This window comes from Meles meles, chromosome 16 (assembly GCF_922984935.1).
Source record: "Meles meles chromosome 16, mMelMel3.1 paternal haplotype, whole genome shotgun sequence".
NCBI lineage: Eukaryota > Metazoa > Chordata > Mammalia > Carnivora > Mustelidae > Meles > Meles meles.
This window is the reverse complement of record NC_060081.1, coordinates 61,697,198-61,831,738: the sequence shown is the minus strand read 5'-3', so window position 1 is coordinate 61,831,738 and position 134,541 is coordinate 61,697,198. Positions and strand designations below refer to the sequence as shown.

The 134,541-nt window shown below is 45.4% G+C and overlaps 2 protein-coding genes across 2 annotated transcripts; one reads left to right on the top strand and one right to left on the bottom strand.

Annotated features, from left to right (window-relative positions):
• Positions 1-27,026: 27,026 nt before the first annotated feature.
• RPRD1B (regulation of nuclear pre-mRNA domain containing 1B) lies at positions 27,027-77,616 on the bottom strand. The gene is made up of 7 exons (XM_045981511.1): positions 77,055-77,616; positions 72,051-72,180; positions 64,153-64,286; positions 55,468-55,580; positions 53,532-53,658; positions 47,972-48,147; positions 27,027-28,718 (listed from the first exon to the last, which is right to left on the bottom strand). The coding sequence occupies exons 1-7, from the start codon at positions 77,203-77,205 to the stop codon at positions 28,569-28,571; spliced, it is 981 nt and encodes a 326-aa protein (XP_045837467.1). The 5' UTR covers positions 77,206-77,616; the 3' UTR covers positions 27,027-28,568.
• Positions 77,617-77,701: 85 nt separating this feature from the next.
• Positions 77,702-125,082, top strand: TTI1 (TELO2 interacting protein 1). The gene is made up of 8 exons (XM_045981631.1): positions 77,702-77,743; positions 94,309-96,639; positions 101,856-102,053; positions 105,611-105,759; positions 108,347-108,487; positions 110,432-110,636; positions 110,928-111,015; positions 123,564-125,082. Exons 2-8 carry the CDS (start codon positions 94,350-94,352, stop codon positions 123,745-123,747), a joined length of 3,255 nt encoding a protein of 1,084 aa, XP_045837587.1. The 5' UTR covers positions 77,702-77,743; positions 94,309-94,349; the 3' UTR covers positions 123,748-125,082.
• Positions 125,083-134,541: the final 9,459 nt, after the last annotated feature.

The window sequence follows — 134,541 nt, the reverse complement described above, 5'->3', positions numbered from 1 at the left end:
AGGCAGAGCCATAGAACTTAAGTTTTTCTCGTGGCCGTGTTAAAAAGAGTAAAAAGAAACAGGTAAATCATGTTCTCTGATGACGTATTTTATTTAACCTAGGATGTGTGAAACATTATGTCAACATGTAATCAAGATAAGAAATGAGATCTTTTACATTTTTTTCATACTACGTGTGTGAAACGTGGCCTTTGTTTTATACCGACAGCCTGTCTCGATTTGGACTAGCTGCGTTTCAGGTTCTCAACAGCCATAGGAGCCTTCTAGACTGGGATTGTAAAAGTAGGGGAACTTGGTCATTCACCTCATTCCCCACTGGCCAGCCATCAGCAAATATTTGTTGATTAAATAAGCGATGAAGGACAGCCTCTGCCCTCGGGGAGCTCTTGTTGAAACACTTGACATGCACTTAAGAAAATAAATCAAAATGAAAACACGACATCGCATTTTCTGGGTACTGAAACCTTCTCTCCCCTGAAAACTGCAGCTTGTCCTGGTCTATGTGGACTCAACGTTTTATCAATAGTGACCGGCTGGAAAACAGAAACGCTTGGGCCTCGGGCCGAGAAGACGAGGGACATGGATTCCAAATGCATCCAACGTTCAGGAAGAGTAGAAGGGAGACGGAAGGTGACAAGGCAGCTGCTGCCCGGAGTAGTTGGGAGCCCCCAGCCGAGCCGGTGCTCACCACCTACCCGCTGGACCCAGCAGGGCTGCTGGAGTGGCTGAGGTCTGCCCAAGTCGGCAGGCCCAGGCCATGGCGGGAGCTGGAGGCCAGTTGGCAGCTCTTCTCCTCCTGCCTTCTCCTCACTGGCAGAGCCTAACCAGAAATGGGCTGGCAAAGGGCTCTGGAAAATAATCATTTTCAGGCCTCTAGCCACCCCCAGGAAAACAGATTGCTAACCAAGGGAGGGGCGTGGGGATGGAGTTGAGTAGCGCTGCTTATCGCTGTTCCCTCTGCTAAGAACAGCTTCCCGTCCTCTCTACCTAAGCAACCCTTAATCAGCCTTTAAGACGGTGTTCCAAGGAGGCTGCTTCTGGGAAGCCTTCCTGGATTGCGGCCAATGGCTTCCACCTCTGGTTCTCCTGGGTCTATCATACGTAGCTGCTTTTGTGCCTGACCGGTGCTCCGGAGCACCCCAAGAGCAGAGTCAGGGCGCGTGCCCTACAAGGGGGCCCTCAGGTGGACTCAGGACTGCTGACTCGGCCTGCAGGCCTGACTGCCTGCCTCCCCGATGCTTAGCAGAATCCAGAGGCTTCTCCTGACCATCCCCCACGTCTGTCCCACCCCCAGAAGCCCCCTTGCCAGGAACCCAGGAAGGACAAAGGCCATGCTGCTCCCAGAGGCCCAGACAAAGAAAATGAGCCTGAGTTCCGGCTCCCCAAACCAGGGCAAGGCTGAATCCCGGTCCCTACCGGTCAGGGCAACTGTGCCCAGCTCCACGGAGGCTCAGAGGCCTGGAACCAAACAGACCCAGGATCAGAGCCTGCCAAAGATTCGCAGTGTGGCTGCAGGCAGGTTCTCAACCTCTCTGTACCTCTGCTTTCTCATCTGTTGAATGGGGATGATTTGGTGTCTCCTTCTATGACCAGTACGCAGGTTCAATGCAATGACACACATTGAGTCTTACACATTATACAACTACCTGAATTTTACACATTATAATCCTAAGAGCCAACTCCATTCCAGGGTCAGGAGCTTTTCCGTGCACTGAGCTCCTTCCTCCTTGGACAACCTTATCTGCTTGTTGCCTCCAGTTTATAGGTTCTACAGTCACAGAGCTGGGACTGGCCCCCAGACAGCCTGCCCTCCCCAGCACAGAGCCTAGCCCTGGCGAGGCCTGATTTCCACCCGGACCCTCTTCCCATCGTGCTCCAGGACACACGGCGCAGCGCCCTCCACACAGGCCCCAGCAGGCCTCAGTGGGGACCTATTGGGTCCATCTTCCCATCCCTAAAAGTCCCTCTCTTCTTCCGCTGCTCTTGCTTACCTAGGATGCCTGCCAGCTCACCCCTAAGCCCCAAGCCAAGCCTAGAATAACAGAACGTTGACAGAGTCCAAAAGGGAGGGGCCTCCGGAGGAGGGCCAACCAGCGGCCTCCTCGAAGCTTGTGCACCTTGGGGCCAGAACTGGGGCAGGACGCCGTCCTGGCTTCCCCGCTTCCCTCCTGCACAGGCCTGGACAGATGCACAGACACACACGCCCGGAAGAGTGTGAGACCCTGTATTCTGTTTCAAGAAGAAAAGCCCAATGAGACCCATTAAAAACAGAGGCAGTGAAAACCACGATGGTTTGCGTGGCCTTGAACACAGGGGAGCTGCGATGACACGACAACACAATGAACCTCACAGGCCTGACGTCAAGCAAAAGAGATAAACACAAAAGACTGTGAACTACGGAACTGCACTCGCGTGAAGTTCATAAACGGGCAGAACTCACCTGTGTTCGCCCTGGCAGGGAAGACAGGGCTGGAGTGCAAGGGGGCTCAGGGGGATGGCGATGGGTGTTGATTTTCTTCATCTGGGAGCTCAGTATAGGTACATTCCATCGTGCTCTTTTTGCCTGTAGGGCTTACTGTGATGAAAGTTCAAAAGAGAGAGTACTCCAAAGTTCTAAAGTTAAGTCCAAAGGGAGATAGAGAAAAGGGACTTGGCTTCCAGAGTTCTCTCTTCTTCTTCTCCTAGGAGATGGGATACGGTGAGGTGTTCCTCCCAGGGCTATCATGAGGCTTCAGTAAGATGCTTCCTGTGTAAATATGAGGGATTTTGTGTGTCTCCTCCGCTGGCACATCAGCCACCAATGAACGGACACAATCTGTGTTTTTATGATCTCAGCTCACCCTCAGCAGGGACCATAGGGATTGCCATCCCATTTCCCAGATGGAAAGACTGAGGTTCAGAGACATAACATAGCTCAGCCGGTTGATGGCAGAGAGCAGGGATTAGAATCCAGTTGGCTCTCCCACGCATCCTGCAGGAGACTCTGCAAAGTAGAAGGGAGGAGTGGGTCCCCAGACCCAGGGCACCAGGAGTGGCAAGCCTCCCTGCCGTCAGTGCCCTGGAGGTCTGAGAAAGGCAGAGCAAGGAGCCCGGGCTCACAAACTTAGGAGCAGTAATTCCACTCCTTCGTATATACCCAAGAGAGCTGAAAACATGCCCATGCAACAAACTCGACATGAGCATTTATGGCAACATTATTCACAACAACCAAAGAGGGGAACAACCCAAGTGTCCATCAGCTGATCCCTGGATGAATAAAGTGCAGTCCACCTGTACAATGGACTATCACTTGGCCATAAAAAGGAACAAAGGACTGATACAGGCTACACCACAGAGGAAACTTGAAGACACTATACCTCGTGCAAGAAGCCGGTCACAAAAGACCACATGTTGCATGTGAAATGTGCAGAATAGACCTTACATGGAGACAGAAAATAGATCGGTGATGGCCTAGGGCTGAGGGGATGGAGGGATCCTGGGGGAGCGGAAGGGGATTGACACCTGAAGGGTACGGGGTTTCTTTCTGGAGTGGAGAAATGTTCTCAAATTAACTGTGGTGATGGGTGAACAATGCTGTACTCAAAGCCATTGAATTATCTGCTTTAAAAAAGTGAATTGCAAGATATGGGAATTAGGGGCGCCTGGGTGGCTCAGCGGGTTAAAGCCTCTGCCTTCGGCTCAGGTCATGATCCCAGGGTCCTGGGATCAAGCCCCGCGTCGGGCTCTCTGCTTGGCTGGGAGCCTGCTTCCTCCTCTCTCTCTCTCTACCTGCCTCTCTGCCTGCTTGTGATCTCTATCTGTCAAATAAATAAATCTTTAAAAAAAAAAAAGATATGGGAATTATATCTTAATAAAGCTATTTAAAAAAAATAATTAATCATGAGCAGGAGGTAAAAAAAGAAAGCTGAGACCCAGAATCACAGACTTTATTCTGATCTGCCTGGATGTGCTTGGGGATGTTGGGTAAATGTCTTCCTTCTCTGGGCCTTAGTTGTCCCTGCTGTCACCTGGGAGAGGAGAGAGTTGGAGCAGAGGAGTTGTGAAGTGCCATTGATTTGGACATGTTATCACACTGTTCACAACCGCTCTGCAAGATCATGTCTGCTTGTTGTCCGCCCTCTGAGGTGGCAGTGGTGGGCTGGGGTTTGAAGGGTCTTCCAGGGGCTTCCACCCCTAACCGTTCACTGCTATCTTTGCAGGTCATCTGGCCTCGCCAGAGGCAGGCCACGTTTCAGCAATGTCCTTTAAAGATGGCAGAGGAGAGATTTCTCCAAACATGACACTCTGGGTCAAGACGGACACCAGAGGCTGGGAGGGAAATCCCAGCTTCTCTCCATGCCATTAGTCAGTCCTGATTCCACCCCAGCTCCTTCCAAAGTCATCCTGGACTGACAGACAGACAGACAAAAGGACCAAGGAGAAATACCACCCAGGCCAGTTGAGACAAATCTGCCTTCACTTGGTAAGTGAACCCCTCTTACAGAGGGGAAAACTGAGGCACAGGTGGGCCAAGGCCATGCCCACATTCCCAGAGCCAATGACTGAAGCCTAGCCTGTTTCCATTCTTTCTGAACAAGTGCCTACTATGTGCTCATCCTGTGGCTCTCACTGGAAGGATGAGAGGTGCCCTGGGACCAAGGGTAGGCAGCCCACCCGGGATTCCTGGGCTTGTGTCCTCTCTCTCCCCTTTCTCATGCCATGTGACTTTGAGGGAGCCACTCACCCTTTCCAGACCTCCATTGCACCCGGGCTCCCAATCAGTGCCCTGTCACTGACCCCAGAGATGTGGTTATGGAAGGGAAGAGGCCTTGTCAACTGTAAAGGCCTGGAGACACAGAAGCCAGCTCGGGCCCCAAGTCCGAGAAAGCTGAGATCAAGGTAGGCGGCCAAGGCTCGTGTATTCAGTCGTGCCTGCTGCAGGGGAGCAAGGGGGCTGCTGCCTGTGGGGAATAAGGGAGACAGACCAGGGTACGGCTGTGACTCAGGGATACCCGGATGGATGTGAGCTCCTTTGACGAGAGTCAGTCACTCAACGTCTTCTCTGCTCCTGCTGTATGCCAGGTGCCGGATTTGGCCTGGGGACACAGCAGGCCCCATGGCAGACAGCACTCAAGCTGATCATCCATGTGAGAGGAGTGTGCCCGAAGGAGAGAACCAAGGCTCATGGTAATGGCGTCCCTCGTGACAATCCCACAAACATGGGTGCCACGCGCCCCTTCAAGTGTGTTAACTAGCAGGGTCCTCACGACACCCTGCCACATGGGAGCTAGCATGGCCTACTTCACTCTACATGTGAGAAAACGGAAGCCCAGAGAGGCTGTGAGAGGTGTCCAAGGTCACACAGCTAGGAGATTGTGGAATCACGAGGTCAACCGGGCAAACTGGGTCTGCAGTGACTGCTCGGTCATCATCGGTCTCAGGACGTGGCCTTACAGAAGGAGGGCAGAAAAGGCCTTCTGAGAAGCTGACGTGGAAGCTGAGACCCAAAAGAGGAGTCGGGCCAGCAGAGCAGAGGAGATGGTCGGGGGCCAGAAGTCCTTTCCCGGGAAGCTGGTGACGCCTGAGCTCTGGGCCCTTCGCTCATGGGGGGCCTGTTCTCTCTCATGTAGCTGTTAAGCACTCCAGGCAGAGAGAGAAGCCAGGTCGCTATCAGGAAGCCCTTCAGTGTAAGCATTTCTGGGAAACAGCTTCAAAAAAAAAAAAAATCTCACAAGAAAGGAATCTGAAGCTTGAAATTCCCCAGAAATATGTTATGATTTCTTTTCACGTTTGTAGTAAATATTCACTTTTGTACCTCATGTTATATTCAAAATTCGATTTTATATTTTTTTCTCTTAAAGATAGTCCCCTAGGGGCGCCTGGATGGCTCAGTCAGTTAGGCATCTGCCTTCCGCTCAGGTCATGGTCCCAGGGTCCTGGGATCAAGCCCCAGGTCAGGCTTCCTGCTCAGCGGGGAGCCTGCTTCCCCCTCTCCCTCTGCTCTGCTCCTGCCCTCTCTCTCTCCCTCTTTCTCAAATAAATAAATAAAAATCTTTTCTTTTTTAAAGATTTTATTTATTTATTTGACAGAGAGAGAGATCACAAGTAGGCAGAGAGGCAGGCAGAGGGAGAGGGGGAAGCAGGCTCCCTGCTGAGCAGAGAGCCCGATGCGGGACTCGATCCCAGGACCCTGGGACCATGACCTGAGCCGAAGGCAGAGGCTTAACCCATTGAGCCACCCAGGTGCCCCAATAAATAAAAATCTTAAAGAAAAAGAAAAAGATAGTCCCGTCAAATCAAAATTAAGACCACAATGTGGTAATACCGTCTACTCACCAGAATGGCTAAAATGAAAGGAGTTACAGATACACAGTCCCTCCTTCTGTCTATATTACACACACACGCATGCACACATGCACACTCACACACACGCACGCACCAAGTGTCCATGAAGATCTGGAACAAGAACTCTGCTGTGTGGCCGGGAGAGGGGTGTAAATTGGTAGGACCACTTCGGAAAACGATTCACGGTGTCTCCTGAAGCCGAACAGTTCATTTGTCCCGATGAGGTGGCAATTCTTCTGACGGATGTTTACCCAACAGAAATAAGTCCACGTGTCCTCCAAAAGACATGTGCAAGAATGGCTTTTTCTCATCAGATCCCAAAGCTGAAAACAACATAAAGGCCCAGCCCCGGCGGAACAGACATCTAAACGGTGGCTCAGGGGCTCTGAGACCTCGCGGAGGGATGAGAAAAGACAACGTCTGGCCACAGGCAACAGCTCAGTTGACTCCCATAGACGTGCTAAGCCATAGATGCCAGACACAAGGTACGCGCTGAATGATTTCATTCATCTGAAGCTCAGTGCCAGGCAAAACTCCGCTATAATGTAAGAAGTGGTTGCCATTAGCAGGTGGGTGGTAAACCAGAAGGGGCCCGGGGTGGGGGGCAGGTGTCTGGGTGCCGGTAACGATCTGAGTCTTGAGTTTGGTGTCAGCTTACACGGATGTGTTCAGCTTGGGGGAATTCATCGAGTTGTACACCGATACGTGTAACTTTCCTATGTGTATGTTATATTTAATGACACAATGGCAAAAGCTTCAAGGCCCTTAAAACTTGGATCTGCCCTTGAGACCAGAAAAGGAATTTATCCTCTAGCAGCCACTGGCCTCGCAGGGTTGTGAGCAGTGGGTGACAATGACCTCCTCGATGTTTCAGGAAGCTCCCTCCAGCCACCCGGGCGGGAGCGGGAGCACCAGGGTAGAGACGTCATCGGGGATGTGGAGTGGCTCAGGGCAGGGAGAAGGGCGGAGGAGTCTTGCTCGGTGGGACTTTAAGGGCAAGGCAGGCATCGGGGAGGTGGAGGTGGGTGGAGGGATTGTTGGGGTGAAGAGGAAACTGGACTGGAACAGGGACAACCGTTGTGAGGGGCTGAGGGGTAGAAGGAGGTCTGGGCTCTGATGATTTCACAAAGAACGGGGTATCCTGGCACCGCCAGGCCAGGCTCCACCTGGAAGACAACTCCCCCTTCATTCCTTCCCAGGCCTGGCCAGCCCTGCTCATGCAAGCTCTAAGGGCCCAGAGCCAGCTTTTGGCAGCCACTCAGACCACCTGCACCCCCCAACCCCGCCCAGTCCTGACAGTTTGTCTCTCTTCAGTTATGACTCTGGGTTTTCCTTTTTTTTTTTTTTTCTTTTTTCCTGTTTTATTGATCCAAGCTTTCACGAAGGCCTTCTCAGGGCAGACCTCAAGCTTGACGATACTGTATCTCGTGTCATTGAGGCCTCTGCTGGCCCTGGTGAGGTGGGTGGAACTAACCCATTTTCTGTGAGGACAGTGAGGCTTAATGAGGCGAAGTGACTTGGGGCCAAGATCACCCACTCAAAAAGGAGCAGAGCTAGATTTTACAATGATGCCAACAGCAGCTGCCATCTCTTGGCGCTAAGAGGGGCCAGGCCTCTGCCAAACACCATGCCTGCATTTACTCCTCCAGTCCTCACAATGACACAGTGAAGGAAACTGCAATTATGATCAGCCCCTTAAAAAACCTGTTTATGGAAATCTTGCATATGGGTGCAGAAACGTACACAAATCCTAACAGCCCGATGGGTTTCCACAAAATGAACCACCCAGGGGACCAGCACCTAGGTGAACAAAATAGAACAAGAGATACAACACCAAAAACACAAATGCTAAAAGAGAAAGCCAATAAATTGGACCTTCAAAAACATGTAAGACTCTTGGGTTTCAAAGGACACCAGCAGGAAGGTGAAAAGACAACACGTAAGTTGGGGGAAATATTTGAAATCATATAATTCATGAGAGTCTCGTAGCCAGAATATATAAAGAACTCTTACAACTCAACAATAAAAAGTCAAAGAACCCAGTGTAAGAATAGGCAAAGAATTTAAATAGGCATTTCTCAGAAGAAGATCTACAAACGGCCAATAAGCTCATGGAGAGAGGCTCGAAACCATCAGCCACTGGGAATCGCAAATTGAAATCACAGAGAGGCCCATCTCACACCCACCAGAGGGCTGGGATCAGCAAGACGGGTGTGAAAGAGGATGCAGAGAAATTGGAGCTCTCGTAGGCGGCTGCTGGAAATGAGGTGGTGCAGCTACCTTGGAAAACAGTTTGACAGCTCCTCCAAAGGTTAAACATAGCTGCCCTTTGACTCATCCATTCCACTCCTAGTGGGATCAGAAAATAAAAACATACCTGCATGCAAAAGTTGCACACAGATACTCGTGGCGACACTAATCACAGTAGCTAAAAAGTAGAAATAGGGCGCCTGGGTGGCTCAGCGGGTTAAAGCCTCTGCCTTCAGCTCAGGTCATGATCCCAGGGTCCTGGGATCGGGCCCCGCATCAGGCTCTCTGCTTAGCGCAGAACCTGCTTCCTCCTCTCTCTCTCTCTGCCTGCCTCTCTGCCTACTTGTAATCTCTATCTGTCAAATAAATAAATCTTTAAAAACAAAACAAACAAAAAAAAAGTAGAAATAACCTAAATGTCCATCAGCTGACGAATGGATAATAAAATGTGGGGCATTCGTATAATGGAATATTATTCAGCAACCAAAGGGAAAATGGTGCTGATACATGCTATGACATGGATGAACCTGGAAAACTTTAGGCCTACATGAAAGAAGCCAGTCATAAGAGATTATATATTGGATAATCCCATTATACGAAATGTCCAGATTAGACAAATAAAACAGAAAGTAGATCAGCGGTTGTCTAGGGTCACGGGCTGGGCCAGGGAGGGGGTGGGGTCAAGAGGATAGAGAATGACTGGTAATGAGTACTTTGTTTTTGGAGATGATGAAAATGTTCTAAAATTAGGTGACGGGGATGGTTGCCCGACTCTTAGATATACTTTCAAACCACTGAATTGTACGCTTTAAGTGGATGAACTTTCTGGTATATAAATTATATCTCGATAAAGTTGTTCAAACATAAAAGGATATGCCATGCCTTTATTCATGCTGCTCCCATGCCTGAACTTTTCTTACCTTCTTCTGTTTCTCTGAACGTCCAAAAATAACTGGTTTCCAAGGTCCAATTCAAGTGCCATTCCAAAGATTGCCTGGATCCATTCCCATCAGACATAATTTCTCTCTCCTTGGAACTCTTGTGACAATTCACATCATTCACTCAGCGATGATTTACAAAGGCACGTATCTGGTGTCTGGCACTTATTACATTTCACGTGATTATTTAAGTACCCATGTCATCCCACTATTATACTGTAACCTTTCGGAGAGAAGAGACTGTGTCTGGTTCCCTTCTATGAACTCAGCACTCGGCCATGTGACTGGCACACATGGAAGTATGTGGAATTCATTCTAAATTTCCTTTTCTTCCCGTTACCTCTCCCACTAGGAAACATAAGGATATAAAATGGTGGAAAGTAAAAGGACGGAATAAAATACAGCTTGCAATTGTGCCGTGACTATAGTCATATAAAATAAAAGAAGCTTTGTCGTTGAAAGTCTTACGAGATACGAAGGGCACCGTATGACAAAAAATGTTCTAGTAAACTATTTTAATTTTATAAACACCTAATGACATAGTTCAAAATGGACGAAAGAGAAATGAACAGACCTACTAGAAATAGTCACATCCAAATCAGAATGGAAGATTCGATATCTCTCTCTCAGAATTTGGCCAGACACAGAGGCAAAACATCAGTATAGGGATAGTTTATGCAATGGTGACCAAAAAAAAAAAAAAAAAAAAAAAAAAATCCAAAGTCTTGGTGGCTTAATACAACAAAGTGCGGTGGTCAAGTAATTCTTAAGGCAGTTTTCTTCCATGAAGTGACGTGGGGATCTGAGCATCTCTCACCACATGCCTCTGTCATCTCAGTGTGCTTCTAAAGAAGAAAAAAGTGTGGAGACAGCACAATGGTTCTTAAGTGCCTTGGTCCATAGGTTAAACATATGACTTCCATTCACTTCTCTTTAGCTAGAACTAGTCACATGGCCTCTCTTGTCTCCAAGGGTATGGAAAAGTGTAGTATGCCTACATCCATCCCCAAAAGAGAAGAATTAGATAGGAATGAGCATGAATAATCTTTACTCAAATGACTTAAATAAATGACACATACAGATAACTGTATCCAACACCTTATTTTCAAACACATAAGACAATTTACAAAATTTGACTATGACCTAAGCTATACAGTCAGTCTCACCAAATTTCAGAGAACCAAAACCACACAGAGCATATTATCTAAACTGCTGTTTCTTACAATGAAGTTATAAATCAATGAGATAATTAGAAATTTTTCATAGACTAAGAAATTTAAAAATATACTTCTAGGGGCACCTGGGTGGCTCAGTGGGTTAAGGCCTCTGCCTTCAGCTCAGGTCATGGTCTCAGGGTCCTGGGATCAAGCCCCGCATCAGGCTCTCTGCTCAGCGGGGAGACTGCTTCCTCCTCTCTCTCTCTGCCTGCCTCTCCAACTACTTGAGACCTCTGTCAAATAAATTAAAAAAAAAAAAAATATATATATATATATACTTCTAAATGGGTTAAAAAAAGAACTGATCAAGGAAGCTAGAAAATGTTTTTTTTTTAGTTGTTTTTTTTTTTTTTAATTTTATTTATTTGACAGAGAGAAATCACAACTAGGCAGAGAGGCAGGCAGAGAGAGAGGAGGAAGCAGGCTCCCTGCTAAGCAGAGAGCCTGATGCGGGGCTCGATCCCAGAACCCTGGGATCATGACCTGAGCTGAAGGCAGAGGCTTTAACCCACTGAGCCACCCAGGCGCCCCTAGAAAATGTTTTAAATCAAGTGATAATGAAGAAAATTCACATCAAAATTTGTAGGTGTGGGTAAATCAGTATGTGGAGGGAAATGTCTTAAGTGCATATGTCAGAAAGGAAGCTGAAGACTGAGAAACACTCACGCCAAGATACTGGAAAAAGAATATTGAAAGAAATCTAATAAAAGAAGGAAAAAATAAATGTTAAAGGCAAGAACAGAAATGAATAAAATAAGAAAGCAAGGATTAGAACAGAGCTAATCCAACAAAGACAAAGTTGGTTCTTTGAAAAGACAGACAAATTGATGAACCCCTGAATGAAACTGGTCTAGAGAAAGACATAAATGGTGCCCCAAAACCCCAATATTAGGAATAAAAAGTGAGACATCACTACAGATACTGCCACCATTAAAGGAAAAAAGAGGATGTTTTGAGCAACTTTGAGTCAATATGTTTGAAAATGTAAATGAAATGGACAATATCCTGGAAAGGCAAAATATATCAATTTTGACTTGAGACAAAAAGAAAACCTACATAATCCTTTAACAATTAAGGATATTGAATCAGTTGTTCAAACCCTTTCCAAACAGAAAACTTCAGCTCTAGATGGCTTCACTGACAAGTTCTACCCAACATTCAAAGAAACTATTTCTGTCTTTGACAATCTCTTCCAGAGAGTAGATAAAGGGAGTGAGTAATCTCCAGTTCACTTTATGAGGCTAACATAACCTGCATACCAAAACAGGACAAAGATATGGCAAGAAAGGAAAATTACAGGCCAATTTTCTTGTAAATAGAAATGAAAAATCGGGGCACCTGAGTGGCGCAATGGGTTAAGCCTCTGCCTTTGGCTCAGGTCATGATCTCAGGGTCCTGGGATTGAGCCCTGCATCGGGCTCTCTGCTCAGCAGGGAGCCTGCATCCTCCCCCTCTCTCTGCCTGCCTCTCTGCCAACTTGCGATCTCTCTCTCTCTCTGTTAAATAAATAAATAAAATCTTAAAAAAAAATGAAAAATCATGGATAAAGTGTTAGCCACAAAAATCCATCAGTACACAAAAGGATATCACAATTGAAATGGACTAATCCCAGGAATACAAGGTTGGTTTAACATTAGAAAATCCGTTAACGTTGGGGCACTTGGGTGGCTCATTCTGTTAGGTGGTTGGCTCTTGATTTCAGCTCAGGTCATGATCTCAGGGTGGTGAGATTCTCTCTTCCTCTACCTCTGCCCTTCCCCTCCCCATTTGTGCTTGCTCTCTCTCTTAGAAAAGCAAAGAAAAGAAAAGAAAAAGAGAACAAGAAAACCTGTTAAATGAAATGGAATTCAGGTTAATTCAGCACATCAACTGATTCAAGAACAAAACCTGCATGCAGAAAACCATTTGATAAAAATTTGACACTTATTCATGACTTAAAATTAATAAAAAATAATCTAGGAAATTATGAACAGAACGGAATTTCCATAATTTGATAAAGATATGTCTGCAGCTAACCCGGTAAAATATTGCAAGTGCCCCCTTTAGAGATCAGAGACACGTCAAGGATGCCCACGGCACCCATTTACTCAACATTTACTGGTGGTCTTAGCCAATGGACTAAGGCAAGAAAAAGAAATGAAAGAAGTAAGATTTGGAGAAAAAACAAAACCATCATCTTTCCAAAGTAACATAAGTATGTGTAAAAGAAACCTCAAAATATGCAACTATGTCATTAAATTGATAAGAAAATTGAGCATTTTTATTGGAGTCAAAATAAATATATTAAAAGTATATTTTTATGTAACAACCCACTGAGTTACTGAATGAAGTTGTTGGGGGCAGGAAGCTCTTCTGAGCATTAAGAGCTGACCCTGTGGGAATAGGCTACTCCGTATGGGCATGAGCTCCCTGTTACTGGAAGGGTTCAAGTAGGAACAGAATGGGCTGGGTCCAGGGGGGCTGGGGAAAGAACCAGGGCTCAGGGTAAGAGATTTGTCCCATGCCAGGCTGAGCCTCAGCTGTCTAAACAGTCCTGGAAAGCAGCCTGTCTTCTTTCTTTTTGGTTCCTCCCTCTGTCAGCTTAATCCCTTTGGTAAACCCGGTAAAATGAGCCAGGATTTACGGCTCCGGGAAATATGTACGCGGCAGTTTCTAATCTTATCGCTGTCCACTCCCCGCTTCCTAGGCTCTGCTTTCAGAGAAAATTCACAACAGTTACATCTCGTCCTCTTCCCCCTGCCCCTGCCATACCAGACTTACCTTCCTACTTCAAGTTCTCTGTTCAGATCACACATTCTGAAACACCCCGCTACCTGGTTTGTGAAACGGAATTTTACATAGCCTCTTAATGGCACAACCTGGGAGAGGAGAGCTACTCTGGGGGGAGTCCGATGGGGCCCTGCTTCCTTGGCTTTCCTACCTTATTCCCTGAAGCAGCTCCCCCAGCCGCTGAGGCACCAAATCCCTCCTCATCACAGAGCTCCGCCCCGCCCCCTCACCCCGAGGAGACAGTGGGTAAGCACACACTTGGAATCAGACAGACTTGTGCTTTCCAGCTCTGTGACCTTGGACCTGGGTTCTCCCCCTTGCAAAGGGGCGGAGCTCATAGGCATTCCCACTTCAGCAGGGTTACTGCGGTGGCAAAGGGTGAAACAAGGCAATGAATACAAGGGCCCGTCACCCGGAGGGGGGCGGTGCTCCATGCACCTGTGTGGTTATTGGCAGTCTCTGGGGTCTGGGGGAGCCCCTCAGAACCTCTGTCTGGATTCATAAGGCCCCATTGGCTCTACCTACAGCTGGCGGGTCATGGACAGAGGCAGGAAAGCAAGGATGTTAATAAATCTGTCCCCGCCAGGGCCCCTGCTCTGACAGGCACCGCAGGAGGCCTGAGGCCCAGCTGTCTGCAGACCCAAATGTTGGCTGAGCCACTAGATAAGTCAGTAATGACCTGTCCCTGGAGCTGGAGGCATTAACCTTGCTGCTGGCCTGGGGGCCCGGGCTCTGCCATTAACCCTTCCCTTCCCAGCCCTAGGGAAGCCGAGGGCACAGCCCGGGTCAGGGAGAGCTGTATCGATTACCCACAGCCGCCTAACAAATGACCCCGTGATTCAGCAGCTGGAAATAACACCCGATTATTAACTCTCAGCTTCTGTGGGTCAGGAATCCGCAAGAGGCGGCACGACGTGAATCTGACTCAAGTTTCCCCGTGAGGCTGCCATCGAGGACTCAGCCTCGGTGGTGGTCATCTCAAGGCTTGACTGCGGGGGTGGTCAGATTCCAAACTCACTTGGGCAGCTGCTGGCAGGCCTCCAAAGACCCACGTTGCCTGGGCCTCTCCCCAGTGCCAGCCATGGAGAGACGGAGACAGCGCGCCAAACAGAGGTCACCGTACTTTTATAACCAAACCTCTTCTTCGCCTGTTACCTCTGACATAGTCTTTTAGCTGAAAGTCACTAAGTGTAATCCACAGTCAAGAGGGAAAAGTACAAAGTTGTGAAAACCCAGAAGCGGGGTGGGGGGGCAGTGGGAGCCGTCTCCGAGGCTGCCTACGTCAGGGGCTGCTGCTGGGACGTGCACGTAGGTCCAAGGCCTGCTCTCCTTCAGGTGCACCTGCTCAGACCCCCAAATCCTCCTTCCATCTTACACCAAGTCCTGCGGACTCAAAATCCTAAAGCACTCTCAAGCCTGACGTCTCCCTCTCTCTCGGCTTTCATGGTTCCAGGAAGACCCCCATCATGTCTCCCCAGGCTGTTGTCATTCATCACTACCTCCTCACTGGTCCCTTGAATCTCTTCCGCTCCCCTCAGTCCCCACTCATCCCTTCCACCCTCCCCGGTCTCTTCCCAACTGTACTCAGAGACGTCTGTTCAGAACGCAGATCGGACTCTGTGTTACCTTGCTGGAAATCCTCCAGAGGCTTCCCACATGCTCAGCACCAGGATCCAAGTCTTCTTGAAGGATGACAAGACCCTGTGGGCTCTGGCTCGCTCTGAGCCTCGAGAGCCTCTGCTCGAAGCAGTGCTGGCTCCTTTCAGGGCCTCTGGTCACAGGCCTTGCTCATGCTGTTCCCCTTCTGGCAATGCTTTTCCTGTCTCCTTCACCTTGTTCGCCCCTCAGCACCCTTTGGGTCTTGGCTCGAGTCACTTCCCCGAAGAAGCTGTCCCCATCCCACCCTGACTGGGTTCTGGTCTCCTGCTGAAAACCTGTGCCCTTCTCGAGGAGCCCTGCTGGGCACACTGTTCCCTTCCCCGACTGGTCGTTGTCTGGCAGGCTTTGCTGTCTCCCTCCCTTGTGCCTCTCACCAGTGGGTGCTTAAGAAAAAGCTGTTGAATTAAAAAAAAAAATTAAAGTCTTTATGTAGATGATAAAACTACAACTTCGGACATAATTCACTAGAATCATAGAACTCCGGCGCTCAGAGTGGGCTCAGAAACCGGCCAGCCAGCCACCTCATTTTGAAAGAGGAAACTGAGGCTCGGAGACAGGGACGTCTTCTCAGGCCAGAGTGGGTGAGAGCAGAGAACGGAAGCCGGGCCTCTGGTGTCACCCTCCACCTGCTGTTCTCCGTCTGTCATGGAAACCCCACTTGCCTTCTATCACCACCTAAATTCACGACTGGTGCCTCGTGAGTGCCAACCCATCATCTCCATCAGCTCTAAGCCCTTGGCGCAAAGATTCGGGAAGGCGCTGACAAAGCCTCTTTCCGGTAAACTCTTTTCTTAGCTTTGGAACTCCTCTCGTCCGAGATGCACATCCAGGCCCGAGGATAACCGTTTCACCCCAGATGAAACGCAAGCCCTACTTTTGAATATTTTCCTTCTGATTCCTCCCAGGAACCCGAGACCATTTGAACTATCAGGGACCTGAGATGTTCTGGGTCTATTCCAGAAGGGGAAACTGAGGCCAGAGAAGGCCCAAGACTTTCCCAAGGTCACACAGGACAGCAGCAGGGCTGGGACCAGAACCTGGGCCTCCTCACGCTCAGGCCCGCTCTCCCATCTCCAGAGCAGGATCACGGTGGCGGCGCCTGCGGGCTTGGATCTTACGCCTACAGATGCCTCTTAGAACAAGGATTCTTTCTTGGCCTGTGGTCGGCTCTGCAGACTCCTGTCACCGCTCGTTAGCAGAGAAGAACTCTCTACTTGCAAAAGTTGCAAACACACTGGCATTCTGAAACAAACATTCTAAAACAAATGATGTTGCAAACCCGTTTGGCAAAAGCGAAATACACTGGCGTTGGGAAAACAAAAACAAAAACAAAAAAAACCCCCTCCAACTGGTATTCCAATTAGTTGCCAACCTTTAAAAATGGAGAGGTTTTTTACAAACAAATCCAGGTTTCCTCCTTCTCTTAGAAAAATCAGACAATCTGGCCATTGTGGTGCTGCCCCCCAGCCTGCTGACAATCGGCTCAGGAGCCTAGGGCTTATCACGCATGCACCTGGCCATGGCTGGCCACATTTCTTCCCTTCCTCGGCCCTCCCCGGCCTTCAGGGCATTCAAGTTTACTGCCTTTCTGCTGCTGGGTTGGAGAACCCCTTCTGTGAGCATGGCCCAAGTAAGTGGTCACGTAGGCACTGTTGGATGCCTCCAGGGACGGAGGGGTCACTACCAGCCTGTTGCATGGCTGGTCCAAGAGCCCTAGTGGCAGCGAGAACCATGGCTTATTTGAATTCATATTTAACAGGTCACGCTATGATTTAATACCAAAGCATAATAAACTTTGGAGCACTTGCTAACCAGGCTTTTCCATGCTTGTTTTGGCCAAAGCACATACAAAAGCCGCTCTTCTGAATGACTTCACAGACTTCCAGGCCACTGAAATGAAGTCCAGATGCCACAGGATTATGGGCAAATGCAGGGCCAGGTCTGGATGTCCCTTTGGAAGTTTCAAGGGCAGCCACCGGCAATATCAAAAGAGGGTTTGAAGGTCCATCTTTGGGTTCTTGAGCAACGACAGCTCTCAGACAAAGTGCCTCTCCATGACCTTGCCAGGGGCTGAGACCACCACCCCCATGTTTCATAATCCGCAGAGGCGGAGGGGGGCTTCCTACAGCAATATCAGGCCCCTGAGCACTTCCTCAGGAGACAGCCCAGCAAATCTGGGCAGACTCTCTTTGGAGAGTTCTTGGCAAGCTTCAAATGTTGGACCTTTAGAATAGCACCACTTATCAGTCGTCAAATCTCAAAGCCAACAGAAATACTAGAGTCCGGGACTACTAGCTCGGGGAGGGGCCGTGTATGGATCATCTCTAACCACTCTCTAACCTTCACCGAGAGGCGCCCGACAGGACCCCAGACAAGAAGGGTCAGCCAGACTTGGCGGGGCCACCAGTCTTCCTGATGATGGGTCAGAAGTTCTCTCCACTGAAACATCCACCTCTTGTCGCCGGTTTTATCCCGAGTAAGAACCATTTTTATGCCTGTATTCATCCACAGCCCCTCAAGGACCACCACGCTTGCCCTCCCCCATCTACAAGCTGAATTGTCCCAGGTCACCCACTCCTCCCTGGGAGCTGGGGGTCTGCCCACCCTCCTGCAGTTACCAGGGCCACCTCCCAATCCTGCCCGCCAACCCTTAGCATCTTTTCGCAACAGCTGTGGCTTTAAGAGGGCGCAGTTCTCGCCCCAGGACCTCTGGAGAGAAGAAAGGCCACGTCCAGCTGTGCCATATCCCAGGCTCCCCCGCCCAGAGTTTGTCCAGATGGTTTCATATCAGCACACAGCTTTTGTTTATTTAATACATACTCATGTCGGTCAGCTGACTTTAGCAATATTGATTCATTAAACCGCCCTAATCATCTGAGATGGAGTCTGTTATCGTCCAAAGGATACAGAAGATGAAATCAAGAGATCAAGATGTAGGAAAGTGAAGTCCCTTGGTCAGGGTGCCATTGAGGTGGGGAGACTAGAGCCTGGGCCTTGAACTCAGGTCGCCGGAGCCTGGAGCTGGTGCTCATGGCCACCCCGGGCTGCGTTCCTTCCTTGTGGCTGTCATGTTGAGCATGGGGATGAAGGCCTCCGGGGAGAACCAGAGTACTGTCTTCCTGATCAGTCAGACTCATCCCGAGATGTGAAGTGACTTGTCTCAGGTCACTCCGCTCTGCAGTGATGGAGTTGGGGTTTTAACCGGGTTCGGAATTTGGGGCTCTTGGCTCCAGCCGAGAGCATGCTGGATGGAGTCATCAGGTTTAACTGAAGTAGAATCCACCAGGGTCGGGCGCCTGGGTAACTCAGTGGGTTAAGCCTCTGCCTTCGGCTCAGGTCATGATCTCAGGTCCTGGGATCGAGCCCCGCATCGGGCTCTCTATTCAACAGGGAGCCTGCCTCCCCCTCTCTCTCTGCCTGCCTCTCTGCCTACTTGTGATATCTGTCTGTCAAATAAATAAATAAATTTTTTTTAAAAAATTAAAAATTTATAAAAAAGAAAAAAGAATCCGCCAGGGTAACAACAGTACAAAGAACCTGTCAAGGGAAGTGAAATGCGTTCTAACCTGGCTTTGAGTCCACATAGATCTCCCAGCGAGCCCCTGGGACAGGGACAGGAGTACCTAACGCAGGCAGCTGATATTCTGAATGAGTACATTTCAGGAACTAGATGGAGACCTCATGAATTCATAACCCAGTAACCCGGAAGTCATCACGCTCTATCGCGTGCACATTACACCAGTCCCGACATGGCATGAAGAGCCCTCATAGCCAGTGCTGGGCAGCGCACTGGATGGGAAGGATCTTTCCCATCCAGCAGACTTGATGCATACTTGTTGGTTCTGCTGAAGCATGTGCACCGTAGGACAGGCACCTGGCTGCTCTCTGCTCCCGGTGGGAGGGAGCAGGGTCCCCTGCCTGCTGCATAAGAGGGTCCTCTGCCTGCCCTACAGACTGTCCCTGTGTTGGCTCTGGGGTGAGAACCGCAGGCTGGGGGGGAACTGATGGTCACTATTGTCAGACATTGTTGCTTTGTTGTACGTTATGAACCCCAAATACATTCTTATCTTTGTTTCAAAAATTCTCTTTTGGAGATATTTAAACAAAAAGAAAACATGATCTACTTCCCCAGGTGGTTTTCAGTGTTCTTCCCTCCTTTCTGGAGATCTGGATTTCCATTGGTTATCATTTGTCTTCTGTCTGACGTTGCCCAGGTCTAGCAGTGATTAATTCTTTCACATTTTGTTGCACTGAAAATGTTTTTCATCTAGCTTTTATTTTTGTTTATTTATTTATTGTTTATTATTTTGAAAGACGTTTTTGCTAGGCCGACAGCAGTCCCCCCGCCCCCAACACCTGTGGGATGGCATGGGCGTTCTCTTCTGGCTTGAGGGCTGTCTGAGGAGAAGTCACTGTCACTCTGATTTTTGTTACCCTGTGTGTCTTTCTTTCTTCTTCTTTTTTTAATCACTGGCCCGGCACCTTGACTATGATGTGTGTTAGCCTGTGCAGCTCGTTCAGGGTTGTTTTTCTCGAGGTGCTGAGCTCCTTAGAACAATGGCTTTATAATTTTCATCATAGTTGGGGAATGGCCATTAGTTCTTTCCTCTTTCCCTCTTTCCTTTCTTTCTGGTACATATCTTGGGCAGTCAGTGTTGTCTCGCAGGCGGCTCTGTTTCTTTCTTTTTCTGGTATTTTCTCTCTGTGCTTCATTCTGAATAATTTCCATTTCTGTGCCTTTAATTTCACTTTTTAAATTTCTTTTTAAAAAATCTTATTTATTTATTTGACACAGAGAGAGATCACAAGCAGGCAGAGAGGCAGGCAGAGAGAGAGGGGGAAACAGCTTCCCTGCTGAGCAGAGAGCCTGATGCGGGACTCCAACCCAGGACCCTGAGATCATGACCTGAGCTAAAGGCAGTGACTTAACCCACTGAGCCATCCAGGCGCCCCACTTTTTAAATTTCTTAATTAATTTCTTAATTTCTTTAATTTCACTCTTCAATTCCACATTTTTCTTCTGCGGTGTCCCATCTGAGGTTATTGCCACTCTGGTCAGTTGAATTTCAGATACTGTATTTTTCATCCCTGGAAATTTGATTTGGATTTTAAAAATATATGTCCGGGGGCGCCTGGGTGGCTCAGTGGATTAAGCCGCTGCCTTCGGCTCAGGTCATGATCTCAGGGTCCTGAGATCGAGCCCCGCATCGGGCTCTCTGCTCCGCAGGGAGCCTGCTTCCTCCTCTCTCTCTGCCTGCCTCTCTGCCTACTTGTGATCTCTCTCTCTGTCAAATAAATAAATAAATAAAATCTTAAAAAAAAAAATTTTTTTAAATATATGTCGGGTGCCTGGGTGGCTCAGTTGGTTAAGCCATTGCCTTCGGCTCAGATCAGGATCCTGGAGTCCAGGGATCGAGTCCCACATCGGGCTCCCAGCTTGGCAGGGGAGTCCGCTTCTCCCTCCGACCTCTCCCCTCTCATTCTCTCTCTCTCTCCCTCTCTCTCTCAAAAAAGTAAATACAATCTTTAAAATAAAAAAAAAGAAAGAAAAATATATGTCCTCTGTCTTTCCTCATTATGTTCATATTCTTTTATGTCCTTGAGCATTTATCATGTTAACAACAGATGTTTCAGCTCTTTGTCAACCAGTTCCATCGTCTGCGCCATTCTGGATCTGTTGGTTTATTTTTCTTCGGACTCCAGTCTTATTTCTTCCGCTTCTTTGCATGTGTGCTGATTTTTTTTCTTTTTTTTTGGATGCCAAAGAGCGAATTTTACACTGTGGCGTGCTAGGTTTTGTTGTATTTCTTTGAACAGAGCTGGACTTCGTTTTTGCCAAGCCGTTCAGTTACAGACCAGCTTGAAGCTCACTACACCAAGCTTTATTTATGGCTGGCTGAAAGCAGCTTTTACTCTAGTACTAATTTAGTCCAACTACAAAGTCATGACCTTTCTGCAGATTCTGGCCAGTGCTCTGTGTTATGATGAGGCCTCTCTGCTCTGGCTAGCAGAAACTTCAACTATTCCCAGACCCCTGTGAGTGGCAGGAACTAGCTGGGCCATTGCTTTCTGTTTGTTCTTCCCTTGGTCACACCAACTTTCATCCCACACATCCTGCTCAGAACTCCCCAAGGGGTCCAGGAAACCCTCTGTGGATTTTCGGAGCACAGTGTCTATACAGCTAACTCCTGTTAGTCCTCCCCCCAGATTCTAGCCACCGCAACCTTCCTGAACTCTGATGTTTGCCTCCTCATCTCAGTGATACAGGGGGTCTCTGGCTCCCAGCAGAGTGGAAACACCCTCCGTAAGATGGGGCAATCACCTCTCCTTATCTGTTTCCCTTGTCTCCGGAACTCATTCTGTGCTTCCTGATAGCCAATGTCTGAAAACATTTGTTTTACCTATTTCAGTGCTTTTCCAGTAGTTACCATGAGGGCAATTCCCATAGCACTTACTCCTTCATAGGTGGAACTGAAAATCTCTACCCTAGTTGTTTTCATTTGGGGTTGAACTCCAAAATATCATTTAACGAATAGATGGTGACTTCATTAAAGGTTGCTAGACACCTTTAACAACATCGTGTTTGGAATCAATTCCTGAGTATTCTTGAGTTTTACAACTCTACCAGGAAGCCAGTCTCTGTCAGGAATTTATGAAAGGTTGAGCTGGGGGGGCATCTGGGTGGCTCGGTTGGTTAGGCGTCTGCCTTTGGCTCAGGTCATGATCCCAGGGTCCTGGGATCAAATCCCACATCAGGGTTAGGGTTAGGGTTAGGCTCAGCTGGGAGACTGCTTCTCCCTCTCCCTCTGCCTGCCACTCTGTCTGCTTGTGCTCTCTGTCAAATAAATAAGTAAAATCTTAAAAAAAAAAATGGGCAAAGGACTTGAATAGACACTTCTCCAAAGAAGACAACAAGCACAGGAAAAGACGCTCGCTGCCATTAGCCAATGAAAAATGCAAATCACTTCATACCCACCAGGATGGCTACTATTATGGGTTGAATTGTGTCCCTGCCTTAAAAAGACAGGTTAAAAGCCTAAGTCCCAGTATCTGTGACTGTGACCTCATTTAAAAATAAAGGCTTGCAGGTTTAATCAAGTTGAGGTCATCAGGGTGGGCCCTAAAAAGAGGTAAATTTGGACAAAGACATAGGGGGAATATGGCCATGTGAAGACAGAGGCAGAGATAAGAGTTACGTTGCCACAAGCCAAGGAATGCCTGGAGCTACCAGAAGCTGGAAGAGGCAAGGAAGGAGCCTCTCCTAGAGGATTTGGAAGGAGCACGGGCCTGCAAACATCTCACAACTGTCAGACAATAAATTTGTTGTTTTAAGCAAACTGGTTTCTGCTACTTTCTTGTGGAGCCCCAGGACAGATATATAGGTATAATTTTTTATATGGAAAATAAAGTGTCGGCAAGGGTGATGGTTAATTTTAGGTATCAACTGGGCAAGGCCACAAAGCCCAGGTCTTTGGTCAAGCATTATTCTGGATATTTCCGTGAAGGTGCTTTTAGGATGAGATTAACATTTAAATGGAAGGATCAGAGGATCCGTTACATGGGTGGGTCTCATCCCATCCCTTTAACGACTTAATAAATAAAACAGATTGACATTCTGCTTGAACAAGAAATGCCTCCAGCAGACTGCCTTTGGACTCATATGCCGATCTTTCTTGGGTCTCCAGCTGCTGGCCTACCCTACAGATTTGGGACTTACCAAGCCCCCACAATTGCATGTACCCATTCCTTAACATTTCTTTCTCTCTACAGGCACACCCCCAGCTCTCAGCTTTCTCCTCCTCAGCATCACACCTGAGCAAGTTCTGTCGCTCTTGGTTAGGATCTGAGATGACCCCATGCCAGTTCTCTTGCATACATAGCCCACATCTGGTCCTTGAGAGACAGACATGCTTTCCCTGCCTGACAAATTCTGGAAGAGCCTGCACACAACCCAGCCACCTTTCCCTTGCTCCATCATCAAAGCACCTTCCTACTGGCATCCTGCTGTCCTTTAGTTTTTTTCCAGGCAGGGGTCTGTCCTGTGCACTGGATTGTCACCCTAAAGGAGACACATATTAAGGTCCACTGAAGCCCTCTTCCCTAGCCTGAAGGTAAGTAAGGGGCAGCTGGCAGTCCTCTCCCTTGGGGGACTCAAAACACCAATGGCTCTCTTTCAAGAAATCCAAACCCCAAGTCCCCCACCTTTTTTTTTTAAAGATTTTATTTGACAGATAGAGATCACAAGTAGGCAGAGAGGCAGGCAGAGAGAGAGGAGGAAGCAGGCCCCCTGCTGAGCAGAGGGCCAGATGCGGGGCTCGATCCCAGCACTCCCAGTCCCCCAGTCCCCCACCTTCTAACTCCTGACTCTTTAATACCCTCCACGTGAGTGAGAAAGTTTCGTGGGCTACAGGTGTTTTACCATCTCCATTGTAAACACAGCATATGGTACAGGCATGTGGGATTTCTCACTGCCTTCCAAAAACCATCTATTTTAACATCTTGTTGTATGAGCGTTTAAATACCTGCATTATTATTGAACATAGTACAGCTACTATCGAACCCCTAATTTATCCCAGACGTGGCACTAGGCTCTTTTTAAAAAAACTCCTCATTTGAAGTTACGAATAGGTACGTTCGTAACCACTTCACAATTCTATAAGAATTCACCCAGAGGGGCACCTGGGTGGCTCAGTGGGTTAAGCCTCTACCTTCAGCTCAGGTCATGGTCCCAGGGTCCTGGGATCAAGCCCCACATCGGGCTCTCTGCTCAGCGGGAAGCCTGCTTCCTCCTCTCTCTCTCTCTCTGCCTGCCTCTCCAACTACTTGAGATCTCTGTCTGTCAAATAAATAAAATTTTTTAAAAAAAATTAAAAAAAAAAAAAAAAAGAATTCACCCAGATAACTAGCGTTCCCAAAATTTAGGGAGCACATTGTGTGCGCTTTAGTAAGGCTCTCGGGAGGAGGTAATGCTCTGAAAACCTGGGTGTAACGAACTTGGGATCTGGAAAGGACTTCAGAGGTTACTCAAGTCAACTCCCCCCACGCCCATTCGTTCCCTTTAAGCAGCAGCTAAGGTCTCCAAAGGCTGAGGGACTCAGCCAAGGTCATCACAGTGAGAGATCAGATGGAGGCCATCACTTGCCACAGCTGCCTCCGATTTGTTTAAAAAAAAAAAAAATTAGATAAATTCTGATTCATACTGCTAATTTTAATGTTTATCCAACTAGTGGTAGAAATGACATTTTAATGCAAAATAACTATTTCAAGAGTCTAAAAAATTGAACCAAGTGGGCTTTCAACACTACGTGAAGCTACGCGAATCCCAATCTACTATACAGGAGAATAATGGATTCTTAATTGAATCTGTGCCTTAGAGTGGAAGAATGATTTTTAAATGAAAAACCCCACGGAGGTGGTGATGAGAAATGAGTTTAGCCAGATGAATGATTCTGGCAGAAAATAAGACAGCAAACCGGGCTGGAAAATAGCTTTTTCTTAAAGATCTCGACTACACCAAATGCAGATTAATTTGTGCCCAGTCAACAGTGTTTATTCCCATCTTCCTAGTCCCGGTCCTGTGTCTTGTGTTCTGATCCTTGTAGACGACAGTCTCCAGGGTTCCGCATATGCACCCCTCTTTTTTTAAAGCAACCGTATATAGCACAGCGGTGGTATCATTAACCTATCTAATGAATGCTCCTGGGAACCTAGGATTTGCCGTTCAGTATTCTCAAGACTTCGGTCCTGCGCTTTTCTCCTGCAACACAACCGCCCCAAGATTTTAGGGCTGGCAGAGAACCCAGAAATAATTGAGTGCAATACCGTGTTTCAGAGGTAAGAAAACGGAGACCCAGGGAGGGATGTCCGTGGCCCGGGAAGGTCACACGGAGAGTTATTGACTCTAATCACAAAAGTTAAGCATTTTGACAGAATCATGAACTCTTAGGCAGTTCCATCTTCAGCTGAGAATCTTTCAGTCATATTTTGTAGCCTGAAGTGCTAATTAAATTGGACTTACTATTTATAGGTAGGAGTGGAGGCATTAAGTAGGCCCTGAAACCTGCGGACACAGGAGATTCTGTCTCCTTAGACTCACGTGTCACAGTCAACCTTTACATTTTAAGGCAGGACTTCAGCAATGCACGGTTTCAACTCCCCCGATTCTAGACTTGGCTTTGGGCTGCACTTTAGTCTTGAAGGACCACAGCTACTGCAGCCTTCTTGCATTCCCAGATGGGGAACCCCACTTTTTCTGGCCAATATTGCCATCACCCAGTGGAGAGGTTAAAATCAGCCTTTTAAACTGATCAGTTACTTCGAAACAGCTGTATTTCCAAACTGCTTTTCATTATTTCAAGTTCTCGCCAACGATGCTCAGCCAATGTGCTTTCACTGAGAGTGAAAGGAAAAGAGAAAGGAACCAGCAAAAAACGTTTTTGAAAGACATACCACCTGGATTGATGATCACCTCACATTTTTTCTTTTTAACTGTTCAGAGTGGCTTTCATTGGATTGCCAAAATCAAATCTCTCTCTGGAGGCCCAGCAGTGTGAACAAAAGTGCTGAGATCAAAGAACTTCCAAGTCTGAATCTGTCAGAGGCTGTGGTACTGGGAAAAAGTCATTTAACCTCTCTCCGTGGGTTCCCACTTGTGTACAATGAGGATAAAACTATGCAGGTAGCTCTCCGGGGCACTGTGTGGATTGGCTAATTAAAGCGAATTAAGCCCCTGGAAAGAACTAGGAAATACTATGTAAGTGCCGAGTATTTATGGGCCACTAACAGTCACAAAACTCCTAAGGGACAAGATTCTGTACAGAGAGCTCGATCCCTATTGGTGGGTCCTAATTACCACTGCTTACAAAGAAAGCAGCGGGTGTTCTGTAACAAGGCAGGGAAAAGAAACATCACACGATGTCGTTCAACAACACCATCTTTATTCAAAAATATATATCTATGAGACATTTCAGAATATACTGCTGCCGCCAATGACAGCCTATACTTCTAAATAAAGTCCTAAATTAATATACAAATTTAAGCTTTAAAAATATTCTTTAAGAAAGAAACAAAACAAAACAAAGAAGAATGAAGACTTTCTGAGGAATATGACCTAAAGGAAAGGTCCTTGAGGCCTATGGATGCCCTAAAGAAAGAAAAAACACAAAACAAAACCACCCACCCCACCCCACCAGATCACCTCATACATACAAGGAGAAGAAAGGTTCATTTAAATTAAACAAAAGAAGTAATAAGCACACTTGGGGAGGATACGGGGAGAATTAAGATTTAAAAAACAAAAGGATTTCATTAAAAAACAAAACAAAGCCCCAAACTAACTTCCTCATAGGAAGTCCACTAGTAACAGGTGTTAGGAGGCCAACACATTCATTTACATAATCGCTACAGTTTCATTTTTTGCTCTTGCTGTAATAATTATGCACCAATTGCTGGTCAAACTCAATCAGATAAAACATAGCAGTGGGTGAAATCCATCACGTTATGACACTTTCATCTAGCTGATCAGAGCAAACATCTACTATACCCTTTTGATTCATGGCTAGTAAAATTTCGCTTCCTCGGCAAAAGCACAGAGAATGTCCGAGATGGGTCCGTTCCAAAGCACGCTCACACGCAGGACTAGAGCAGCACACCAGATGGGGAGCAGGGCGCATGTGCACAAACAGCAAAGACTAGACTTGATCTTGCAATTTTAGTACGGTCATCTACTGCCCTATGGCCTCTGGAAGAAAAACTTTATAGTTAGAGACTCATTAATTTAATAATGACAGGACAACAGGCAGTGTCAATAAGCAAACAACACACAGTCCATATTCATATCCGAAAAACAGCTTAAATGCTACTATGTTCTACACAGAGTTAAACTGAACACCTGCTATGACTTTCCGTCGTTCTCACTTCACGGCAGGCGGGAGAGCTTCTTAAAGGAAAGCCTGCCACACGTTTGAAACACAGGCTATGTTTCAACATGTTTAACATGTAAAACTACATGTAATTGGCTTTTTGGTAATCCTGAAAATAGCAACTCAAAATAATGGAGATTCTGCGGCCCCCACCACTGAATTCCTTCTTACAGCTTCTGGATTTCAGCCTCTGGGCTCTACTCCTATTATACTACTGGGGCAAATTGTTTTCTGCCCTTTCCAATGTCAAAAATAAGCCTGCTAAATCAGAATGATTTACAGTTAGCAGGCCTAACCTTCACTAAAAGCAAGGTAAAAATCCTGACTACGATATATAGTCATAATGTCAGCTGGCATGATAATGGAATTAAAACCCCAAATTAAAAATCCCTGACTTGCCCCCTTCCTCTGCCCAAGATGAGCTATCCCGTGACAGCCCACCAGAGGACCCCTCCCTCTTCCAGGCACAGGGGCGAGCGGTGGCCAGTGGCACGCGCACACACACAAACAGGCGCAGTACCGTATTCGCAAGGGACACACTCAGGTTTACTCACCATACTGCAGACACGCGCCCAGCGAAGTAAATGTTAGTGTGAGCCCTGCTCCCTGAAAGACATGGGTTGAAAAAGCAACACCACGTGTGCAGAGCCCAGACTCTTGGTGAGTCTTGAGCCTGTGGGGTCCACCAGTGCCATTTCTAACAACTGCCTTCACAGCCAATCGGGGCCAAAAGACCAGGTTTTTAGGAACGTTTTCTCTGACAGTGGGTGGCTGGGAAGGTTGTTTGTAGGAACCTGGAGCAAATAACTTATTTTTAACTCATGCTTGTGATCCCTGTTACTCTTGTTTCTGAACTGTGACTGTGTTCCAGATCAGCTTTTTATCTTACCGCTAGATGCCCTAGTCTGCTTACAAAACAAACCGCACCTCACCTCTGACTACGCATCACTAGAAGTAAGGGAAAGGAAGGATGAGATTTGGCAAACTCTTTATGGCAAAGCTGCTTGACAGTTGTGCCTCCAACCTTTGGGGTGGATGGTAGCCAAGAAAAGTCCACGACTCCAGAGCAAGTCCTTCAGCGGAGGCCCGTAGTGAACTTGAACAAGCCCAGCTCAGAAAAGAGAAGTTGCTTTCATGACACAATGCTGTCACAAGTGACAAGATTCTTCTGAACGCTTCCAGAAGTACACATGATTTTCATTACTTCTTGGGTGTAAAGAGAGAGCTAAGAATGGAAACCCAACAGGGGCATGAAAACATGAAGTGGGAGAGTTTGTATTCCTTCCACATACGAATCTAAACTGGACTCCACTCGCCACTGTTCTGAATTGTGCTCAAGAGAGGACGGAGAGGAGAATCAGAGTCTGTGGTTCTTGATGCTGCGGGACCGGGATGGAGGGAAAGAACCAGGGGCCACAAGGTTATTTCCAGCCATGACTTGCCCTCTTCTTTCTGCTGGTAGAGATGGGATCTGGGGCATGACACCTGTCCTAGTCGGTTGAAAACAGGTCACCAGCAGAGGGCAGTGGGGCCAAGCCTCCCGTGACGTTGGGCAGCAATGAGAGGTCTGGCAAACTCTGAATATGGGACTTCAGTTCCTTGCGGACCTGGGTTACCCGAGCAAGCTTCTGTTTATATTCCTAAGGAGACAAAGAAAAGACAGTGCTTCGGTTAAGTCCATGTGTGCTGACGGTCAGGCTTAGGGAGCCAATACAGATACTCCAGCTTCTGCTCTACATTCCTCCCAGCAGACCACCCCTCCCCACTTCCGCTAAAATACAGTGTTTGGGTTCTCAAAAGGAGACATAAAAAAGGAAAGCAGAGTTCAATACCGGTAACAGTGAATTAAATGGTATTTGGCTTCACACTTGAGATTTGGAAGGAAAATCAGTGACACTTTGTATTTGCATTCTTTTAATTGGTTCTTATCTATTTCAAAACACCTTATAAAATAAAATACAGATTCTCAGGCTTTCCAATTATCTTGAGGGCTCCACCTAGACATCCCTAGAAAACTCCCTATAAAGCAATACTTAGTGTTAAACTTAGAGAGTAATCTAGTATCACCAATGAGCACCACAGAAGCTCGAATCCCCATTGCCACTGCCTGCATCCAGGACTTCGTCATTCCACGCCTGAGCAACTGCAGCGAGGCCCAGAGGAGGCCTTCTGGGAGGCTCCCCCAAACACGCCAGGCTTATCTTCCGGAAGACCAGCTTTCATCAAGCTACTTCCTTAAGAAAGTGAAGGGGGCACCATACTCTGCGACTGCTCAGAGCTCCAGATCTGCTAAGACTAGCTCCTGCCCACATGTATTTCCTGCAGCTTCCCAATCCCCTGTGCACAGGCCACTGCCTGCGTGTGCCATTGGTTTGGGGTTCCCCTCAAGCCTGGAGGGGGATCTTTCTTCTCCTGGTCTCAGGGAAGTTCTGCCTCCCCATCTCCCCAGGAAAAGCTTTCCTCCTCATCCAGAAGACTGGTCCCCACCTACACCAGTCCTGGAACCCTCCTGTGCGCGGCGGTGCGTCTGAGCCCCGAACAGGCTGCTCTGAGGTGCTCTCTTTAGCTCCTCTAAAACAGGACTTCCCTGATGACAGGAACTTGGTGCACTATTTTCTTTCCTCCCAGCAAAAGGCACCCTCGGTAAATCTGGATGCAGTAACAACCCTGAGCCTTGTGAGGTGTTTATGGCCCCTCTTGGGGCTGGTTTTTCCCTTAAGAACAGCTGTGTCACCCTCCTCAGTCTCAGACAGAAAGTTCCTGAGGATGGATCCCTGCGGACTAAAGCCTCTCCTGCAGGAATGTAACAGAAAGCCCACAGAACGGGCTATGAGTCAAAGACCTGGGTTAGCTTTGGCTCTGGCTCTAACTTGCTCTGTGACTGTAGGTGTGGCCTCTCACTTCCTTTGTCCTCACCTTCCTTATCTGAAAGTGAAGGAACTGGCCCACTCCTAAGATTGTTTCAAGTTCTAGATGCCTTTGTACCAGATGCGTTCTACACACTTACAGAGGCAGAGAGTTTGAGGGCATATGCTTAAGCACTCCTGGGAAGAGCGGTACGACAGGAAACAGGTTAAATGAAGAGGTCAAGCTGTAAAGACAAAGTCCAGGCAAGGAGGGGGAGAAGAGATATGGAAGAACGGGCAGGGAGGCTCTGTGCCCACATTAGCGCCAGCAGTCAAGGCTTCCACCTAAAATGAGAGCTGCTCACACAGCCATGGGATGAAGAGACAGGGGCAAAGTAAGCTCTCCTGGCATCCCATTTCTTTCCTTTGTAGACTTAACGCAACTAAAATAATGGCTTACGTAAATTATAATGACACCCCCATCAAATTTGTGAGCTTCAGGAGGTTAAGACCAAAACCATCTGCTTTACCCATCATCCACCATGACCAGCAGTACCCTGGAAACAGCAGGTGTCCAACAGTTGCCCAATAAATTAACAATACATGAAACATAACATTACAAGCACATCACATTAAGTAATCAGCTTTCATTCTTGAAGCTGGTAACTAATTTCAGATCTGAGGATCTAAAATGTCAAGGTTTCCCGCCCTTCCCTCTGCAAACATTTTTCTTCTTTGGTTTTTTATGCTTCAAGGGAAATTAACAGAGAAGACTAATTCTCTATTACTGAACATGGATTCATTTAATAAACTTCTCCTGATTCTATGTATAAAAAAGGAAAAACAGTTAGTAAATAGTTATCCCTTGCTCTCTACCCAAATCCTCTGACCAAAGGTGATAGACAAAAACCACCATGACTTGGAGCCATCACTCCTGGCAGCTACAGAGGACTTCAAGTGAAGGTATTCCTTAAGAACAGTCTGAAGATCATGAGCAGACCTGGGGTCAGAATCCAAGGCTCTGTACTCTGGAGTGACGCTCACACTAACTTAGCAAGTCTATCAGAGTTTAAAAGGGAAGGCAGGTGATCTCATTAGACACCACCTTAAGTTCAAATAATCCTCTCCTAGGCAATCTTTTAAAAACAAACAAACAAACAAACACCATTTGTTCCTGTCTGGAGGTAGGGAGGTTGGGAGGAGGTAGGCTGCTATTATATCCTAAGTATCATCAAAGAAACTTCATTTTAATTTTAAAGGAAACATGTTCCCCATTAAAGTCCTCTCTCTGGGCCAGTCGAAAGCTGATAGATCCCGTACACACCTCCTCATGCCACTGGGTTACTCTTTCCACAGGGATTTCTACTTTCAGAGCAGGTGCATAAGCCTAGGAGGAGGACATCACTCCAGAAAGGACAAAAGTAGGACTGTCAATGAAAAAGATTAAAAAGCAGGGAGTTTACATTAGCAGACAAGACAATGAAATACTAATCAGGTGTAAATCTAACAAAATATGTACAAGACCCATGTGAGGATAACTACAAGACTCCGATACAAGTAAGAACTAAATAAATGGGAGATATTCCATGTTCATGAATAGGAAGACTCAATATTATAAAGACGTCAGTTCTTCCCAACGTGATCTACAGATTCAGTGTAGTCCCAATCAAAAGCACAGCAAGCTATTTTGTGAATACAGACAAAGTGCTTCTAAAATTTACATGGAGAGGCAAAAGACTCCAAACTGTCAACACAGTACTGAAAGAGAAGAACAAAGTCTGACACCATTCAACTCCAAGATTTACTACGAAGCTACAGTAATCAAGACAATGTGATACTGCCCAGAGAACAGACAAATAGATCAATGTAACAGAACAGAGTCCAGAAATGCACCCACATACAATATGTGCATAAAATGCACTCAATACAGTCAACTGATCTCTGACAAAGGAGCAAAGGCAATACACTGGAGTATTTTCAACAAAAAAGTTGGAACAACTGGACAATCACACGCAAAACACCAAATCTAGACACAAATCTTATACCTTTACAAAAATTAACTCAAAATGAATCACCGGCCTAAATGGAAAACACAAAACTATAAAACTCCTAGAGGACAGGAGAAGTCAATCTAGATGGTCTTTGGTCTGGTGATGACATTTAGGATACAACACCAAAGGCCTGACCCATGAAGGAACACACTTAAGCTAGATGGTACTAAAATTTTCTGCTTTGCAAAAGACACTGTCAACAGAATGAAAATGACAAGACACAGACAAGGAGAGAATGTTTTTATAAAAGACAACATGTGTTATCAGAGAAATGCAAATTAAAACCAGATACCACCACACATCTATTAGGATGACCGAAACCTGAACACTGACACCACCAAATGCCAACAAGGAAGTGGTGCAAGAGGGACTCTCATACATTCTGGTGGGGATACAAAATGGTACAACTGTTCTGGAAGACAGTCTGGTGGTTTCTTACAAAACTAAACATACTCTTACCATACGATCCAGCAATCATGCTCACTGGTGTTTAACTCCAAAGGAGTTAAAAACTCACGCCACACAAAAACCTACACTTAAATGTTTGTAGCAACATTTTTCATAATTGCCAAAACCTAGAAGCACCCAAGAAGCTTCTTTTAGTAGGTGAATGGATTAATAAACTCTAGTACATCCAAACAACAATTTTGCAGCATTAAAAAGGAGGGCTTTATCAAGTCATGAAAAGACATGGATAAATGTTAAATGCATATTACTAAGTGAAAGAAGCTAATCTGAGAAGGCCACATACTGTATGAGCCCAACTATATGACATCCTGGAGAAGGCAAAACTATGGAGATAGTGGTTGTGGGGATGAACAGGCCAAGCACACAGAATTTTTAGGGTAGTGAAAATGCTATAATGATGGACACATACCGTCATACATTTGTCCAAACCCACAGAACATACGACACCAAGTGAGCCCTACGGTATGGACACTGGGTGATTAAGACGTGTAAGTAGAGGTTCATCAATGGCAGCAAATGCACCACACTGGCAGGGGGTGGGGGGTGGGAGGGAGTATATGGAAAACCTCTGTACCTTCCTCTTATTTTGCTGTGAACCTAAAACTGCCCTAAAAAATAAGCCAAGAGGTCTAAATGCATCAGCAAAAGGGTGATTCTGAACATCCAAATACAGGTGAAGATCGCCTTGAAAACTGTTAAAACATGCAGATGGCTTAGCTGAGATAGCTGAATGACCTAGTTTAATGCTTTGAGGAGAAACGAGTAGGTAAGAATTCATGGCAAACTCTGATTAGGTCAAACTGAATAATGATAGTAATTTTATAGGCCCCTAAATAGATCAGGTAGTAACGGACTCTGATCTTCAACCCTTCTTCTTCTTCTTTTTTTAAATATAGATTCAGTCTTTTCCCAAAGTCATCTATAAATGTCACCATGGACAAACAAGAAAATCAAGATTGAATCCAAACAAAACTATCCCCCAAAACAATTCCAGCTCTCACTTGTCTTCCACTTCTCCTGCTCCCAGACCCTCACTGTTAAGGCAGTGGCACTTCCCCACTAGCTGCCTTTCCAGTTTTTCTTTTTGGTTCAGGACAAGCAGGGGAGAGAGATCACAAGAACCCAAGAATCTTTCTTCTCAACCTACCAGTCTGTCTTCTAACAAAAGTTTGGGCCACAAGCTCTGCTGGTACAAGGTTACAAACTGTGCCCTCAGCAGAAATCCAGCTTCTTTTCATGGTATCACTAAAATCAACGTGATGAGACCCGTTCAATAGTCTTCTGACTCATTTAAGTACCCTATATCCCACAACCTCTTTAGTACATCGAGTACCACTCAGCTAGAGAAATGATGTGGCAAGGTGGTCACATGCTCCTTGTTTAAAATACCTGACACTTGTGTGGAACAGAGGACTAAGCCTTTACCCTAACACTCAATGCTACCCTGCCTGGGAGAGGAATGCGCAAGATCAGGACGTGCACGATTTCTATCAGTAGGATGATGGGGCTGCCCGGCCTTCTCCCTCTCTCCTTCTTCCTCTCCATCACAATTCACCGTGGCTCCTCTTTGTACTCTTGTCTTCAGATACTTGCCGTTCCCCCACTATCTATCTTCAGCAAGAGGAGAAAAGGCAAATCTAAGTGGTCCTGTGGCTAGTCCTTTCCTGCTCGTGCATAATCTATACCAGGCTGGTGGCAGAGGCGAGGGGCCGGGTTACCATTCGGCTGCATGCACCTACCGCAGCAAACCCTACCTCTCCCACGAGAGCCTGCAGGGAGCCGTGAAACAGGCGAGAGTTCTATCACACTTGCTGTTGCTACCTTCTGTGTCAGGATCCTTGAGAAGAGGAGAGGGAAGTGGGCACCTGTGATAAACTGCCTGGGTTTATGTGACTGCCAAGAAATGTTTAAAACGCAGAGGGTGAAGCCCAGTGTGCAGTTCTGAGATAATGCCTAGGATTTATGGTCCTGGCAAAGCTCTGGAATCCTGCCCCACAGACTCTCTGAACTTGCAGCAGAAAACGCGTCCAACACCCCCTGCTTCCTGTGGATCCAGCTGACACTGTGCGAACACAGACCATCATGGAGCACTAAGACAACCGGCTGAAGGGAGCAAGCCCTCCACATTCTTTGCCTTTTTTGGTTAAGAGCAGCAGGCCAGACCTGACATGCTGCAGATGAGCTCTGAGATAAGAGGGTTAGAAATGACAGGGACTGACACTGCGGTGACCTTTCTACAGGAATTTCATTTTCAAAACAAACAAAATTATAAGCTTCTCCTCTAACCAACTCCTATAAGAAATACTGATCAAAATGTAAACATCGTCAGATCTATTTTTTCTGGCCAGGAAGTATTTATGTGAGAAAAATTATGTTAGAAAGAACATCACAGGCAAGGGCTTGATTTGATGAGACAAGATTTCCAGTATCAAGACCAATGTTTTCCTTTATGTGGCCCTGTTGTGCTATAGGACATATGGTATATAAAAACCACCCACTGTTCGGCTACTCCCAATTAAGAGTCATAAAGAGTTATTATGCACGAAGAAGTTTATGAAGGGCCCTGTTTTAAAGGTGACCTGCCATACTGAATTTAAGTCAAAGAACTGCTTCATCGCATGTAAGACTGAGAGCCATGCAGAAAGGGGAAGCTGCCCCTCACCCTAAAATGATTTCACACCCTGAAGTCAGACCTCTTCATCCTGCCAGGAGGCTTATTACTTCTCGCCAATAAAGCTCAGAGGAGCTACACTTAGAAATCACAGCCTCTACTTAAACTACAACACTGCTCTTTCTTTCTTTTGTTTTTTTAGGGAAAACATATACATCTTCAGACTGAAAATAAGAATGCCGCTCTTAACTTCTCTTCAAGAATCTATGCAGGAAGAAAAAGCCGTAAGTGACCTGCACCTCTCCCCCAGCCAGCTCCCCGCTCCCACTTGACTCAGTGGCAGCTGCAACATTTCAAAATGATACATTCTGGGGTGTCACAGCAGGGCTGGAGCTGCTGAGTAAGATGCTGGGGAAGACAGAAGAAAAGGAGGAAGTTGTGGCTCCAGCTCCAGAGCTCAGGCCTCTCATCTCCATTACTAAACCCATAAAAAAGGTAAACACAAAGTACTTCCCAGAAGGGAAAAATGACAAAACGGCTACAATTAGAGGAATGTTCTCAGAGCGATCCAACCCACCCACTGGAGAAGTCAAATGGGAAGGGGCTTTGCAAACTTGGAACTGTACCACAAAGTGTCTTCAGGCTGTTTCTTTCTCCCCAGCAGATCCTCTACACAAAAGGTTCAAGGGAGCTTCTACTGCTATGGCAAAATCTCCCCCCCCCCTTTTTTTTTAAAGATTTTATTTATTTATTTGAGAGAGAGAGAGAGAGAGAGAGCATGAGAAGGGGGAGGGTCAGAGGGAGAAGCAGACTCCTGCCCAGCAAGGGGCCTGATGCGGGACTCCCATCCTGGGACTCCAGGATCATGACCTGAGCCAAAGGCAGTCACTTAACCAACTGAGCCACCCAGGCGCACCAGAAACTCCCTTTTGACAGGGATTTGCTTTTTTTTTTTTTTTTTTAAAGATTTATTTATTTGACAGATAGAGATCACAAGTAGACAGAGAGGCAGGCAGAGAGAGAGAGAGGGAAGCAGGCTCGCTGCTGAGCAGAGAGCCTGATGCGGGACTCGATCCCAGGACCCTGAGATCATGACCTGAGCCGAAGGCAGCGGCTTAACCCACTGAGCCACCCAGGCGCCCCTAGTGTCCGACTCTTGATCTCGGCTCAGGTCTTGATCTCAGTCATGAGTTCGAGCCCCGCAAGAGAAAGATTTAAGAATGCACCTGGGTCCTCCAAAAAGAGAGAGAGAGAGAGAGATTTATTTAAAAAATGTACCTGGGTCCTCCAAAAATGCTTACATGTATGCCATGGGTCCCTCATTACATAAAACCAGGTAAAACCATGATACTAGTACAAGAAGAACTATTTACTATTTGTAGTTAAGTATTTTTCTTAAGGGTGCCTGGGTGGCTCGGCTAGTTAAGCGTCCAGCTCTTGATTTCAACTCAGGTCATGATCTCAGTGTTGTGTGACTGAGCCCCACATCTGGCTCCAAGTGGAGAGTGGAGCCTGCTTAGGATTCTTTCTCTCCCTTTCCCTTTGCCCCTCCCCTCCACTCGTGCTCTCTTTCAAAAAAATAAATGAGTTTTGAGGGTTTTTAAGTCAAATGTCAAAAAAAATCTAAGTTTTATGCAAACAACAAAGCCCCCACAAGCTGGCCTCCTTAACAACTATTTTTATGGAAAGCCAGGTTACTGATTTTGTGCAAACATCAGAGATGCAGGCCTTCTAATGGTTTCTCCTTCTGAGCCAAATGCTGACAGAGTCAAGTCTTCCTGGAGGAGAGTTAAGAAGCAAAGGGTAGAAAGGCAAAGGGCAGTTTCCACATGGAATAATTTTAGGCAACATTTATTTTAATTTTAAGCGCTAGCAGGTCTGCCTGGGGCAAGGCAGCGTGTAGCTTACTGAACTGCAACTGGATACAGTTTTCTCTACAAGGAATAAAAAGAGCAATTTCTTCCCATAAGCAAAAAAAAAAAAAAAAAAAGAAAAGAAAAAGAAAAAAAAAAGGAGGGAAATAACATTTCTGGGCTCCTTCAAAAGACTAAGGGTATATCACAACTCTCCCACCAGGAGGCTGCTGTGATGGAAAGTATGGAGTCAGAAAATCCAAGTTCAAATCCTGTTCTACCACTTGCCTGTGGTGCACCACAGAACACCTTGCTGAGCGAGGCATCCTTACATTTAGGGTGGGAATGGAAACCCTGCCTGCACCATGGGGTGATGCCAGATCTGAACGAGACCAGGTACATGCTAAACTGTTCAGTGTGAATCAGCACATCTCAGGGGGAAAAGAACCACCACCACCCCCACGTTTTTGTGTTATAAGCAGTCCTTAGTCTTCCTGACCTACATATTCAGAAAAGGCATGCAGAAAGGAAGAAAAAGAGAAGTGTCAATGGGATACAAAGATCATCCTCTTACAAGCCATCTGAGTATGTCCTGAAAATTTGGCACCTTTACTAGAAGTTGGGTTGAGCAAATGAAAGAGCCTCTGGGGGCACCTGGGTAGCTCAGTCTGTTAAGCATCTGGACTTCGGCTCAGGCCATCATCTTGGGGAGCCCCACACTGGGCTGCTCTGTGCTCAGCAGGAAGAGTCTGCTTCTCCCTCTCCTCCTCCCCATGCTCTAATAAATAAAATCTTTAAAAAAAAAAAAAAAAAAAAGGAAGAGCCTTCAACCTCCAAGACCATGGGTAAAAAAGTAACATACTTTTATGTCTAGATAATACCAAAGTCCAGTCCCATCATTCTAAAGGCCGAGGGAGAGGAAGAAATGTGTCTAAGCAGTAAAGTCTAGATCTCACGGGAGCATCATCAATGTGAAAGGAATCCCCCTATCAAAGATACAGCATCTGACCTAGCCTAGAGATGAACTCAGTTGCAAGCGCACCTACCACCTGAGATGAAGACCTGTGTCGAGTGTAAGGAGAGGGACGGGGATGACACGGTGACAATCCAGACAGGATTTTATGGTCTGGTCAGGGAAATAACGAAATCACCCATAAACAGAGTAACAAACCATGCGGTGCTCTGAAGGAAGAAGACAGGGAGAAAGAACAGTATTTATGGGAAGAGGAAGGGAGAAACCTGGTTTTACAGGGTAGGGTCTCAGGGAAATATCCTTTGACATGGAATATAAATGATGAAACAGGAATCAACAAGGTAAACAGCACGAAGGAAAGCGGGCAGAGTGTTCTAAAAAGGGGGAGCAGCACATAAAGTCAGAGACCGGAAAGGCCAGCACAGACAAAGTGCAGTGGAACATGTTGAGAGATAGGGCTGATGAGGTCAGCAGGGGCAAGCCATGAGGTGGGGCATGGAGCATGCGACGGGAACGGGCAAGGATTTGGGATTAAATTCCCTGAGCCAGGGGCAGCCATTTCAATGTTTACACAGGGGAATGACCTGCTCAGAGCTCCATTTTGGAAAAGAATCACAGGGTGGCCATGTGAAGAATGAGCTGCAGGACACAGAACAAGTGCAGGTGAGTCTGCAAAGAGGCTACTACAGGTGAGCAGGGGAGGAGTGGTGGCAGTGGGGGCTAAGGTGGTGGGCGTGGAGACACACAGGAAGAGAAGGGGACAGAGTCAAGAAAAACGGAAATGAAAATCAACGAGGCTGTCACGCAGAGGTGCAGCACAGGGGCTGAGGGAAAGACTGGGACAAGAGGAGGCTGGACTGACGGATCTCGGAGGCCGGACGAACAGGGAGTGACACTGGATGAGCTCCGGTGTCGCTCTGACACATGGCAATGCCATTCTCCAAGAGAGGGGAAAAAGAAAGAGATGAAAGGTTGGAAGAAGAGGACAGTCTGTTTAGGCCACATGATATCTGAGGTGTCTGTGGAAATAAGATACATGGGTCTGAAGCACAGGCAGGGTCTGGGCTAAAGATCTAGATTTAAGCCATCAGCACGCAGGTGGGAGCTGAAGCCACTTTGTGTGTCACGCAAGGACGGAATGAGAAAAAGGCTAAAGCAATACCAACATTTACAGGGTGGGGTTGGAGAAAAGCTTACTAACACACCAAAAAATAAGACTAGAACAGAACCCAGAGAAGGAAAACACATAAAGGGTAAAGAACAGTTCCAGAGCTCCAGAGAGGCCCCAAAAGAGCAAAGGAAACAAAAGACAGTGGGGGTGGGGATAGGTATCTTGGCATCTGAGTCTGGACCCAGTGGTGGTGGACTCTGAAGATGGCCACTTGAGCAGAATGTAGATATGCCTGCCAAGCTGCAGTGGGTTCAGAAGTAAAGGCAGCAAGGGAAAATAAGGTAGGTGAAAAGGGACAGTGAGAGTGTGCTCATGTGAATGTTGCTGTTCTGTTTAATATTAGAGAAGCAAAGCATGCTACCTGCGGAGAAGGGCACCTGTAGCCAGTCTACTGGAGACTTCTTTGCCAGAAATGAAAATAAAGTGCCCCTGAAGGCTCCGTGTGATAAGGAAAGGCAGACTCCAACAGCTTCAGGGTAGACAAGTGTTAGTAGAGCCCATCTGCCGCAGGTGAGGGTAACGTCACTGTTTTATAAATGACAAACCACACCAAAGATAAAAGGCGGCAAGGACCACTGGCATCAACATAGAACGCCAGAGAAAGCCTGGAATGGCGACTACAGATCCTCATCACTGCATTGTAACTGGGGTAAAGGATACCCACGGGAATAACTCCCAGCAAGTCTATGCAAGTCTATGCCTCATAGAACAGAAACATGATGAGCAAAATAAAAGGACCCAGAAAAGCACCAAATACATCATCCCAGACATTTTGAAGAAAAAGTAGACTGAGTCCATTAATCACTATCCAAACCCCAAGAATGCTCAGAAGGCTGTTGGTAAATTTTTGTTGAGTTTAAAATTGCAAAGTTACCCTGCTTAAAGTTCTCCAAGTACTTAATGAATGGATTAAGCAAGAGAGTTGTCCACACTTTTTCCTAAAGATATTTAAGGAATCTGAATAAGGGCAAAAACAAGTAAGGAGGCTTGCAAAGTCATAACGACAGCTGGTATCTTCCCCTTTTCACAGGAAGCACGTCACACCTTTGGGAGCTCATGGGTTTCATTTGCAAAGGTTTCAGTCTGACTCCCAACCACAAACACTTTTAGCTATAATCATAGGAAAAGACTTTCTAATCTTAATTCAAGCCCTGTATCTTACAGAGATAAAAACAAAAGTCAGAAATGGAACTTCCAAGATTGCAAAGTGTGACACAATCCAATTTTATTTTCTACAAAAATTGTGACTTGAAGTGGGTGAAGGCCTACCTTAACAGTAGTAGGAACATTCCTAAAGACTAAAATAGATCTCTGCTCAAAATGACACGTATCCTTTGGGTCAAACATTTAGACACTAGGGCTCAAATTTCTGTAATCTGAACCTGCTCTCAAAATGATGCTCCCTCAAGTCAGTGTCATAATAAGAAGTAGCTGCTATTTCTCACGGCTGTTTCATATGTAAACATAACTGAAAACCCAGAAGAGAGCCCCATTTGTCTAACTAAACTATTCAATGTTCATTTCCTCACAGAACAATGATTAATGCTTAACTTGGGGATGGATACCTGTACGTCCTATCTATCTATCTCTAAAGCTCTATGAAGTGCCAGGCTGCCAAAGATGCTTTGGAAGAGCAAGAACTCCTAAGGTAGGAAAGCATATTAGTGGCAAAGACCTTGAAATATATAAACTTAAGCATACTTAAAACACAAGCAGGCATCTACACATACACACATAATCCATTTTTTGAAACTTATAGGAAGCAAATACTCCCATCCTGGAAGTTAGCCCAAAGTAAAACAAACAAACAAACAAACCAACAAACCAAAAAACATACTCAATAAAAATAATCACTGATTATCCAACTATAGTGTTCAAGCAACCATTTAAAAATGTTTACACAGGTTTCTGTTAATAAGGGAAAATAGTCATATAAAGTTCAAAAAAAAAAGCATGACAGAAAATTGTCCATGTATTATGATCACTTTAATTTTAAAATTGTAGAAAAAGGGTCCCAGGAGGGCTCAGTTGGTTGAGCGTCTGGCTCTTGGTCTTGGCTTGGGGGCCACTGGGTCATGGTCTCAGGGTTGTGGGATCAGGCCCCGTGTCAGGCTCCACGCTTAGCTCGGAATCTGCTTGGCCCTCTCCCTCTGCTCCTCTCCTGGCTCACTCTCGTTTTCTCTCAAATAAATAAATACAATCTTTTAAAAATATATATGTATATATTTGTATATATATATAATTATATATATAAAATTGAAGAAAAAAATAAAGGAAACATACCAAAATCAAAAGTTCTCTGGGTAGTGAGATTATAATTTTTTTATACTTATTTTCTAAGCTTCCCTGTGATGTGCTTGTAATCAGAAAAACAGAAATAAAGAACCAATAGTTGAGTAAGAATGAATGTTCTAGCAGGCAAGCAGTGACTAGGGGCCCAGATGCTGTTTTGACTTAACAAGTATATATACTTTGTAAATATGAAAAAGTAGTGCTACACACACCAGCTGAAACTCAGTGGAGCTATTTTGGAAAACAGGAGGAATCGCCAAAAGTTGGGCTATAAGTATGGAAATGATGCTATGACTAAACGTATGGAATTCTAGCTGGGAGAGCTTTGAAATCACGTAACTTTAACACTTAAAGCCTCAAGTGTTGGTGAACCATGCCCTTAGGTCACCAAGTACAGTGAAGTACATTAGAACGGTTATAATGAGGCATGTCCGCCCCCCTTCAAAAGATAACATTAAAAAAATACACACATGAGCACCTATCCACTCCCCTACCCACACGAGTGCGTGTGTGCACGCAACCTCACAGATAAAAGCTCCAGCTACAAATCTAACCTGAGTGTAAGGGTTGGCAGCAACCAAAAAGAATGGAAGGACTTCAAGGACACAGCCTCTAAACTCCATATTACTTGCAGAACCACATAATTCAAGAAAAGTCCCCACTTGTTGGAAGGAAACTTTGCAGGGGAAGGCTCCCATCTCAAAGCAGGGGTGAAAAAGCAGGGCGCGAGCCACGAGCTGCTGTGTGGGGAAGGATGTGAGTGCAAACCCTCTGTGGGGTCCCTTGAGCAGTGTAAGCAGACTGACCTTTTCAACAATGGCTGGAACAGCCCACGGTGTTGACAGCACTGCGACTCTAGGGAGGAAAAGAATTATCTGCTAAGGAAGGGCAGTGAGAGTAGAGGACTGCAAGCAGGTGGGGCCAGGCTAGGCAGGGCTGTGAGAGGCAGTCTAGGCGGGGGCCTCTCAGATTCCAGGGGAACACTGCAGATGATGACTAGGGTTAGGAGTCAGGAGATTAGGGTTTTGGTTCTGACTTCCTCTGTGACCCTGAACTCCTCATAGACATCTGAGATTTGTTTTCTCATCTAAAATGAGGATTAGATCACCCGCTCCCATCTGCCCTTACTGGAATGGACAATGAGATACTGGCTTTGAATATCATGAGAAAAAGAATTTACTCCAAAGCTGACAAAAAATGGATTTATCTCCACCTATTGCCTATCCCATTATTGAAATAAATACTTTTAACCATATGTACCCTGCAGGGAGGGGGCCAATGCTGCCAAAAACAACAGATGGCCATCAGTTTGGTTTAGTACCTTCTTGGCTGCAGCCAAAGAATTTCTCAAGTTGTTATAACCAGACTGCAAACAGAAATACGAAGAGTCACAAGGCAATGTTAGATCCTGGGCCATTTCCTCCTTCCCAGCTGTACTGTCTGAAGTAGAAGGCTCTACTCCCGAGTATTCGTTATGGCCAAGGGGGAGGTGCCAAGCTGGGGAGAAGCAGCAGCCCCAAGTTCAATGAGCCAATCACTCCCACGTCCCCAAAGCATGTACAGTCACAGCCAGAAGGGTATGTAGAACCTTGGTGGCAAAGTTGGCTCTCTCAAACCTTAAAAAGGTCTTCTCAGAGGCCACTCAGAAATGCTTCATACAGCTATTTTAATCCCCCTCCAGAAGATGGCATTTTTCTAAAACAAGGTTCTTGGGGATTGTTGCAATGATTCAACTTTGGTTGCTCTTCTGTGTAGGATGCCTTCTGGCTGCTGACCTGATGGAATCAAATTTAAAATAAACAAAACAACAACAAAGGAAAACACAAGCCTGGTGGAAAGTTACCAGATGTCTGCCTTGGATTCTATTCCTGGTCTGTGGCAAACTCCCTTCTCTGAGTCTGAATTTCTTCACCAATTCGGGAGTCAGACTCCACGATGTCTAAGGTTCCATCCAGCTCAACAGTTCCGTTAATGACTTACATCCAGGCCTCAACATGCCACTTCATTTTGAGCAGAGTGAGGCTGTCTGTCATGGCTGTGCCTTGGTGGCCTTGCTGAGCACACATGCCTCTGTACGCACGCTCCGTAAACATGGGGGTACACATACCTACTAAAAGGCGGTGCATGCTACTGCCCTCTCCTGTGGTCCTTGGTATTCGTGGCACCTAAACGGGGCCTTTGTAATGGCAAATGCACCAGTTAGTGGGCCTCCTGCATGCTTTCTTAAATTCTGCAGCAGAAATTTTAAAAGATCTAAGTAAACAGAAAGAAATCTTGTGTTCATGGATTGGAAGTTAAGAATGTTAAAATGGCAATAGTTCCCAAAACAATCTAGAGATTCAGTGCCAATGCCTTTTTAAATTTTTTTCCAGAAATGACAACCAAACACTAAGATGTGAATAAAAATAACTGATATATTATAGTAGTAAAACAGCGAGTACCTGCTCCTTTTCATTTTTTTCCTCCAACATTTGTACAAATAGATCTCTGTTCCCTCCCTCTGTTCATTCCTCTTCCCTCCACATGCCCTGATCACTCAGACGAACATAACCACATCATGCTTTTATCCAAACTGACAAGACAGGAAGTCCATCCGACCTATTCTGACATGGCTTATGAGCTTCTAACACACAACTGGGGTAACAGTCACCTCTGTCTACCAGGAACAAACTTCCCCTTTGCTCTAAGATCTGAAGTCTGGAGGCTTTTCTGGTACCTTTGGCCTCACCTTTTTGAATTAGCCTTCTTCTGTACCCTCCAAACTTCTTAACCACTTCGAGGCTACCGTTTGTGCTTCCTTCCACATGCCCTCCTTCCCATTTCTAGATTTTCTCACGTTTGTGACAAAAGCATTGCAAATAGATTTGAAGCAGCCCCCTTCTAACCCTGCCTGGAGTTTAAGGGGAAGGCTCAAGGCCAACGTCACTATACATCCAGAAACAGAGGCAAAAAAACAAAAGAATGGGTAAAAAACAAAACCCCGTCATCTCAAAATGAACCATGGTTCTACTTAAAGGGGGAAAAAGCACAAACGAGAAAAGCCATAGGAGTTTCTATCAGAAAGCCACCTTTCTTTGCCACAAATTAAATCAGACTTGTCAAACCACTTTTCACCCAACCATAATAAATAAATAAATAACAACCCAAAACAAGAAAACGAGTGCATTGACTGATGGAAATTTCACACACAAATATTTATCGAGAAAAATTTTGTTCCTGGCACTGCAAGAGCATAAGACCACAAAGGCTAGCAGACTTCAGAAGATCTGCTGAAGGGTATTACAGGGTTCAGAAACTGCCCATGTGTTTAATAATTCTCTAATATTATAAATAAACTTCTGACCAAATTAGTGTTGTTATTACTCAGACAGTGAGCTATGATATTCCCCTTACTTCTCACATTCTAACTCTCCATTCACTGCTGTTTCTCCCCCAGTAGAGTGTGAGCTCCTTGAGGGAAGACAGCGCATCTTGCTTATCTTTGGACATCTGGCTGGCATGGGCTGTGTGGACTTTATTCATGAATAAGCAGCTCCTTAAAGAGTACAGAGCCTGGTTCCCATTGGAGCACTGGGGCACTTCCCTCCCACCGCTTCTGGGTTTTTTCCTTTCTTCACACACTTGTCTGCTCCAGTCTGGCTTTCCCATTTATAAACATATTTCTCTTCTTCACTTGCGATTTCCTTTTACAAAAAGCCCTTTACTGCCTTCCAGGAAGTTAGGATTTGACCTTAAACCACAATCAGAGTGGCCAACTGCCTCCTTAATCTACATTATGTATAATCCCCTGGTTTGCTTTTATGTTCACTGAAGCTGTTTATGACTTCCTTGAGGGCAGAAACACAATCTCTCTCTGTGAGCCGTAACTGCCCCCTCCTACATGCCAGCACCTAAATCATCCTTGGCTCCAAATCATCACATTCCCTATTCCAAAGCTTAGGAGCCACCCAAAAATCAAACATAAGATTCTTAAGTGAAAGACAAAAAGGTATGCTTGTTACATGAAGGAAGAGATGAACTTAAAAAGGGGAGTGAAGGGGTGCCTGGGTGGCTCAGTGGGTTAAATAAAGCCTCTGCCTTCAGCTCAGGTCATGGTCTCAGGGTCCTGGGATCGAGCCCCGCATGGGGCTCTCTGCTCAGCGGGCAGCCTGCTTCCTCCTCTCTCTCTCTGCCTATTTGTGATCTCTATCTGTCAAATAAATCAATAAAAATCTTTAAAAAGGGGGGGGTAAAACTTATCTGTTAACAAATTAGAACTTTGGGAAGAGGGGCGCCTGGGTGGCTCAGTGGTTTAAGCCTCTGCCTTCGGCTCAGGTCATGATCTCAGGGTCCTGGGATCGAGCCCCGTATCGGGCTCTCTGCTCAGTGGGGAGCCTGTTTCTCCCTCTCTCTGCCTGCCTCTCTGCCTACTTGTGATCTCTCTCTCTGTCAAATAAAATAAATAAAATATTTAAAAAAAAAAAAAAAAAAAAAAAGAACTTTGGGAAGAAAACAGGCTCTCAAGCAAATCATTACATTTCCAGAGTTCTAAGAATTCCGTGTTCATACATTAAAGGTAAAGACAAGATTAAAAAACAAAAGCAGATTTCATTTACATTTTGATATGGCAATTTTAAGACAAGGATTACGTGTGTTACAAAGTGAATGTTAAAAGGACAAGCATACTTCATGACAGCCCCCCTCAACAAGAGACTGCGAGGCCTGAAAATCATTCATAGTGGTAACACATCACCTTTCAAGCGGCACATACTTTTCAAGTTTTGCCATCGCCACAAGGGTTTGGTAGAGTGAGACCAGTCTGCGCCCGAATAGGAGAGAAAAATCATTAATTCTAGAGAGCAGACATGTTTTAGCAAACATGGATAAAGATAAAAACTAGTCAGATCTCAACATATTACATTGTATCTAGTCTTTTGTTTTTAAACAAGCAAATTTAGCTTCATTTTTACAGTGAATGGTTTTGTTCTAGTGGCTAAGTGACATGGTTTGAGAAAAGAAAGGACCTTTAGCTCAGAATCTGTACTTTCCAGCAATGGTAGCCTTCCTGTTCTGATTCTTAAGCAATGGAACCTCAATGCCCAGATGAGCAGAGGAATTTGGACTGGAAATTTGGACTGTAGCTACAGAACAGACCCAAATCTCTGATCCATCTCTGTGCATAATGACCTTTCATAGCATCTCACAAACCACTGATTCCAAAGAAACCAGAATGATTCCCCAAGAAAACACAGGGAGCCAAGTGCAACTGTGAGGAAGGGAAATAAAGAGTTAATCCACTCTACCAACCCAATCTCCTTCTCAAAGACTCTGTCCTCTATGGTAGCTTGCCACGTTCCACCCAACAACAGCTGCTCATGATAATCAATGTCTGACAGATCAGAGAAAGCCCTTAATGTGTCGCCAAGGGGCAGTTCAACAGATGGCATGGTGACTTACAACCAGAATCATTAATTACACTCTCTTATTAGTCCCGGGGCACAGTGCTGAAAATGCTTCCTCAGTGAAAGATGAGCATTTCAGATAAATGACCGTCTGGTATTGCCTGTGAAACTCCCTTTAGGATTTCTGGTCAGTGTCGATTTCTAAATCTAAACCATACTACTTTCACAACCATTTCCCATCTTCCACTTCCAGACTGGCTTATGAAGTTCCCCCAACCACTGCCCAGCCCTGCTCCCGTAATCACTGCAGGTAAGGATAGGGTCAAAAGTGCCCGTCAATGCTTGCCCTCCTCAAGTCGCCAACTGCGTGGAAAGGCAAAGACGGTAATCTCAGCCACAGGACTAGCTCCGTTTCCCTCCCTCTGTGTCAGAGAACATGTTTCTTGAGTACTGGGGTGGGGAGGGGGGACTATCCCCTCCCCCCTGTACCTACTCTGGTGCTTCCTGTGATATATAACAGATTCTCTGACTGAAAACTATCCTGACCACTGAAACTGCTAGCAGCTTGGGGCAAGCAAAGCTTCCCAAATGTCCACACCGCTGGCTGTGTTACACAAGCACTGATGTAAAACCACCATGTACTTAATTAAGAAGCCAAATAAATGCAGGGTAAGGAACTAGTTCTAAAGCCCCTCCCCAAGGGCATTCAGGCTAATGTCAACTTAGGGTAGAAAGTAGCACCTTCTCAGCAGTTTGAGAACTGGACTCCATAAGCACTACTGTGAAGTTTTAGAACTGACTGCAGACAGAGCTGAGAGGCAGACTACTTTCCGGCTTTAACCACAGCTTACGGGTCAGAAATCTTAATATAATCTAAAAAAAAGACAATTTTAAGTATTTTCCGAATCCTACCAAAAACACATGCTTCGGTTTTGCCAACCACCTGTTCTTTTCGTACCTCAATCTACAATTTTTTTTAATGTGAGTTCAAATTAAAGTAGTATTAAGATCATGAATGCTTTAAGGTTTCAATGCTTCTTGCATTCCGGTTTGTTCTTTCTTGGACACACAAAAACATGACTTGTTTTCAACTCGGTTCAAATGATTACAATACCTGGTGGATCTTCTCAACTCATTAGTTTTTAAAAGACAAAAAAATATGTTAACGAAAGCACAAAGAAACCTCCTGCTGTGGACTATAGGAAGGGAAACTTGGGCAGTCTGGGTCTGCCTCGGCAGGTACTCACTTCTAGTTTTTTCTCCTTTTCTGATAGAACATCTTTCTGGTTCTGGGTGTACTCCACCAGCATCCGAGCCAGCTGGCGCCGGTCTTCCAGTTCTGCCGCCAGACGCCCGTTATATTCTGCTAGTAACAGACATGCTTCATCTACCGTTTTTGAAAGACGTTCAGCTGCCTCTTTGTCTATGTACAAATGAGACCAAAAAACAGAGACAATATAGAAATCACACAGGCATCATTGCAAACATTTCTGGGGGAGGCTAACAGTTTCTCTCCCAATGTACAGAGTCCAAGAATAAGCCAGAACCTGTAGACAAACAATGGATGGGCTGACAGAGAAATCCAAAGGCACTCACTCCTGTTAACAAGACAGGACATCTCTGAATTACCTGATGTGAGGCAATTGTACAAGGAGGGGAATCTTGTAAAGGATTTCTAAATGCCTATTCCTGAAAAAGCTCTACAGACAAAACAAACAGAAAGAAATATATAAGGTCATAGTCATACATGAAATAATTTTTTCTTGCCTCTGAGTATTTTGAAAGCGTTTTCATACTATTTTGTTAAGAATCCTTCACGTGTTCTTCTGAAATACAAAAGCAAGCATTCATTTCTTGGGTGTGGAAACTAAGACTAAATAAAAGCTATAGGACAGGTTTGATACCATGTGGTTAGCAGAGGAGTTGGGACTCAAAACCATGTCTGTAAAATGGATCTAAAATGTCTCTAAAACAGGACTCTGCCCTTGTACCATGTAAGTCTTGAACCTGGGCAGGAGCTCTCTTCTTCCATTCAAGAAAATATGGGGTCTGATAAGAACTGATGTTCTTTCAAATTCTTTAAACACGACCCACAGTAAGAAACACCTTTATGCAAACACATAAAAAGAAACGAAAGTTTCATAAAACAATACTTATCCTTACTATTTGCAAAGTGTTCCATCTTCTACTCTGTGTTTGTCTGTTTGTTTTAATTTTCATCATTACCTACCAGACTGATTTCACATGCAATTAATGCGTTGTAACTCACTGTTTGGGAAAAAACTGTGCTGAAGTATCAAAGTATAAGAGAGGATATCCTTGGAAAAGAGGAGGTGAACAAAGCTCAACATTAGGAAATGAGAGGAAGAGACAAAAGGATGATCTATACTAGAAAAGTAATGAAAAAATTAATTTCATGTGGGTCTGGTGAAATTAGAGCTCTAATATATATAGTATGTACATATATACACATGTATATATATATACATATTATATGTATACACACACACACACACATATATAGTATTTTTAGAAAGGCTTTTAAGGGTCAAAAGAGTAGATCAGTGCTTTGAAACCAAGAGCAAGGGCATCCCATTCCCTCTTGCTCACTCCAAGATTCTGCTGCTGTGACTGTCCCTTGTGACTCCCACACCTCTCAACTTCTTTCTCTTCCTCCACCAGCACTATCATCAGCATACAAATGTGCTGCCCACATGTCACTCTCTAGCTACTGTCCCATTTCCCTGCCTCCTTTACAGAACTCCTCAGGAGAGCTGACCATTTTCCTGGTACCCACCTGGTACCCACCTCCTCTCCTACCACTGTCACTTAACCCACTCCAGTCGGACTGCTATGCCCCAAACCATCTAATTAGCTGAATAAATACGTGGGTTTCTATTATGCCCAACATCATTCTAGGCTCTCAGAGCAACAGGGGACACAAAGGACAAAAACTCTCTGTCCCAAAGAGTTTACATTCTCAGATAAGAAGAGAACCAATATACTACATTTTACTTGTTTATCAGCTGAAGATCAGAATTCTAGGGAAAAAAAAAAGGCAGAGGAGAAAGCATGGGGCATTCAGAGGGAGAACTGGACTTTTAAATGTGGTGGTCAGGATAAGCTTCCCTGAGATGGTATGTAAACCAAGGCCTGGAAAAAGTGAGAACAAGCCACATGAATGTGACCATCTGGGGAAGATCATTCCAAGCAGAGGAAACAGCAAGTACAAAGCCCTAGAAGGGGAAAGTGCCTGGCAAGGAGCCCATATAACTGGAGTATTCTGAGCACTGACTTCCATTTGAATAGACCACTCTGGTTATTTTAGTTATGTGAAGAACAGAGCGATGGCTAGGGGTGGGAGATAAGGAGGAAGCAGGGAGACCAAAGAGAAACGACTATAATAATCCCAGTGAAGATGTTGGTGACTTGCGCCAGGTAGTAGCAGTGGAAGTGGTGACAATATCAGACACTGGGGTCAGACACTGGTTTTGGTCCTGATCAACAGGAATGATGAGGGGCTCATCTACTGATAAGGGGAAGACTGTGAGAGCAATGAATTTTGGAGAGAAGGTGACAAGTTTGGTTTCAGACAGGGCGGGTATGAGATGGTTTTTGAGACAACCAACTATTAACACTGAGCAGAAGGCTAGATGTATGAGTCTCAAGTTCAAATGACAAGTCAACAACAGAGATATATATGAGCCTAAAAATTATTTAAAGTTATCAACCTGGGTAAGAGAAACTGTCAGTGAAACTAACTAGAGAAGAGCGCTAAATACTAAACATTAAGAGGTAACAGAGGAGTGAAGAAACTACCCAAGGAGACTACAGAGCCACAGCCAGAGGGCGGTGAGGAAAGCTAGGAAAGAGTCCTACTTTCCTGCTGCTGCTGCTGCTGCAACAGATTTATCACCAGTTAAGTGGCTGAAAATAACACAAATGTATTATCTTAGTATTTATTATCATGGCCTCTTCCTCCACCTTCAAAATGCATCTCAGCAAAGACTGTTTCCAGGGTTTTATCTCCTTCTCTACTACTGCCCTTTGGCCTCCCTCTCAGAAGGACCCTGTGACTAGAAGGGGCCCACCTGAATCATCCAGGATACTCCTCCCCACCTCAAGATCCGTAACTTCATCACACCTTTAAGGACCCTACTGCCATGGAAGATTATGCACTCACAGGTTCTGGGAACTAGGACACAGATGTCTGGGTTGGTCCGGGTGTTTTTATTGTCTACTGCACCAAATCAGAAGAAATGACCAACTGGGCCAAACGCTACTAAGATCAAGTCACGACAACCACAAGTAAATATTGGGTCAAATTCACCATCGAACTGGCAACATGGAAGGAAATCATCAACAACACTGATCAGAGCAGCTTCAGTAAAGTGGAACCAAAAGAGAATGGGAAGAGGGGAAAGGGAGACAAATAAGCACAGGCAATCTATTTAGAATGTTTTATTACAAAGAACAGAGAAATAAGGCAGTAACTAGAGGAACGTACGGGTCAAGAAAAAAAGTTTTTCCCACGTGGGAAGAAAAGTACATGTTTTTGTGCTATGTGGCATGAGCCAGTAGAGGGAAAACACGGACGACTGCTGGAGCACTGTCCCTGAGCAATGAGAAGGAACAGGGCTGACAAACAGGCAGGGGGCTGGTTTAGAAAATGGCATATTCACCCACAGAAGTGGGAAGAAAAGTCAGCTTATGGGTGTTATTTGTTTTCTCAGCCACACCCACCTGTGCGGGTCCAGGAAAGAACAGAGGCAAAGCTGGATTTAGGAAGGTGGCCGAAGGGGAAACTGAGTTGTTATTAAGTGGGTATAAAGTTTTAGTTTTGTAAGATGAAGAGAGTTCTGGAAATTGGCTGCATAATAATGTGAATGTGCTTAGAGCTTCTGAGTGTACACTTAAAAATGGTTAAGACTGTAAATTAGGTGTATTTTATTGCAATTAAAAATCAAAATAAATTTTTTTATTAATTTAAAAAAAGTGGGGCGCCTGTGGGGCTCAGTTGGTTAAGGTCCAACTCCTGATTTAGGTCATCATCTCAGGGTCATGGGATTGAGCCTTACATCGGGCTCACTGGATGGTTTGCTTGAAATCCTCTCTCCCTCTTCCTCTGCCCCAGACCCCCCCATGCCTCCCCCTGCACTTATTCTCTCGCTCGCAAATAAATAAGTAGACCTTAAAAAAAAAAAGAAAAAAGGCTGAGACACGAGACCTTTAGGTCAGTGAAAACAGATAAATAAAATCATATATGTTACTAGCTTTCTGTTAATTTGCTCCCAATTTTTACAGACTATAATTCTGATAGTAAGAATAAATGAGTTGATCACTATAATAACCTCAAAAGTTGGACTTAGCCAAGAGGAAAGCTGGAGTTTTTCCAGAAGACTGCAGTGAAGAGGAAAGAGGAAAAACAGAGACTGAGGGCGTATGTAAGGGAGCGATTATAAAGACTCTCTGCTAAGTAGAGAAGAAAGTAAGACCGGAGGGGAGTGGAGGCTGAGAAAAAGTGGAAGGACTGACAGATAGTAGGGTCCAACTCCCAGAACTGGGGAAGGAAGAGTGAGCCCAGATGCTGCCTGTAGGATCTAGACTGCCTCCGAGATGTGTCCTGCAGCTAAGCATGCTCCTGACCTGAAGTCTTTACTCGGCCTGTACCCTCTGTTTGGGTGGCACTTGCTTCCCTCAGATATCCTCATGGCTTGCTTCCTAATCTTGGGGGCCTCTGATCAAAGGTCATCTTATCAGAAAGGTTTTCCCCAACCACCTTTAAAATACAGGTGTGCCTCGGGAGATATTGCAGGTTCAGTTCCAGACCACTGCAATAAAACAAATGTCACAATAAAGGAGTCAAATGAGTTTTTTGGTTTCCCAATGCATACAGAAGTTATGGTTACACTACACTGTTCTACTAAGTGTGCGAGAGCACGTCTAAAAAAAAAAAAGTATACACTGTAATCAAAAAATACTTTGTTGCTAAAAAGTGCTAACTATCACCTGAACTTTCAGTGAGTCTTAATCACTAATCACAGACCACTTTAAGGAATATAGTAGAAAAGTTTGAAATATTCCAAGAATTACCAAAATGGGACACAGAAACATGAAATGATCAAATGCCGTGAAGAAAATGGAGATGGCAATCTTGCCCGAAGACACCTAACCTCTCAAAAGCCTCAATTTCCTTCTATGCAATATGGGGATATATAGTCAGGGACCTCAAAAGGTTATCACAAAGAGAAGTATCTGGCACAGAACATTCTCTATGAATACTAGCTCGTGCTTCACTCCTTCCTTTCAATTTCCCATGCATATAGCGGGAATAATGTTATGTGTCCCTCCCTGTTTGACTGGCGGTGATCATCAAGAGGGCAAAATGACATGACTAACAATATACACCTGGCATTCTTGGCATTAAAGGCACTATGCTCTATGGGGTGTGTCTGTGTGCAGTGTATAAATCACACAGCACTGAATCATAAGTTTTGTTAGTAAGAGGATCATGAATTTAATGTCTTCTCTCCTGTCCCCCAAATCACATACACAATTTGCCCTGCGTTTTCAACAGACCTTACTTAAGAGTGCCACAGGTTGTGGCATGCTGCATTTCTGCTTACTTCCTAGAATCACTACTCAAGCATGGACTGTTACGCTGTTTGCAAAACAGTTACGCTGTTTGCAAAACCCAATACCACATTGAAGAAATCTGTATCTGCAGATACAAGCATGACCTAAGGTTTGATGCATTAGAGAAACGTCCCTCTTCCTTCACCTTTCGACTGAACTCTACCTTCTCACCTGTTATTTTTTCCAACAGAGAAACATCCTGCACTTCCTGGGGCAAAGATGCAATCTTCTGCCGGACAGTAGCATCCCCTGATGCAGCATTTTCCAGGTCCTGCAAAGCTTTGATCAGTTCCTCAGTCTGCACAATGAAAGCACAAACAACACTGTCCATTAAGACATACAGGATTTAAAGAAAGTTAGCCAGAATTAAACAGAAAAAAAAAACAAAAAAAAACACAATTGTTCCTGACATTTACAAAAACACTGTGCTCGGTACCAGAGTCTATACTGAGGTCAGTGGTTAGACTGGACGATGGATTCTAAGAGAAGGTACACAGTTAATTTTTCTAAGTCGATAGCAGAGCATGAAGAAATTCTACATAACCTGGAAAAAAAAACAAAAACAAAAAACCAACCTTTTTAAAGGAGCATGTTTTTGGCAACTTTAAAAAAAAGAAGCCTGGTTCATACTGCTTAGTTTCAAATAATGTTATGATTCCTAATACAGAATGGTCTGGTCTCCAGTATAGCATAAAGGCATGTGTACCAGATGTTGAACAACTGTGGGCTGACTGATTAAATGAAATGACAATGCCTACTTCAATTCTTTCTTGGATTTGTTTTACAAAATGAGTGTCACAAAGATGACAGTTTCCATTTTGGCAGTCACTCCCCAAATTAAATGTGTCAAACTCATTAATTACAAACAAAGGGGAAAAAGAGGAAGAAAAGAGCAAACCAAGAATGCATACTTTGTACACTAAAAGGGTAATTTTAAATCATCAGAAAACAGGATGCCTGGGTGGCTCAGTCGGTTAAGCATCTGACTTCAGCTCATCATGATCCCAGGGTCCTGAGATCAAGTCCCGCAGAGGACTCCCTGCTCAGCGGGGAATCTGCTTCTTGCTCTCCCGCTGCCTGCCACTCCCCCTGCTTGTGCTTGCTCGCTCTCTCTGACAAACAAATAAATATTAAAAAAAAATCAGAAAACAATGAACGCTGACAGATTCACCAGTTGATTATGACCCAGGAGTAAATAAGTGGCAATGTAGACAGTAGTCCAATTACTCTAAAAGTTAATAATTCAGGCACCCTTGGAGGTTTTTAAATGCAAAACTATATGGCCTAAGACTGTTTTCACATAACCCCCCATCTCATTTAACATTTTAACATAACACAAACCAGAAATGCTTCCTATTTACATAGGCCTTAGCCACACCTATGTTTGATAAAGTAAAACTTTTAGCCAAAATGAGAGGCCATGTAACTCAGTAAAGAGCACGGTCTCTGAGGTCAGTCACACCCAGAGTCAAATTAAGACACTGGGCAAGTTATTTAATATCTCTTTGAGTCTCACTTTCTTTGACAGTAAGTAAAATAAGTTAAGTAAATAAGAAAATAAATAAATAAATAACAAAAATCAACCAATCACACAGAGGTCATGAGCCAATTTAGATGAAAGGCTAAACTACGCAAATATATAATCAAAAACTCATCTCTATTTTAATACTTAAATAGGTGATAGTGTAGCAAATTTGTTATAGCCACACAGACTATCCTAGAAACTAATGAGCTGTCTACTTATATAAAATAACCATGCTACAGGAGAAAAGCCATGGCAGAGGGCATTCAAATATCTTTGTAGCATTATCTACCCTTTCACAAATATCTACTTTTTTGAGAGTATTTTCAAGTCCTAGGAGTGAAACAAAACCAAGTCCAAACACTATAAAACACATAAATCCATCCAGACTCATGGCATGCAAAGACAAAGGCGAGCCTGCTATCAGGCAAGCTTTACTGGGTGGATCTTGCGCCCAGTGCCCTAAGAGCTGCCCTCTGGTGGTTCCATACTGTTGGTCCCTGGCGCCACCCTGTGGCCGTAATCTTCTACGCGCGGTCCCTCCACCAAGCCACTGTGTCCTCCTCTCTGGGAGTTCTGACATACCAAGAGGGGTCCTGCAGAAGGATCTTGGGGAGAGTAGCTTCCAGGGTAGTCATCATCCTCCTCATCTTGTATCTGCTGAAAAGTTCGCTTTAGAGATTTCTTCTCCTCTGTTGCTAGAGGGAAGGAAAAGGGCACAAAATTTGGGTTACGAGGGCCCGTGCAGGAAGGAGTCAAATGCTATGCACAATGGGCCACATGCAAAAAAAAGGGCAAAGGGGTGTACATTTCCAAAGATGGCTTAATGTTAACCTAGACGCTAGTTATTTTAAATTGGTCGTAGTTCCCTACATTACTGAAGAGTCAAAAAATGGTCTCGGGTCTGTCATCTCGGATTGACTCACTGGAAAAATACTACCAAAAACCATCATCTAAAAAATGAAACTTACCAAACTAATACATTTAAGTAAAAAGCTTATCTCTTGAAAATATAAGTTAACAAGAGACTCAAAGTGGTAAGAAACCCATGAGACAATATAATGACGCAAGCCAATGTATGGAAGGGTTCGTAGAAAATACACTGCATATAAAATGAAATGCTATACATTCTGCAAGATATGTCAGAAAGTAAAAACAGGTATTCCTCACGTTTCTAAAGCTTGCTTTACTACAAGCTTTACTTTACTATTATACTTTACTACTGCTTTACTATTACTACAGTAATAGTACGGTTTTTACTAACCAAAAGAAATTCAAAGAGGATTTTCGCTTTCACAAAGAAAAGCACAAAGCGCAAACAGCGGTCAGCAGGTGTGCTGCAGGGAGTGGCTGTGGAGGCGGCTCGCACCTCCCGCAGCCAGTGCGGCCCTGCCGAGCTCCTTCCCAGCGACTATACTCAGCATCTCAGCATCAAGCCACCAGAGCTCTGAGCTGTATCTGTGAGCATCTGTGCTTTATCTCGATTTATTTTGTGCATCTGTTAGCAAGATGTGGCCTAAAGTATCAGAAAAGCCTGAGAGAGGTTATTTTTGGGTCTGGGAATGCTCAAAAATTTTTCCATATAAATTAATGGTAACTGCTTCTTCACTTTATGCCATTTCAGCTTAGGAGATGTTTCATAGGAATGGTCTAATTTCAGATAGCAGGGAAAACCTGAGATAGAGAGAAATCTATCAATAAAATTGCGTCAGAAATTCCACACATCATGTCCTTTAAACTCTCCTTTTAAAAATAAAACTAACCTTATTTTATCTTAAAATTAAAGATAACCATTGCTGAGAAATATGACTGATACAACTGAGAGAAGTTACTTAAGTCACTATTTTAAAATTAACCACTTCTGAGGCAAACAGTTTACATTACATTTATTATTTGTATTGTATGTTTTTAAATGGATATGAAAATGTGCCCATTCCAAAATTGTTCCTTTTGTATCAGTTGGACAATACAGGGGCGCCTGGGTGGCTCAGTCGTTAAGCATCTGCCTTCAGCTTAGGTCCTGATCCTCCTGGGATCGAGCCCCGCATCGGGCTCTCTACTCGGCGGGAAACCTGCTTCTCCCTCTCCCACTCCCCCTGCTTGTGTTCCCTCTCTCACTGTGTATCTCTCTGTGATATAAATAAAATCTTAAAAAAACAACTGGCCAATACAAAATAAATGCCAAACATCTGTGGGACATAAGTCTAAACGACACAGTTAGGCTTGGGAAGTAAAGAAACGATGGTAACGTGTGGCAGGCACCGCAACAGTTTCTGTGCAACTCTGAGATATGGCATCTCCAGCTTGCAGGTGAGAAAATGGAGGCCCGAGAAGATCAAAACTCATCTAAAGGCAGGACTTTCCAAAATCTGTACTCTTTCCACTGTAGTCAAATTCCTCAGCAGCACACACTCTCATCTGTCAAAGGGAGGAGTCACCATGCACCTGCCTCCAAAACTCTGAGTTATAAACAGAATAACGTACACTTCTTACTTAATTAAACATTTTCTTCTGGAACCAAGGATGTAGTTCCTGTTCCTACCTTACACATTAACTGACCAAACTGCTTGACGTGAAAGCCAAGTCAGTACTTCGGGTTTTATTTTTTCTTAGCGCTTTGTTCCTCTGTTCTACTAAATAAAGGAAAACGGCAACACGTGCATCAAGGCAGCCCTCACTTTGCAAGATTCTAGTATGCACAGATTTGTTACCAAGGTTGAAACAGTCCCCCAACACCCTGGTTCAAACTGCAGTTACGGTAGCATATTCACTCTGAGTAACTGCATAAAGGACAAACTTTGCTGCTAACTTCACTCCACAAATCACTGCGTAAGTAATAGAAATGCATCACGATCAGTGACCACATCACGCCGTTCAGGTCACTAGATGGTCACTGCACAGCTGTTATTTCAGTTCACAAATAAACAGCAAAGTGTTTGGTTGTGTTGTTTCCCAGGGATCAAATTCACCTGACATTTCATTAAAATGAATAATGAGAACAGGGAACTGACTGAAAATGACAAAGATGAAAGAGGAGCCCAGAAACTAAAACTAAAGCTCATGCTAGAAGAGAACGGGGGGCGCCTGGGTGGCTCAGCGGGTTAAAGCCTCTGCCTTCAGCTCAGGTCATGATCCCAGGGTCCTGGGATCGAGCCCCGCATCGGGCTCTCTGCTTGGCTGGGAGCCTGCTTCCTCCTCTCTCTCTCTCTGCCTGCCTCTCTGCCTACTTGTAATCTCTATCTGTCAAATAAATAAATCTTTAAAAAAAAAAAAAAAAAAAAAAAAAAAGAAAAATAGGAGAGAACGGAACATAATGGGAGCTGCAGAAGACTTGGGGGCTGAGGGGACACTGGCTTGCCACCCCTTCCCAGAAACTCTAGTTCCCCAGGCAGAATCACCTGGTGAAAGCCAACTTATCAACATAAGAAATCGGTTGTGATGACAAGGACGACTGTGTCTCGAGGAAGTGATGCTGACAAAATTCTTCACATTACAGGAACTCTCCAACATACCTCCTGACACGGACAGCACTAAGGGTAAACCACTGAAAGCCGATCCAAACATACAGGATGCTTGCTCCATACCATGGATTACACAAGAAGGCAAGCTCTGGTCAAACTCCTATCGTGCAGTTCATTTCAAAGAATAAAGCACTTTAATTCTCAAAGTTTCTATCGTCTTATGTTCTAGCATGCTAGGTAACGATCAGTGTTGCTATCTTTTTTTTTTTTTAAGTTTTTTTTTTTTTTTTTTTTGACAGAGAGAGACCACAAGTAGACAGAGAGGCAGGCAGAGAGAGAGAGAGAGGGAAGCAGACTCGCCTCTGAGCAGAGAGCCCGATGCGGGACTCGATCCCAGGACCCCTGAGATCATGACCTGAGCCGAAGGCAGCGGCTTAATCCACTGAGCCACCCAGGCGCCCCTAGTGTTGCTATCTTTTTTGTTCCCTCTAGATTTGTAATCAACCATGAGTTTTCAATTCTCTGATAAAAATATTTTTAAAGTCATGGAACAATCATAACTCTTCCCCTCGATTATTAAGATCATTTTGCATGGTTTCGGCCTACATAGTCATTTTTCAGTCCTGCGCTATGCAAAACAAGGACTGCTATATTTGTAGAACAGAAAATCTAACAGTATTAATTTGCATACGAAATAAATAACAGTACTTAGCACCACACTAGCTGCCTAATTAATGTGCAGTGTGTGGTATGACCCTCACTGACACAGCCACCATAAAGCATCAGAGTGGCAATGTGTTAGTAGACACTAAAATATAAGCCCATAAGCAAAAACAATTTTTTAATATTTTGTCCATTTCCAAGCACCCAGAACAGTGCTCAATGAAATAATTGTTAAATACACTTTAGGTAGAAAAATTACAAAACTTGAATCCTTCTGTTTAAAACTCTCATACAGAAGTTATTATATATAAAAATCGCACAGCACTTAACACCTCAGGACCTGCAGAATCACTGAATTTGGGCAGCGGAAGGCCTTAGACAGACCTACGTTGTTGCTTTTCTTTATGAGCATATATCCAGGCCCACAAGCTGCAGTTTGTCCAAAGTCAAGGAGCTCATCAGTCTACGTCTGGGCCCTATAGCCAAAGTCACCCACCCCCTAAACTGGAGTACTTTTTACCACTTTGTACTGGCACTCACTCATGGCATTACAAGACTGAAATCAAACTAATGAAAATAATGCAGGCCCATTTCTGTCTTGGCCATCCTGATGGAAGCGGGTGTAATAAGAGATAACCACCGTCATCCTACTTCAGTTCTCTCCTATTTCCACTGGAAATGAATTATTCATCATTTTCTTCATAAGGCTTCTCCTTTCTTGAGCTACCTACTTACACTATGAACACTTCCACTGGCCCCATCTTCCAAATACAATGCCTTGGAGAGCACCAGAATCTCTCCTAAAGTCCCAGCTTCCAGCAGATTCTACACTTCTGAGATGTAGCTTAACAGATCTCTCTCTCTGTTCCTTCCCACTGCCTCTTCTCAGAAATGTGCCCTTTTCCATGCCTTATGCAGACCACTGTCCCAACCGGTCTCCCTGACGCTAGTCACTCCTTTTCCAACTTAGACTACACTCTTAAGAAATGAATTGCCCGCAGGCCTCTACTCAAAAACCCAGAATGGCCTCTCGTGATTTTACAATGTCCAGCTATGCTCAAAGCCCACCTGTGGTTAACAGCAGCCATCTTGAGCCAGCATCTTCCTCTACTCCTGTAGCACCCAGCCCTGCTGTGCTGTATGGTGCCAGCAGGCACATGCCTTACCCCTCCGATTGAAACATTAAGTTATCTTATTTCTTTGTATCCTTAGAATACCTAGAAAAAAGTGTCACTAGGCCTGAGTTGGAAACTTCCTGAAAGCAGAGGTGGCACAGAGTCTGGAAAATGCCAGCGCTATACCAAAAATGACCATATCCCTCCATTTACACAAACAGGACAGCCTGTTCTGTTAACTATCCCCTGACTCGTGTACAAAGTCAGCAATTATAATGCCCAGCATTCTTAATCTAGTCAGGCAGCTATTAAAAATAGCCGAGGAAGTCTGTCAGTCCCACTTCTATCACTCAATTTAAGACAAGGCACCTTCCCACTATCATTTTAGCTTCTGACCATACCATTTATACCATAAACAACCACTCTGTTTATACAGTCTGGGCATAAACTACGGGTGGCCCCAGTCTGCCTGTCCTCATATTGTACACTCTCCACTCTATCCTCCAACCTGTCCCTGTGTCCCTGAACACTTTATAAAATGCAGCCATCTACTTGTAAAGCTAGGTCTTTCAAGGAATCCACTTGAAATTTTCTGGGACTAAAAAACAAACAAAATAAAATAAATAAAAATTAAAAAAAAAACCAGAAAAACCCCAACACCCACAGGTTTTATATTACTTTTATTAATGAGAAACGAATCAGGAAATATTGTTTGCAATAGCTCCTGCATTCTTTGTTCTCTCTCTGCCAAATAAAGGCAACTGTAAAACAGAACACATTAAACTTTACTCACGGAAAGAGAGAGCCCTGCAGCCAAGGTCTGATGCTGGACGTCCCGTTCTGAAAGCATTCCACCAGTACCATCTCAAACTGAGTGGCCAGCGCCAGCACCAGACTTAAACCTGGGGAAGCTGGGCCTAGAGTTTGTGCACTTAACCACTATGTGAGCTAATCTTGCACAAAATCTGGGGGACTAAAAATACTAACAACCCTCCTCCTATGTTTGCCACTGGATCATTGAGAAACTCAGAATACTGGATATTAGAAACAGGGAATAGGGCTCAAATAAAAGTCGTATTATCACTTCATTAATAACATTTACCTATGTTATCTCAAGTAATCTTAGGATAACGCTGTGAGGTGTTATTACTAATAGCCATATGGTACAGTGAAGAACCTGAAGCTCAGAGAGATCTAATGCTATGCCCAAGGTCACACAGCTTAGAAGCGACAGAGCTGGGATTCATCCTCTGAAAGCCTGGTTTCAAACCCTGGCTTGGAAGAGTTATACTAACTATACTAAGGACCAGGAAAGCTGGGTGACCTGCTCATGAATTCATACCCTAATTCAAATCTACTGAATCCATGTGCTTCCAGGAAAAAAATACGGTGTGAAGAACACAGGCTTTAAAGTCATATAGACCAGAACATGAATTCTCCACTTATTAATTGTATCTATTTGGACAAAATTAACTATACCCTTTTGAGCCTTAGTATCTTCATCTGAAATACGAAAATAATACCAAATTCATAGAGGAGTTGTAAGAATCTAAAATAAATTAACATGAAAAGCAGCCAACAGACAGGCTGGAACATAAGAGGTGCTCAATAAATGCTATTTCCTTTGCATCTACCTTTCTTTTCTAAATCCTTCTACAACTGTAGGATACTGTGTCACTCACGTGTGACTTAAGTAAATAATGAAATTCCATTCAGTCCAGTGACAGCTTGAGTATACCCAAGAACAGAGAGACAACTTTAGAAGCCTGGGTCCTATACAAGGGGAAATGGGTACATACACCCAAGTTCCACTTTTCTAAAACAGTATTTTTAAGCTCGTTTATTCTCTACTGTCAAAGTTCCACAAGAAAATTTTTATTTCAAAGGTAAATTCTAGAGTTGTCTCAAGACAAAGAAATATCCATGAGTCAAAGCTGAAATATAAGAGGACTATATAATTTTAGAAATAAACTTCTGGAGAACTCATCAATATTGTCAAAGGACGAGGTAAAATATTATGATAACTCAGGTCCAAAGAAGATGGTGAGGAGACAGATGGAGTTAGCTCAGACTAACACACATGTTGGAACCTTTGGTATATGTTTCCATCTTTACAGCACAAAGATAGAGAAATCACCTTAGATCCGCTTTATCCTCCACATGGAGGAATACTGCCTCAATGGCTGTTCATGTCTAGGCACTCAAAAAAATCAGAAACCCAATGGAGCTATTTTCAAATCTACCACTGCCACAAACTCCCCAAATTGCCGGACTGCTCCCGAGGGGCGGAGCTATTTCCCCACCCTCTGCTCAGTCCTATAGCATCTAGCATAGCCACTTACTCAAAGCACATGTCTGGCAAATGCTTGTCGAATTGAAATTCAACACTTAGCTTCCAACATTGTCTTTCAGAGTTCCCCTACTTGCCCAAAGGTGTTTTAAAAAATCAGCACTGGGGGCGCCTGGGTGGCTCAGTGGGTTAAGCCACTGCCTTCAGCTCAGGTCATGATCTCGGGGTCCTGGGATCGAGTCCCGCATCGGGCTCTCTGCTCAGCGGAGAGCCTGCTTCCTTTCCTCTCTCTCTGCCTGCCTCTCTTGTGATTTCTCTCTGTCAAATAAATAAATCTTTAAAAAAAAAAAAAAAAAAAAAATCAGCACTGTTTACCAATGAAGTCTAAGAGTAGAGAAGAGAATGCTGAATAATTCTCCAACACTGTCCAGAACACCTCCAAAAGATACAATACAAACACGACCAGAATCCAAAGTAGGGAACACCTTGCTTTTCAGAAGCTACCTCCAGAGTGACTTCAAAACTGTTTCCCATCAACTCTAAGTAAAACAATGACCTACAGTCAAAAGCACTTATGTCCTTCTTACAAAGCCTCTAACTTGTAGTTTTACAGGAAAGTTGCCCCATCTTAAAATGCATGTAAACTCAGACCTGGAAGATCTCATGAAAGGTACAAAATAAAGGGTTGCTGAATGAGTGATATTATCAGGTAAACTAACCATGGTTAAATGCTATAGCAGAGGCATATACAAAGTACCAGAGGAACATGGAGGGAAGGGCTACATGTGCCTAGACAAGGTAGGGAAAATGACAAGATGAGAAGAGCATTCCTAAAGAATGAGTTCACCATGCAGTGAAAACAGCAGAGGACGTTTCAGGCAGAGGTAACACCAGATGCAAAGGAAGAGGTACCCTGAGAGCACCCAGAAAGGAAACTGTTGGGTATGGCCAAAGACCATGGTGTATGTGAAGAAATGGAAGAAGAATCTGGAAAAGTACATGAGTTCAGATTACAGAGGATCCTAAGTACTATCTTAGTACTTAGACTTATCCTTCCAGACAATGAGTTCGTGTGCAGTCAGATCAAATCTGTAGCTCAGAAACACGTCATGCCAACTAGAATTAAACCGCGCAACTAACCACAAATCCACAAACCAAATAATGTTTGATCTGACTCCTCTTTAAAGAAAAAGAAGTTCTTAAGAGGACTCAGTGAGGTTCACACACATACATGTACGTACTTCTGGAGGATATTCTGGGTTCAGTAAAGACCAAAATCAATTACAGACAGCATGCTGACAAACATCAAAAGCATGTTCCAAAACCACACCAATATTTAATGAAACCAAGCTCTAAAAGGGCTAAGGGACATATTCAAGACCCCAGAGTAGTCAGTGGTAGGGCCAGGGCAAAATCTTAGTCCAAGGTGCCTCCTAGTTCCCCAAAACTAAACAATGTTGTTGTTCCTTTCCCTTGTGCAAGGAAAACTCTCTGCCAAGGCAGAAGAGAGCCACAGAGAATACACAGCAAAGTTAAGGGTGTGAGATGATGGATAGTATGAATACTAGAACCAGGCTTACACGCTGCGAGCACTACATAAATTCTCACCATCATTTATGATCATCTCTCTGAAGAATCATACAATCGCTGGTGGTTCACAGCAACCCCCACTGCAGCTTTTCATATGTGATTCGAAAGTAGGCAAAGACCAAGAGCTGTAAACATGTGGTGATGTTTCTACCTTTGGGGGGAGGGCTCTTGGAGTCCTCCATAGACAGCTTCAGCTGCTGTATGAACTCGCCGCCATACACACTTCTTTCTTGCCAGATGTTCAGCAATCTTTCTAAAGGTTTTTTACAGCCTTCATCTGCCTCTCTGCCCAGAAAAGACGAAAAGATAGATATAAGCTTAAGATTTTTTGTGTTTAATTAGGACAGACCTACTTTAAAAATAACAACTGACTAAATGAGTTACATATTTAAACACAGACAGAAGAGTAACACACACATTGTGATAAACAGATACCCAAAATTTGACCAAAAACGACATTCTTCCTGTGGTGTGTAGTAGGGAAGACAGAGGGAGTATGTAATAGAAGTAAGCTGTCCTTATCTCCTTTGAAAGATGGGGCAAATAGGGCAAAAAGCCAATCGCTGATTGTTACAGAGAATATCAAAAATCGATCTTTTCAAATGTGACAGCTTGCTTTATAAGAAGACATTAATCGAAATGTAGGGCCAGACATTCTGCTGGAAATTAAAGGGGGCCAAAACCTTTAAGGGTAGGAAAAAAATGATTTAAAAAAATGGGGAAGGGGCGCCTGGGTGGCTCAGTGGTTTAAGCCTCTGCCTTTGGCTCAGGTCATGATCTCAGGGTCCTGGGATCGAGCCCTGCATCGGGCTCTCTGCTCAGTGAGGAGCCTGTTTCTCCCTCTCTCTCTGCCTGCCTGTCTGCCTACTTGTGACCTCTCTCTCTGTCAAATAAATAAATAAAATATTAAAAAAAAAAAAGGGGGAATAAATTCACCATGACCATCAACACTAGCACACCAACACCTCTACATGTCTTATAAATACAATCATACACATATACCAAGACTGATCTCAACTTAAATTAACTACTTCATCATTATTTTAATTCTGGGTTAGGTATGTAGTCCCCATTCTCACAAAGGTGTCTAGTGGGTAATCTTAGAACACACTGAGCATAACATAGCCCTTTGTAATTTCTATCAGAGAGAAGCTATACCGTTTTTTTTCTGACATACTGTACTCTGGAAACAGAGTATTTTCAATGAAATAACTAGCACTAGCACTCAGTGTGCAACAGCTGCTTACCAGAAAACAACAGACACCAAGTGGAAGAGTGTGGGAAGACTTTCTGAAAGGAAAACAAATTCTCTCACCATCCATGGTGTTACTATGACTTGTTCTGGTTTATAAAACTGTCTGGATGTCAGTGATCTTACTCTGAGTGACTTCCAACGAGAAGGGAACACTGACACCTTAGTTTCTAGGCCAAGATCTTTAACAGAAACTTCAAGAAGAAAGAGGTACAAAGGAAATATGCCCTGATGGCACTTTTCTAAAATTTACGGTAACACTCAAGGTAACCTGAGGCTTCAGCTTGAGCTGGTCAGATGCATCATTTAGGAAATATTAGTGGCAAATTTTACTGCATTGGAGTCAAAGTATTAAATCAGGGTACAAAAAAAAAAATTTTTTTTTTTGGTCAAACTTTTTTTTAGTCAGAGGTGAAGGGGGAAAAAATGGAAAAAATTTTCAATGGTAGTTTATAAAACTTAGAGCTATGACTGAATCATTTGATACTGGTGATAAAAACACTCCACCTCCAAAATATATCTAGAAATAAACTGCTTCTCACCCTTTCCTCTCTGTCAAGCTGGTCCAAGCCACTATTTTCTCTTGCCTGATTTCTGGTCTCCCTGCTTCCACCCTTATCCTACAAACTAATCTCAAGCTTTAAAAATTCTGTTTTATTGGGGCGCCTGGGTGGCTCAGCGGGTTAAAGCCTCTGCTTTCAGCTCAGGTCATGATCCCGGGGTGCTGGGATCGAGCCCCGCATCGGGCTCTCTGCTTAGCTGGGAGCCTGCTTCCTCCTCTCTCTCTGACTGCCTCTCTGCCTACTTATAATCTCTATCTGTCAAATAAATAAATCTTTAAAAAAAAAAAAAAATTCTGTTGCATCAAGGCAGATTATGTCACCCTTCGGCTCAAAACTTGCAACGGTTCTTCTCATTCTCCCCCAAAATAAAAGTGAAAGTTCTTATAAAGCCTACAAAGCCATTCGCAGCACAGCTCATCATTTCTCTCCCTTCTTCACTCCCTAATAGTTACTGTGGCCCTCTTGACTCAGGGCCTTGGCCTGGAACCACATTTCCTTACAGGGCAGCATGGCCCAAGCATCCCTTCCTAATTTCCCTATTTAAAATTAATGCTCCCACCTCTACGCTTAATTTTTCTCCATGCAATTTAGCTTCTGATATGCTATTCAGTTTACTCGTTGTTTAGATTCTGTCCAACTGAATGCAGCTTCCACAAGGGCAGCAATTTGTCCTCTCCCTCCGACACACACACGGCTACCCACCCTAGAATAGGCACAATATTGGCCTCATTGTAATCCTTCTAGAAAATTTTTAGTTAGATTTCGATAGGCCATGCAATTAGTTACCTTTCAAGAATCATCTTCCCACAATAAAGCCATTTGTATCATGCATCAGCTAAATATTCACCTGCTCATTCAATGAGGTTTATGAAATACTGCGCTTGTAATACAAAGAACAAGGCCTAGAGCCTGACCCAACAGCCCCTTCCTTTTCCACACCTCAACCAGGGCACTCAAACATATTTATCCTCTGCTCAGAACTTGCTCTCTCTCACACATGTGCCTTCGCTCATACTATCTCCTCTTCTTTGAATGGAACCCCTAAAGGAGAACAAGATGAAGAGGGAGAAGTTGGGAGCAATGCAGGTGGTTTAAGTATATATGGAGTATGTGCAAGTAGCAGAAGAATCTGGAGGGACAGAGTGGAATTAGATTATGAGGGCCCTGAACACCATATTAAGTATGTGGCCTTTATCCTGAAGGAAACGGGAAGTCTCCAATGTATGACTTAGAAAATAACAAGTATAGCCAAATCACAACTTACCAGAACTTAACTGGTTGATACTTTTAATATATAACCTGTTCTCTGCAAATTCTCTGTTCACTTAATATAAAGAGAAACCTATCATGAAAGGGTGGGGGACACAATGCAACTAAATATTTGGGACTTGATTTAGACCAAGACTGGTTTGGGGTATAGATTCAGCCACATTACTGTATGCGATGGAAACTGATAAACAAACTGATAACAAATGACACAAAGTCATTTTCAAAAGGCTTTTACCACTTAAGGCAAAAGTCAAATAGGAGCTCGAGTTTAACTGGTGAATGTAATTAGTCAGGAGAGGCTAATTCCTGGAGCAGTATCATAAAAGTCAAAGTTTTGCCAGGTAAGTTTCAAAGCTACAGATAGAATAGTCTAGAAGTCTTTTTACTCATGAGGTTTTGCCTTAAGTAGCTCCAACGAAATGAAATCCCATTAGCACTTGGAAGTGGGTACAACTAAAGCAATAAAGTTGTTTTATAACAGACGGAATTATCTTTCCAGGTTGCACTAACTCCATCCTGAACTGAGAAATCTTTAAGTGAAAAAACACCAAAAAGTCCTTGCCATTAACAGTGAGTAAGCAGAAAACGATAAGTATAACTTAAACACAATATAATTAATTATAAATTCGATCACTGCAAAACTGATCTGAAAAATATAAATTGTGTATTATACACACAGAATTGCTGCTTGAAGTGCCAGCTGAGGCCTCACCAAGCTTACTTGGGGGCCTTTTCTTCCTCTCTAGTTCTAATGGCACTTCCTTGGTACACCCCCTATAATTGGTGTGTTTCTGTCTTATCCCATGCACAGTAGCCCTGTGATAAGCCTACTAAAAGTAGAAATTCTTTCTAAATATCCCCAGCACTTCCAACAGAGCCTCCTGTGAAACTGAAGCAGAAATGGTCCATTGCCAATCACGCAGAAAAGAGCGTAGCAAGCCTGAGACTGCCACCCTTAGAAAGGCCTGCTCACCGCGCTGGCCCTTGGCTGGCATCTGGAAACTTGGGTTTCAGGAGTGTTCCTCCAGTTTCCTAAGTGATAATCAGGGTGGTTTACTGTGCCTAGACTGTTTGTGCAAACAATATAATTTATGCTGAATACTTGCTTTCTTTCTGAGAGTTGGGAATTTTGGCAGAGGGTACCTGTGGCCAATGCCAATAAAAACTCTGGGCACTGAGACTCTAATGAGCTTCCCAGGTATACAACACTTCACCCATGTTGTCACTGCTCAAAAATGGAGGAATTTAGTATGTTTTGTGTAACTCCACTGTGAGAGGACTCTTGGAAGCTTATATGTGGTTTCCTCTGGGCTGCGCCGATTCAACTTTTCCTTGCTGATTTTGCTTTGTATCCTTTCACCGTAATAAATCGCAGCCATAGACACAACCATATGGTGAGTCTTGTGAGTCCTCCTAGCAAGTCACCAAACCTGGAAGTGGTCTTGGGAATCCATAACACAACAGTAAGTAAGTGTGTACATGGTGATAACTCCCAAGTTTATGTCTCCAGAAATTAATTTTCTACTGAACTTCAGACTATCTATCTACATCTGCCTATCTGGCATCATCCCCTTGAGATATCTACTAGCCACCTCAGACTTAGCATGGTCAAAACAAAACTCTTGCCTTCCTCTACCACATCTTTTCCCCAAACTTCATCTCAGCATATAGCACCAGCAGCCATCCACTTAGTCATGCCAAAAACCTAGAAATAATCTGATTTCTCTTTTCCTTCACTACCAGTTCCACTAAGCTCCCCCAAGTCCTATCAGTTTTAGTGGGGAGGTGAAGCAAATCCACTCACAAAGTAAACATTTGATAATGTGGAAGCTATTACTATCTTCTCACTGCCCTGAATCCTATCCAATGTCATCTCTAGGTTGTAGTAGAGCAATACCCTTCATATTCCCTTGGCCTTTATAATCCATTCTCTACACCAAGCCACAGGGACCTCTTAACAATGTGATGGAATATATCGTTCCCCTGCTTAAAACCTGTCACTGACATCCCACCAGAATAAAATTCTCTCCCAAGGCTTTTAAGACACATTTGACTGGCACCTGCCTACCTCTCTGATGTTACCCAGATACCACTTTTCCCTTTCCTCAACACATCTGTTTTAACCACACTGGCCTTCATTCTGATTCTCTTAACATGCCAAGATTATTTCTACCTTAGTTTCTTTTTAATAGCTGTTTGTTCCTACTTCGCATGATTACCTCAAATGTCATTTCCTTAGAGAGGCCTTCCTTCACCACACTAGAAAAGATCCGACTCCAGAATGTCATTCTATTTCATTATGTCCACATTATCACCCTCTGCAAGTATCTTGCTCCTTTATTTGTCCTTGCGTGCCTTGTTCACTGCTGCTGCTCTAGTTGTCTGCATCAGGTCTTGGCACATGGAAAGCACTCAAATATATGTTGAATAAAAAACAAAGTGCACACAACTATCTCCAAACTCAGGAGAAAGTAAGAAGGCATCTGTGTGGGAAAAAAGTTCAAAGTCGAGGTAATTAAACTACTATTCAAATTAAATCTAACCTATGAGCTTGGTGGCTTCCTCTGACTTGAGAGGTTTGGTTTGGGTTTTTTTGGGGTGAGGGGTGAGGGAGGAGGTAGGAAGTTATCATAAAAAGATTCCTCATCAACTTTGGTCAATATTAATGGGTCCACTATCTTTGTTCATCAACTGGGCACAGAAAACCAGACAGAGTACTTCTTACTATGGATAGGGTACATCAGGATTGAAGTCAAATAGCTGGCTTTTCTAACAATGGCAGGAGGAAAGGGCTTAGAAACATGGGGATCCTGAATCTAATACCAAAAAAGGACCTTGAAAGAATAAGAAGAATGTAAAATACTTAAAAAAAAAAAAAAAAAAAAAAAAAAAGGAATTAGAGCTTTTTTTTTTTTCATTGAAAAGGACCAGGTTTACTTTCCACATTAATGCCATACACAGAATCTGCCAAGAATCTGCACCTCCTAGATAGGCTTTAAGATGTTAGACCAAATAGAAAATGAATTTTCGATCCCAGTACTGCCCATTCACATTCCCCTTCTCCTATTCCTTTCTACTTACCCTTTCTGGTTTGGTGGGCAGTTAACGATTATTGTTCAATTTTAAATAAAAATGTTATGTGTACTATTCCTACAGGAAATATTCCTACAGGAAATTTCCTAGGGTATAGGAAAATCAATTTCCTATACCCTAATTAATTCATTCAACAAATATTTACTGAATCCTTACTATACCAGGGTAGACCACAATGTTGCCCAACTCCTGGAACACCAATCACATCAAGGCTACATAAATGGTATTTCCTAAAGCTATGAAACCTGACAGCTCTATGCCAGACACTTTACTAGGTGCCTGGGATACTGTGAAGAACAAAAAAGAAATGGTCCTTCTTGTCACAAAGTTTACAATTTAGCACACTTCTATAACTGAGCAAAGACTGGGGACTGGGCACCATACTACAAGTTTTCAAACAGACTGGTGTATTCCGCCCCACAACAACTTCAGTGAGGTAAGTGGTGTCGTCCCCTTCTAACCAGTTAGGAAACTTGTAACTGAACTGTTAGTAAAAGCTAAGTAACACGTCCAAGGTCACTGAGACAGTGCTGGAGGCACAGCTACAGCCTAAGAAACTGAACCACATCTCCTCAAAACAAGAAAATGCCCAGCTCCAATTTGAGATGACTATCCTAGCAGTCTGTTCAGGGTTCAGGATTGTTTCCAGCTCATAATGCATTCTGCTTCTTCAGTGTCCATGTTCATCTCAAGTTAGGGCCAGCTACATGGCTGACAAAAATCTTTTTCCCGGGGCACCTGGGTGGCTCAGTGGATTAAGCCGCTGCCTTCGGCTCGGGTCATGATCTCAGGGTCCTGGGATCGAGTCCCGCATCGGGCTCTCTGCTCTGCAGGAAGCCTGCTTCCTCCTCTCTCTCTGCCTGCCTCTCTGCCTACTTGTGATCTCTCTCTCTGTCAAAAAAAAAAAAAAAATCTTAAAAAAAAAAATCTTTTTCCCCATCTTTAGAAAATTAGGTATCATTTCTTTCTTTCAGATTTTTCATTTTATTCCTTCAAACTTCTCAAATCTTTCATGGAATGCTGGGCTCATTTATACATTTGAGGCCTTTCACGTAGACTTCAGACCTTAGAACAACTTTGTTTAAAGAACTGGTCTCCTTTTTTTGGTCTTCCCAATTTCCTTCTGCAAAGATGTTTATTATGTGTTTACTAAGTAATATTCTAGTGGAAAATAGTTTTTCTTTGCTCCTCCTGGACAACTAACTTGTGTCTACAGAAAAGCAGTTTGTTTTTAAATAAATAAAAGTGATTTATAGAAGTTTTAATCAAATGAATTTCATGTGATATTAGTTACATGTGTGCTCTATACTCTAGTCTTCTTGTTCACAAAACACAATAGTGACAGAGATTTAGTATCTACTTTCCACACTGACAATTATTATCTTTGCAGTTACAGTAATGACCACTATTTTTAGTAAACAAGACATCTAGACATCTAGAAGGAAACAAGTAAAAACAAAGGCATAACCAACTAACATCTTGCTATTAAGGTTTTGTTACTGGAATGTTTTCTGGTACTATTTAGCTTTGTGTTCTGACCATAAGCTAATGAGACAACTCAGCCAAAACAAGGAAAACACCATATTCAAGAAATGAATTCGATAAATGAATACAGCTAGGAAAAAAGATGTTCTACAAGTGCTAGACTCAATCCCTTCAATGCATCAAAATGTTTACATGTCTGAGACAGCTGAAGGGCTCAGCAGAACATAAAACTGTAATTTGGCCTTTCCAACACTCTGTAAAGCACACCCCTGTAAAATATGAAGTTGTCAATTTGCAAAGGCTCTCCCAGAGAAGGAAAGAACAATAAGGAAGAAAGGGTAATGCATTTAAATACCAAACCAAACCAAACAAAAAATCCAAACATACCTGGCAACATGAGAAAAAGCATCCACAAGGACAGATTCAAATTCTCTAGTGAATTCAGGTCCTTTCCTTTTACTGTTTTGGATGACATCATTGGCTAAGTACAGAAAAGTAAGCTTTCTATTTGATTTGGCTGGAAAAAAAGAAAAAAAAGATAATTTAATTTACACCAAGGAAATTCTCAATGCACAATTCTTCTGCCCTAAGCTACACCTAAAGAATATTAAGACAAGTATTATTTACTTGAGACCAGGCTTCCTTTACAATTGAAACAACAACTTTAATAACTTGTTGACATCACTAACAAAAAAGGTTTGAGAATACAAGTTTGAAAAACAAAATAAAACAAGAATGGGCCATCTTCATTTCTGTAATATTTTAACCAGAATAACTGATGGTAAAATAAAGATAACCCAAAGAAAATTCCTAAAGGATAAGCAGTCAATATCCTCAAGAAGACATAATAAAACCAAGGTTTATTCTATTGCAAAGATGAGCATTTTTAATTCACTATTAATTACCAAATACTGTAGAATGAAGACTGAGCCAGGTTTCAGTTTTAAAACAGATTCTTGTAATTTATGTTCCTACACTAAGAATTTCTCTGAACATTCCTAGAACAATCATCAATGATAACAATTCTACAATCCAGAGAAATCTCTAAATGCACCAATGGATGTTTATCTCAAATACAAATATACATTAATGCTACATTATTATTGAAAACTTAAAGATGTCTGAATTCTGGATATGCAAAATTATGGCTCCCACAGAAACCATAATTCTTCTCTCTTATACATACTAAATGTAGTATTTCCTATTACTCTGTATGGCATCATATATTAAACCATAAAAACCTCATGTACTATGTCTGAGTTACAGTAGCTTGGGGGAACATTACTGAATTTCCTGGCTTCTATGCACATAACTTCTCAACCATAAAGTTACATCACTATCATTTTTGGTCCCAGTTTTCTTTTAAAAGAAATAAATAAGAATACAACCAGACAGTCCAAAACACTAAGTTTTCTCCAATGCTAAAATACCTGAAAAACTCAAGCAAGCCTTATATCAACCTTTACATACCTGAAAAACTAGTCCTTAACTCTATTCCTCTCAGAAACCACTTGTTTCTTTTGATATGCACACAGCATGTATAAATTCTGACACAGCAGGCATAAGATGTGACATTTTTAAAGGTAGCTACAGAAGAATAACCCAAGTTAAAAACAAGATTTTTAGAAGCATATAATAGTTTAAAATGATGACTTAAAGTATTCATAAAATTAAATATGGATAGGGCGCCTGGGTGGCTCAGTGGGTTAAGCCGCTGCCTTCGGCTCAGGTCATGATCTCAGGGTCCTGGGATCGAGTCCCACATCGGGCTCTCTGCTTAGCGGAGAGCCTGCTTCCCTTCCTCTCTCTCTGCCTGCCTCTCTGTCTACTTGTGATCTCTGTCTGTCAAATAAATAAATAAAATCTTTAAAAAAAAAAAAAAATTAAATATGGATATCTTGAGCTGTATTAACCCTCTGGTAATAACCTAGTTTACATGGCTGATGATAATATTTAATCTTTAACTAATTTAATTATTATTCAAAAGCAGATCAAAAGTGTCAATAGTTACAATATTCTACCATTGCTACAAAGGTATCTTATAGCAAAGGCTTTTCTTTTTTTTAAGTAAACCTTGTCTGGGATGTTGCAACAAGTAAAACTACCAAGTCGATAACGTTATGAGTTAAGAATTTCCAAAGTACAACAGAACTTCAACAAAGGTAATTTGGCTAAGTGATGCTTTACAAATGGCATATATTTCATGTTTAAAAACCCAGAATTGTATAAAATGTCAATTTCGACAATTAAGGCATGATACATTTTTTTCAATGCTGCAAACATGATAGCCAAAGAGCCAGAGAGCCAAAGTTTTCAAAGTTTTCACTATTTACAATGCCAATTAATTTTCATCATCCTCAAACTTTGCAATGGGGATTTAGTTAAAATTTATCCCTCTACATCCAGCATCCTGATGCCAACATGAGTACCATGTGTATAAAGGTGATAAGACAAAGCCCAAAGCACTTGAATACTCATACCCTCTACCCTCTACTCTAGTCCCAGGTGACAACTCACTTATTCAGATGTCTTTCCAATATGACACAGTAGACCCTTTCACTCCCTATCTATGCCCATTCCAAATGGGATGGAATAGTTATGAGGCAAAATTTATATAACTGGCTGACCAAAAAACTCAACTTGTTTAGCTGGTTTTGACATCTAAAAAAGTTGGGGGGGGGGAGCCTATTTATCTGCATTCAGGCCAACATATAAAAACATTACTAAAAAATATTCATCTAAGGAGCATTTTACATCAAACTTCCCCATAACGAAAGGAAGTTCTACCTAGGACAGAGCCCAAAGGGATAAATTAAGAATCATTCCTAGTGGAAAGACAGTAACCCATCAAGAATAAAAATAGCATTTAAGCAAAAATAGTAATTTCTGTAAACCCTGTCAATATTTTGAAGGCGATTCAGACAGAGTCTGTAAACATCTTAGGGAAATGACTTGACCAGAGAGAAATGTTCACTTCTAAAGACTCAGGGTGGGCCAGAATCTAAGGGGCTAGTCAATTTGAACATAATGGCACAAAATCTTTTTCCACTTCTGTCTGGGAGGATTCCCTGTTCATGAATGAAGCCTGGGTTATTAGGAAGCTGTATCCTGATGCTTGGAAGAGCATCTCTAACTTGGCACTATCCAATATGGTAGCCACTAGCCACATATGGCTATTGAACACTTGAACTAACACAATTATTTAAAACTTTTGTTCCTTAGTCACACATTTCAAGTGCTCAACAGCCATATGTGGCAAGTGGCTACCTTGTTGGGCATTATGGATATAAACATTTCACAGAAAGCTGTAGGTACTGCTGTTTGGATCCTCTACTCAACCATGAAAATGACATTGGAGACCACAATCAAACTCCTAACCTATTTTTAAACTGTGTTAAAAGGTACCATGCTAAATGCTATGGGCATTACAAAGAAACAAGACCTCGTTTCTCACACAAATCTAGTGAAAAAATAGAACTACTAAGAATGAATAAATGCTAAATTAGTGTGGGATGGGTGGAAAACAGTGATTAATTCTAATCAACAAAAGTGCTATGGGTTTGGTTGGAGTCAGACAATCACCTTCACTTATTAAAGGGCACTGAGGCACTGGGTACTTGAAAGCACAAATTTTGGCATTGGAGGGAGCTGGGCTGATACTCCAGCTATATACCCTAAACAAAGCACTTACTCTCTCCTTATCTTTACATTCTCATCTATAAAATGGGAGATAATAATGCTGGTTTCCTTAAGACATAAGGTTTCAGGAAACTAGGATCATGAGATTAGGATTAAAGGAGCTTCACAGATGAGAATGCACTCTCTGAATTGTTATTTTCCATAACTCAAACAGGGTACAAGGAGGAGGATCTGGGGGCTCTAGGCTCTATTCCCCAATTGCCCAGAAGGGACCCCTATCTCAGTATGGCACATACTTGTGGAAAGGGGAGTCTGTGCTAGAAGGCTAGAACCAGGCCTCCTCAAAGAATCTTGGATTTTCATGTCTGACAGCCTGATGTAGTCTAGCCTCACCAGCTCTAAGGCAATGAAAATACCACTTAACAATTCAGGTGGGAGTCTCCATCTCACAGATAGTGGAAAACACATGTAAAGTTACTTCCTATATTATAAAGGGCCTACTAAACAGAGGCTGCCCACCAAAGTGGTTCTAAGCTCCATTTCCTCAGCTTTCTGCTATGGAATCATTAGGGGAACAGCTGTGAAGGGTCTACCTTCCCAACCAGACTGTAAGCAACTTGAAGGCAAAGATCATGCCTCACATTGAGTAATCAGTAGTCCCATTTCACCATTATTTATGAAATGCCTATACTGTGCTTGACACCATGTTGGATGTTCATTTGGATTATCCTGTTTACTCCTTACCACAGCAAGTTGTTTGAGCCTCAGTTTTTCCTCATCTGCAAAGTTCCTACTCCAGAGAACTCTGAGAATTTAAAAAATGACAATGTATGTAAAGATATCAATACTGCACCTGGCACATAATTAAAGGTACAGTAAATACCAGTTTTCATCACCTCCATTTTATAGGTAAGGAAACTGAGAGTCAGAAAGGCTAGGCTGCTGGGGTCAGTGAATGGCAAAACCAGGCTTAAATTCCAGGTAGATGGCCTCTGGAGTCAACGTATTATCAAGCATCCAACCCAGTGCCTAGCACATAACCGGCTGAGCTCAATGAACACCTGTCAGATCCCGAGCAGAGTCTCGAATCAATGAAAGATGCACTAGAAGAGGAGCCTGAGAGGTAAGGTCTAGGTAGTGTGGCCCCTTAACCTCTCCATAATGGGGGTAACCGTACCCACGTCACAGAGCCATTCTGAGGTCTAAACTGTGAGGATATTCATAAAGGTCTTAGCATAGTGAATGGCACAGAATAAAGGCTCTGTAAGTGGCAGACATCCTTGTCTCGTTTTACAGATGAGAAAACAGAAGCACAGAGAGATGAAGAAACTAGCCCAGTATCACTCAGCTAAATAAGTGGCTAAGCCAGGACTCGATCTAGGCAGTCTTCCTCCAGAGTCCTCTGGCTCTTACTCCAAATGCCCTGCAAAGTGCCTGGCACACAATAGCCTAGGGCCAATGCCCTCTGCAAAGCTGTCGAGATAATAATATCACAAGTGTCAGGAGTAGTCTGGAGAAAAGGGCTGGCTGAACTGTGAGTCTGGGAACCTCAGACAAGTATCCTAAACCTTCTCAGGCCTCAGTTTCCTTTTCCGAGAAATGGGGATAACACTGTCACCAACCTCAGAAGCGCAATCAGAGGCCCGGGCTTGGAAAGCAGGCTTCAACTAAGAAGCTGGAGGAGCCTCGGGAGTGGGCTGGGGAGAGGTCAATCCAGGGGAGGGCCCAAGGGGCTGCACAGGGGGTGTTTACCTTTGCGGAGCTCGCGGTGCCACACAGAGACGATGGGTCCCGCGTGCTTGCGGTGGTGGATGAGCCACAAGGACAGGGTCTGCACGCTCTGTTGAGAGTTGCTCAGCTCCGAGAGCTTCTTCTCCAACGCCGACTCGGAGAAGGAGGACATGGTGGCGGCGGTGGGGCCCTGCAGGGAGCGGCCTGGGCCGCCCAGTGCGGCGGGAAGAGCGACGGCACGAGGCCGGGGCCTCACCTGACTGCCTGCGGGTCTCTTTACAGACTGACAGACTGCCAGGAGGGGTAAGGAGGGGGAGGGGATGGGTCTCCGCAGTAACAGCCGCCCGCGCCGCCGCCACAAGATGGCCACCGACCTCTCACCCCGCCGAGAGCAGGGTCAAAGGGGAAGGGCCGGAGTAGCTGGGCACCGGGAGGTGTCAGAGATAGAGAAAAACGCCCCTCCAGTGGCGGTGGCCTCCCTGAATCTCGCTCAGGATACTTCGAAAGGGAGAGACCAGGAGGGAAGCGCAATTCGGCGGCCTCCGGAAGGCGCTTTGACCGCTCGCGCCCGCACGCAGGCGCAGTGAGGCTCACCCGAACCCTTTCTCCCGCTCCCCCAGAACCTTTCTGGCGCTGTACGGCGCGCTAGTTAGCACGCCACTTCCGGCGGGGTGGAGGAGGCGGGAGAGAGGGAAAGGCTGGAAAACGAGGTAAGGGAAGAGTGGCGGGAGCAAGAGGGAACCCAACAACCGGGAGCCCCTAGAGGGGAATCTCGAGGGGACACTGATGCTGAGTAATCAGGATATACGGGAGGGAGGGCTTTCTCCCTCATCTGGCAGGCCCCGGCCCGCACTCTTTTCTGTACGCGTCCTGCTCTCTGGCTTCCCCCCCCCATCCCCCGCCCGCCAAAGCTTCCTTTTGGTTGTGCAAGCCAACCACGTGCACTTTTCACGCCTTGGCTCTTGCTGTGTTTTTTTCTCCAAAGGTGAGGCCTCCCCCGCCAGCCCTTTCTCACCTGGTGCGCTCCCACTCAACCTCAAGGACCACCCTTTAATATCCTGTACTGACGTTTAGTCGGTGACAGCACTACCATGAAACACACCTTTGTGCCCTTAATTTGGTTGCTTCGTTCAGGGAATTACATGCTGCCCTTGCCCTCTGGGGAGTCCATTTAACCGTTCTGAAATTTAAGCAATATGTTAACTTTTTTGAGCGTTGGGGTAGGGAAGTCAATGGTTCCCTTGACCTCCTTTAAAACACCGTTTGAGACTGCAACCTTTTTACCTATGTTTAATAAAAAGTTTTAAATTCCAGTTATCAGATCAGAGAAATTTGTCTTTCCAGCTGGTGTGGAGTTGGTAGTAGGGAGTTAGGTTATTGTAGACATAGCAGTTTTAAAATTTCCCGATTATCGTGGCATTTACCAGTTATGGGCAAACTCCAGTTAAGAAACATTTTCCTCGTTGATGACTATTTTTTCTCTCACTGCACCATGTTGTAGTTATTTGCCTAGATGCTTTCACTCTTCCAGACTAGAATCATCATAATCATCATCGTAGCTAATATAGTGAGCAATTTCTAAGGGCTAGACATTGTTTTCACATAGTAACAACATTTAATCCTCATGACAAAGCTATAAGGTAGTTATTATGTTATTCTCATTTGGCGAATGAGGAAATGGCACAGAGAAGTTAAGTGACCTACCCAAGATCACATAACTAAGAGGGAAAGGACTGCATCTTATGCATTTTTCTCATCCCACCACCTTATTCATAGCTGATGGAGTGAATTAATATTAAAAACGTAAATGCCCTAAAATTACGCAGTTTTTATCTAGTCAGAATTATAACCTAGGGCCTTTGAGCCCCAGTCTTGACCATGTTTCTATATTAAGTAGCACTGTCATATACTGAACACTTAACACCAAGTCACTCTGTATTAAGCACATTACATACTTTGTTTTATTTGACCCTTAAAATAGTTTTGTGTGATGAGGATTATTATCACTATTTGAAAGATGAGAAAACATAAAACATGGGTGAGTAATCTGTCCAATATCACTTGGATATAGAAAATGACCGAGCTAGGAGTCAAAATCAAGGTTATCTGATGTCTGGTCCCAAAGTTTTCACTTCTGAGCCACTGATTGATTCTTTCAGCTAATAATTTTTGAGCACTATGTCTCAAGTGCTATTTTAAGCAAAAAGAATCTGTGTCCCCAGAAGCTTACCTCCTACAAGAGGAGGTAGATTAAAAAAAAAAAATTCACGTATAAAACAAGTCAGAAAATGTTACCTAATTTGAATCAAAATCAAGGAGGGTGAGGAATGCATTTGTGGGAGGATAGGAGTCTATTATATATGCTGGTTAGAAGAGGCCTCATTGATAGGGTGACATTTGATTAGAGCCCTGAAAGAAACGAGAGAACAAGCCGTGTGCCTTATGGTAGAATGTTGTTCAAGGCAGAGAGAAAACTAAATGCAATTGTTAGACCATTGTTGGCATTTTTAAGGAACAGCAAGAAGGATGGTAAGGCTGGAGTGATACGAACCAGAAGGCTGGAAATGAGCTCAGAAAAGCAGCCAGGGACCATGTAACATGGACCATATCACATGGGGACTTGTAAGCCATAGGAAGAATTTTGGATAATACTCTAAATGAAATGAGAGTTCACTGAAAGCTTTTGAGCAAAAGAGGAGCATTTGGCTGTTAGGCCGAGAACAGTAAGGCTTCAAGGGTGGAAGCAGGAAGAGCAGTTGAGCAGCTGTTGTAATAACCCAGGTGAGAGGATGATTCAGACCAGGGTTGAGGTGGTGAGAGGGGGTCGGATTCCGGGAATAGGAATCCCAGGATTCTGTCTTTAAGAGGTAGGACAGTATTTGCTGACAAATTAGATATGAGATGTAAAACAAAGATGAGTCTAGGTGGCCCCAAAGATTTCAGCCTGAGCAACCATAAAATGGGACTGTGCATTTTCTGAATTGCAGAGAGAGCTGGTTTAGGGAGTAAAAGCAGGAGTTTAGGTTTGTACATGTCCACGCAGAAATACCTGTCCAGGTAAAGGCTTCTCTCATAGGCAGTTGGATTTATGGGTCCGGAATTCAAGGAAGAGACATGATAGAGATAAATATATAAATGTGGGCATCATAAGGGGGAATAGCTGTATAAAGAAGAGAGTTTGGGGCGCCTGGATGTCTCAGGTGGTTAAGCGTCTGCCTCAGGCTCAGACCTCGATCCCAGGGTCCTGGGATCAAGCTCCTCCCCCCACGACCATGTAGGGCTTTCTTCTCAGCAAGGAGCCTGCTTCTCTCCCTCTCCCCCTGCCCCTTTTCTCTGCTTTTACATGTGCAAACATGCCCGTGTGAGCTCTCTCTCTCAAATAAATAAATGAAAAAAAAAAAAAGAAGAGAGGCCCAGTGATTGAGTGCTCAAACACTTCAACGTTTAGAAATCTGAAAGATAAGATGATAACAATCTGATTTTTCTTCTTCAGCCCATTAATATTAATTACACTGATTTGTTTTCAAATATTGAGTCAGCCTTCCATCCCTAGCATAAACCCTGCTTTCTCATGGCGTAAAATTCTTTTTAAATGCTGCCAAATTTTATTTTATAATCTTTGTTTAGGGTTTTTGCACCTATGTTCATGAAGGAAATTGGTGTGTAGTTTTTTTATTTACATATTGTCTTTGGTACGTTTGGTATCAGGGTAATATATTAGCTTCATAAAACACGTTGAAAAGATTTCCTCCTTTTTCTAGAAGATTGGGTAGGATTGGTGCTAATTCCTTAAATGGTTCGTAGAAGTTCCCAGTGAAACCATCTGGGCCTGTGGATTTGTTTTCTTTCTCTTTTTTGAGTTTTTAAATGACAAATTCAGTTTTCTTAAAAGTTGTAAGGCTGGTCAAAGTTCAAATAATCATTCTCATATTACATGAGCTGTAGTAGTTTTTGAGGAATTCACCGTTTTGTCTAAATTATCAACTAGATGTTTGTGAAGTTGTTTGTGGTTTCCTGTATTATCCCTCTTGTCTGTCTTTCCCTCTTGTCAGCCTTGCCAGAGTTTCTTCATTTTATTGTCTTTTCAAAGAACCAGTGCTTTGTTTCACTGATCTTTCTCTTATTTTCTGTTTCCAATTTCATTGATTTCTACTCTGCTCTTTATTATTTTCTTCCTTTCAGCTTCCTTTGGTTTTATTTTGCTCCTCCTATTCTAGGTTCTTAAGGTGAGAGTTTAGATTATTGATTTGGGACCTTCCCCTTTTCTAACATGCTTATTAACTACTATAAATTTCCCCTCTCAGCATGGCTGTAGCTGTGTCCCACAAATTTTGATATGTTGTATTTTTATTTTCGTTCATTTCTACGTATTTTTTTTTAAAGAGTTTATTTATTTGACAGAGAGATCACAAGTAGGCAGAGAGGCAGGCAGAAAGAGAGAGAGGGAAGCAGGCTCCCCAATGAGCAGAGAGCCTGATGCGGGGCTCAATCCCAGGACCCTGGGATCATGATCTGAGCCGAAGGCAGAGGCTTTAACCCACTGAGCCACCCAGGCGCCCCTCTACGTATTTTTTAAAATTTCCCTTGAGATTTCCTCTTTGATGCATGGATTATTTAGAAATGTGTTGCTTTGGGGCACCTGGGTGGCTCAGTCATTAAGCAGCTACCTTAGCCTCAGGTCATGACCCTGGGGCCCTGGGATTGAGCCCCACATTTTGGGGGCTCAGCGGGAGCCTGCTTCTACTCAGCGGGAGCCTGCTTCTCCCTCTCCCACTCCACCTACTTGTGTTCCCTATCTAATAAAATTCTAAAGAAAGAAAAGGAAAGAAAAAGAAAAGAAAGAAAAAGAAACATTTAGGTTCCAGGTATTTGGAGATTTTCCTGTTGTCTCTCTGTTGTGAGATTTCTAGTTTGATTCCATTGTGGTTGGGGAAGCTACTGTATTCACTGTGTCATGGCCTGGGATATGATCTATTTTGGTATAATGCTCTGTGGGCACCTGAAAATGTATTCCCCTGTTGTGGGTTGGAGTGTTGATTAGATTCTGTAAGCTTATAGCACTGTTGAGTCCTGTTATCCTTGTTGATTTTCTACCTGTTTTATCAATTGTTGAGAGAAGAATGTTGAAGTCACCACCTGTATTTGTGGTGACCACCCATACTTCTTTCAGTTTTGTTTTTTTTTTAAGATTTTATTCACCTATTTGACAGACAGAGATCACAAGTAGGCAGAAAGGCAGGCAGAGGGGGAGGAAAGCAGGCTCCCTGCTGAGCAGAGAGCCCCATGGGATGGGGGGCTCAATCCCAAGATCATGACCTGAGCTGAAGGCAGGGGCTTTAACCCACTGAGCTACCCAGGTGCCCTTCTTCTTTCAGTTTTAATGAATTTTTGCATCACACATTTTGGGGTTGTTTTGTATTCGTATTTTGTATTTGTATTTTGTGGTTGATTTGTGTCTTGACATAATCCATTCTTGATGGGTTTACCGTACGTGGTTGTAGAATGTCCTTCTCTATCTCTGGTAATTATTGATTTTTCAACTTTAAAATTTCCATGTGTTTTTTCTTTACATCTCCTATTTCTTTGTTGAGGCTTCCTATTCTTTCATTTACTTCAAGCAAGCACATAATTGCTCCTGGAAGCATTTTAATCATGGATGCTTTAATAACTTTATCAGGTAATTCTCCCATCTCTGTCATCTCAGTGTTTGATGTATTGATTTTTTTTTTTTCTTTCAGTTTGAGGCCTTCCTGTCTCTTGGTATGATGAATGATTTTTGATTGGACATTTTTGCATTATGTTCTGACACTCTGGATCTTATTTAAGTTTTCTGTTTTAGCTGGCTTTCTCTGACACCACTTTGGCAGGAGAACCAAGTGTAGGTAGAAGTTCAGAGTCTTCACTCAGTCTCATTTGACACCCAAGGTGAAGAGCTCCTCATTACTTCCCAGTAGAAGTGAGAGTTCCAACACCCCATTTGGTATCCACTGTGCTGCACTAAGGGTGGCCTCATTATCACAGGACAGTAGCAAAAGTCCTGACTGTCCATAAGCCTCCTCTGACACTACCCTGAAGGTGAGGGAAAGGAGTGTATATTCTTGATGTACACTCTTTTCTAAGTTAAGAACCACTTTTCTAGAATGTATTGCCTACCAAAAAACTTCCTGTCTAGTAGAAAGTATAGGCACATAAATATTAGTGTAATACAGGGCACCATTTGACAAACATTCTATAGAGGACAGCTATAAATGAAATGAGCCTAAAGTAATTTGGGCAAGGACTTTTGGGAAGTCTCCTTGATTCCCCTCCTCCACTTCTATTTTGTATACTCCTCTGTGTTTTGTTTGCTTGTTTTTAAGATTTTATTTTTTTATTTGATGGAAAGAGATCACAAGTAGGCAGAGAGAGGGGGAAGCAGGCTTCCCGCTGAGCAGGGCTCGATCCCAGAACCCTGAGACCATGACCTGAGCTGAAGGCATAGGCTTAACCCATTGAGCCACCCAGGCACCCCTCGCCTTACTGTTCTGTTGTAAACTCCTTCCTTGCAGTGTTAGACCCTCTAGGTAACTTTGTATTTCCCTTTCCTTGTCTAGAACTTAGTTAGCCCAGTGCATGACACATAGTATATGCTAAGGAAACATTTTTAGGCAGAAAAAAGAATGAGTAGGAAGCTACAAAATTTCACGTGTACTGGAGGTTTAAGGTTTATCCAGCCTCTCTTACTCATTTATTAAACAAACAGTGAGTGGGAACTGCTTGGCAGACACTGTACCAGATGCTGGGAAAAATCACAAGGAAAGCTGTAACACTAAAAAAGTATCCTGTTCAGTTGGAGAGGTACACAAATAAACCAGTCACTTTACCCAAGGCAGCAGCCCTCCAGTGCACTCTGCACACTGCCAGATGGATCCTGAGCGAGTCCTTTCATCACCTGGTGCTTACTCTTCAGAAGACAGAGTTTGTGTAGAATGTGTACAGTGTGGGATTTCCATGCTGGGGGGTGGGGGTGGGGGGTCATCAGACTGACCTTGCAAACTTTTATTTATTTATTTAGTAAAGATTTTATTTATTTATTTGACACAAAGAGATCATAATTAGGCAGAGAGGCAGACGGGTGGGGGGGGGGGGGGAAGCAGGCTCCCTGCTGAGCAGAGAGCCAGATGCAGGGCTTGATCCCAGGACGCTGAGATCATGACCTGAGCCAAAGACAGAGGCTTAACCCACTGAGCCACCCAGGTGCCCCAACCTTGCAAACTTTTAAAATAGATTCACAAGCATACCTACCATCTCCCTTACTCCCCCACCCCCCCCCCACCCCCATAGATTCAGTAGCTCTGGTGTAAGGCCCAGGAATCTGTGCTTCCATTGATCCCCCCTTGATTCTGATAAACAGACTGAGGGTAGCTTCTGGTCTAGGGGAAAGTGTGCATACAACCTTTGAGATGAATTCCAGGCCTGACATCACTTGCTGTGTGACCAGGTGTCACTTCACCTCTCTGAGCCTTGAGTTACTCAGCTGGTGGATGAGGAATTTTTATTACATAAATACCTAGTACAGGGGCGCCTGGGTGGCTCAATGGGTTAAAGCCTCTGCCTTCAGCTCAGGTCATGATCCCAGGGTCCTGGGATCGAGCCCCGCATAGGGCTCTCTGCTCCGCGGGGAGCCTGCTTCCCTCTCTCTCTCTCTGCCTGCCTCTCTGCCTACTTGTGATCTCTGTCTGTCAAATAAATAAATAGAATCTTTAAAAAAAAAAAAAAAAAAAAAAACCTAGTACATGCCTGTTATTTGGTGGGGGTTTTTTCCAGCAAGTATTAATTCTCTTCCTTCTGTTCAAGAACCTGTATTAGCAATTCTTATGTCTAAATGCTTGTCTGTGGAATCTATGCCCAGTTTTTTTAATCCATATGCTGGTTATTCAGAGTTAGAACTTTTGGGAAAAAGTCTTATGTACCAAATTTATGTTAGGTTGAAGAAATTGAAATTCATGGAAATCGTACCACCAGGTATAGAGTGAGGACTCCAATCCAGATAGTCACATTTGTTTTCTTATTCTGTCCCTGTCCTAGAAACAGCCTAAAAAGTAGCCCAGCCAAAGTCTGGAGCTATGATTGCCCCTTAAGAATGAATCTAGGGGCACATGGGTGGCTCAGAGGGTTAAGCTTCTGCCTTCACCTCTGGTCATTGTCTCAGGGTCCTGGGATCAAGCCCCACATTGGGCTCTCTGCTCAGCAGGGAGCCTGCTTCCCCCTCTCTCTCTGCCTGCCTCTCTGCCTGCTTGTGATATCTCTCTCTCTCTCTGTCAAATAAATAAATAAATAAAATCTTTTAAAAAAAAAAGATGGGGGGGGCGCCTGGGTGGCTCAGTGGTTTAAGCCGCTGCCTTTGGCTCAGGTCATGATCTCGGGGTCCTGGGATCGAGTCCCGCATCGGGCTCTCTGCTTGGCGGGGAGCCTGCTTCCCTCTCACTCTCTCTGCCTGTCTCTCTGCCTATTGTGATCTCTCTCTGTCAAATAAATAAATAAAATCTTAAAAAAAAAAAAAAGATGGGATCCTCCCATAAAGGATGATGTCGGCTACCTGTAGGAATTAGCCCAAGAGAAGAAGAGTATGGCAGTTTTTACCCAGAATCCAGTTCAGGCACAGCTGATATTAAAGCTCCACCAACAAGAGAACCAGACCTTAGAATATGGCTGTTGACTCGACAGGCATTTATTGAATATTTGCTGTGTGCCTGAAGCAATAAACAAACCTGTCAATTATCACTCTTCTAGAGCCTATATTCTAGTGAGAGGAGAGAGACAATAAATAAACAGGTAGATAATCTGGTTTGATGGATGGTGCTAAGTGCTCTGGAAGAAAACTTTAAAGTCAGGAAGAGGAGATGGTGCAGGGGTGGGGAAGAGGGAGGATAGATTATAGTTTTAAACAGGAGTGATGAGAGAAGGCTCACTCAGAATTCACGTCTGAGCAAGCCCTAAAAGTGATGAGAGAGCAAGTCATGAGGAAATAATGGTAGAACAGCAAGTGCAAAGGCCCAGGGATGAGCATGTCAGCCCTGGATGAAGTGTGGCTCACTTGCTGTGATGGCATCTCTATCTTGTCTCTACATTTACAAGGTGCTTTGAATTTTCTTCTTTCTGGCATTTGCTTGTAACAGCTGCTTTACCCTGAGCAGCCTTCCTGCACAGCTCTAAACATGTAATCCTCAAATTCCAACACAAGTCTCCCTCCCTCCATGAACACTTCCCTGTTGAAGTTCATTCTTTTCCCAAATGTCTTTTGTACTTCTTTTTTCTCCCTTTTCCACTTCTTGATTGTATGATATAGTAAGTGCCTTGTGATCTACCATCTTATCCTTTTAAGTGTCTGTAAGGTATAGCATCTTTTCCAGTGCCGATTACCCCATTTGTCTTCACCACCTATATGCCATGGCCCAGGGATGGTCTCTAGCCCATCCAGTGACAAGGCAGAAAGAGAAGGGGAAGATGGGGAGAGGCTATGGGCTCACCCATGGACTTCGATTGTGGATCTCTTCCCTTGCCTCTCAGTGACTGCTTTCCGTGATCACAGCTTGGGTGTGCTGAGCTAGGAAAGACATAGTTGCCCATCAGCAATCGAGACCTGGTTATTCAGGCTTATGTTTATTCAGTCACTGTCTGCCACAGTTGGACTCTGGGTGGTTTTTTCTACTCAGCCAGAGAATCCACTCTTTCTGAATGCCTCATCCCAGTGGACCAGAACGCCCCTGGAACCATCAGTTACAGAAACATCAAACTTTGTAGCACCACTTTCAGTAATCAGGGCTGCATTTTATAGGAATAGAATCTGAGACTCCCAAGTCTCTAAATCTCTAAACAATTTCTTTTATAATTGACATATTGTCACACAAGTGTGATTTCATGGCCATCCCATAAAGGTATATGATTGCCTTTTATAGTCATGTCAAAGCAGCAATTTGGTATACCCTCTTCCCTGCAAAAAGCTGGTTTATATATTTCTGAGTCTATAACCTGTTCTTTTAAAGATCTCCAATTGCGGTAAATCGTCATCTGTATAATACTCCATTGAGAGATTATACCACAATTTATCCATTCTCCTGGAGATTTTTCAGGGGCAATTGTGGATAGTATATTCTTGAACACACCTTTTGGTATGTTTATGTATGTATTTCTGTTGGGTATTTATCGAAAAGTAGAATTACTAGGTCATAGGGCATGCATGTGTTTACCTTTAGAATATTAGATCCTGCCGAAGAGTTTTCCAAAGTAGTTGTACCAGTTTACATGCCTACCAGCCCTGAGTAAGAGTTCTAGTTGCCTCATTTTCTTGCTAACAACTAGTATTTTCTTTGTCTTTTTTTTTTTTTAAGATTTTATTTATTTATTTGACAGAGATCACAAGTAGGCAGAGAGGCAGGCAGGGGTTGGGGGGGGAAGCAGGCTCCCTGCCAAGCAGAGAGCCAGATATGGAGCTCAATCCCAAGACTGTGGGATCATGACCTGAGCAGAAGACAGAGGCTTTTAACCCACTGAGCCACCCAGGCGCTCCTCTTTGTCTTTTTTTTTTTTTTTTTTTTTTTCTTTTTTCAGCTTAGCCCTTCTGGTGGATGCATAATGACATTTTATTGAGGTTTTGAATTGCATTTTCCTGACTTAATGATGTGGAGTGTCTTTTTTCATATGTTGATTAAGCATTGGACATCCTCTTTTCTGACATGTCTGCTCAAGTCCTTTCCCATGTTTTTCCTGGGTTGTTAATGATTTATGAAAAATATTATCAGTATGAGTGTTTTGTCAGATATATAGCAAACATCTTTCCTCCCTTTACGGGTTGTCCTTTCACTGTCTTAATGGTGTCTTTTGAGGAACAGAAGTTCTTAATCATAATGTAGTCCAATTTATCCTTTTCTTTCTTTCTTTCTTTTTTAATGGTTGGCCCTTTTCTGTATCCTGTTTAAGAAATCTTTGCCTACCCCCAAGATCACAAAGATGCTCTTCTCTGTTTTCTTACATTTTCTTTACATTTCACATTTAAATCCCGTGTCAGATGGAATCAAGACATACATATTTTTTCCTATGGATAACCAAATGACACAGCACCTTCTGTTAAAAAGACTGTTCTTTCCACCAGGTCATTTCAGCTTTTGCCTTTGTGAGGTATGTGGGTCTCTTACATTTGAGGGGGCTACTCTGTTCCATTAGTCTGTTTGTCAATCTTCATGCTGATAACGCACTGATTTTACTTACTGTACATGTACCGTAAATCAGATAGTGAAAGAACTTACACTACCACAACTTACCAATCTAATTTCTCTTCAAGATTGTCTTTGCTGGAGCGCCTGGATGGCTCAGTTAGTTAGGCGTCTGCCTTCAGCTCAGCTCATGATCCCGGAGTCCCAGGAAAGAGTTCCACATTAAGCTTCCTAAACAGCGGGGAGCCTTTTTCTCCCTGTGCCCCTCACCCCACTTGTGCTGTTTCTCTCTCTCTCTTTCAAATAAATAAAATCTTTTAAAAGGGGGGGTACCTGGGTGGCTCAGTGGATTAAAGCCTCTGCCTTCGGCTCAGGTCATGGTCTCAGGGTCCTGGGATCAAGCCCCGCATTGGGCTCTCTGCTCAGCGGGGAGCCTGCCCCCCCCCACTGTCTGCCTCTCTGCCTACTTGTGATCTCTCTCTCTCTGTCTGTCAAATAAATAAATAAATAAATAAATAAATAAAATCTTTTTTTTTAAAAAAAGGTTGTCTTTGCTATTTGAGGCACTTTGCATTCCCATATCAACTTTAGAGTCATCTTGCTACTTCCTACAAAAATCCTGCTGGGATTTTGATGGGTACACCAATGATTTTCATCCAAGGGCCATTTTTGCTTTCCACGGGGCATTTGGAGAAATTGGAGAATTGGAGAAATTTTTGGTTGTTGCACTTGGAGGAATGCTACTGGCACCTGGGGACAGAGGCCAAAGATGTTAGTAAATATCTTACAATGGATAAGACAGCCAAGCACTAACAAATAATTCTCAAACCTAAAATGTCAAAGGTGCCACCATTGAGAAAATCTGCATTAATGTAGTCATTGTTTCAGGGAGCTCTCTACCATTTTATTATTTGTTTTCTATATGACCCACTGGTTTTGCTTCTCTTTTTCTCATTTTTTACCTTTTTTTGGATAAATTAAAAAATATTTGTTGTTCCATTTTTACTACTGTCTGAACTTATTAAGTATATATTCTTTTACAGTTCTTTTGGCGCTTACCCTACAAATTTCAGATTATTGTACCATCTCCTCAAACTACTAGACTTTTAATACATGTAACTCCTTTTACATCCCCTCCCATGCACCTTTGTGTACTATTGTCTTGCACTTTGGTTTTATATCTATACTTAAATTGCAAAAGACATAATCATTTTGTATAGTTAGCATTATTTTATACTGTTATATTCCATTGTTTTTCAATGCCTCCTACATAGCCGTGCTTCTGTCTAGGTTCATTTTTCCCTTTATTTTTTTTCCTTTAGTGCAGACCTGATAGCAATGAATTCATTTAGTTTGTGTTTTTTGTTTTTAAGATTTTATTTATTTGACAGAGATCACAAGAAGGCAGAGAGGCAGGCAGAGAGAGAGGGGGAAGTAGGCTCCCAACTGAGCAGAGAGCCCAATGTGGGGCCCGATCCCAGGATCCTGGAATCATGACCTGAGCCGAAGGCAGGGGCTTTAACCCACTGAGCCACCCAGGTGCCCCGAATTCGCTTAGTTTTTATCCAAAACCATCTTTATTTCACCTTCAATTTTGAATGCTGGCTTCATAGGGTATAAAATGCAAGCCTCATAGTTATTTCCTCTTAGCCCTTTAAAGATGTCCCTCTACTTCTAGTGTCTTCCAGATTTCATCGTTTCTGTGGAGAAGTATCTGTCAGTCTTACTGCTCTGTTACTTTTAAGATTTTTCTTTTTAGTTTCAGTTTACAACAGTTCGGCTGTGATCTGTCTGTGTGTCTTTGTACTGCCAACCTGGGTTTGCTGAGCTTGAATCCGTGGGGTTCATCTCTTTCATGTGTTTGGACATTTCTCAGCTGTCCGTCCCCCAGCAGCAGCCTTCTCCCAGAAGCCGTGTATTTTGAGAGCTCTAAAAACTGCAGGTTTGTCCCCCTCCACCCCACATAACAACATTTTAAAAGAGTTGTGGTTTCTCTTTCCTAAGTGACAGCTATCAACCGTTGACTCACTGAACATTACCCCCTGGCGAGAGTATCCATCCACCTAGTCCCTGTTGCTTCTACAACTACTTATGTTTTAAGAAACTATTTTTGTAATTTATCTGGCTTTTTGTAGTTGTCAGCAGGAGTATTAGCCTGCCAGGACCCTACCATATCCAACTTCAAGGCAGAAGGGGCCCGATGTTTTTGAGAGCTTGTCATGTGCCAGATGCCCTTCTAGGTTCGAGGTACAGGATTGCCCCATCTAAAGTAGCTAAGACAGATGGATAAATCCTGCGGCAGATGGAATTCCATAGTAGCGGTGTGCATGGAGGTGACTGAAACAGGACAGAGGAGGCGCCATGTGAAGGAGTGCCACCTGCTCGGGAAATTGCAAGTTTTGTCATTTCACATGGCTGCAGTTTCAGCTGGAAGGGTTGAAACTGAGGTTGCTGAGCTAGGCAGGAGCCCGATGGCCAAGGGCCCCACGTGCCATGGTGAATATGCAGGTTAGGAGCGCAGTTGAATTCTAAGCAACGAAGAGTGATCCGATTTTTGTTTTAGAAAGATTATGTACATGTCCTTGTGAAATGTGGATCCAAGAAGGGCGAGCACGCGAGGCCAGGGGCCCTGGAGGAAACAGTTCCAGGCAGTCCAACATTAAATAGATGGTTAACGTCAGCAACAGATTTGAAAGATGTTGAAGGGGTAGCACTGATGAAATGGAAGAGAATGGGGGCATTAAGAGGGAGGCGGGAGAAAGAGAGGCTAAGGTTTCTAGCTCAGGTGAAGGCCGTAAATCACCAAGGGGGGCACCGACAGTCTGACAGCTGAGTTCAGTTTGGGATGTCCTGTGTCTTCCCACTTTATTAGCTCTATTGTTGTTTGTGTCATAGGATCTGAGAGCGTAGTTCCGAGGGGCCCCAGGTTGTGTTTTTGAAACTCCTGAGATAGATAAAGAAAGATGTAGAGCCCCAGTCCATTGCCTTCGCTCCAGCTTCAACCAGACCCTCTGATTTATTCTGCCTTGTGTGGGCTTCCACTTCAACATTTTATTTGAAACAAGTTTTCCATGCTAAGAGAATGCTAACAGTATTTCCTTCCTTGTTCATCTTCCTGTTTAAGGTCTCTGTTTTGAGTTGTTCATTTGAATGGAGTCCATTCTCAAGTACCTTCCTTCAGGGGGTGTGTGGGTCATGCCCTCTCTGCATCCTTTCTCTTGTTCGTGCCGTCTGACTGGTGTCTCTCTTGGCTGTATATAGGGCTTAGGGGCCACAGGCCTTCCTTTGCAGTCAGTAGATGCTATTCCGTTGTCTTCTGATGTCCCTTGTTGCAGATGAGAAAGCCAGAGCCAGTCTTCTTCTAATTATTTGTTTGTTTCTCCCTGAAAGTATGTGTAATTTTCCTCTGGCTCTTTCAGCATACAGGAATTTTACCAGAGTGTGATTAGGTGTGTGTCCTTCTGTCTTTTCAGTCTCCAGGTAAATCTTTCTGCAGCTCAGGGAAATGTTTCATTTGTTTATTTGTTCTGGCTCCTCCATCTGGTCCTTTCTCTCCTTCCAGAATTCCCTGCTATTTATTTACGTGTTGTTTCTCCAAGTCTCATGAGTTCTGTCTCTTTGTATTTCTGCTCTGAGTTTTAAAGTAGCTCTACTTGGTCTTCCAGGCCGCTAATTGGATCTCAGTAATTAACTGTCTTTAAAAAAAAAAAATACCATCACTTGAGCTTTTTCGGTGTGGAAAATCATGTTTTTAAAATTCTAAAAGAGGGGCGCCTGGGTGGCTCAGTGGGTTAAAGCCTCTGCCTTCGGCTCAGGTCATGATCCCGGGGTTCCAGGATCGAGCCCCGCATCGGGCTCTCCGCTCAGCGGGGAGCCTGCTTCCTCCTCTCTCTCTGCCTACTTGTCATTCATCTCTCTGTCAAATAAATAAATAAAATCTTTAAAAAAAAAAATAAAATAAAATTCTAAAAGATACCATTTGCCTTGTGATCAGACTTTTTTTTTTTATCACTCTTATTATTTTTCCAATTCTTGTCTGTCTCCCTTAGTGGTTCTGTTAGTCTAAAACTCACCACCTCAGACAGTGCTCTGCTTGCTTTTCCTGCCTCCGACTCCTGGGTCACATTAAGTGGCTATCTTCCTTCCCTTCTGGTGTTCCAACTACAGTACCTCAAGCCAGGGACGGCACAGCAGCCTCCGGGTCACGTGTGTGTGAGCCAGTGCCAGTGGGATGGCAGTAATCCCTGGCCAAGCCTTCTGCCATCAGTAGCCTGAGATAGGGCAGATTTGAGTTTTCTCTCTTGGTGGGGGTCACAGAGACTAAGAGATATCCCCCCAACAAGCTTCACAGTGACCAGTATTGCCCTTCCTTGCAGAATACCATGAGGCTCTGTGGACTAGACTCTCTCCAGGGTTTTAGAGCCTGATTGTTGCCCTGGAGCCCTCTCCTGACCCAGGAGGAAAATCCGGCACTGACTCTCTGTCGCTGGGCTGAGCAGATCTTGCCCACACCCACCAGGCACCACTTGCCTGTTAGCTCTGTAGTCAGTGGGGCTCTGGAGGGTTCATCTGGAGGAAGGGGCATCATCTGTTCAGAAGCCCCCAGTAAGTTGAGCCAAGAGAGAGAGAAAGAGATTGGGAGACACAGATGGACTGACAGACCCCACCAGACTAGGCGATCTCTAACCTCCCTCCAGTCCAGCATTTTACAGTTGTACTCGTTTATGGTCTCCAGCTTCAGCTCAGTCCTCAGTACCTTTGGGCCACACTTTTATGTCTTCCCAGCATGCTCTGCTTCCCCAAAGGGAAATATTGGAGACTTTTATTTCTCTCCTCAAACCCTCTGTTTATCCCGCCCTCCCCCTTCTTGTTCACTGTCAGCCTATGACTTTGAATTTCTCCTCAGAAAGGAAAGAGACTCTCCAGTATTAAGTTGCTCAGTTCCTTTGCTCACCTATAAACTTATCTCCTTTCACTGCCTGCCTGCTGTCCATATTTCCATCCTGCTGGTTTCTGTCTTCGCCCATGATTTCTGTGATGGTGTGTGCTCCCAGTTTTCCCCTTTCTCTGGCCACTCCCTCCTGTCTTGTTCTGCTCTTGGTCTCACCCAGCTCTGACTCTTCTCCCATATCGTTGGCTGCCAGGGGGTCTTCTCAGTGCATAAAGCTGATCCTGTAACTTCTACTTAAAACCTCTCCATGACAGGAACAGACAAAACAAATCCATGGTCATAGAAGTCAGAGTAGAGGTTACCACTGGCCAGGGGAAATCAGAATCAACTGTAAAAGGGCTTGAGGGAGCCTTCCAGGGTGCTGGAAATATTCTGTCTTGTTTTGGGTGATGCTTGTATAGATCTCTACCTCACAAATCCACTGAGCTGTACATTAAGACTAGTGCATTTTACTCTATGACTCGTATACCTCAACTTGAAAAAGAGAAAACTGGGATGCCTAGGTGGGTCAGTCGGTTAAAAGTCTGCCTTCGGCTCAGGTCATGATCCTAGGGTCCTTGTATAGAGTCCCACTTCGGGCTCCCTGCTCAGTGGGGAGTCTGTTTCTCCCTCTGCCGCTCCCCCCACTCTTGTGTGCACGTGTGCTCTCTCTCTCATAAATAAAAGCTTTAAATAAAAAAAAAAAAGATAAAACTTTAAGTGGCTCTCCATTCCTACCACAGGTTAAGATCCAAACTCGTTAGCCTAACCCACAGATTGCTCTTGTTCCTCCGTCAAGTCTGGCTTAAGCATCTTCTTCCTGTGACCCCTCCCCTGGCTTTCGCAGACTTCTGACCTGCAGACTTCTGATCTGATATGGGTCTCCCGTATCCACCCAGGACCGTGAGCACGGGCCGGTCCCAGTTCTTAGCAGCCTATGTCGTAACCGTCCGACTGCTTCCCTCCCCAGACTGGGGGCCCCCCTCACCCCGAGAAGAGCAGCCAGCCACCTCTCTCAGTTCCGCTGCTCCCCAGGCACCTCGTGCAGTGTCTGGCACAGAGGCCCCCACGAAGTGTCTGTGGTTGAATGAAAGCAAGTTTGCTCTGTATTTGCTCTGAGCTTGACCTTCACTGAAAAGCCTTCTTCCTCCAGCCTGCAGGATGCTTCCGCAGTGAGAAGAAGACGGCTGCGCGATGGCCGTTTTCGACACTCCCGAGGAGGCCTTCGGGGCCTTGCGCCCGGTCTGTGTTCAGCTCACAAAGACGCAGACGGTGGAGACGGTGGAGTGCCTGCGGGCGCAGCTACAGGCCGTGAGCGACTCGGCCCTTCAGGAGCTCCAGCAGTACGTCCTCTTCCCGCTGCGGTTCGCGCTGAAGACGCCGGGTCCCAAGAGAGAGTGCTTGATCCAGAGCGTGGTGGAATGCCTCACGTTTGTCCTCTCTTCCACCTGCGTGAGGGAACGAGAGCTTCTCCAGGAGCTCTTCTCCGAGCTCTCCGCATGCCTGTATTCGCCCAGCTCCCGGCAACCCGCAGCTGTGTCCGAGGAGCTGAAGCTGGCCGTGATCCAGGGTCTCAGCACGCTGATGCACTCGGCTTATGGCGACACCATCCTGGCTTTTTATGAGCCCTCCATCCTGCCTCGGTTAGGTTTCGCCGTATCTTTACTGTTGGACCTTGCAGAGCAGGAGAAATCCAAGCAAATTAAAGTTGCTGCCTTAAAATGTCTGCAGGTTCTCCTCTTCCAGTGTGACTGTCAGGACCACTCGAGGTCCCTGGATGAGCTTGAGCAGAAACAGCTGGGGGATTTGTTTGCTTCTTTTTTACCTGGAATCTCAATGGCACTGACCCGGGTGATCACAGGAGACTTTAAGCAAGGGCACAGCATTGTCGTGTCTTCCCTAAAGATCTTTTACAAGACCGTGAGTTTCATTATGGCTGATGAACAGCTCGAGAGGACCTCGGACGTTCCACCGAAGCCTGCCTCCGTGGAGCCCAGAGTCGCAGAGCTGATGGTTCACAGGGAAGCCAAGTGGGTAAAAAACACCAGCGACAAACTGACTGTCCTTATTAAAAAGATAACTGAGTGTGTTTCCACCCACCCACACTGGAAGGTGAGGCTAACCCTGACAGAACTCGTCGAGGCCCTTCTCTTGAAGTGCAGTCAGTCCCTGGTCAGCTCGGCCGGACCCCTTCTGAAGGCTTTGGTGGGTCTAGTAAATGATGAGAGTCCCGAGGTCCAAGCCCAGTGCAGTAAAGTTCTGAGACATTTCGCAGATCGGAAAGTAGTGGTCGGCAACAGAGCCTTTGCCGACATCTTGTCAGAAAACCTCCATTCCCTCGCCACGTCTCTGCCCCGCCTCATGAACTCCCAGGATGACCAGGGCAAATTCTCTACTCTCTCCCTGTTCCTCGGTTATCTGAAACTCTTGGGTCCCGAAGTGAACTTTGTGCTCCGCTCTGCGGCTCATCTTCAGCGCCTTTCCAAAGCGCTCATCCAAGTGCTGGAATTGGATGTGGCTGATGTCAAGGTCGTCGAAGAGCGGCGCCGGCCTTCTGGTGGTCTGAGCTCGTCTCCGGAGAGCGCGGCTCTGACGCAGAGGAGGTACTTCCGCTTCTTCACCGACGAGAGGCTTTTCCTGCTCTTGCAGCGGCTGTGTCAGCTTCTCGGTTTTTATGGGGATCTCTATCTGCTCGTCGATCACTTTATGGAGCTCTACCACGAGTCCGTGGTTTACCGGAAGCAAGCCGCCATGATCCTGAACGAGCTGGTTGTGGGGGCTGCCGGGCTGGAGGTGGAGAATCTTCACGAAAACCACCTTAAAACAAGCCCGGAGGAACTGAAAGAGATCGTGACCGCTATACTTGAAGAATACACGAGCCAAGAAAACTGGTATTTGGTCACCTGTATCGAATCTGAGGAAGGGGGAGAGGAGCTGACAGTGAAGCAGTCAGGCCTCCAGGCCATCACCTCTGCTGCGCACACCTGCCAAGTCACGTCTTTCCCAGCCTTCTCAAAGCCAGGTCCCACTGTCTGCTCCATGAACAGCAACATCTGGCAAATATGCATCCAGTTGGAAGGGATCGGCCGCTTTGCATATGTACTTGGAAAAGACTTCCGTCTGCTCTTGATGTCAGCCCTCTACCCAGTCCTGGAGAAGGCTGGGGACCAAACCCTGCTCATTAGTCAGGCAGCTACCGGCGCCATGATGGACATTTGCCACGCCTGTGGCTACGACTCTCCACAGCACCTAATCAGTCAAAATTCAGACTATTTGGTGAATGGGATCTCTTTAAATCTGCGTCATCTGTCTCTGCACCCCCATACCCCAAAGGTCTTGGAAGTCATGCTGTGGAACTCGGATGCTAGCCTGCTTCCTTTGGTGGCAGATGTGGTTCAGGATGTCTTGGCCACTCTGGATCAATGTTATGATAAGAGAGCTACTTCCTTTGTGGGTGTCCTCCATGCCTTGCTGGCAGCATTAGGTATGGTCAGAGCCCTTTTTAATGCTAATCTAGGGGAAGGCCTAGTATCCTTGTTTGTGTAATCTTTTTTGTTTGTGGGTGGTTATGCTATGGAGGACATTATTTGAATAGTTGTTGGTGCAGCCCTACAGGTTATGCCAGGGTTCTACTGCTTTTTTTTTTTTTTTATGTGTGTGTATACACACACTTTTAATAACCTTTGCCATATATTGAGCTTCTTCTCTATGTCAGGGTCATAAACCCTGCAGACTAAATGTAAACATTCTTTTTATGTTAACCGAAAAGAAGAACTAAGGCACAGTGAGATCGACTTAGCCAGGGTCACACAGGTAATGAGGAGTAAAGTCAGGAATTGTGACAGTCTTGTTCTTTTCAGTATCCCAAACTGCTTCTGACAATACATGGGGTTAAAAGTATCTGTACTAATGGAGAACAGGAATAACAGGAATTACTCAGTCCGCAGATGAGCTAGAGCGTTACGGCCCACTAGAACTTTCTGTGATGATGGAAATATTCTATATATGTTCTGTCCATCGCAGTAGCCACTAGGTACATGTGGCTAGTGTAGCTGAGGCACTGAATTCTTTATTTTAACTTAAATAGCCACATGTAGCTTGTGACTACCATACTAGACAGAGGTCTAGAAACTTTTTTTTTTAAAGATTTATTTATTTATTTGACAGACAGAGATCACAAGTAGGCAGAGAAGCAGGCATAGAGGGGCGATGGGAAGCAGGCTCCCTGCTGAGCAGAGAGCCTGATATGGGGCTCGATCCCGGGACCCTGAGACTGTGACTTGAGCTGAAGGTGGAGGCTTAACCCACTGAGCCACCCAGGCACCCGTAGAAACTTTTTTAACCTTTTAGTTGTATGAGGTGGTTTGAGTTTCTCTCCTTCCTTTTGATCCTGTTGGGTGTCTGTTTGAGGTGTTAAAAACCATTAAAATGGCAAAGTTTTGGACAATAAGAAAAAGAATCTCTCAATTAGATAGTCTTTGAATGAAAAAAATAATGAGCCATATACTTGAGTCCCTTTTATCCAAAGACCATATCTCTAGTATTTATTCCAGTACTAGGAGCCTCCATGGTAGGTGGAAATGTTACTGACCTCATTTTGTCAGCCAAGAAAGCCAAGATCATGTAAGAAAGTTTGTCACAGCAAGGGGGGGCAGCTGGAACAGAGACCGTCATCTGCCCTATACCTCAAACCATTTCCAGTGTTCATTCATCATTTGTAAACATTCGCATGCCATCTAAATGTTCTTTTATTCATTCTTTTGCTAAAGCGTGGCTGCCGTGTGTCAGACATTGTGCTTAGGCATCAGGATATAGCAGTGAGCAAGGCAAATACAGTCATGCAGTTTTCTTGCTCCTGCAAAAGAGATGGCAAGTAAATTATTAAACAAGTTCATTTCAGAGTCTAATAAGCATTATGAAGAAAATAGACAACCTGATGCCAGAGGAACAGGGCTAGGATACTTTCAGTCGAGTGGTCAGGGAAGGCTTCCCTGAGGAAGCAACAGTGGAGCTGAGACCTGAAGGCTGAGAAGGGTCCCTTGGTACGTGTGGAGCCGTCCTATCCTTTTTATTTTTTTTAAGAACCTTCAGGTCAAAGAAGCAGGTGCAAAGATGTGGAGGAAAGAAAGGACTGGGAGAGCCTGGGAGAGAGGCCACCGTGGAGAGAGTGATAGGAGATAAAGCTAGCAGGCGAGGCGAGGCGAGGATAAACCCCGTGTGGCCTTTTAAACCAAGGGAAGGAGTTTGGATTTTATTTTGCAACGACTCGGAAGTCTCTGGACTGGCCTAGTCGCTGAGGCGTCAGCAGTGACCGAGAAGGACTGGGTGCTGCCCTCGCAGCAGCGCTGCTGAGACTGGCTAACAGCTTCCATGGTCCGAAGCTAGCCCAGACTTCCATCTTTAGTGCTTCCATCAAACGTGTCCGTTTGAGATTTTAAAACTATATTGAGAGGGGCACCTGGGTGGCTCAGTGGGTTAAAGCCTCTGCCTTAGGCTTGAGTCATGATCTCAGGGTCCTGGGGTGGAGTCCTACATCAGGCTCTCTGCTCAGCAGGGAGCCTGCTTCCACTCCTTTCTCTCTGCCTGCCTCTCTGCCTCCTTGTGATCTCTGTCAAACAAATAAATAAAATCTTAAAAAAAAAAAACAACTATATTGAGAAAAGGCCTATTAAGTATATGCTCTCAGGAGATATCTCAGTTGGGGCCTTGAAAATTGAATTGTCTTGGGTTGCTGATGTCTTTGGTCACATCGAAAGGAGAAACCCTGTGTAGCACTTTATTTTTATTATTATTTTTTAATTGAAGCGGAAGGGGAAGGATCTCCACTGTAGAGATAAAAAGGAAGATGGTTAACATTGACTTGACGACATCCTAGGGAAAGAAGCAAGATGGGAGATGGCTTTTCTGAAAGCGTTGAAATCACCCGAAATATCCTTGCATTTGGAATGGTGAGCAGTGCTGAAGGAGAGTTGGTCAGTTACGTGTGAATCACTCTGTGTTGCCATTTCTGTTTGTCTTCAAGTTGTCTAACTGATGGCCACTCTCTTCTTTTTTATTTTATTTTGAGAGAGAGAGAGAAGAGGGGAGGAGCCAAGGGAGAGGGAGAGAGAATCTCAAGTGGATTCCCTGCAGACGTGGGGCTCGATCTCACGACCCTGAGATCTTTTTTTTTTTAATATTTTATTTATTTGACAGAGAGAGAGAGAACACAGCAGGGGGAGTAGCAGGCAGAGGAAGAGGGAAAACCAGACTCTCCACCGAGCAGGGAGCCTGATGTAGGGCTTGATCCCAGGGCCCTGGGATCATGACCTGAGCCACCCAGGTGCCCCAGCCCTGAGATCTTGACCTAACTGATGGCCACTCTATTAAAATGGGAATGGAAGTGTGGCCTCAGAGACCATCTAGAAAGTCTTCAGAGGACCCAGCACATGTTTCAGGAAAGGGAGTCACCATAATTAGCAGTGTTTCACAGCCACTGGCTAGAAAACACTAAGTGCCACAGCAAGGGCAGGAACAATCAGCACGGTTACCGCCAAGCACCTCCTGCCAGTCGCTGAGGACTCACAGCAACAAGAACAGGGTAGCTTTGAAAGAAAGGAGGAGTCAAGGAAGCACCTTGGCACTGAGAGGCTGTGCCACAGCCATATGTGGATGGCTGCCACCTGGTTTTCGTGGCTGCCTAGGATACTGCTGTGCAGCTGTGCACAGTTTGCTTAAATGGTCCTTTCTGGGTGGAGATTTTGGTTGTTTCCATTCTTTTGCCACCACAAAAAAAAAAAAAATGCTGCAGTGAATATCTCTAGAGGTCATTTTGAACATGTCAGAGTATATCAACAGAGTAAATTCCTAGGAAGGAGTATTGGCTTAGAGGACAGTACGTTTAATGTTTTTTTTAAATTAATTAATTTATTTTTTTAATAAACACATAATGTATTTTTATCCCCAGGGGTACAGGTCTGTGATTCGCCAGGTTTACACACTTCACAGCACTCACCATAGTGTTTTTTTGGTTTTGTTGTTTTGTTTTTGTAATCTCTGTACCCAGTGTGGGGCTCAAACTCACAACCCCGAGATCAAGAGTCACGTGCTCCAGAGTGAGCCAGCCAGGCACCCCACATTTCAGTTTTGGATGGAGAGTTGCAGGGTGCTCCCCAAAGAACATGCACCCATTAAAACTCCTGTCAGCAACGGAGCAGAGAGCTGATTTTGCCACACCCTCCTCTGGACTATATTCCTGAGTCTTTTGCTAATCCTTGCTTATCCAATAGGAGAAAAATAGCACCTTATTATAGTTTAATTTGCACTAAGAGTGAGGCTGAGCTGCTTTTTATATGTTTAAAAGCCATTCTTAAGCAAAGATTTCGGTGTCTAGTACTAGCCTCAATGTAGAAATCTTTGCAGCATATCTCCTTTGATCATTGTAAATGGTAAGTCCTGATTTTAACACATCAGGAATGCAATCCCTTGGAGTCTGCTAGGGCCCGACGTGTGGGGGGTGGGGCACTGAGGAAATGGCATAAGTGGTCCCCTCCATGTAGAACCTCTAGGCTCTGGGGTAGAGACTCTCACCCAGCATTCACTCTCTGTGGTTCCCATTTGCCTGGTCCTGGCGTCTCCCGTCTGCTGTTGCTCTGTGCACGCACTCCTTGACAGAAATGAGATTAGCAGGGGCTAAAGGTTATCGGAGGCATTTTTCACACTGGGGTTTTCTGGGGTTTTGTGGTAGTTGTTGTTTCTTTTAAGTGTTTAGAGTCTTTTTTGAAATGAAGCCCTAGGGGAAACCCAGTACATAAAAAGAGTAGAAATCAGAGCTGCTGGATTAGAGGCCCACCCCCTTTAGCATGCTGTCTCTCGGGGCCCTCCCTGTTGTGGCCCCGAGACTTTCCTGCAGAACCCTTAGGGCTCCTCAAGGCACAGTTTGAAAACCACTGACTGGTTCAGTGATGTTTAAGCCTTATTCTTTGGTGACACATCAGAAGTATTGGAACATCCTGAAGAAGGAAAACCTTCGGAGAGGACATGCCAGCCTTTCTTATCAGAAATACAGATGAGGGGCTGTGTCCATTCCAAGACTATAGAGCCGGTCTTCTGCTAACGAGGAGTGTACCCTGTGCTCAGAATTCTGTCGCTTGTATGTATTCTCTTGCATATTTTCTCATTCAGCATATATATTTGGGTACCCACTCCATGCTGGGCATGGATTCCAGTGGCAATCAGTGGAGTGTAGAGTCCAGTGGGAGATGCAGACACTGAACAGTATACTCAAGATAAAGGTAATTACACATCATGATGAGTTGATATGAAAGGAGAGAAGATAGTACTCTGTAAGAGAGCCTTTAGGGACCTATATTGGATTGGGAAGACAAGGGATGGCTTTCCTAGGCAAGTTCTATGTATATTGAGACATGAAAGGTGAATTGGAATTAGCCAGATGTGACGTTGTAGGGAAAGTAGTCCAGACAGCAAGAAGAGTATATGCAAAACATTCTGGGGTCGGAAAACACCTGCCACATTGGAGGAATGGGAAGATGCTTGGTTCACAGGCAACTGGGAGAAGCTGGAAGATGAGATTGGAGAGACGGACGGAGGGACTGGATCATGTGGGGCCACGCAGGCCATGGCAAAGAGCTTATTCTGCTGCTAGAGTGCTAATGCCTATTGTCAATGACCGTGGTGATCATTATAACACTTTATTTTCAGCCCAGTGGTTCCCAGACACCGGTGATCTCGGGCAACCCCAAGAGCAGAGTGCAGGGGAGGAGGGAAGTCATTGGAGCCAAAGACCAGCAGCTCCTGAGAATACCACCACAGCAGAAGACATTGAACAATTTTTGCTGAACTACCTCAAAGAAAAGGATGTGGCAGATGGAAATGTCTCAGATTTTGACAATGAAGAAGGTAACTGTTTATTTTGGCTTAGCCAGTTTTTTTTCTTTTTGAAGCATATTATTATGAGAATGAGATCGCATTACAAAACGTTTGGAAATCAGAAAAGTCGCTCTTAACCCCACCATGCTCAGCAGAAGCACCCTCATTTTTTGTGCCATCTTATGCCATTCTTTTTTGTTGCAGACCTATTGCTATATGGTTCCAGCTACAGTTTAAATGCATTATAGCCTTTTTGCACTTAGTTATATAATCAGCAACTCTCCCACGTTGCTATAGAGTTTTCATAATTAATGTTTTAATAGCTGCTACTAAGTACCCATTCCCCTGTGGGAAGTTAGAGTTGCTTCTAGCTTTTCACTCTAATAAAACAGTGCGGCAGTGGATGATTCTGTGCACGTGACATTTTCCCTTTTTTTTTTTTTTTTTGCATATTTCTTTATAAATCCCAGAAGTGGGATTTCTGGGTCAAGGATATGAACATTATTTTATGCTTGCCAAATTGCCTTCCAGAAAGGTTGTGTCAATTTATACCTTCCCTCAGCAGCGCGGGATTAACACCGGTGGTACCACCGCCTTGCCAACGTTGGCCGTTATGACTTTCACTTCTTGCTGAATTAATAGAGGAAAAGTGGTTCTCGATATTTGACTTTGCATTTCTTTTGATTACAGGCAAGGTCAAACGTTTTCCTATATGTTCCTTTCCCGACGATTTTTTTCTCGTGCTCATTGTCTGTTCATATGCTTTGTCCATTTATTTATTGGTGGGAGGAGATTTCAGTGTTTTTCCTCCCTATTTATATGATAAAGGAGAAGGGAGTTCAGGCTAGTCGAAGCTCCGGCCTGTTGTTTTATTCACAAGCTTGATCTGGAGCTTCAGGTCACGGAAGGATTAATAAATTGTTAGAATCTCCTCTGCAAATATAAAATGCCAAGTCATAATGAGCTTGGTGGTCTCAGAACTATCCTAAATCGAACTGAGTCCCAAATTAGTTTGTTAGGTTGGAATTGAGCAGGATTCTTTCTCTTTTTTGGTGATCTCCACTCCGAGACTCTGGTGAACTGAAACCAGTACTTCCAGGATAATAGGAAACAGTCTGTTCGATGCATCTGACTACTGCCAGCTCCTTTAGTGTGTCAGGGAATTATCACAGGGCCCAGGGAATGATTTATGCGGAATGGAGTCGTTGCCCTCCCCGAGGACAGTTTTCTGATCAGAAGTCTATTACGAGGCCTTTTCTCCTCAGTTTTATTTCTTAAACCAACCCAATCTTTCTTTTCCTGACCTGCACCCCACATCAAAACCCAGAAACTCAGAGGGAGGGGAGGCATCATGATCCCTCGTAATCCGGATTTGCCATTCTTGTTTGAAATTCTAGTATTGTCTGTGAATCCATTCTTTCACGATTAGGATCTTCTGGTTCTAGTTGATGTTGGCTAGGAGCAGACTGAATGAATCAACCTTTCTCCCAGTAACGGAAAAATCCACATCCCTCAAATAACATTGTGCAATAGGTGAATTTCAAACAACAAATCCTCCTCTGGGAAGAAAAGCACAGCCTTATCATTCTTATAATTATCATTCATCAGGTTCACACCACAGACTTGGCATTAAAAAGAATGTTTGGCTTGATGCTGGTTTGACATGTGTTTTTTGTTTTAGCCACAATGAAAACACCTCGTGTATCTGAGGTCCCTTTCTCCAAGAAATCCAAGCATTCTCCAAATGCATTTTCATTTATCTTTTCAGCATCTGGTAGAGACAGGTGTGGCCTCTGCTATAAGATTCTGTTTTTTCCATCAGAGGAAACAAAAATGGAAAAAAGTGAAGGCAACAATGTTCAGCTCAGTGGAAATGAGCTCAGCTAGTAATGCGGGCTTGGCGGAGGGGCTACAGAGCTGGGGGCTGTATGTACATAGAGGAAAATTTTCCAGGGTAGGGATTTTGGCCTGGGTTTCATGCAATTCTCAGGTCTTTTCATTGTTGTTTTAATTTACAAACTTAAGCCTATCGTGTGCAACACAGCACTCTAGGCAGTGAAAGGATGCTGATAGCTGGTGGCATTCATCTTACTTAACTCTCAAGCAAATGAGAGTTAAAATGCTTTATACCTTTTTTCCAGATGAAGTAATACAGGATGAGAAGGTTGCTAATAGGTGTGCAGTCAGGACTTGAACTGACTTCCTTTGACCAAACCCCCTCCCTGGGTATTGTACCAGGCTGCCATGCTGGGATCTCTCATGCAGACATCAGTAAGGCCTGATCTTGGCCATCGAAAGATTCTACAGGCTGGTGGGGGAGACAAACGAGCCTCTTAGTCAAAGAATGAACCAAGAAGAAAGAAAGGGTAAAGGTCAGAGCAGAGGCCAGCTGGGGAGCTGCCAGTCTCAGGGCTCCAAGTTAAAATGTCCTCTTACATTTTTTTTTTTTTTTAAAGATTTTATTTATTTATTTGACAGATAGAGATCACAAGTAGGGAGAGAGGCAGGCAGAGAGAGAGAGAGGAGGAAGCAGGCTCCCTGCCAAGCAGAGAGCCCGATGCGGGGCTCGATCCCAGGACTCTGGGATCACGACCTGAGCGAAAGGCAGAGGCTTTAACCCACTGAGCCACCCAGGCGCCCCTCCTCTTACATTTTTATTTGAAATATTTATTAGTGGAAATTTAGAAAAGACAGAAGGTGTAGGAAGAAAATCAAAATCCTATATGATCTCATGACCCCATCTCTGTTAGTATTTCACGGTCCTTCCTGCAATGCGAGAAATTTACATAATCATGCTCCACCTGTGTATGCAATTGTATATACTGCTTTTCTCTTTTCAACATAATATTCTTTCATAAACATTTTCCCTTGTTGTTAAAGCCCCAGTAAACACAAATTTGGGAGCCCCCATGATACATCCTTGTATGGACGTAGCATGGCTTATGTAATTATTCCCCCTGAAGTGGCAATGGAGGGGTTCTCCCCACCCCCCACCCCCAGTTTAGCTGTTATATAGTTAATGCTCTGGTGAATATCCTTTTTTTTTTTAAGATTTTATTTATTTATTTGACAGAGAGAGAGATCACAAGTAGGCAGAGAGGCAGGCAGAGAGAGAGGAGGAAGCAGGCTCCCCACTGAGCAGAGAGCCCAATGTGGGGCTTCATCCCAGGACCCTGGGGCCATGGCCTGAGCCAAAGGCAGAGCTTTAACCCACTGAGCCACCCAGGCACCACTCTGGTGAATATCTTGACTGATAGCTAACCCAAAAAAAATTTTTTTTAAGATTTTATTTATTTGATAGAGATCACAAGTAGGCGGAGAGGCAGGCAGAGAGAGAGGGAGAAGCAGACACCCTGCTGAGCAGAGAACCCTATGCAGGGCTCCATCCCAGAACCCTGGGATCGTGACCTGAGCCAAAGGCAGAGGCTTCAACAGACTGAGCCACCCAGGTGCTCTTACCCAAATTTTATATGGTTTCCTTAGGATCAGTTCCTTGTAAATGCTATTCCTGCGTCTGAGGTTGGGAGAGCACATCAAAGTGGGGCATCTCTCATAAAACACTGTCCGCGGTTATGCTTTTTTTCCAGAGGAGCAGTCAGAGCCTCCGAAGGTAGACGAGAGTGACACTGGTCCCGATGTGGAGCCCCCGCTGCCAGTGCAGATCCAGATAGCCAAAGATGTGATGGAGCGCTGCATCCACCTGCTGTCCAATAAGAACCTGACGATCCGCTTGAAGGTCAGTGTGCAGCCTTCTCCCCGCGTTTGCATGGCAGCAGGACCCCAGGTCGCTCTGGCTGCCAGGGACGGCATGGATGAGCAAGAGGCTGCCCTTATCTCCCGCTCCATGTGTGGTGGCCAAGGGAAGGCATCGGGAAGAATTTATCTGTGGAATGACAGCCTTACGGCCTTCTGTATCAGCTCAGATGCCAAAAGAGAGCCAAGTCCCCTTTGTGGAACTAAAAAAACAAAGTTTTGGACATCCGTTGACTCTCCAAGGGAAAGAAGGTCCTACGCTTTGGAAAGGATATCATTGTCTAAAGTGACTTCATGTGGGAGGCAGGTTTTAATCCTTGGAAGCAGTCTTTCTTCCATGCCTGACTCTGGCCCCTATCTCTGCGTCTGTTTCCATGTTCATCCCCGGAGAAACACCCACATTTCTTAATTGTACTTCCTCATTTGCCAGCAGTTTCCCAAGTAGCATCCCCATCAGCAAGGACTTAAACACTGCAATCGTGAAACTGGACATTGGGGCGACTGGGCGTGGGGACAGGGCTTTCAGAATCACCTGGGAGAAGCTCTCACAGGGAGGGGCCTGGTCCTTCCCACCCCCAAGCAGGTATGAGAAACACAGCTACTTCGGTGAGTTACTGTTAGCGATGAGAGCACGCTGCCCTGCTCGGGGTGGTGGGCTAAGAAACCCCACTCCAGGATCATCTCAGATCCCAGGGTCTGTGCTTTGTGGAACTCACTTCATTTCCCCAGTGGGGCTTCTTAGCATTCATCTCTTGTTCCATTCACCAAGTACTGTTTGAGTGCCAGCTGTATGCAAGGCTTGATGGTAGGTATCTGGGCAATACATTAGTCCGAGTGTCTTCCCTTTCATGGAGGCTCTCTAGCAGCCGTGTCCACACCGTGTTATTGAGATCACCGGCGTTGGGGTCAGACCTGCATATCTGAATTCACATCCTGGCTCTGCCTCTGTGACCTTGAGCAAGTACTTCACCTGTTTAAGCCTCTGCTTCTTCTGTAAAATGGGTTTGATGGGACCTGCCTCGCTGGGTTGTTGATTATAAATACGAAGTCCTGAGCCTCCACTACGGCCTAGTGTGTGTTGTGCATGGCTGCAGGTCAAGCAGAGGCTGTACAGAAGAAAGTGAAGCAGGAGTCCCTGTCCTCATGGAACTTCCTGTCTCTCCTGGGGAAATACACAAATACACACCTAGAAGGCGAAGAAATCTCTGCAGGGAATAAGCAGGTTCTGTGATAGAAAATAGTAATTCCCCCATCCGTGCACGTGCGTTAGGAGCCTACTCTGTACCAAACCCTGTTGCAGAAGACAGAGCTTCTGCCCCGGCTTTGGCCAGGTCACCAGGGAAGGTCTCTCCCGAAGTGGTGATATTTGAGCCAAGACTTAAAGGCTGAGAAGGAGCCAGCCATGAGAAGGGGCAAAGGCCAGGAGATGAGTGTTTTAGGCAGAAGGAGGAAATGTCTGTCTTAGAATCAGGAGTGTCTTACGTAATTTGCCCAGTTAGTGACAGAACTCACTCGAAGCCCACGGTAGCAGTGCCCTTTCCACTGGGCTGCCTTGCCGTGTGCTGCATGCCCAGGCTTCTCTTCCTCCCCTGCCTGCCTCTTTCACCTCATGTACGGGCCCCTCTTTTGTTCTTTGTTGCTGTTCCAGCCTCAGCAGGGTTTACTGCTCTGTTAACAGACCTCAGTCTCTCTGACTCAGCCGTGCACCCTCCCATGCTCTGTGAAGGCCAGCCCATCTCTGGGAGGAAAGGCCACACCGATCATCATCGTGACCCCTGCTGGGGATACTGAGGCAGGCCAGTAGTCTCCCTCTGAACTGCAGATCGGGACACGTATTCTCGGGGAGGGTAAACAATCCAGTTTACGTCTAGGCCACCCCGAACCTTTCTTCTGAGGTAGACCTATACCTCGGCTGCCTACTTGGCTTCTCCATGTAGAAGAAAGGGAACATGACCTCACCCAGCCTCTCAGCGTCTCAGCGTCCTCCCCTCCCTGCTTCTGTCTCAGCCGGCCTGCATCCGTTCAGTCGCTAAGCCCGGCTCCAGGCAGTCCCTGTCAACACCTCTCTTTATTGCCCCGATGTCGGAGGCCATCAGCGTCTACACAGCTCGTACACACGTTCAGTACACACACACCTCCAGGACAGACCTCAGGCCCCTTCATGCTGCCACCACCCCACGGCCACATTCCTGTCCTCTCCTGTGGGCATGTGCCTGCTTTCTGAGGGGCCCACTCGCATCTCTCTCCTGCCGTGGGCCCCTCCCCCGCTCAGCAGCCAGAATGACCTTTTTCAAACATGAATTGTATCATGGCCCTTTGCTGCTTAACCCATTCTGGTGGCTCCCCACTGCACTTAGTACAAACTAAAAAATTCTAACATGACACCTTCACGGTTGGGCCCCTGTTACCCCTCCTGTGTCACGCTGCCCACGGCCCTGCCTTAGTGCCGTGAGCCCTGCTCTGGGTCTTCCTTGCTGCCATCTCCCCGTCTAGGAACTTCCAGGAACGCTCTTCCACGCTTCCCATGACAAACTCCCGCCCTGCTGAAATCACATCCTCTCATCTTTCAGGTCTTGGATGTGCTGGATTTGTGTGTGGTTGTGCTGCAGTCCCACAAGAACCAGCTCCTTCCCTTGGCTCACCGGGCCTGGCCCTCGCTCGTGCGCCGACTCACCAATGACGACCCCCTGGTGGTGCTCAGAGCCTTCAAGGTACCGTGCTGATGTCCCACTGCGGTCAGCCGGGCGGGTAAGGGCCGCCGGCGCAGAGCGCGGCCGCGTCTTTGGGGATCCCCGCTCGTTTTAGCTGGTCCTTGAAGAAAGCAGAGCAAAATAAGAAAGGCACAAGAAGAAAGTAAAAGTCAGTCCCCTCTTGAGTTAGGAGCAGAAGGAACTAGCAGATGAAAAGGACTGCCAGTATTTCCCGAGCACCGCGTGTGCTTGGCACTGCCTCCCACGCGAACGCATCTCCTCACAACAGCTTTCCAAGGTAGCTTCTGCTCTCATTTTTGACAGAGGAGGAAATAAGGTCAGAGACGTTCAGGGATTTTCTCAGCATCACAAAGCTATAAGTGATAGAACCCAAATCTGTGTTTGTGCCCAGGTTCTTTGCACTGCACAGGAGTCAAGATGAGGGGGCCTGGGTTCTAGCAGCGAGCATCCTCTGCCCATCCAGGTGACTCTGGGCAAAGCCCATGCCCACCCATTTTCAAGTTGGCCTTAGGAGCCTGTGTTCCACTTTCCTCATAGTATTGTTGTCAAGGCTATGATGGGACTATTTGGTGAAATGCTTTGAAAAGTTAAAAGCCATATATATGTGTGTGTGTCAGGTTTCATTCTCCCCGACTTAGTTTGGCTTATATCAGCACATGTATTTTGGCTTATTTATTTATATTCTTCCTTATTCTGAAAAGCACTTAAGGCAAACTACAGAGATATATTTCCCAGGGCAAGCTAACATAAATTAGGAGTAGGCGAGCAAGATGAAGCAAAGCAAAAAGATGTGTAGGGACATAAACTGAAACCAGGAATGCAACCAGTACACTTGGCAAAAGTATCTTGGTTTTCTGTAAGATTCTTCAGCATATACTGGACCAAAATAGGAGCTTATGTTTAAAACATATAAAATTGTTAATTTTTTTTTTTCTAAAGCAAAATATACAAAACCACACACATACACACACACGGGGGAGGAGGGAGACTTGGGAAGGAGGAGGGGAGTCTTGCCAAATCTTATTCAGATATGCTGCCTTCCTTTATGGAAATTAATAGGTAATCTGAAATGACAGCAGGTGTAGAAAAAGGGAGAAATAGAAACGTGTTTGCACTGTAACTGAGGCTGCTTTTCCACCCTCAGACACGCTGGTGACATCCGAGGCCTGGAGGGCCTTGTGCAGGCCAGCTGAGGGCCCAGTGGAAAGGACCTTATTCTCTGCAGAGTCGGCAAACACTCTCCGTGCTGCTTATGCCTTGCTTACCAATTTTTAAAGAAATTCCTATTATCCTGTATATTCAGCCTTGTGCAACGGGGCAAAACATTTCAATATGTTCTGCTAGAGAAAGTTTAAAACAAGACGTGTAAAGAAACCGCCCGTGGTGGAAGATGGGACGAGGGTGACGTACATGGGAGATGGTGCAGTGGGACAGGCAGGGCTCTGCTGGGGCCCTGACTGCCGGGCCGGTGCCCAGACCCAGTAGAGGGACCATGGCCAGCCACTTGCCCCCGCAGGGCCTCCGCACAGCAGCCGCTGGGCCTCACTGTGTTTGTTCAACTAGCTGGAGTTCAAAGCACAAGCTTTCTCTCAAGGGATGTTAGGAAGAGTCAAGAGATGATCTATGTGAACTGCTTTAAGCTCTTTTTTTTTTTTTTAACCAAAAAAGGGAGGAAAATCAAGGTATTAATCATATTAGTCATCCAACCCTAGATTCCTTTGAATTATTCTCCGTGTAATCTGTATTTATGGATAGAAGCAGCCATGCCTTGGGAGCAGAGACCTCCGAATTCATAACTGTCAGAATCACAAACCATGGGCAAGAAATTAACAGCAGTAATTCTATTTTTTTTTTTCCCCCAAGAAGAAATTGAATTACCACACATTCCTTAGCTCTGTGCTGCCTGGCAATGTGCAGGCACCAGAGCCGGGGCTGTTTCTGCAGGTCTTGCGTACCCTGGGAGGCAAGTGTGGCGATTTTCTGAGGAGCCGATTCTGCAAAGACATCCTGCCCCAGCTGGCTGGCTCCTTAGTCACCCAGGCTCCCGTCAGCGCCCGGGCCGGACCGGTGTACACGCACACGCTGGCCTTCAAGCTACAGCTGGCCGTTCTGCAGGGCCTGGGCCCCCTCTGCGAGAGACTGGACCTCGGTAGGTACCTGCCACCCTCCCCTGGGGACACGCAGCCTGCGTGCAATCTGGCCAGCACCGTGGCACCCAGCATCCAGTCGTGCTCCCTCCTCTCCCTTCGTGGGTACCTCCTTCAGTCTTACTTCGCCCTCGTTTTCCCACCTATCTTGATGTGCTTTTCTGACCCGTGGGATGGAGTCAAGAGCCTGGGGCCTCTCGCCTCGCTGTTCCAGGTCCAGCAGACAGCAGTCGTTCTGCTTGTCCCAGATGAAGTCTGAGCCCTGATGCTTGTTTTGTTTCTCCCCTCCGCAGGTGAGGGTGACCTGAATAAAGTGGCTGATGCCTGCTTGATTTACCTCAGCGCTAAACAGCCCGTGAAATTACAAGAGGCTGCCAGGAGGTACGTCTGCTTGATCACCCGCATCTCTTTACGTTTGCTCTAAATTATAGATGATTTGCTAATGGTGAGCAGAGTCAAGGCATCTCCGCTCTTTTCTCTCCTCACTCTTCTCGCCGGGTTAAGATGGTTTCTTTAACTGGGCCAACTCTAGCGATGGTATTTTTACTAGATGCATTTCTCTTTGCAAGTAACCTTTCCCTCTGCTGCAATGTCAGCAGCAATTCCAAAGGGGCAAAAAGCAGGAAGATGGTGTGCAAACAGGACAAAGCAGTTCTCCCGGGAGGAGAGAGATCTGGTTCTAGGCCCTATTCTAGTGACTGAGTGTCCCTGACACCTGTCTGGACCATGACTCCTGCAAAGCATAAGCATTGGGTTACTGACCTGGCACACCTTGACCCCCCAGCGCGTCTCAGTGGACGTCAGGTGTTCTGAACCCTCGCACATTGTACACAAAATGGGGCGTGTACAAGCAGACCCTTAAACATTCCTTTCTCTGGATGGAGTCCACAGCATTCATCTGTTGATAGTAGGCGTTTGTGAACCGAGAGACATAAAGAATTGCTGGGCTAATGGTCTAAAGGGCCTTTTCCAACTCTGAAATGAGGTGATTGTGATTTCCAGGAGTTTTACTTTTTCTCAAGTAGTTGTGCCACCGCTAATGGGAGAAGCTGTGTCTGGTTCCTTGAGCCCCAAAGGATTTTTCTCAAAAGCTAAAATTCTGAGTACAGCAGCATTCCCCAGACTTGAAACCAAAAATACACTGTGGCCCCCTTGCTCCAGCTGGATGGAAAGCTGGGGCAGGGGGGCCAGAGTGGGCCTGCCATCCCCCGGTGCCTGCTACTGAAACAGAAGTTAGCTTCCCTGGCCTGGCCCTGTGTACTCCCCTGGGTGCTGTAGCTCCCATGTCCCAGGGCAAATCAACAATCCCTCCCACCTCTCAGGCTTCTAAAAATGAGTCCCCAATCTTCCGTGGTGGGGTAGGAGTCCTCCTGTTCCCTGAAGGCCTGCAAGGCCTCTCAGACTATGAAATGAGGAAGCTGCCTTACAACCTTGCACTCTCTGGGAGTGATGGAAATATCCTTTTGGATTGATTTATTGTCCTTTGCAATTTTTTGCTCTTGATTTCCCCAGTTCCCTTTTTTCTTTCTGTCACTTTCCCGTCACTTCCCCTAGGCCCAGAATCAGTCATGGTTTCTTGAGCACAGGGGCGCATCCCAACCAGCTTCTTACCCTCAGACATTCTTGTTCCTTCAAGAACCAACTTAGGGTGAAAATAGCCCTCCTCCTCCGGGTGGTGTTCATGAAGCTGCTCTCACCCTGATTTCAGGTACAACTCAAGAAGGTAATGAATTTGTCTTGAAGTAAATTCTCTGTGTGCCTGTCACAACCAAGAGTCACAAATATCTGACTTTCCCATTCTCTGTCCCATTCTACTTTTCCTCCACGCACCCCATACCCGTCCTTCCAGTCCAGACCCATCAAACAAGCTAATATTCGCCATTCATTATCTTTTCATTTCTAATTTTCTTTTGTGCCGCTAAAAGCAATTAAACCTGGAATTGGACCTTGCTGAGTCTTGAGTTGGTGTTCAGGGTGCCTCTGGAGGAGGAAAATGCAGCCAGACCACTTGACTGCTGCGCCTTTGTTTGCTCTAGCGCATTCCATTCAGGGCTGAGTCAGATGACCTCCCTCTTGCCAGGCTGGGAGGGGAGGAAGTGCAAGGTTGATTGGTTCACAAACACATCATCTGCAAACTTATTTTGAAGCCAAGGGTAAAAAAAAACAGCGTTGTCCTTGATCAGGAGCTGATTTGGCATCTTGATTCAGAAATTAATAAGCTCCGTAAATAGGAGAAGAATCCTGAGACAATGGGAAACCTGGTCTCTTTGTGAGCCTCGTTATTGAAGGAAGGGAGGGGCGGGGGGGGCGGTGGTGGTTTGGTACGGAAACACTGCGTGCCTGGTCCCCTGGCTCAGGGAGCACCTACATCTTCCACTTGTTTGTGTCCTTCACTTTCCTCTTTCCCTCACACGCCACATCCATTCCAGAAGGGAAGCCTGTCTACCTGACTTACAGACTCTCTCTTCAGACTATCCGCATCTCCTCGCCGGCCCCCTCCCTCGACTCCTGCCCCTGTGTATCCCCCACGCAGCAGGCACTGACACCTGCCACACACTCTTGGGAGAAGGGAAGGCTGTTGTGTTTGTTGCCAGGGCCCAAGAGGAAGCCCTGTGGCTTAGCGTTCAGCCTCCGGCCTCAGCTAAGTGTTCAAAAGAACCAGTGAGAGCCAGAGCTGTCCACAGATGCCCCGGCTTCCTCGGAGCTAGTGAGTTGCGGATGCTGGCTGGATGTCTTCTCCGTGTGACAGGGCTGGCCAGGGAGGGCCAGTGGCTGCTCTGAAAGGAGATGGGGGAGCAGCCGTGTGACAGGTGGACAAAGTTTCCTTCCATTGTACCCTTCTAGGTTCTTTGGCAGATAGATTAACAGGAGGAAAACACATTTTTTTTTAAGATTTTATTTATTTATTTGACAGAGAGAGAGATCACAAGTAGGCAGAGAGGCAGGCAGAGAGAGGAGGAAGCAGGCTCCCTGCGGAGCAGAGAGCCCGATGCGGGGCTCGATCCCAGGACCCTGAGATCATGACCTGAGCCGAAGGCAGCGGCTTAATCCACTGAGCCACCCAGGCGCCCCGAAAACACATTTTTTATTTCATACCTGAGGGCACCTTATAAAAACATGAGACCCAAAGTCAAGTGGGGCAATTGAGACTTTTTTGCCACCCTGAGCTGAGGAATGGCCTAGGGGCCTGGAGCTTCAAGAGGGTGATTCACAGGACCTAAGAAGAGCAGGTGTTTGGTGATTAGAGGCTGGCCCTGTCATCCACATAGGTTAATCAGATGAAAAGTTATCTCTGATAATAGCTCTCTATTCAAATTCTTCCAGGCAGTTAAAGGAGAAGTAAGAGTTTTTCTTGAATCTGCTGGGTCTTGATTGCCTCCAGCTCAATTCAGTCCACACGCCAAAGTGGCACTTTTGGGGGCAACCTACTCTGCTTCCCTTCACGTGTCTGTGGGTCCGGCGAGTGGGGGCTGGGGCCCTCCAAGGGTCAGCCTCCCTGGCGTAGGCACAGAGACACTCAGCAGCTCCGTGAAAGTTCCTCTACCGTTGGCTTTTTCCTCCCTCCTGTTTGCCTCTCCTGGCTCCAAAGAATGACCAAGTCTGTGTTTGCTTTTTTAATTTGTCATATTAAATAGAGCCTTTGTGGCAGGCTTTTACATCCAGGCTGTAAACTCTAGAAATGGAAATTGATCAGGGGGTGGTTGATATAACCAAGGCTGTAAATGCTAAGAACAGAAATGCCATTCCAGTTTAATGCTTTTATCTAGCGAATGTGCCTTGTAAGGAGGAGCATAAATCTTGCAACTTGGGGGAGGGGTGGGGGAGTAGGGGTAGGGTAGAACCTAGCCGTATGTTACCACTAGGTGTCACTGTTAACTGGCTATGCAAGAAAAATACCAGCTCCCCCAAAGTCCATCTAGTTAAATAGCTCAATGGATAACAAACGAGAAAATCCAATTTGGCATGTGGGAGGAGGGGTCAGCATACCACACGCTGTAAACGAGGCTGGGTCCCTGAGGGTAAGCATTAGCTTACAAAGAACAGGTCAGCCATGCCCCCACCTCAACCATGGCAGAGGCCCACTCAACTGATTGAAATTCCCCAGTAGCCCTGGACGCCTCCGAGATCTCTCCCAGCATGCAGTGGGCCTCCACACTTCTGTGCCTTTCTGACCATGGAGCTCTTCCTTCTCACACTTGAAAGGAATCTGAGATGAGAGCACATACCCCAAATTTCTGTGTTTTTCCTTAAAGCCAGTAAATGCTGTCAGCTTGATTCAACTCAACTCCGTTGAAACCACGCTCCTTGGGCCTATCTCTGAGCGGCGTCTGAGGCTCCCTGTCTTTTACAGGGAGATCTTAAATCATCCAATAAGCCTTCCATCCTGGGGCTAAAGGGAACAGACGAGGCAATACCTGTTTTGAAAAGATGAAGTCCATGCTCCACGGGTCTCACGAAGGAAGAACAATGCTTTCAGGCCCCTTGGTCTCCACCCCCAGGCCTGCCACCACCTGCCAACCCAGGACCCAGGCGGGGATACAGGGTACCAGCAGGTAGTGACTTGGCCGGTGCCCTTTTGGGTTGTGCGGCTGCTGATTGCTGCAGTCCTCGGCATGGTGGTGGCCAGGGAGGGCATGCTGTGGCCAGGGGGCTCCCTCCCAGCTTCTGCTGCCTAGCCATTGTATATGAGGACAGAGGGCACCAGCCGTGGAGGTGGACAGACCGAGGTTCAGACCTTACTGGCCCTGGGACTTTGAGCAAATGACTTCATTTCCTTATGTTTTGTTTCCCTGCTCTGTAAACTAAGGATGGTGGGAATGAATTGCATTTCTCTGTGAGGGAGGCCCGTCCGCTGGTCCGTTCGTTCTCCTGGCCAGCTGAGAAGCTGCGGTCTGCCAGGCACTGTTGTAGGCACTGAAATGAGAGGAGAGCAAGAGAGAGGAGGCATCTGCCCTCACCGGGCTTGCACTCTGGAGGTGTATTTGTGTGTGTGTGTGCATGCCCCGGTGAGGGATATATATATAAACGTGGCAAATAGGAGATACAGCATGTACACATCCTCTGAACATCTGGGCACTTGGGCGTGGTGTGTCCTACTGTAAGTCTGCCTCATCTTCACCGAACTCCGAAGAGAGTTTTTTACCACAGAATGATCTTTTCATGTTAATTGTGCCACCTCCCCCTACCACCCTCTGCGTGAGAAGTCAGGCCCAGGTTTCAAGGTTCACTTACTGGCTGACTGCCCCGCTTTCTTTCTAGCAGTAGGATCCCAGCCCATCAAAGAACCAGCCGGTGCCTTCAAACCCTGGACGAACGCGCGCTGGCACAGGCTCGTTCATTTCATCCCCGTCAGAGCCCGGCTCCTCTCTTTACCCACACGTGGGCCTATTATATTTGAACAGATCAGGAGCCACAGAGGTGATCCGTTAGTTCAGCTGATTGAAATTAGTAGCTCATCCCCTCAAATGTTGTGGGCAGTTTGTTTGAGCTTGGGCTGCAAAGCTGTTTCCCCCTCAGATCACACGCAGCATGGAAATGAAGGCGCTCCTAATATTTTTCCTTTTGACATTTGATTAATAGTTGACAAATCCAGACCCAAGTAGTTAGCTTTCCTATTATCCATCTTTTGACAGGCATTGCTGCTTTTCTTTTCCAGGCTCATTGTTCTAAAAATACACTCAGATCTGAAGCTGTTCACTGTGCATATACAGGCATGATTTCCTGGTATCAAAGATAAGAGACATCTGCCATGCAGATTATAAACAAAGTGGGTTGCTGCGTTTCAGATCTGAAGGCAGGGACCTCCGTGCTACTTAAGCCAAATGCTCCCTGTCCTTCCCCTGCTTCCTTGGCGCTGTCTTGTGATTGATAATCTGCCGGGGTCTAGCATTTTACCACCCAGTGGAAAGGCAGGTGTGGGGCATGCCTGTGTGTCTGCACACCACACTGGGTTGGGAAGCAGGATGTACTTGATGCTCCAGGGGGCAAGACCACCTGCACAAAGTGGATTTCACATGACAAAAGCCTTGGCAGACCACAGGGTACCTGTTTCATCACTTTGCAGGGTCCGTGGTCTGTCCTGAGCACCTAAGAGGCCGGCGTCAATGTCCTGATCTCAGTACTGAGTAAGGCAGCCAGGAAAATGGCCTTGATTATCTTATTATTTGTGTGTTTATTCACAAGATTTTTTTTTTTTTTAATAAGCCAAGTACTGTGTTGAGAGTTGAAAGATTGCAAAGATGACAACCAAGTTAGAGCGGGTCTCACGTTGCTGCTCGGTGGCGGCATCACCCTGGGCCAACCAGCTTACTTCTCTTAAGTCTTCGCTCCCTCATCTGCAAGACTAGAGTGAGCATATCTGTTATTTTCCACCTAATCAAATTATTGCCAGGATTTGGTAAACTCATGCATATTATTCTTCAGCACAAAATGTCAGCACAGAGGAAAAAGTAAGTAGTGGTTGTTAGCATTATTACCTTCCTCCTGATTCCAAAAAAAGACCTAGGTCATCTTATCAGTTAAGTGTATGCAACAACAACATAAACATAACAAGAGGAGAAAAAAAACAAGGTGCAGGCAGGGTTGCGGTTACTCTATAAAGCCCGCGCCTAGAGCTCTGCGCCCTTGCTGGAGAGGGGCCCTTGTCTTCCTCCCAGGCGGAGCTAAGAGGGAGAGGCATCTAGTGCACACCTTCCCGGCGCCCCCAAGATAAGAAGAGAGAGCTTCGCAGAAAGAGGCACAGCTGTTCTTGGTTCTGAACCCTAAGAAAATTTCTTCAGGGGTCATCTTAGAACACGGGGGACTGTTGGGACTAATGTCTCTAACGTCCTTGCAGTGAATGCACAAGTACACTTCCTCCAGCGGCTGCTTCCCGGTATCCATCAGCAGAGGCTGCTGGCTTAGTGCCAAAGCGTGGGTTTCAGGAAAACAGACGGGGTGGGGGGGGGGGGACCAAATAGGTAGGTTGTTACAAAGATGTCTTTATCATCGAGGGTATGCACCTTTGGGGCGAGAGGGTGGATGTGGAGCAGGAATCACGGCATGGGGCCTGAGCCAGCCTTCCCCCACCAACCCAGTGCTCTGGCACAGGGCCGCTTTGAAATCTGCACTTAGCAGTGTCCTGGCCAGGGGTGGGGATGTCGGGGGTGGATCTAGGCCTGCTGGGGGGGCCTGGAGGCAGGAGAGGCAGCCAGATGGAGGGGGCTGCTTTTAAATCCTGCCCCAGTGGGATTTAAACCCTTCTAGGTTCTGGCTTATTTTTGAATTGTCTGTGACAGATTGGTCCTCTCAGTGCCATATCTTTTTAAATATGCACAAAGCAATGGAGTCATTCCGTTGCATTTATGATACTTTGTCTTGTGGTACTTTGGGGGTGCGATTAGCAGCAGCTGCTACTGGTGTTTATGGTTTTAAATTCTGTCCCCGTTGCATTTAAATATTTTTATTATCGGTCTCTGTGTGAATATGCGAGATGGAGCCAGATGGATAGATGAATGGTTTTGAACAGGTAAATATAGTTAAGTCTAACGAGTACATATAGCCGCAGAGGCAATTGGTAGTATTTATTTGGAAAGTAAATCGTTGCTCCAAGTCATAATCCTCCATTTCCAACATTTAGAAACAAAAAAACGACTTCCTCACAGGAGAAGATAGCTAAATTGAATAGCAAGAAAGGACAGGCTTGAAATACTGGTTAACCAATGAACCGAGACCTAACCGAGACCTATTAGAGTAAATTACCAAGATAGAAACATCACCCCACTGCTCGCTGGCTGGGACACGTCGACACCCCCAAGCATCCATTTGTTTAAAAGGAAACACACAGCCTCATTTGTAGCATCGTCGCGCACCGCGTCGCAGGAGAAGAGATGGCCAGAGAGGAAAAGACTGTACAGGTTCTGCCAGAAAGGGAATAGCAGGGAAGCCAGAATAACTTTGTGGGTGTGCCTGCTTTCCAACAAGTGAGTTTCTTTCCAGATTGCATTTCGTCATGGCCGTGTAGAGACAGCCTGTAACACGTTCCTAAGGAGGCATCGCTGAATAACTTCTTTAGAAGCCCAAAATAAATAAATAAACAGATCACAAAGCCACAAGTCCTTTACCACTGGTACTTATGCAGACAGCTATGAGAGCGTTTTATAAATCCAGAAAGAGACAAGGAGCAGCAGATTCCTTCAGCAAGTAATTGACAGAGAAAGAGTAGCCTGTCACCCAGGAGAGCTGGAAGCCTGCATTTCACTTACGGTTTATTTAGCCTCACTGGGCCCGGATTGGCTGGAGGTCTTCTAGAGCTGCGTTTGAGCAGATGCCATCTAGACCGAGGTGGTGAGGACGCACTCTGGAACATTTGTACCTGCAGTAGAGCGGTTTCTTGGGGGTGTTGCCACATTTCAGGGCGTGAAGGAGCTGTGCTCCAGTGACCCTGCGTGGGGATCACTGTGGACCGTTGACGCTGGAAGGGGCCTTAGAACTGGTATTTGCAGAGAAGCAACTTGCCCTGTCCCTTCCTCAGGTGTCCTTCCCCAGCTCCACCCAGCATGTGCACCATGGGCCTCCCTGCTTGGTCCGTTCTCCCTACCGGAGGCGGAGCCCGGAGGCCAGAGCCCGGAGGCCAGAGCCTTCCTCCATCCGTCTTTGTATCCCGCACAACCCGCTCAGTGCCTGGGCTGGAGCAGGTGAACCACAGGGAGGTGGGACCCAAGCCCTGCTGACGGAATTCTAGGAGCACATTTCATCCTGCCCCACCCGACCCCACCCCCCACCGCCAGCCTTGTCACTCGGGGCAGGCCACTATTGATCATGAAGGAAGGAGCGGCTTCCGTTGGTTTGGTGTCTGGAGTTTATTAGGGACTTGCTGATGCCCGTCAATTGTAGATAGGGCTGGAGTGCAGGGAAATGGCTGCCTGCACGGAGCGAAATTCAATAAAACCGCATTTTAAGTGAAAAATCAGTATAAACACCAGGCTTCTTTGCCATGGAAACAGAGGTTGCTTAGAAACTGCCTAACGGCGAGTTCTAAATTTTTTAAAGTCAAGTTATCATTTAAGCTACACGGCCCTACAGGTTATTGAGAGATAATCACTCGCCTCAGGACACTCGGAGGCATGAGGCACAGCCGAGTGCCTCCCGAAACTCTGGGGACCAGATAATCTCTTGATAACTGTGCTCCCAGGAGCCACTGATTTTGGGCCTGGGGGAAGGAGAGAGAAATTTTTGTTCAGGACTTAAATGGTGTACATATATATTTTTTTAAGTGTTTCTCTTTGGTTTGAGAAAACGTGGAGCCAGCCATTTGGCGTGTTCAACAGCCATCTCTGCCATGTCTTGTGATGTATTAGGAACATTTTCCAGGCAGTTACCCCGGTCCCTTCAAAGCGGAGGTCCTCTCTTTGTCTTCTGGCTTTGGATTATGCAAAAGGGGTTTTAAGGTCTTCAGCTTTGGGCTCTTCTCATTCTGGGAACCCCCCCTCCCCAGCTCAGGGTGGGTAAGAACTGGCCGCGGGACAATGTGGCAGCAGAGTTTGGAGCAAAGCTGGGCCCCTGAGCTCTCAGACAAGACCTCCCGGGCCTCCGTTCCACTTGTGGGAGGGCTTAAAGCGAACAAGGGTTCAGGTTCAGAATGTGTCCGTGTTCAGGGTTCAGCAGGTTGCATGCCTTTTGCCAAGCCAGAGCACGGTTACATCTGCCAGCACCTGGTTGCCCAGCATGGCATCCGCTGCCAGCCTCGGGCACGCAGAGGACGAAGAATATTGCCTTTGTTTCTTCTCGAAAATAACAGGCGAAAGGAGAGCACCGTTTGTGGAGGACTGGCACCCCCACCAAGTCAGTATGAGGGAAATTGCGAGTGAAACAAAAGACAAATGTTTTGCCCTTTTCGGAGTGTCTGAGAAGTTTCCGTGGTGTGGCGGCACTGCAGAGGTTGGTAGTGATAATTATTCCTTAGACACACACATACCCTCTGGAAGGACCAGTGTTTTCATTATGCACTTCAAAGTGTTTTCCTGCACCTCATCTCCTTAGAGCCTCGCCACAAACTTGTGAGGAGGGCGGGGAGAGTGTGATCCTCTTCCTTTGGAGAAAAGGCAAAGAGGTTCACGGAGGCAAGATAATTTGCTCCAAGCCCCAGGGACAGGAGAGAGAACGTGGATGGCTGCCTGTTGTTCTGGGGAGTCTGCCCCTTTTAAAAGCTAAGAAAGGAGACCCAAAATAATTCTTGCAAGAGTTTGACTCTCACTTAATACAAGAAGGTGGGCTTCGTACACACATTCTTCCTTGGCCTCCCTGTGAGCACTGTATTTGGAGCTCTCACAGGGCGGGGCGCCTGGGGGGCTCAGTTGGTTAATAGACTGCATTCGGCTCAGGTCATGATCCTGGAATCCCAGGATGAGTCCAGCATCCCATTTCCTGCTCAGCGGGGAATCTGCTTCTCCCTCTGACCCTCCCCCCTCTCATGCTCTCTCTCTCCTCTCATTCTCTCTCTCTCAAATAAATAAGTAAAACCTTAAAAAAAAAAGAAAAGAACTAGTTCTCCAAAGGCAAGGAGAGTGGCTTCTTCCCTTTCCCTTTTCTGCCAGCGAGTACAACATCTGCATTTAGCATGTTAAAAGGACTCAGAGTGAACATTGCAACATGTTCTTGCGGAGTTAAGTCAGAGCAGAACCGTGGCTGAGGTGAGCCACAGCCTCACTTCCCTGGGTGTTGCCCAGATCAAAATATTCCTTAGTGCACCAGGCTGTAGCCTGAGAAACCGTTCCAGTTCTGGAAGGGGGAAAAAAGAAATCAAATGAAACCACTTGCATTCTAACCGTCTTTGGCACCAGGGAAAACTGTCAACTGTGTCACGTGTAAATAGAAATCAGCTTCCCATTTTTGGTGTGTTTTTTTCATAATTTCCCTTGCCACTCTAATTATCAAAGATATTTTTGTTTTTAAACAAAAATTGTCTCCCACGCAGGCCCCATCTCCTTTCTGCGGCGAAGTGGAAACGATGAATTAGAATATTCTAATCACTTCTCCAGCAACCACCGCTGAGATTATAAGCACAAGATTATCCTAAGTAAAGAAAACTTAAATTGTTTAGGCACAAACCAGGCCAGGAAAATTTTCAAAGGGCCCCCTCCCACCTGCCTCCCTTGCCTCCTTAGCAGATGTCTATTAAACCCAAGGAAGAAAGCAAAACTGGCTTCCCCCCAGGGTAAGACCCAAATCTCTGAAGGGCACAGGGTTTTCAGATTAACAAAATTAAAAACAGAATTTAGCTCCGTTCAGCAAGCATTTAAATTCCTGATTGTTGTCCAGCAATATGAGAGAGGCTTCTCGGTCATCAAGAATAAAATGTGATTCATCAGATACGTACCATCCACCCTCTTACTTGGTACATAAGGATTGCCTGAGCTAGACACTGTGTAGGGCTGGATCTGTGTTTCCTCATTTAAACCACAGCAAAACCGCGAATGAAGTACATCCCCTATTTCTAGAATGAGGAGACTGAAGTCCACTCAAATCATCTCCCACAGCAACGAGCGGTGATGGCCGAGATAAACGTGAATCCTGTGGGGAGCCTACACTAGACCGTTCTTGGAGATGAACAGTCGACCTCTCCTTTAGATCTTTTATAGGGTGTAATTTTCCATTCGTCTTAAGCTATTACCATGTAGTGTCATAAATCACTTGTTAAATATAAGAACCAAGGACGCCTGGGTGGCTAAGCGGGTTAATCATCTGCCTTCCGCTCAGGTCACGATCTCCACGGTCCTGGGATCAAGTCCCGTGTCGGGCTCCCTGCTCGGTGGGGAGTCTGCTTCTCCCCTCTCCACCTCATGCTCTCTCTCTTTCTTGCTCTCAAATAAATAAAATCTTTACCAAAAATATAAATAAATAAATAAAAGAACCAGTTAGGTCAGGTGTTCTTTGAGAGCTTACCATGTGTCATCCCGGGTGCAGCAGCGAAGCGAAAAGGCGTGGTTACAGCCCTAGGGAGCTATTCCGTGAGAAAGGGAGGTGATCAGTAGACAGTAGGTGCTGGACAGGTATCCTGAAAGAGAGAAATAAGGGTCAGCCACTTAAGCAAAATGGTCTGGGAAGACCAGCCTCTCCGAGCAGGTGATACGTGCCAACAGGGAGCTGCCCATCCAGGGGAGGGCCTCGTCCTTCCTGGGATAGAAAAGCCGGACTCTGAATCACTGAGTCAGCCAGGTGCATGAAATGTGTGGTGGCCCTGGGCACGTGGTTGGTCATTCAGAAATGGGATATGAGCAGAGGAGAGGCAAGGGTGGTGACCCCAGAGTTCAGGCCAGGTTGAAGAACCTCACCCTTGGTGGGGCGTATGGTGTCGGGTGGCCCGGGCCCTTCAGCTCTGTCCCTGTCGTGTGTAGGACACCAGTGCCCTGGCTCAGTCGGTTCCTGCTGCAGGAGAGTAAGTAACTGGGTCTGATCCTGGCGTGACCATGTCCAGACTACCAGGAACCCACGGCTCTTGGTGGCCAGAAGGGGCTGAGCTACAGAGTTCAGCCACAAGCTAGTGGCCCGGGGATGAGGACCTGGGGACTCGGGAGTGCGGGCTTATTACCTGGGGAGCCTGGAATGAGGGGTGGGCCCTGTCAGTTTTCTTTGAAAACTCTTGCTCGATACCCCAGAGCTTGACTGGTTTCTTTGCCAAGAGCTTGTTTGATATCAGTATTGTTCTGCTCAGACTACCTTTCTCCTCGACGTCAATGGATATGAAACTCTTCATATGCTGTGGGACCATCCTCATGGCCCTGTCTTAGGAACTGCAGTGGGTTTGCTCTGCGTTCAAAGGGATTTGATGTTATTACCAGGTTCTCCCCCAAATAACCCACTAAGCAGCTTTTTCGGGAGAACAGCAGCCACTCTCCCCTCTTTCTGCTCCCTTGAGACGCCAGCCCACCCTCCCTTCCGTCTCTCCATAGGGTTTTCCTCCACCTGATGAAGGTGGACCCGGACTGCATCTGGTTTCTCCTGAACGAACTTTACTGCCCCGAGCAGCTCGCACCTCCCCATCCGAGCCTCCACCCTGTGCAGCTGCGTGGGACTGCCGGGCAGGGGAACCCCTACGCAGCCAATGTGCTCCACCTGCTCCAGGAGCTGCAGTGACCCCCGACGCACACCGGGGTGCAGCAGGATGGTAGCTGTGTCCTGCAGGTGGGGAAGACCCCACCCTGGCCCCAGGCGGTGGCGGAGAAGACTGCGCCGGTGGATGCGACAGCCAATCGATTAATAAATTGATCGATCGCACAACTGCCTAGAAACTGGATGGAAGGAAAGTAGCTGACTGTTATTTATATTTCGTACCTGGTGTTTTCAGATGACATTGCCTGGCAGCTCTAGGGGTTTAACTCCTTCCCTTATCATCGCCTCGCCGCCAGCTGCCCTACAGGCCATCCCCGCCACATACGCTCGGCACAGTGAAAAGCCTAGGGGCACATGGAGGGAGGCCTCTACTAGGCACCGACTGTGTCCCCTGAGCACCCGAGGGCGGCGTGGAAGTACCACGACTCAGGGGTCTTCAGAATGCAGCCCCGCATCACAGACACATGCACCCTCTCTCCTGGAACAATGAGCTGGAGCTGTTACCAGAAGAAACCTGTCAGTTTGGAAGAAGATGAAATAAAGGTGCTTCTTGGATGAAAACTCTGATCAACAGCTCACTTTAAAGTTTGTTATTTAAATCGGGTGCTTTTTAAGAAATGCGTTTATGTTCTTGAACGGATGACACAGAGCCATGGCCTAAAATCCAAGCAGGACAAAACAGAAACGGTGAAAAGTCAGCCTCCCCACCTTGTTCTGCGGGGTCTGGTTTCCCTCCCCAAAGACAACAAATGACAATTTTTTGCATACCTGTTAAGTGAGAGATTGATTCATTTTTACTTTATATTATGGACAGTAGTACACAGCAAGCCCCCTGAACCTGAAAACCACGTCCCAGGTACTAGCACATGGCGAGCTTTGCCTCATTGCTGCCTCATGCGTTTACCTCCACAGCTCACCTGCGCCCGGAGTATTTTGAAGCACATCCCAGATGTCCTATTTAAACCCTTTCTTAAAAAACGTACAACCACGGGGCACCTGGGTGGCTCAAGTCACTTAAGTGTCTGCCTTTGGCTTGGGTTATGATCTCAGAGTCCTGGGATCCCGCCCCGTGTCGGTCTCAATGCCCTGTGGGGAATCTGCTTAAGATTCTCTCTCTCTCCCTCTGCCCCTCTTGCCCCTGCTTGTGCGCTCTCTCTCTCTCTCAAATAAATCTTTTTAAAAACTAAATAAAATGTACAACCACAATAGCATTATCACACCTAAACAAATTAGCAGCTGTCCTTTCATATTGTTCGCAGTGAGTGTTTACATTTCCCCAGCGTGTTGAATCAGGATCCAAATAAGGTATATCCATTGCTGTGATCTCTATGTCCCTTAATAAATCTCTTGTAATTTCTAGATTCCCTCTCCACCTCTCTTTTTCTCTCCCAGTGTGTTTTTTGTTGCGGAAACAAGGTCATTTATCCTACAGCAGTTCCCACAGTCTGGATCTACTGATTACATCCCTGTGGGGGTCATTTCACGGGCTTCTCCTGTCACCTGTATTTCCTGTAAATGGGGAGGCAGAACAAGAGGCGTGATCTGGTTTGGGTTTTTTGTTCTTGTTGTTTTTGGCCACACTCCTCTGTAAGTGGTATTACTTACTTCCATCAGGAGGTGTATAATACCTGCTCTCTTACGAGAGCAGCAGTCCTTGGCGATCGTCACCTGGACCCACTCCCTCATTGGGACACGCGAAGTAGAGCAGTTCGGTCCCACCGCGCCGGTGGCTTGCGGTTTGCGAGAGTACTTATGGGAAGGGAACATTCCTTGCATCAACTATGCAGTAACCTTGAGGGAGTTTGTGTAGAAAAGGCAGGATAAATACTTGATTTTTTTTTTTTTAGCTAAGGGATTTAAAGCACAGATTATGTAAATGTGGGTCTACACACACACACACACACACACACACACACACACACACACGCTAAAGGATCCTAGGAGTGGTGAATGCTTCCTCACTATATGCATGGTGAGACTCCATCCGGAGAACTCCTCGTGCTGTAGATAACCCCACGCTCTATAAAACCCAGAAAGCAGCTGGCATGGGGATATACTGGAGCCCCCGGCCAGTTCTGGAGAGGCCCACTCATCTCCTACTAGGGTCTTCTCTGCAAGGGCATAGGATGTCTAGCTGGGACCACTGGCGGCAGCAGCCTGGGTTCTGGCGGCCCTGCCAGTGAGTCATCAGAGGCCTTCCCTCTCCTTGGGCCTCAGTTCTCCTCCCTGTAAAGTGGAGAGAATGCACCAGAGAGACAGCTTAATCTGGGGGATCCTGGGTCTCTCCAGGAATCTGATGACATCTCAGGACCCGCTTCCCCAGAAGCATTCCTCCTCTTCCCCACCCCCCCAAGACTGCAGTCATCCACCATCTCATCTCCTACCGGGTGGGTCTGCTTAGCTGACCTCACAAATTCTATGGACAATTCTAGAGCCTCCATCTATGAGCCTGCAGGGACCCCAAGTTACGAACCCCTGAAAGGAGATAATCACTTACCTCTCTTCTAGTTTTAAGATTCTGGGATGATTTCCTTTGGGAAAAAAGGGGAAATGCCTTCTAATTGAGAGGACTGTAAGAAGATTCACAGCATTGTTCCCAATTCCACTGGGGACACAAAGTGCTAGGCTAATTCAATCTCTAGGTCCTGACAAATGAAAAACAGGTCAGAGAGGTGGTGGGACTTACCGAGTATTACCTGGCTTCCAGGGCAATTCAAGTAGTCTGCCTTCCCAGGGTGCCTGGGCACAGCAGGCCTTAATGGTGTGCCAAGAGGCAAGGGCACACACACACACATCCTGCACTGTGATGCAACTTGGGCCCTTGGGAGGCTCTCCGGGAGATAATCCACGTGGGAGGATTTGCCACAGTCTTCCAAAAACCCATCTCGTCCTCAAAGAGTAAAGTTGCTTTTGGATTCCTGCAGGCAGATTGTTGCACTTGATTTAAAAAAAAGAAAAAAAAAAAACTAATTAGAGTGCCTCTCCAGTCATTATTATATCCAGGCAACTTTAATTTGAACCCATCCAGCTGACTCATTCTAGTCCTTGTTTACGTGGGCTTCTCAAAGCGATCGTTTCCCCCTGTTCAACCCAGCTGGTGCAGTGAGGGTTTCTGCTTTCATTCAGGGTTTCTGAGTGTTGGTTCGGCTGGAGTTAAGGGTATGTACTGAAAGGCCTTGAGTTTGAGGTTCAGACATTGAGCTCTGATCTGCAGGCAGTGGATGCCTCCTGGGGGGTTCAGGAAAGCACAGAGATGGAACCGGGGTTCCTGCACAGGGTTGGGCATGGTGCTCAGGAGGCTCGTTATTGTAGAAAGAGCTCAGGTGACCTGGAGCTCATCGGCACTGGGCTTGGTTTCTGACTCTGCCCCTTAGTGCCTGTGTGACCCTGGGCGAGTCACTTTCCTTTCTCTAAAATGGAGTCGCTGCCTTTGCCTCTTTGAATGGCTGCAGAGGGAAGAGGGAGTGCTGTTGTGTACACGGTGCCCAGGGTTTCGACGCTGTGCATCCCTTCCCTCCGTCCAGCCCCACTGCTCACGGCTTTGGCAGGGTGCAATACATAGTCCTCTGGACAGTTATCGCTGAGGGAGGAGATGGTTAAATCTTGGAGCATAAGACCCCCTGGAAACTGAGGAGAACCCTGATAGAAGACAGTAAGATCCTGGTAGGACAGGCAGACTATTGGCAGGAAGAGAGGATGAAGGGCAGTCCAGACAAGGAAAATGACATGACGAAGGCAGCCGGGCATCCCTGCCAGTATCTGCATTCATCAGAACTCCTTTGGTTGCAACTGACAGGAGACCCGACTTAAACTGGCTTGAACAGAAAGAAATGTCTGGGCTCACATAAGCAGCCACCCCCCACCCCCACCCCCCTGCTCCAGATCCCACAGCCAGGCTCCGCATTTTAGCACCTTTCTCTATAAAGTGTCAAGGTTGGCCACTAGTTCTAGGCTGAGGTTCTCCGAGTTGAACAAGCCTAGGAGAGTGTGCACCTCCTTCTGGCAGCTCCAAGCTCAAATCCTAGGATTAGGGCCACCCGCTTGCTCAGCAAGTCCTTTGCCCCACCCCAAACCAAGCCTTGTGCATCCAAGCAGGTTTTGGGAAACTCTCTGCACAGGGCCAGATGGTGAATATTTTAGGCTTTGCAGGCCATAGGATCTCTGTGCCATCTTCTTGGATTTTTTTTTTCTTACAACGTTTTAAATGTGTAAAATCCTTCAAAATAGGCCGTGGGCCATTCTTTTGCCCTTGGACCTTAGTTTGCTGGTTCCTGATCATTGCATTCTCCTGGCAGGCCGAGAGGCAGGTGCTCAGATCCGCTCACCCAAAGCATATGGAGGCAGAGCTGGGTGGATTGGTTTCCCCCAAAAGGAAGGACTGCATTGGTGGCCAGGCAGTGGGCAACAGTAATAGACAGCCACCACCCCATGTCTGTGGCAGGTGACCAGTGTGGCTCAGCAGCCCGGGAGGGTATGTGTGAGCAGGTTGTGCTCACAGGCCACATTTATGAAGGGCATTGAATGCCAACCTAGGGATTCCAGCCTTAACAGACCAAGTGGCCTTGGAAGGTTCTTGAACAGGTGAGTAATGCTCTGAAAGCAGCATTTTAGGAATATTCATCTCGTGGCAGCATCCAGGAGCAATCTGAAGGAGGAGAGACCAGCGATGAGATTGTGTTTCCGGAAGTCCCAGGACGAGAAAATGTACCTCTTCCATCAGCCCCAAACTGTTTGACATGCCGTGGTTCATGGGCAACTTGAGGCACATAAATATGTGCTTTAAAGTTTAAAAGTAAGAAGTGAGATGAATGGAGCCTCTGATGAGTCTTCCTCCAGCTCGTGCCGGAGAGTTGAGAAGCCCTAGAAATGATTTTCCGCAGCTCCAGCTGTGATGAACAACGCGGGGGCCCCTCTCCCTTTGTGTGACTTACCCCAGCCTCTGTGTCAGGCTTGATTGGAAGCGAAGTGCCCATACTGCCTTTCCTCCAGAGTACGGAACAGAGGCCAAATTTCGGAAAATAATTCTGAGTGATGGCTGACTCTGTCGAAGCGTTGATTGCTTTATAAATGGCATTCTCCTCTCTGCGCCCCCCCACGCCCTGCCACCACTGAAGTTTTGGAGGCAGCGGCTTTTCAAATTACGCTGAAAAGCAGCCTGATTTCCCACAGGAATCATCTCCTAGATTAGGAGCTGTTCTACCTTTTCCAACAGTTTTACCCAGAGTACAAAGCCTGTCGGCAAAGGGTGAGGAGGGAGCGATGCTGTCCTCCCTTCAAAGCCTTCAGCACAAACCATTTATGAAAATGTCTCTCACTGCAGCCATCTCCAAGCCCTCTGTCCGGAGCTGCCTGCTTCTGCAGCAGGAAAGGGTTAAAAAGCACTGATGAATGGCTGTCTCCACCCCCCACCCTTCCGCTTTCCCTCCTTATATAATTTACCATTCTTTTTGCACAACAGCTTCTGGGTCTCAACCTGCTCTCTCAATCAGTACCCTCACGTCTTCAGCTTCCTCCCACACAGGCGGGCTCAGAAGTAAGGAAAGCACCTTTCAGAATCTCTGAGGCCGTTTCCAAGGGAGAAGATGTTGGTGGGGGAAGAGGTGGAGAGAAGTAGTGGAGATGAGTCAGAAGTTCCTTCATGAAATAAAAATGTGGCATTCCCCAAGGCAGAGGTGTGGAGTAGACACAGATCTCTGCACACCCACCTCCCCTTTGCCCCATCTCCGTGTCCTCTCTCGCCTCATGGAGCCCTTCTAGTGCACCCACACATTCCACCCAGGACACTGCCCAGTTCCCTAGAAGGGGGCAGAGAGGCCCCAAATGCTAATTGAACCGTGCTATAGCTCATGGGTGACCTTGGGCATTCCCTCCCCATCCCTGGGCCTCAGTGGCTCTGACTGCTCCATAAAGGGTTTGAACCAGTCACTGTCCAAGCATTGTTCCACCCCCTAAAACATCTGTGACTTGATAATAAAGTGTTGGCAAGTATGTAGGGAAACCGGCATGTAAGGTGGTACAAGCTCTTTGGAGGTCAATCTGGCAGTATTACCAAATTTGAATGCGTGCACCTTTTGACCAGCAATTCTGCTTCTAAGAATTTAATGCTCACACATGTGCACAAAGATGTACGTGCATAGGCAATTCACTGCAACATTGTGATTTACAGATACTCACAAATACCGAATGCCGGGTATGTGCCAAGCATTATGCCTAATGCTTTGCATTAATATCTCGAGAGACTGGGTGCAAAAGATAGAAAAAAACCTAATCATAGGATAGAAACATCATCCAAAAGAGGCCAAAATACCCCCACAGCACCCCCACCTCACATCACAGAAATTCTAGTGAACTGTATGTACTGAAGGATGATCCATCGAAAGTCATGAAATGTTACTGTTCACTATTTCCTAAAAGTAAATATAGAAATTGAAAAGAAGGCAGGAGAAGAACTTGGGGAGGAGGGAGGGATTAGTTAAATAAACTATGGTACAACCTATAAAAGAATGAATAAAACACCAATAGCTATCAGAATCTAAAATGCACATCCCCTTTGACTCAGCAATCCTGCTATTAGGAATTTTCTTGTCCATGGGCGAAAACGACGAACAAAGTGTTCGTTGAAGCATTGTTTGCATTAACAAAAGGTTGGAAACAAAGGTCCGTCCGGAGAGGTCCGGCTGAGTAAGTCTGTTACTAACATGTAGTTTGCCATGTGGCCTTTAAAGGAAAGAGCTAGTTCTCTGTGTTTATCTCCAGGATACATATTAAAGAAAACGGCAAGCAGAGCAATGCAACTGTTTATGGGGGATGAGGGTACCTTAAGTGTGGAATTTCTTTTAAAGAACACCCAAGTGGCAGGCTCTAGGAAGGGTACAGGATCAGCAGTAAGAAGTCTTTTCACATTATACCCTTTATGCTCTTCACATCTTTAAAAAATATACATGTGTAACTTATTCACTCACAAAAAATTTATTATTAGGGGTGCCTGGGTGGCTCAGTCGTTAAGCATCTGTCTTCGGCTTGGGTCATGGTCCCAGGGTCCTGGGATCGAGCCCCATATTGGGCTCCCTGTTTGGCAGGAAGCCTGCTTCTCCCTCTCCCACTACCCCTGCCGTGTTCCCTCTCTTGCTGTGTCTCTCTCTGTCAAATAAATAAAATCTTTAAAAATTTTTTGTTATTAAAATATAAGACATCTGTGAGTCCATAATGCTATGATAAAGTTACACTTTGGTGACAGGAACCTGATATCATCGGGATTTCCTCTCCTGTGCTTTGCGTTTCTCAAGTAGAACTTCTCAAGTAGAACTCCTCCTCCTGGAGGAGGAGGAGGCATTGCTTAATTCAAAAATGCAAAGGGATATCAGAGAAGATCTCTTGAGGGAATGGCCAGGCACTGGGCAGGCAGCCCCCATCTCCACCCCCATGACTCCTGTGTGCATGTAGGAAAACCATTTCCCCTCTATGCCCTAGCTCACCTGAGTCGCTTAGAACCCCAAGAGAAGCAGGTCGAGCCTCAGAGACTTTCGTGACTGCCCAGACAGAAATTAGCACTCATGCTTAGTGCTTTCAAGGCATTGCATGATGCCCTCTGTCCTGCCTCAGCTTTGTCTGGGGCTTGCCCCTTCTTACCGCATCTTCAGCACCTTGGACAGGGGTGGGGTTTCCGCCGTCCTCTCAACATTAGGATGACTGAACTCTCCAGTGCTGGGCCCCAAAGCATCAAGTAAAGGGCAAAGATAGGATTCGAACCTGAGGCTACTAACATCACATGATCAGTTATATCAGATTTATGCAACAGGATCCAAACTCTGCAGGTTGGAAACCAATTCAAAAAGCATTTTCCAAGGCTTTCTATGGACCAGGCCCAGAGACAAAAAAGACATAAATGCTGCCTCCTAGGGGCTACGCTCAAAGGAGAGCTAAACAAGACATGCCATGAGGAGGCAGCTATTTTCTGTATTAGGAGGAGGTCAGGAGCAGCTGTTAAGAGCATGGGCTGCCTGGGGGGCTCAGTGGGTTAAGCCCCTGCCTTTGGCTCAGGTCATGATCTCAGAGTCCCGGGATCAAGCTCTCCACTCAATGGGGAGCCTGCTCCCCCCCACCCCCTGCCTCTCTGCCTACTTGTGATCTCTGGCAAATAAATAAAATCTTAAAAAAATAATAAAGCATGGCCTCTGGAGATGGACAGCCTGGCTTTGAATCCTCACCCTGCTGCTTTGGGCAAGTCTCTTCATCACTCTGAGAATGGAATGAAATGGGAATAAAAATAATACGTTGATGAGATGATAATAAAAATAATACCTCCCAAGGCACCTGGATGGCTCAGTAGGTTAAGCATATGATTTCAGCTCAGATCATGATCTCAGGGTCCTGCTATCATGCCCCACATCAGGCTCTATGCTCAGTGGGGTGTCTGCTTCTCCCTCTTCCTTTCCCTCTGCCCCTGCCTCTGCTCATGCACCCTCTCTCTTTCTCAAATAAGTAACTAAATAAATAAAATCTTTAATGAAATATATATGTATATGTATATGTACATACTTCATTAAAGATTTTATTATATAAATAAATAAAATCTTTAATGAGATATATATGTATACGTATATATTTCATTAAATATTTTATTTACTTATATATATTTATATATACATTTTATATATAGATAGATAGATGATAGATAGATAGATACCTCCCTGAGAGCATGTTGAGAAGTCAACCAGTAAAGTGCTGGACTCAGGGCCTGGCCACTGAGCAGTGTGCTATAGGAGCTGGTCATCATGATGCAGACGATGGTACCTTAAAGGTATAAATGGCATCACAGAGGTTGAACTGAAAGGAAACTGGGAGGCTTCGTGGACCAGAGGCCAACCAAGCTAGCTTGCAGTATTTGCCTGTCAGACACAGAAGGAAGGACCCCTTTGGGTAGAGGAAGCAGCATGTACAGAGGCTCACATAGCTCATTCAGGGCGTTGCTCATGTCAATGGAAGGTGAGAACCATAAACAGTGAGACTGAAGAAAAGGATGACGCTTGGGGAAGGGAGGCTGGTCTCTTAAATACACCTATGAAAATTAGTAATGGGAAATGACACTACAATGGAGTGGAGAGGTTTCCGCAGGGGGAGCTCTCATGCCCTACCACTCATAGTCAATTGCAGACCGAGCAGGAAGAGACAGACTTGACCTTGGGCAGGCTTGACCTTGCACGTGGATACTACTACTCCACTACCCCAATGTCGAGAGAGATGTTTTCCTTATTCCCCCAGCAACAGCTCAGCCAATGAGAAGCCACCACACTTCATATTCCCAGTTTACTCCAGTGGATTTTTAGTTCCTAACAGCTTCCCGACTTACCCCTTTTCTCCTTAAAAAAGTGTACCTCTCCTTTGTTCCCAACTTGCCTGTGGTTTTTTTTGTTCCAGATTGCAGTTCTTCTTTATTTCCGAATAGACCCACCTTTTGCTGGTAAAATAACTCATAATTTTACTTTTAAGGTTAACACTCCAAAGGTGGACCTGAGCTCCCCTGCCAGTGGGCACCCAAAAGGTGCCTGAGGAGTGGCGTGGTATTATCCCCCTGGGAAGTTGTTCTCTGGGGCTTTTCTGCAGGGCTGTGTTTGGGGGAGGGCAGAGCTTACCCTTGCCATGTCATCCCCAAGCACCCCCCCTCCCTGCCCACAGTTTCTGAGGCCTGTAGTGTGGGCAAAACTGTCCTTCCAGAAGGGAAATGCATGGGGCTCTGAAGGCAGACTGCCTTTGCCATTTACATACTTTCCAGTGTGGGGGGTCAAGGACAGGCCACCCCAAGATGAGCCACTTTTGGCCTGAACATTATTTTGAGTTAAAAGCAATCACATGCCAAAACAATGAACACTGTTATGCTGTAAATAAACAAATTAAAAAAAAAAAAGCAATCACATCCCATTCAGGAAAACTTTTTACCTTATCCTCAACTGCCAGCTTGTACTGGGAAGAGAGCTATTCACAGAGATTCCTTTTTATCTAAGGAAATTACCTGCACAACAGGACAACCTTTGTTTTCCAAACATCTCCTCTCACCTTCCTACTAATGGCCTTTCTCTCCTTTGCATCCTCAGACCCCTACCCTCACTTTCCTTAGCTCAAATAAGCATCATGCTGCTTCACTGTCTTCAGAATGTCTATGTCTGTGCGGATTCCCTGTGTGCACACTATTAAATTTTATTTTTTCCTATTAATCTGTCTCCTGTCAATCTGATTCTTAGTCCAGCTAGAAGGATCTTGAAGGGCAGAGGAAATTCTTTCCTCTCCAGCACTAACCATGTGATCTTTGAGAAGTCGGTTTCTTCCTCTGTAAGATAAAGATGATAATAGAAGCTCATCCCTGTAGCATTGTTTGAGGACTCCAGTAATTTAATGCATGGCACACACCGAGCCCTGAAGCTAGTTAGCACTCAAACATAGCTGTTTCTTTTCTGCAGAGCTACCAGGCTCCTGGGAACATTAGGATGAGTAGGACCCAGGAATGGCAGACCCACCTAATGAAGCCCAAGACTGGGGAGAACAACATTTCTTCCTCAAGGGTCAGAGATGGCTTCCTGAGGAGACGTCTCAGCGTGGCAAAGAGAAAAGACCCAGGGCAAGACCTCTCCCCTCCAAAACTCAGTCTCCACACCTGTAAATACATCTGACAATGGCCACCTGGTCGCTTTGGCTGTGAGGATTAAATGACTAGTGCAAAACAAGTGTGACCTGGGAGTACCCTCTGTGCATAGGGAAAAGGAAAGAGGAACCTGTTTGCTAACAAGACCCAAAGCGTTCAGACCAGTAGGGCTGCAGGGTAGC

Excerpts from the sequence above, each read along its gene's own strand:
- RPRD1B (XM_045981511.1), bottom strand. The coding sequence starts at position 77,205 with ATGTCCTCCTTCTCCGAGTCGGCGTTGGAGAAGAAGCTCTCGGAGCTG. Across the intron at positions 72,181-77,054 it reads GCACCGCGAGCTCCGCAAAG|CCAAATCAAATAGAAAGCTT; the intron begins GTAAACACCCCC and ends CTTTTTTTCCAG. Across the intron at positions 64,287-72,050 it reads GCTTTTTCTCATGTTGCCAG|AGAGGCAGATGAAGGCTGTA; the intron begins GTATGTTTGGAT and ends TTTTCTGGGCAG.
- TTI1 (XM_045981631.1), top strand. The coding sequence starts at position 94,350 with ATGGCCGTTTTCGACACTCCCGAGGAGGCCTTCGGGGCCTTGCGCCCG. Across the intron at positions 110,637-110,927 it reads CTGCGAGAGACTGGACCTCG|GTGAGGGTGACCTGAATAAA; the intron begins GTAGGTACCTGC and ends TCCCCTCCGCAG. Across the intron at positions 111,016-123,563 it reads TTACAAGAGGCTGCCAGGAG|GGTTTTCCTCCACCTGATGA; the intron begins GTACGTCTGCTT and ends GTCTCTCCATAG.